A 125,954-nucleotide genomic window follows, 5' to 3' on the forward strand; every position below is an offset into this window, starting at 1 on the left:
TACGGAGAAAAAAGTTTTGGTGGGTGTTTTTGAAAATTAGTTATTGAAAAGTAAAATTTTTTATTAATAAACATACGAAATTTTTTTATGAAAATTAGCTATACCTACTTTTTTTAAGTATAAACATTGAAATAAAGAAAAAATATCAATACTAAATCTAATTTTGGCGAAGTTTTTTTTTTACATTTAACAATATTAATTCATTTAATCTTTCGTCACCAGTTTTGTTACGTAAATGCGTAGGTACCCACGTCATTACACAATAGGTATAATTTTATTTTATTTATAAATCTTGTTTAAGTATTTTTATTTTTATTTTTATTCAAATTATATTATTTTAATTTGTTAGTATTAAATTTTTATTTTTCTTTAAACGGTTCATCACGAACACAATGTAATATCATACCTGTCTATCAAACCATAATATGACAACTAACATTAAAATAGATTAAGTAAATAACCATACAAAAACCAAACATTTCGGGGGGGTGTTTGAATACCCAAAACACCTACGCGGACCGTCAGTTGCTGCCCATCCCTGGTCGATAATATTATGGTTTGAAACAATTACATTTTGGCGGGCGTTCACGAGACTGCAGTGTGACAAAACACACATGCGCAGAACGAAGTTGATATTAGATATCGGCAAGTCCTCGTGTTTCGTAGTTTCGTGTTCATTCTCGTTATTCTCGACTTGTGGCGAATTCTATTGTGCAGCAGGCTGTACCACGACTGGCAACAATTGAATAATTAATATATCTAATAACAATATTTGAAAAATTGTATTATTATAATATTAGAGTATTGTGTGTACTTTTCTCTTTTCTTTTCTCGTAAGTAATAACATGCCAACATGGTGTAGTGGTCATCCCGATTGTAATTAATAATTATTATTGATCATAAATTATTGACACCGTATGATATCGGCCGACTAATGATAGTGATAATTATTGATAACGTTATTACTTATTTTAGAAAAGAACATTTTTTAATCTCTACTATGTCTTCAGTTTAATAGTTTCCAATTTATTTTATTATACTTAAATTTAATATGCAGTGAATACACACAGTATATTATACAAATACAGTTTTTTTTTTTTAACATTTTTGGTGCCTGGTAGTACGTTGTTAACTATTCTTAGATGTTAAAATGAATTTTAATTATTAACTGTTTTTACCAAAAAATGTGATAATATTATTAAAATTTCTTATATAATAATAATAATAATAATACAATTGACTGTTAAACTACTTCATCATCATGCCGCCAATGAAACCTTTTAGAGTTAATAAGCAAACCGGACCTAAAGGTAATATGGGATAGTTTGTTTTACGTATTTATGTTAATCTTAGTAATGATTACTGTACAATTTTAATTATTATCATAAAAATTTTCATTACATGCATATTATTCAATATAATATACTTGGGAAATTATGTATAGTTTTTCTTGATTCTTCTTTTTTAATCTTTTCATAATTTAACATTAGCTAAACCTATATTAGTTAACATTGTTTTATACAAAGTATTACTCTGGTTGATAACAGTCTAATAATACTGAAATAATGATTCATTATTTTTAAAATATTAATAATCTATACAAATTATTTTTAGTTGAAATTATGTTCAGCAATATAACTATGAAAAGTAATATAATAAAGATGGCATAAGATATACAACTATACTTAAATATATATAACATGTATTATTTATTTTTATAAGTATTATTATTGATATTTCAGACAAAAATAAAGGTCCTAGACAGCAATCAAAATCATCTTCATCTAAAAATAATCGCGATGATGATGACTTCTTTTTGGACAATGGGGGTCCATCAAATATAAATGATAAACAAAAATCAAGATTATCTCATCCTCCACATTTAAAAGGAAGAGAAATCGGTATTATATAATTTTAATTGACTATCTGTATTAAATTTTTATATTGTATGAATTTGATATTATATTGTTTAATTATTATAGGCTTATGGCATGCTCGTAGACAAGCAAGTTTGAAGGAGGATGAAGAAATGCTTGATATGGCAAGACCTAAAGTCAAGCCACCTTCTCATTTAAGAGGCCGTGAATTAGATATGTGGCATAAAGAACAAAATCGATTATGGCAGAAATCCAAAAAGAAAGAGCAACAAAAAGAACTAGGAAAATGTGTAAGTTCTTATTTAAAATCATAAAATTTTTGTAACTTAAGTTTTGATATATTTTCTTATTCCTTTAAACTTTCATTAAATGATTCCTCTCTTTGCACATTCCACAGTGTCTTTATTGTTTGTGATATTGCCTACCTAATCTTCATTTGCCCTAATCCAGCAGTTCCCAATCCGTAGGCTGCGGGCAGCATAGAACTAGGTTGTGGACCATATAATTTTAAAACTAGTATATTACTAATGTATGTATTTAAAATAATATTATTATATACCTAATAATATTATATATATATTATATACATACGTATATATGTGTGCTTTTAGTCATTGGTAGGCCTCCATATACCATATAGGCTTTTAATTTAGTTTTATATTCTGCTCTTTATTTTTATAAATAACTTCTATATAATATTGTTTCTTTATGTTTCTCTTAATATTTAAAGATTGTTAATAATTGTAATACAAAACTTAAATAAAATTTGGTGTAAGAAATTATTTTTTTGCAGTTCATTAAGTTAAGAATTGATGGAATTGCTCGTATGGAAATGGACTTACTAAAACTTGAAGAAGAATTGCCAATTCCTGATGAAAACATTAAACCAATCCCGTGTATTATATCAGGTTCCAAATTGAATACAAAAGATTATAGCAATCATAAGTAAGCTTGCTTGGTGCTTTATTTATTTTTTATTAAATAATTGTATTGTTGTTACTTATGAATTAATTAAGTTATAGGGCTTTAAATCTTTTGACATTAAAAGATGAAGATGTAGATGAAAATGCTGAGTACATAATAGATAGATATAAAAAACTGGAAGATTCAAATTTTAAAAGAAAATTTTTAGATAACATTACTGGATCCATGGAAGAAAATCTTGTTGCTTCTATTCAAAGTAATATGGTATGTCGTATGTTTCAAAGTTTTAACACGTTGACTGCTATGTGGTTGCTAGAGTCCATTTGATTGCAGTTAGTAATGGAATATCTCTGACTTCTGATTGCTAAAATTGTTTACATAACATGTTTAACAGTCATAGGCTTCACATATGTACAATTTTTATGTTTTCCATAACAACAATTTAACTTATTTTAATATAATAATAATTTTGGACTAAGTTTCCTACATGACTTCCTTTTTAATATCAATGGCCAAAAACATTTACAAATTTTATCAGAGGCCACTAAAATTGTTTTGATTTAATTATTTATAAGTATTTTAATTTTGTAAGAAAAACATTTTTTCAAAAAACTTCAATTTACAGTTAAATTATACCAAACGCTAGAATATTGTATATAAAGAAAAAATTGATTTTATATCAACCAAGATATCAAGCACAATAGTTTTCTTTATAAATTACATATTCTCTCTATCTTACAAAATGCATATAATAGCAAATTGCACTTTCTAAATAGTCCATTTCATTAGCTTATTTTTTATACTAGAATTAATCATATAAAATTGTATAATGAAAAAATTGTTATGTTATGTGTTTGAAAAACAATGTAAACAGGTGTAGTCCTCTTAGTACTTTATAGTTTCACTGTGACACAATTAGTTATTAGAAATTGTTTAATTATAAAAAAACATATTCAATTTAGATAGGTACTTAAATAATGATTATATACTTTTAATCAATGCTTTACATTTGAATATGTATTATGTATATATGCTATGCTTATTGTTATTTAAAAAAATATATATTAATCTAATTTTTAATTTTTAGAAACTTCAAAATGATGAATCAAAAAATGCATTTTTGAGAAATGAACTTGAAAATAAACGTAAAAGTGCCAAGTATAGATCTATGTGTGAAATCAGAAAAAAATTGCCTTCTTATAGCAAAAAAGATGAAATTTTAGAATTGGTCCATAGGAATCAAGTTATACTGATAAGTGGTGAAACAGGTAATTATTATAATAACTATTAATTTTTTATATAAATTTACAACATTCGGCTTTTGTACAGTATATATATATAATATAACAGATTTATACCATAAACACTTTTATTAAATTAAATATAATTTTTTTTTTTTTTAAATAAATTCTACATAGGTTGTGGTAAAACTACCCAAATGGCTCAATTCATTTTGGATGATGCTATTATGTCAGGTCGTGGTTCAACATGTAGAATTGTTTGTACTCAACCAAGAAGAATCAGTGCTATTTCAGTGGCTGAACGTGTTGCTGATGAAAGAGCTGAGCGTATAGGAGAAGCAAGTGTTGGTTATCAAATTAGATTGGAAAGGTATAGTATATTTAATTATGTATATTGTTATTTTTTTATTTAAGCTGGGAAATACTAATTAATACTAAGGTATTAACTATAAATATTTTATTTTTTTTTATAGTACAGGGTTATAATATTAAATAAATAGATACATTTATTATATTTTAGAAAACTTGGTCGTGAATATGGATCTATACTGTTTTGTACCACTGGTATTTTACTTCAACATATCCAAAGAGATTCAGCTTTAAATTATTATTCACATATTATTATTGATGAAATACATGAACGTGACACCATTAGTGATTTTACTTTAACTATTCTCAAGAGCATCATACCTGTTGTAATTAAATACATCTGTTTATTGTATTATTATATGCATAGTATTTGTTTAAATTGTATTAATTATTTTTTTATATATATTATTTATTCAGAGACCTGATATTAAAGTTATATTAATGAGTGCAACATTAAATGCAGCAGCATTTTCTAAGTATTACAATGATTGTCCGTCTTTGAATATACCTGGATTCACATATCCAGTTGAAGAACTATACCTAGAAGATATTTATACATTAAATAGGTTTGTTCATATTTTGTATTGTTGCTAATATATTGTAATTTTATTGATTTGTAAATTAATTGTTGGCGTTTATAGGTTTAGATATTTTCCTAAGAAACCAACACAAAGATCTCGCAAAATAAAACCTGGTGATCCATTTAGTGAATTTGTAATTCCTTATGTAAAGTAAGTATTTTTGTAGAATATATGTATTTGTGTGTTTATTGTTAGCAGGTAACCAATGTTAATATTTAAATAATAAATGTTTTGTAGTGAGATGAGGCGATTCAAAAAATTTCCCTCAGCAGTATTAAATTGGTTGGAAAATCCAATCTCCGAAGATACAGATTATGAATTAATTTTAGAACTTATTTATTACATTTGTAATAATAAAGATGATGGTGCAATACTTGTGTTTCTTTCTGGATGGGATCAAATATCAAAAATGACTAAAATTTTAAAAGATAAAGGCTTTGGAAATACATGTAAAGTATATTGTATAAATTTAGAATATCATAGTTTGTTTTTATACAATTGTGTGCACTATTTTTTTTTCAGCTCGGTATATACTAATTCCTTTACATTCCATGTTACCTACTGTATCTCAAAAATCTGTCTTTGAATCACCACCTCGAGGTAAATTTTAATTATTTAAATTAATTAATTATATTTTTGTATAATTTTATAATTATAATAGGTGTTCGTAAGATAATACTATCTACAAACATAGCAGAAACCTCAGTTACTATAGATGACGTAGTTTATGTAATTGATAATGGTCGGATGAAGTTGAAAGGATTTGATGCAGAAAATAATATTGGAACTCTCAATGAAGAATGGGTGAGTTTAGCTAATTCTAGACAACGTCGGGGTAGAGCAGGTCGTGTGAGACCTGGTATTTGCTATCATTTATATTCAAAAGGGCGCGAAAGATCATTTAATGATTATGTGCTACCTGAGATGATGCGGACAAGCTTAGAAGAAGTAATACTTCAAGCTAAAATATTACAAGTTGGTATGGTAACACCTTTCTTGGAGAAAGTAATGAATCCACCAGAAACCAAAACTCTTGAAGTAGCTTTAAAAGTATGTTATGGCTTATTTTACATTATTAAATGTACTATAATAAATATTTGTTTTATAGCTATTGATAGACTTGAATGCTTTGGATGAAAAAGAAAATCTTACTCCATTAGGTTTTCATTTAGCAAAGTTACCAATCGGGCCATTGGAAGGTAAAATGATTATCCTAGGTGCAATGTTTAGTTGCCTTAGTCCAATAATGACAATTGCTGCTAGTTTAAATTTTAAAGATCCTTTTGTCATGCCAGTAAGTAATTTGTCTATTACATTATTTGGTACTACTTATACTTGTATATTAAAAATATTTTTTATTTTATAGGCAAACAAAGAATATCAATGTCGCGAAATAAAAAAAGAAATGGACGAAGGACACCAAAGTGATCATCTTATGGTCACAAGAGCAATGAGTAAATTTTTATTAGCAAAACAAGAGAATAGAGCATGGGAGTTTTGTAGAGAAAATTTTCTTATGTTCAATACAATGAATATGTTGCATGAACTAAAATCTCAATACGCTAAATATTTATGTGATCTGGGATTTATTAAAACACCCAGTTACACAGATTCTGAATACAATAAGAATTCAAATAATGTTAAGCTTTTGAAGTGTGTTCTAGCTGCTGGTCTGTGTCCCAATATTGCTGTTTCTAAGTAAGTAAAATAAATAAATTTAAAATGTTTTTACAACAGTATAATATATGACTTATAAAATAATAATTATTACTTTAAAGCCCCAAGATTAAAACAAATGGCCGTAAATTTTCAAAATTTATTACTGCTGAAGATGGAAAAGTTGAAATTCATCCAAAGTCTGTGAATTCAATTGATAGTTACTATGAAAGTCCTTTATTATTATACCACACAAAACTAAAGACCACTTCAATATTTTTGCACGATACCACAATGATTTATCCATTTCCTGTGGTGCTGTTTGCAAAAAGTCTTAAAATAACTGGTGAAAAAACTGACCATGTTACTTTTAGTCTTAACCCTCAAATAAATTTCACTTGTTGTAGTAGAACAGCAGTTTTTATAAAGGTGAATATACAATTTTTAATTATTAATAATATTGTAAATTTGATATTATACTACATTAATTTGTTTATTATTATTAGGTATTGATTAAAATTATTACATATTATTGATTACTTGATTGTATTAGGTTTATTACATTAATGATTTAAACAATATTTTTTATTCAAATACATTCATATTTAATACAATTATTCATTATAATTATTAACTACTACTTATCTTTACTTTATTTTTATTTTTTAGCAAGTAAGAAAAAGATTGAAGTGGTTGATTGACCATTTGATGTCGCATCCTGAAGAAATAAGTTTTAATTCAAATTCGGGAAGTGGAAAAGCGCTCAGGTAAATATTAAAACATTTAATAAATTATGTACCTATACTTACCTATACTACTGCTTTTTGAACATTGAGTTAATGAAACTGATATAAAAAAAAATTACCATATTTTTATTTTGCATTTTTTTTAAATATTTTTCATTACTTCATTTATATAATAAATCCATGGTTAAAAAATAATTAAAATTTAAAATTAGCTTACAATAACTTTTGGATTTAATAATCAATTTAACTATGCTTTACAAATAAATTATTTGTTTTATCAATTAATAAATATATTATTTTTAATATACATTTAAATGAATAATTTTAAAATTGTTTAAATTGTTTATAATGAAACCACTAATCATTTTAAATTATTTTTCAGACTTGTTGTTGATCTCGTATCCGCAGAAGAACATCCTGGTACATTAGAATTTCCTTTTATGTTTTAATTTTAATTTATCAACATTTTAATTTATTGATATTGTGAAATTTATAAAAAGTAACTTCTAATATATTATGATATTATTTTGGTTAATATATTGTATGTTTTTTAATTAATTACTTATTAAAGGACTTAGTGCCAATGTAAATATTATCCATAAACAATTTATTAAAACAATGATTCTGTCTTGTAGAATTAATTGCTTTTTTAATGGTGTTAAATATTTTGTATTTCTATATATAGATTATACTGTTTTGTCTATAGTAATTAAAATACAAATGGTAAAAACAATTTAAGTTGACATCTCAAATCTCAATCTGAGAATCTGAAATGCTCCTCTTGTGCCATACATACTGGATTTCACGATGTTCAATTTATGGCTGTATGGCCTAAGAAACAACTTGTTGGTCTGGTATTAGTAATTTATTCATATTAATAATCATCATCATTACAATTAAACCAACATAAAAGATACCAATAGATATGTTTATAATTGAATATTGTTGATATTACTTTCATAGTATAACTAATTAAAATATATCAGCAAAGCCCTTTGTGATTATAATTAACAATTTTACACAATACATTTAAATTATTATAATTAAATATAAGTGATTGGATAATTAGTATGTTGTTTTAAAATCTTTGAAGTTTAAATATTATTGTTCAAATATATAATAAATACTTTTTTCATATTTTTATTTAAACCTTTAAATATAATTTTTTTTTTAGTTCAAGCCAAGCCTTATATCTTAAACTTATTACACTAGTATTTTATATGTTTATTGCAAATGCATTATTAATTAATTAAATTAAAAAGTAATCATGCATTTTTCTTTGCAAACTAAATATTTTATATAAATAATATCCAGAAAATATATGCATTTACAATATAGTATTATATATTATTAAAGGATCATCCAACTCAAAAAATCAATAATTGTTTTATTACTATAATAAATAGAATAGAGTCTAAGATAATGATACAACTAAAATTTGTTCGCTAGTGACTAGTTACGGTGATTTTTGATATTGTACATGACATCACAGATTTGATAACCCGCAGTGGAGGCCATACACAATACACTGCAATATTTATCCATTTTTGGTTTAACTTAAAATAACTGTCAATGAACTTATTTTTTTTCGAAGGAATTAATTAAACGAATTTAAGAGTAAGTACCTCATAATCTTTCCATTACTAAAACTAAAGGTATCACATTTTAGTTTAATCTTTTAGAAAAAAATAATACTTAAATAAATTACCTATATTACAAATTTACCATACATTTAAAAAAATAGGTTAGCAAACGGATTGTCATTTGTCATAAACGAATTTTAGTGGTATCATTTTTTTCGTCATAGTATGTAGATATTATAATTTAAGCTAAACAAAATTTAATGAGTTGAATAAACCTTTATAGTGTAGATATTCGGTATAATTATAGTACCAGTAAAATAATTACTACCTATAGTATTATAGTAAATTATATTTACTATATTTTATATTACAATAAAGTTTGACCTTATAAATATATTATTATAATGTTATATTGCCATACAATATCTTATATCTTATATCTTATAATATGTAAATATAATTATTCACACCAGCTGCGAAAATTGAACGATAAGTATGCAGTGTTCTAAATTTGTATAGTTTATTGCAGCCCCCCTCCCCTCGAAATACCAAGAAAATTTAAAAATTATTTTAATTTTTAATGGTCTATGAAAATCTTAAATTGTATTTTACAAAAATTGATGAGCCCCTCCGAAAAAATTTCTGGCTACGCCACTGATTGATTGTACCTATATACTGTGCCCGGCGAGAGAACGTGCCGATTCTGTGCAACTCCCCCGCGTCAATCTGTTATAGAAACCGGTTCCCCTGTGACAGGGTTTCGCGTGGGGATGCGCTGAAAAAGAGAAAACCTAATTTTGATAAGCTCACGACGCATTCTCTCGTTGGACAGAATGTTCAGAATATTGGTAGGTATTTTATTTTGCTATCAATTTATGATATCGTTAATCGTATAAATAAAGTTGTAAATGTATAATGTATTCATTTTCAAATAAGGTTTATATGCTAAAGTCGTCTTCGAATATATTACATATTATAGCTAGGTATTTGAATAATAAATTGAATACATGATTGCATTTAAACACTCGGAACACTGACATTGGTATGTACCTAACTGAAATATATCGCAACTACTTTCTATATATTTTGATATTTGACATGATATTCATTATAAATTTATGTAATTATACATGTATATAATTTATTATATTATTAAAATAAAACAGTGATAATTGGTTTTTTGTACGATTCGTCATTTTGATGGTAAATTAATAATAAGTCGGTAACTTGGGTAGTGATCAAAATTGCGTATCAACTGTCCAAAAAGAGAAAGGTCTATTTTGGTCCAAAAATTTAACCCCAAAGTGCCAATAATACAAAGATTTGTAAATTTTTTCAACGTCTGTATCGCTAAATTAAACAACCTCTTAATAGATGATATAAATAGTAATAGAGGTAAGTAGAAACGTAGCTTTGTTATTTATCTTATTAATTAATGGTTTTATATTTGAATTTTCCTACTTGCAACTGTACGGTATGGATTAAGCCATATATGTATAATTTATTAATTCGTTATTATTTATTACGTACTAATAAGGTATAGTACTTAAACTGTTTTTCCACATAATATATGTTTTGTATGAATTCACGTAGATATTTACGATATTTAAATTTTATAAATGGCAAAGTGTATACGGACTATTGTTGACGGTTCACAGTTGTGATAATGTGATTTATATTTTATAATCATATTTTAATCAAAAACTACTCTGCCGATTTTGACGAGAATTTCAGAGTTTTTAGAGAATAAAGACAATAGGAAGGGTTAGAGAGTAGGTACTTTGAACCAATTGAACCCCGTGCAATAAGTGGTGCTGAAATTTTTATTTTATATTTCCGTTGATTATTTTCATACGATGTAAATATATAATTATATTAATTAATAAACTAAAAATTACTAAACTACTATCATTTTGGGAGGATTTAGGGTTTGTAGGCCTCTAGGTTCATCCCGTGCAGGTGTGTGTGAAAATAATAGGTACGAATGCGTGTATAATTATTATTAAATAATATTATTAGAATGAGTTAATCTATTTTTTTAAGGTCTTTCGAAGGTGGCTTGTGCGCGAGTCCTGCTCTGTTACCATTACAAATTATCATATTAATAAACTTTGCACCGTATCCACTGCTTTGTGCCTTGTACTAGTTGTAAGCAATGAATGCATTTACATCTACATTAATAGTACAGTGTTTCCCAACCTTTTTATAACGGCGACCCACAAGTTTACTGTTTATTGGGTACGCGACACGATCATGACGTGATGATCTCAACAATCATTAGCATATTTACCGATCAAACAATAAATTTTCCATAAACGTAATAAAATGATACAAAAGTTACTAAAAATATATTGATATTCATTGTGAAATCTATGTCCTACACATAGAGTAATTATTACTTTTATTTACATTTTAAATGTTGACCTATTGTAGTTGTACCTACTATCGAACTATCGACTAGACTTAGTATGTGTACAAATTTTCATAATATACATGCCCACATATTTTTGTGAATATTATATACCACCACGGCGGTTTATAAAAAACAGACTGGTGCCATTGTTGACGTATGGGAAATAAAGCCCGTGTATAAAAACCAAACGATTTGCCTACACACCAAACGGAATTACCAAAAACACTTGGCTGGCGATGCCGGGTTATTCAACTAATAAGTAAAGCTGTAATAAAATTATCCACTTACGTAGGTATATATTTACATATTGAATATGTTTATAGTACCGTTGCCCGTTATGTGAAAAATATTTAAGTCAATTATTGTATACCTATTATAGGTAGTAGATGGTAGAGATATAAAATAATATACAGAGTTGGTAATTAAGTGTATATTAATAATAAGTATAAAACAAATGCACACAATAAAATATATACATGCTAACATATGAAATATAATAACAATATGATTATGTACAAAAAATAAAAAAAATTTTAGTATAACAGTTGGATATTATACAAATAAGTAATACATATCATAAAAGTATTGTGAAGGTGTCGTGATTATTTTTGCGTAAAGTATAAGTGTGTTATTTTTTTTATTTTATTTTTTTTTATTTCGCTTGATGCTATAACAGTCCGATTTTCACATTAATTACCCAAATGCTTGTGTGTTTAAAACGGAAAAAAAATGTTTAATATTTGGTTATCCAACAACGTCGTCGCAGTTAACAGAACACATTGTATAATATTATTATAATATCATGTGAATACGATTGTATAATATACGTATATTCAATAACGTGTTGTGCGTGTGTTATAATGTTATACATCCATATACGTATCACGGAATCCGTCAAAGTGAAAAAAATCCAGTTGCATAATAATTTTACGAAAATTTAGAATTCTGAATAGGTAGATACGCTGAGAGCGAGAGAAAGTGAAAACATCTTGACGGTCACGCACTCACGCGAACATATTCACACACGTGATAATATTGAAGTTATGATACTATGACAATACGTCTTTTTTGTAATAATGGAATGATCATTACCCGGACAAAATAAACAATAACGATTATGTAGGCACGTTAGTGTATCATATATTTATGTATCATGTGTGTATATTGTGTATGTACATAGACAACGACGTATCTTGTAGGGACGGGGCCGTAAGGATGAGATGTACAACGACTTTAAAAATTCGTTTTTTTTTTTTTTTTTAAATGTGACGGAAATGGCAAGTGCGTTTTTTCGTGCAAAACATATGACTTATGAGGGTGCGGTGGTGGACTAATGATAATATTAATGATAAATCGTATTTTATGTTTAACGTAAATGGTGTTTTATGTATTCAATTTTGGTCGTTTTTGTTAACAACAATAATAGGTCGTTAAATATATATTACCTATTATTGAAACTGACGTTTCTCGTATTCTAAGATTTTTTTTCTTATGGCAACACTAAATTTAATAATATATATATATATATATATATAAATATATACGCGTTATCGTCGTCCTACGTTCGGATATAATTAATATAATAATAATAAAAATATAATGTACAACTGCGCAGTGTGCCAGTGTGTCGGCGTGCATAACCTATAGATATATACTCTTATTTTATTTGATATTGCTTGTTTAACTAATATAACCTAATCGTTTCCATTTTTCGACCATATAGTAGCTATGTATACAATAGACGACTTAGGTATCACATCAAAGTGTCGTGTCTTGGTCTTGATTCGGTGGCAGTTTATCTTTCCATCAGTACAGTGATCCTGGACCGCTGGGCGCGCCGTATCCTGTGGATGGTGATGGGGAGCCGTACGTGTCCGATGGGATCGATGGAGACGGACTCGCAGGAGCTCCGTACTCGGACGCCACCGAGTTGGGGTAGCCTTCTTGTTTCTGAAAGAGTAAAAGAAAATTGAAACATCGTCATCACCGAGTTTTTAAAACAATTATTTTAATAATATTTATCAAAATTAATTACACGGTACTGTTGGTTTGGTTGAACTTGTATTTGTTTTAATTTTTTATACTTGTACCATTGATGGTAGTTATTTAATATTAATCATAATATTAATAATATTATAAACTATCGAGAAGTGAGAGCACGAAATTCCCGTTCTACGTCAATACGGAGGGGGCGGGTCGTATTTATAATTTTTTCACCTATACGATTTCTTACATATTTTTTCGATTTGTAATAATTTAATAATTTTATGACAACAGATATTAAGTAATTGATAATGTTGTTAACCACTATACTAAATAACTATCAAAAATATGTAACCCTCACATTTCTGGTCGAGCGATATATACTGTATAGTATATTTATATATGCTGTTGGTAAATAGAAATCTTAATTTAATTTTAAATAATTTTTTTAAGGCAGCCCTTTCCAGATCATTGTTTTGTGTGTGTGTGTGTCGTTGTTGTAATATTAACGACGACAATCGATAATCACCTGGGTCTTGTATCTGATGAAGTACACTTCCGGTTTAGACGGCTGTGTGGGCGCGGGCGTCGGGATGTGGATCTCGGGCGCTTCGTCCGGTTTCTTCACCAGCACGTAGATGAGCGTTTTCTGCTCGGCTGGCGGCGCGATCGCCGGTATATCCGGAACGGTGGGCGGCGGCGGCGTGGGCGCCTTGATGAACACGATCTTGTAGTGTTTCTGCGGTGGTGGCGGCGGTTGCACAGGCTTCTTCGGAGCGTAGTACGTGGGCTCTGGGGGTGGAACGTGCACGTACACGTGCTTGTGTATGACGGGCGCCTGTTGCGGTGGCCCGTATTGCGGTGGCGGGCCGCCACTCGGGTACGGTCCGCTGCTACTGCCACCACTGATCGGAGCCGCGTAGCTGTCCAGCGTGAGCCCGGGGAATCCGCCACCGCCTCCGCCGAAACCGGTGAGCGGCGCTTCGGGTCGGCCCAGGCCTCGGCCAACTGCTAGCAACACCTGCGGAAAACACACGAAGAAAATCTTAACCGTTCTAGTTCGCTATATAGGTAGGTACGTCGGGTAAACGACGATGAGTATAGTAATTAAATTTGGTTTTTGTGGGATTTATAAATTTTATTTTGGCGCGTCTCGATCGGAGAAGTCGCTTACTCGTACCGTACACTCCTCGGGCTAAACGTTATTTCAATCGAATCATTATTATAATTGAGTCAGTGTTTTTGTTTCTGCTCATTTTAAGAAGGTTTTTTTTTTTTTGTTGCTAGAACTAAAAAAAACCTGTTAATTTTTAAACTTCTTTTATTCTGATATTAAGTGTACACTGTTAATACTTAATACAATATCATAATGTTCAATAAATTAATGTCCAATAAATGTATTTAACTGTCATTAAACGAATTCAAACATACCTACATCCATATGTACATATAACTGTATATATAGTGTACTATTTAAAATCCAATTTATTGGATTTAATTGATAAACTATTTGACTTAGCTTTAACTTTTTAAATATTTAATATACCTAATACAATTAGACATTTACACACATGGAATGAAGAGAGTAGTCATTTTAAAAATTCTGAGAGGGCAGGTATCACGGTGAGTGTCTCTTCTAACATGACATTACAATCCATGTCTATGTCCATTATCGTTGCATTTGAAAACGATTTTTAGATTACTCACATTAATTTATTGAACAATGTTGCAAGGCGATTAGTATAATTCTATAGTAATATTGTACCATATGCTGTTAGTAATACAGGCACGAACGCAGGGGGGGGGTTTAGGTGTCTTATACCCCCTCCGAAATATCAGTAACAGGAAATAGATTACCTGGCCTACAAATTAATAGTATGATAGTTATGTACATTTATTCAACCCCTCCCCCCACGAAAATTTTTCCCTGCGTTCGCGCCTGTAGTAATAACTTTCAAATAACTGTTTAGAAAATAAAAAAAAGTTACCTCTTCAAAATACCATTAAGACTCGAATATTTATTTATATAGGCTATAGCGAAGGTCTTATATGAAACTTTTTGAAAGATAAAAAAAAATTAATAGAAACCACCTTTTCAAGACTGTAAAGATCGTTTTATATTATATATTTAACGCTTGACTCTTCGCGTTTAAGCTAACGGCTGTAGTCGATTGACTATGCAAATGAAATATTTCCATCGATCAAAAATAAATTATGTATTAACGGTTTTTATTCACGATGGTCGTATACTCGCGTGTATACTCGCATTATACTATACGTATTACACGTAAGCGGTTTTCGTCGACCGGAAAATGGAAACAATTATTGTATCGCTATTATTACATAATCATATTCACATTATTAATACGACGTGTTTCGATCCGTTCGGCCGGTGTACAATATACTGCGTGGAGAACATAATTTTATTTTTATATAATAATATTCTCAAAACGAATCGAAAGTGCTCGACGAAAACATGATAATACAATAAATTATGTATTATGTGATCGTGCTTTACGCGTACAAATCATTTGCCGGCAGCCAATATCACGAAGAAGCAGTCGGTCTGTGTTTAATAATATAATAAAACATGATAATATATTGTTATTGCGTTCGAAATTCGGGCCCGAAAATGCGTTTAAGACGGCACACACAAAGGTCGGAAATACGACGAATAAAACATGTCGACCGATTTCCGACGAAACGCGTTTGAGTTCTTTTACGCTATCCTTCCGGGAGCAATACGATTTATTATATGCGATTTTATACGAACGACTACTCATACGTCGGACAACACACTGCGCGATCCGCAACGAATGATAAATTCGATGTCCACCGCGTATAATATAATAATATTATAACAATAAAATGACCATTTGTACAATTGTAACTCCGGATATTATGTCTCGGTGATATTATGTCCTCGCGTGTATCGATCAACGACGATTGCGATTGTAAAATTGTTGTTATTATATCCTTTTACGAACGCGGTGGCCGAACGAAAACACTATCTGCAGAATCCGCCCCTGGGGTCGCTGGATTAACGTTTGAAACCACACGTTTCCGCTAATGTTTGGTCGGCATATAACTTGGCGTACATTAGATCGGGGCCTATTTTTTCAGATCACACATATTTTGGTACGGCACGCTTTGCTCTTTTTACTCAACTAGAAAAATATCGTAATCGTGTAAATTTTTTAGTCTTTATGTATAGTACGTAGTCTTGTTTAAATTTATGAAAAAAGTCTAATTATCATTTACAATTACATGTTACACATAATATTTAATTTTAAATTAGGCGCAACCAGGTGACGTCTTACGGACAGCTGTTTAAAGGGGCACTTCGACAACTGTTTTAAAAATAAAACGAAAAAGACAAATCCAAGAATTAACGATTATACAAATGTGAGTGTTTTATATATATATATGTATATAATATGTACACGTATATTATTACGATGTTATGCCATTTATTATATTTACCGTAAATTAACGCGATAAATATATTTCGAGAGTACCGTTGGTATATTTTTAAGACCTTTGTCATTACTAGCAGATTTTTATCACTGAACTCAAGTCCACACAAATTTAAAACGATTTTTGTGTTTCCTAATATACATAAGTATACCCAATACTGTACGTGATTCATATTATCTACACGGTACACATATTATACTTTGATTATTTTTTCAATTATTTTGATACCGTCTACTATAGCCAACGTTTAACTTTACACTTTTTTTACATCAGCCACAGACTAGTCTACACTCAAATTTTGTTTGAAAATAGAGTCAACCCATTAGTCCATTGGGCGCCCTTTTAGACCTTGTGCCCTGGGACAGCTGTCCCGGTTTGTCCCGCGTGTAGATCTGCCACTGATTATATTTGTGTTGGTGAAATACTTATCAGTTATCACAATGTACATACGTGGCATATGGTTAAGTCCGGTAAGACTTTATTTTATGCGCGTGTGTGTATAGTTTGTAAGGTTGTTATATGACAGTTGGTAATCGGTTTAAATATACGACAAAATTGTGAAAACTATTGATTTGATATCATCCCTCTCACACTTCTTTGATTCCTTTCCAATTTGTCTCCGTAACTCCATTACCCGTGCCATATTCAAATCCGTGACGTGATTGCTTTATTATTTACTAGCAGAGTTCGTTAATATTGCATTTCGTTTCTTTTTAACTACTGAGCGGAACGCGGTACATATAATACAACATGGTATTATACGTATACCTATAGTATATATTTATACAGATATACGATATTGAACTCCGTTGTAGTATATAGTCGCTTATATATTTTGTTTTCTCATCTCGGCTTATCGGGAAAAAACCGTCAAAAGAAAAGAGTACCGAACTAACCGAATGGAGTCATTAGAATTATTTATATTATTATAAATAATATACGTAAACTCTCTTCTCGTTTCGTCGGTCACTCTACCACCGTTCCCATCTGAAAATTAGGTCCATAGCTATACAGTTTTGCGTTAGCGCTATGAAAGTGATCTTCATTACTAAATATATAGCATGTATAATATATTATTATGTATAGACAGCAAGTTAATAGTTTTTCCACGTTAGCAATATAACATATATCTATGTGAGATATCCCCCGGAAAGTCGCGATGGACCATCATCTACCTATATAATATTATATACATCGATAAGGCACCGAGACGACGGTTACGTCGAATTTATCGCACAGATATTGTGCTGCTGCTGTTATATACACAATAAATAATAATGTATTCCGATGTACCGTCCGACGTTTCGTAAGGTACTATAACGAATATTATATAAAATATACATTACTGCGAGTTGTAATAAATATTCTCAAAGAAAAATGTACAAAACAATATAGAAAACGATCGAATCATACAGCACGTGACGTCTACGACAAGAGCGTTATCGCGATCTTCTGCGCAACTGCAATCGTACAGATATTTTTGACTGGACCATATTATTATTATGATTGTTTATTGTAATATTATATGTTATGACAAACAGAACTACGCGTGTCATTATCAAAAGTCAGAATTTACAAACACTTTAAAATTGTATAAAACAACTTGTTGGTCGCCCACTGCAGAGAATATAAAATTAATAATATCTTGAACGAAAATCGCACTTAATTATTTAGACTTCTCACCTACCACAATAATTTCTATATAGCTGATGAAACTCGAGATGAACCGTGAAGGTGTTATCTCTCTTTAAATATCTAATATGCTAAACTAAATGTACAGCAAAGGTATCGATATTTCCGACGTTTTTTACTCTATGATCCCCTTTTAGCATATTGTTTTAATTTTACTACCTATATTAAAACATATTTTGTGATACAAGCCCGTAATTGTGTGACATTTAAAATTATGCCAGCTACTTTTATTTTATCTTAAATTTTTTCATTAAGTTACATCTCATGCCCATCCTTGAAAATTTGGAACGCCTTCTAGGCGTTAAATTTCAACAATGTTTACCTTATCAGTAAACATCAGCCATATACTTAAGAGATTTTTTTTTTTTGGTTATTTTAATTGTATATTATACATTTGCATACTTTTAACATTTTTAATGCAACAACTTCCGAGCCCTAACAATAATAACGGAATGTAGGAAACACGCGAAATAACGTGACAATCTGTACACGTCATATTGCAATTACCAATGTAATAGTAATATATTGATTTAGTAAATCGGTTACCTATATAATAACACATCCATCATAAATACTTGATAAATTTAATGGAATTCTTCAAATATTTTATCTATTGCTTTTTCTGAGGATGGTATTGCCTATTCGTTATATGATTTCAGATATACGAACTTATAAGATATACCCATACAGATATCATTATTCATCATTACCTACCTATCATTCAACAACAAAAGCGACGACGTGATTGCATTTCAATCACGTGATCTTTTCGTCAAGATTGAAACAATATATGTATATAAATATGCACACTGAAATATCGTTTATATATTCATGTATAATAAGGTGACATTTATTTGTGTCGACAGTTTATGATGATGCGAATGAAACGAAACATCTGGGAGCGGTCGTCGAAGACGTTTCGCGCGTTATCAGCAAAATATATATTAATCGTTTTCATCGCACGGCACACAACGTATTTCAACTGCAAGCTGCAGCTCCAGAGTTATTTCATAATATCATCGTAACGCGTATTGGACTAGCCTTTTGAATGAATAAAAATAATAGTACACGTCCATAGATGCGTATCGATTCTCGACGTTTGCGTTGGTTTCAATCCGAGATATTGCATGTATATATATATATATATATAGTGCGATGTGCCCAAGCCGAAGCCGACAGATCGTCCGTGAACTTAATACGTATAATATGTTAGTGGAAAATATGATAGTAGTAGGTACAACAACAATACGTAGTCTCAAACCATCAATATACATCATATATTATTATGTACATCACTTATCAATGAAAAATGTTTTCAACTCGGGCCTTCGGTTTTACCGAGTATATTTGTTTTTAAAGAATTGTGTTTTGGTTTTTCAAGAGTAGCTTTGTTGGAAGAAAATCGATATAATTTGATAGCTGACGTCGGATCGATCCTTTATCCGCCCGCTATCGGTCTGCAGTCGCAAATAGAATGTTATACGTTATTATAGTATTATCATTATTACTTATCGTTATACTTGCATTCCGACGAATAGAAATGGATTTCATTACTATTATAATAATTATTATTGTCCTACATCGGTATTGCTATTGTGCTATTCGACCGCAATAATCAGCGTAACCAGGATCGATTACATTATCGCGGTTGATAGTCATAATGTTATAGGTACAGTCGGATCGTCATTATAGCACCGGTGCAGCTTGTTTGGTTATTAGATAACCATTGCAGACGCGCTATCCGAAGTAGAAAAAGAATGACGGCATAACATAACTATCGATCGTTACACTGCAGCGCGAGGGAATCTAGTACAATATAGGATAGCCGACGGCGCCGAATTACGTTCATATATGTAATTTCGTGGGGGCGTCTGCAGACGTCATCGGACCCCAGCAATTTAGGACGTTTTTCTCCCCGATTTCCCGCTCCTCATTCCCCAGGACCCATGACTTTTCCCGTCCGTATCATCGTATTAAGCAGTTCGAATAAACCGCAGACAATCCTTGTTCGCGCAGCATCCGGTGTATTTACAAAAGGGGCGAAACGCACGCATTTGGGCGCCAGGGTCAGTCGCCCAGTCACCCGTATTATTCGAAGAAATAATAAAGAAAACGGACATAATCGGATTTTTATTACGAAAACCCTTGACGCTATAGCAATATGAGGTGATATCGTTTAAAGGGAAGAACAAATAATGTTAAATATTTTGTTTTGACGTGAAAGTGATGTATTTTGGGGCGATAAACCCAGTCGCCCGACACCCCCCCCCTAATTCGCAACCATGCCTAAAACAGACGTTACGATTTGTACGCATTTCCGGGAAGTTTATGATGGAAGAAGTGAGAAACTAGAGAATTACGATTAAATTATCAAACAAATAACATACAGCAATTTTGGAATTCCGCGCGCTTATGACGACGAAGTTTCCATACGATATGGCCGCGGGATTAACATATGGAGATCAAACAAAGATAATATTATAATATTATTAGCTTAGTACATTCACAGGTCACACTCTGCTAGGAATAGTTGTTGTCGTATTATTACAGGTAACAATAAACTGCGAAACTTCGGTATTTCTCCGAATATAAATTTACAAAATGAACAAATTATTAAAGGTGTATTTTTGGCTTACTATTTCTCAGACCCAAGAAAGTTGAAAATGCATTTGTGTTTGATCTCACGTCTTACGATGCTCTAAATAATCTCGAAATTCTAACTTATTTAACGGATAACTATGTTATGAACTATGCCGTATTTTCATCTTGTGCATATGAGTAGAATCTTTCAGTTATATAATTCGTTATACTATAACAGTTGTGAAATGTTTTACTCTAAATACTGTTCAATATTGTTAGTGAGTTATCCTAATGTACTTAAATTTATTAAGACTATTAAACGTTTGTAATGTGATATTTGTATTTAAACGAGAAATACAAGAACAATATAAAAGGTGATATAGAAAAAATTAATTATTCATAAGTGAAAAATTAAATGCATATGAAATTGGACACGTGTCTTGATTTGAATTTATAGATCAGTTCAATGATGGGCGAAATTATTCTAATTTCTGATCTGATCAAAATATTATTTGTCATGCATTTTTAATTATCATAGTAATTTGTATTTTTTTTTTGATTTAAAAAAACGTAGGGAATTAATGTTTGGGTGTATATTATACTAATTACGTGTTTTTAATTGACATTTATTGGCGTATTGAATTGCATTAGATCGCAGTTTCACCAAAAATTAAAAAAAAAATTGTTATGGAAATTATTAATGATTTCTCCTGTTTTATTAGTTAATGTCTAAACACACCTGTAACACGATACATATTTTTTTAAAACTTAGGTATACTTGTAAGTTAAAAAAATGTAACAACAAACAATATTTGATTAATTTTCTTATTTTTTCAATAAGTGTTAATTTTTATTTTTCGATTTAACCAATATAGACTACTAGTAAAAGTATAACGGTCGTTATAGTCGTTATTTTGTTAAAATTAATTTAAATGTATGTTTTTCAACGTGAATCGTTTGAATGTGTCCCCTGGGCGTATTATAAATCTGTGAGTTTAAATTTATAAAAAGATTCAATTAAACGCGGATCGATGTTTCATGATACCATCGATCATAAATACCTAAATAATTTTATTTGATGAGTTTTCGGGATTTTTGTTATATTCTATAACGACTGTTCGAATATATTAATAGTGTTATGCGATTATTTTTCTTATCTGCATATTTCTATAGGTAGTATAGGTTGTCTACTGAACAAACTACTTAATGCATAATAGTCACGAGAATATTTATTTCATACTCATAGTATTATTATAATACGTTATTACTCGAGATTTTGAAGATCTGGGAGGGGGGGGAGGATCTCAAAAACATCAGTTATAAAAAATGTAGTATTATCGTAATTTTTTTTCTTTTAATGTTGATCATTACGCGTCGTTGAAATTTCGAGCAATATTTAGGTAGGTGGTACGTCTATTGGGTTTTAAATGCACGCACACGTACCGACATAACGTATTTAGCATAATGCGAGTACCCAACTATACATGTGAGCAGGATATAATAGTATGTATTTTGGAAAGTATATATTATTTAATTAGCTTATTATGTGTGGCTCCGCTGGAATTTACAATGCTACTAATACTTGTACATTTGAATTTGTATGCAATGTGTTTGTGCAACTGTACGCATAATAGACGCGCGTATATAATGTATTATATTATATCATTAGACGTGTATATACAGCTAGTGAGGCTCTACATCCGTTTTCGGAACTTTCGGTTTTTCGCCGTAGAGTATGCCGTCGACACAGAGAACCATTATATATTAATAATATACATTGGGGTAATGCATATCGTTTCCCGATATCGGAAATCACAAAAAAATACCCGATATGTAAACGGAAATCGGATCGATTACGTAAAAAAAAAATAAGAATAAACAGAAAAAAAAACCTCAAACTGTGAGATAAAAATTGCGGCCCATTAAACGTGTTTTTGTTTTCCATTTTCCACAGTATACACACCACGGTGTGCACCTGTAGTAGTAGTATTAGTATCAGTGGTAGTATAAAGAAGGTAGTCGATTGTACGCGAGAATAACCGTTCCGTGACCAATCCATTGGTTTCGTGATCAGTGATCACAAACAATCCGGGTTTTCTGGCGTGTGTAATTGACCCGCCACTTTGGTCTGCACACAAATTAGGAGATAGGAGAATGGACACACGGCGGCGGCGGTGGGGGTGGTAAAAAAAAAATCCAAAAATCAATAATACACGATCTACGGTGACGTAGGATACCTGGCGCGACGAACTCTCTGTGTACACACACACACACACACACACACACACACATAAATATCCCGATTTACTTCACCTGTTCGTGTGCACCATTAGTCTTCTGCACCGAGTACACCGTACAACCCAATATTAGCTTAATCGTTTCGCGTCCGTTACACAACAAATAATATCGTTGTAATAATATTATTTGCGATCGATGGATAAACAATGTTTGTCGTCCGAGGCTACGGGAGTTTCACACCGGTTTAATAATATTGCCATTACTTATAAACACATATTGTTATTGAGTATTCGATATCGAGACGAATATCAGGTTCGCACAAGTATAGGCACAGCATAGCTGTTGAGCGTGCGGTGATGTATACACTTTCGTCTCGAAACGCAATAGATTTGTGTGCTTTTTCGACAGTTTTTTTATAATCTCAAATGGATAGCTATATGTACCTGGTTTAGTTTTAATTTCAAAAATGATCTTCAAATAAATCTCTCGAGAACTAATATGATAACATAATATAATATTATTACTGTCGCGTCGTCCGGTCTTCGAGTAAAAATTTTCGACGACTTCGAATATAATACTGACAATACTGTGTACTTTCATTATAATTATCACACAACTGTATAACACGTATACTACAGGAGTTTATAAGCGCTTTCGGTTGTCACGTGTCGTCCGCTTGCTTATAGCACCTGTTGTAGCCACATCGCATAATAACATCGATAATTTCGCTCTGACGGCCTATTTATTTCTCGGCTCGACCGTAACGAATATTGTCTACAGATACAATTATAATAGAGACCATTGAATCAAACGTTTTCGTCATTGCACCTATACGGCAGAATAATTGATACATTATATTATTCATAGACGTTGCGTGTAAAATATCATGGGCATAATACACGGACTGCGAACAATAATAATAATTATTATATTATCGTCCGAAAGTAACAAAACGTTTGTTCGCGGCATTAATTTTTTTTTTATACGTCAACACCGACGAGACGTTTTCGATTTACAGTGGTTATTACTGATTAATCGTATTATTATTCATACAAACGGTCGACAACTATAAATATTATATCGAACGTTCGTATTCAGACGAAAGATTTGCCTTTCTAAATAATAGCTGAATAACGACGCGTGAACGAAAGAAAGATTAGAATGGACATTGGACCTTTGAATGTTTTTTAATGCGTAGTGCGAACCGGTAAGTTGCCGCAGTCTGAGATCGATGCTGTACTAAACAAATCACGAGTGGAGAACTTAAGGTAAGCATAAATAGTAAATACGTTATATTAAATTCTGCGGACAAAAACACTGGTAGGTACGCGCACTTGAAAGTCTTGCCTTGTAAATTATAAAACGTGCGTTTTATTTGCAAATATAAAATGTTCTTTTCTATAATCTTTAGTGGCCCTCATCGTAGAGAATTTAATTGGCCTTTTAAAAGAAATGTTTCCTCGTCATTATAATCTAATTTAAAACCTTTCAAAAGTCTGTTGAACGAAAACACATTCAGACCGACTCCTTAATACCACTACTACGTATAGTTCGAACAGTTTTCACTGGTAATGTCATTTTTGCGGGGCGGCTGGTAAACATCAGAGCCATCGCTTGCTTAGTCTATGCCAAATGTTGCGTTTCAGCCGTTTTTGTTTTCATTTGGAAATTCGGAGCATTTATTGTTCGACGTCATGTAAGTACCTTAATGGTCGTGGTGCAGTAAACTAACTTTGCTACAAATAACAAATATGCACGAACACAGTAAACAAAAATTGTTGATTCGAACACTTTTCATTATACACATTGGTATATTTATTATTTTCAGCTATTGAAAACAAAAAATGATGATAAATTTTGACTTTTCAATTTTCCTTATAAAAACAAGGCTCTATTGACGAAATATAGTTGTTTATCGATTATCTTTCACTTGAGCATTCAGACGACGTTGCATTAATATTTGCGAATCATCGGCATACACAAATATAGCCACATAAATATTTATGTTGAAATATTTCAAAACATTATAGGTATAGGCATAATTTGCGTCAGACGGTGATTATTACCGAACAGTGCTGTGTTGAGTTTTTTTTTTTTTATGTATATCTCGACGTTTCGGCTGCAATAAGCACATTGTAAATAATGATTCGTTTCATCATTTTTGATTTTAAGTAAATGCTCAACTGAAACGAAGACGTTTTTATTTAACCACAGTTGTTACAAAAAACATATTACATCGAATTATTATAATTTTTATTTTTAAAAAAATTATATTAGGTATACATAATTTGCAGAGGTAAATTGTATTTTTAAATGCTACATAATATTATATTTAAAAATATTGATTTTTTTATTACATTATAAAACTTTGAACTTTTCTAGTATACTCATGCGTTTCGTGATTTAATAATTATTGTAGATGGCTGTAAATAACGTCATATTAAAAATAAATTTGAATAATTTGTCAAATTACATAGATTATTAAATTATTACATATTTTGTTTTTTCAGGCCGTCAGAGTTGTATTTTATTTGATTGTTACAGAATGCATTGCATAATTTAAATTGATAATTTTTCGTTTAGTTTTATGAAGCCAGAGGGGGCACGGCGTACCGTATAGGCAAATCTGGTACTCTGATGATTTTTTTCTACCATTTTTATTATAATTTTTATTTCATTGTTAAATATACATTTGCAGCAACAACGGTTATTTGAGATCATGCACAGAAATGGGCTTAAAATAAAAATATTTGTGAGATAATATTGTATTATTTCTTCGTATAAATTGTCATTTTGATACATTTTTTTGTAGTTTAATTGTAGTAGAGTTTCATCATAATGTTGTCTGCTGTAATTCTGATGGTTATTAAAATATTCAATACAAGTTTCCATCGATTCATTCAACTGGTTTTGATGAGTGTATTGTATATATTATTATGTAATTTCAAAGAAAGATTAATACAAAATAAAATTGTATATAACATAATACCAATAATTAAAGCCACATCTGTTTTTTTTTAAAATGTATGAGTTACGTGAGAAATGTAATATAATAATGCAAGTTTTACAGCGATATTTTTTTTATTTTATCGTTGGTTGAGAGTCTTGTAAAATATACAAAAACAACTAAGTTGCGTGTGTCACAAAATCAATATATCATATTATTATGTAATTCAAATATGTCATTTCTCAATAATTTTTTATAATATTTTCAATTTGACAGTTTCAAGTTTCGAGTTTTCTATAAAAACAGATTACTGTTTAGTTTTTACGATATATTGTACAAATGGATTTTAATGTAAAGAAACATACATGGGACATTTAAATGTTGAAAATTAAATTTAAAGTTTTATATTTCTTGGATACCACATAAACTTTTTTTAGAGGTATAAGTTTTATAAAAACTATAGACTCTTATTTTTACAAGAGGATCTTACCTATTTATATTAGAAAGTCGAATCGGTATTTATATAATTTTTTTTTATTATTATTATTGAATTAAATAAATATTGAATATACACTTAAGGTGAATAAATAATAATTTATTTAGCTCATCAGTACTTCAGTACTTTTGGTTTTTTAATGTACTTTGTATCATTTTTATTTTGGAAAAATCATTTTATTAAATATGAAAATTATATCCGTCTCCTAACCATTGCATGGTAATAAAATTATTGTACTTTCAAAATCTGTTTTAAGCTTTAAACATAAAAATTGATTTAAAATGTTTTGATATGCTAAGTACTATAAACTCTACGCATATATAACGTAATTTGGTATTATTTTAAATATTCAACTATTCATTAGTATACTTTGAGACAATTTATTCGACATTTTTTTATTCGTTTGATTTTTTAATAATTTTAAATTCAAGTTATCATAATTATATTTATTTAACCGTTAATGCGCCATTACTTCTTACATAACAATTTTAATTCGAGAAATATATACTTGAAAATGTACTTCATAAACTAATTGTATTTATACAATTATATAATTAATGGTGACGATCGAATAAAATTGTTTAAATATTAAATTGAAATCATCCAATTAAAAAGTTAAAGAACTGTTTTCTTAAAATTTATAGAGTTGAAAAATTAATTGATGTTTAAATAATGATAATAATATAATAATTTTACTGTAAGTTATTGATGTACCTAGGCTTTAACTAAAAACGTGGTTAATGGAGTAATTTGATTAAAAACAATAATATTATAATATTTCTAGTACATTACGTAGAATGTGCGTTTTAAATAGCTTACAGATATGTCAACTGACCCTGACACTGCCGCCATATCCATTTGATGAAAAAAAGTTAAATAAATGTTCAGACAATAACGTATATACAGAAAATAAAATAAACGTTATTCAATATACTGAAACCGGAGCTAGAATCCCGATAAAAGTGACCATTATTCGAACAGGCTCTTCTGAATTAATATACATCGTAATGATAATTATTACTGTTGTGTTGTATTTCACGAAAATGTCTGAATGTAAGCAATAAACCTAATAATGACTGCACACACATTATAAACGCCGACCGTTACCGGATAACGCGTGTTCCGATTTGGGCGCATCGTTTTTACTGTTTAAATAATAGTTTTCCGTACACAAGCGTAATTTAATACTCTCGTCTTGCAGTTTTGCGTATATTTTTATGCTATTCCTTTTTAATATTATTTGAGGCTTTCGGAAAGTTGAAAGTCTAAAGTGCTCGTTAACGACAGAGCAAATAACATATGGACGATCTGCAACACGTCACGGGGTGAATGGAAATCTGATATAGTTTGAACAAATTATGGTGTCGCACGACTTTTACGATATCATTTGGAGCGACAAACTACGAACCAACACTCTGCCGCGCGCGTTTGTAACCGATACCCAACTGCAAACTACGCTGTAATCGTTAGGACGAGATAATAACATTATAATATAATTTCGCGAGAAATTAAATTTCGAAATAATAACAGTCATAATATTTTTTTTATGTGAAAAATAAAGAGAGAGAGAAGGTAAATATTCACTTTAACATTTTAAGTGTATATAGGGTTACCACGGATTTTGTCGTAATTTTTCTTTTTACTAACCATTACTGCGGAGCACCACGTAGCCATCTTGCGAATCCTTCGACTGATGTTATCTGTGCGTACACTTCGCGTCTAAACAAGTTTTTACAAAAAAAAAAAAAAAATAATAATAATAATATTAATATAAAAATGAATAGTATTTCGGGTTGAGCTTTTTTACAGCGACAACTTTTCGAAACGATTTATCGAACGACTGGTATTAATTATAAAAGTTACGATTCGCGTTTTTATTCAAAAAAAATATGTAACACGACACATCGCTCGGTAAGCGATTGAATATCACTTGGTCCACGATCCGCTTTCACAGCACTTTTTATATAATTGCTCCTTCCATTATTTCCACCACCCCGCGTTTTCTCGTACCAACAGTGGTGGTTACTTTTTTTCGCCGACGATTATGACCTGAAAAGATGAACCTGGCCGATACGCGCCGTCTATATAGTTGTTTTTTTTTATATTGTTTTCTTCACTGCAATACACATGCATACGTTATAATATGATTATGTATACGGTTACGGTCGTCTGAACCACTCCTCACCCGTGTATTTAGGTGCCAAAACGATATAACGGGCAAACGGTCAATTTTCACTCTCGTTTTCATCCTGTTGCCAATTATTTACTCATAATCGTTTTCGATTTAACATAAAGCCTCCATTTCCAATCACGGAACTGTCTATTTATTATTAAACTGCAGTTGTGAATTCGCGAGTGCATCATCATATTATTATACATATACCACACACACGCACACACGAGAAAACTGCAAAATACTAGAGTGTTGACAGTTTGCTATTTGCATTCAATTATGTATAGGTACCGTGAATCAGTTATAGTTGTGTGCAACTATTGTACCGTTTAATTAAATTTTTTAAATTATATGATATACTTTAAAATATATCATATTGATATATATATATATATATATTATCATATGATAATAAGACTAAATTATCTTATAAAACAGTTAAATGTAAACATTTTTAATACTTAATTATTATTAATTCAAATCATATTATATTATGTCAAAGTTGTTAATGAATATCATATTTTTACATTTTTCGATAATTTTGTAATCAACTAATTTAATGGTTAATAATTATTTTTTATAGTCGTTTTATTTGCATATAAAATAATAGAATGTAATTATTTTTATTTAATAATTTTATTTAGTATATTACCAATGGATAATAACCTACATGCTATCTAATAATTATCAATTGTCATAAAAATAATTGTGATTATTTTAGTTAATAACTAATTATTACTGATGATTTTAAAATGTATATAAAAAAAAAAAAAGGAAAAATTATTAAACTGATATTGAATACTTAATATTATAAAATGTAACTTATTTATACAAATATTTTGAATAATTTATATCACGTTTATTTTTACTTGGTTGATATTGATGTTCCATAGTTGAGATATACAATACGCGCACGCATATTATTGCATATATTATTTAAAAAATAATTTCGAAACATTATATTTGATTTATTAAAAATATAATAACTTATTCTGAGTTGAATTGACAATAATAACTAAGATATTATGATTAGAAGTAAAACAATTTTTTTTCAACGTTCTTTACAAAAACTCTTGTATTTTATTAGAAAATAATAAATAAATATATGCTTAGGAATATAATGTATTAGTGATGGAAAATAAGTAAATATAAATATTATAATTTATATGATATACATTATAATCCAATGTCATAGATGAATAGTAACATTCTTTCATTTTTTTTATGTATCTAAACTAACATTTTTGGAAAGGAAAACAAGCGTAATTATTTAATATATATTATATTGATCAAACAAATTTTTTATTTTTAAAATGCAACAAGAACATATTTGTATAATTTAATAATTAAAGTGGCCTATATACAATCAGCCAGACTGTAACGAATTTTTAGAGGTTTTTCATGCACGATAACTATTGTTCATAAAAATTGGCTTATTATGCGTTTCTATTGTGTGTTCCAGAGGCATTTCAATCTGGCGCCTATTTAAGCTGGAGATTGCGTTTACTATATAGTATAATTATATATAAAAAAACATCATAATTGTAAATCAGTCTGATTTGCTCAAATAACAATATATTTAGCCTAATTTGAACTTGAAAACGTTTAGTTGAAAAATAGTTTGATAAATATAAATGTATATAATTTTTTTAAATAATTATTGTATCAGAATAAATAAGATAATTTACATAAAATAGTAAAATTAATGATCAAATCACTTTAATTTTGGCGTACATGAATATTATATTAAACGCCTATGTTGACGTTGTTGGATTTAAGATACGGTATTTCGTTTATAGTGTTTGCAGGTGTTCCAATTTTGGTGACAGGCGTTTCGACGATTTTGGTGGTCGGTGTTTTAGTTTCAGTGACTGCGGGAATTTCAATGTTTTTAGTTTCAGTTTCAGCTCGTTCAGATACCGGTTTAACCGAAGAGATTTCTGATGCTGGAATCGGTACTTTCTGATTGTTTTTTTTGGACTCGTTGTGGTGACCTACGTGCCTGCGTTCTTTCAGTGTGTATTTAGAACTGTCTCCTTCCGATTGATCGTAATTGATATTGGTGTTCAAATCTTCACCGATCGGAATATCTCCGCGCAACGGGTATTTGGTGCCTTCGACATTAGAGTTAACTGTTGCTGGTTCTAAGAGCGGTTCCCAATTGTATGTTGCCTGTGTTTGATCTACTTGACCAACTGGTAGTATCGAGGGTAGTATACTGTCGTCGGCGGCAGAATACACAATGATCGGTTGCATAGTTGACGTAGAGTATGCACCATCGGAGTTAGGGAATACAATCTCTGGCCGTGATTCCGGGTTGACCGCCTGAGAGATATAATAAGAAGGTATAGGATTTTGATAAATGGGTTTCGAATTGTCATACGTATAGCGAATCCACTGTTGTTCGTCTTGATTGGGTTTGATCTGACTCACCGGCTGGGTTGCATCGATTTTGATGTAGTTAATCACTTTGGTCAATCCGTTGTTAATTTTTTGGTTCTGGTGTTCGGGCACGTTATAAGGTAAGTTATCGAGGGTGAATTGATTTGCGTTAAACGTGTTGGCGAATATTGGGCTCGGTGCGTAATAAGGATTTTGATGAAAACAAATTTGATGGGACATAGGTGGTGGACAGTTATTAAGCCATAGTGGATAACGCGAGTCCGAGTTGTAGATTTGTTGTGGTTGCAAAGGTACTTGATACTGAGCGGGAATAGTAATGATTGGTTCTTGAGATTCGATTCCACCATTTACTTGTACGTCGGGCGTATAACTATCAGGTTTCATAGTACTAGTGTATTGCACTTGAGTGATGGGTTGTGCGGAAGTGCTTGGTTGCGCAGTTGTGGTATATTGATGTGTAGTGGAAACGGGTTGTACAGTGGTGATGTATTGCACAGTAGTGACGGGTGTTTTAGTATTGATAGGTTCCAATGTGGTAATTGATTTTGCGCTAGTAATTTCTTCATTAGGCTTGTTTTCTTCGACCGATTCTACAATTGGTATGACTGGACGATTCTTAAATTTTAACTTCGATTTGATAATGTTGATTTTATTAATAATTTTATCTTTGATTGAATTTTTACCAACAGTTACATCAATTTCTGGTAATCTTTCACTTGTATTCTCGCCGAGTAACCATTGTGTGTTTATATCTTTTTCATACACATTTTCTATTTCAGGATTTTGTCCAAGATTTTCTTTGGGAATTACTTCAAGATTTACTTCATCATTTTCATCACAGTTTACTTCGGGATTTATTTCTGTATTTATAACAATTTCTTCATCGTGGTTTACATTTAGAGTTGGTTCAACGTTTCCAACCTCTATTAAAATAGGTTTTTCGTTTACTAAAAACACTTGGCGATTCCATTCTATAACCGCATCATTAAGAGCTCCTTCTTCAACAGATTCACATTTATACGCGGGTACTTCTTCTTCCAAAATCGGCTCTTCAGTAGTTGGATGAAAATGATTTGATATTAAGGACTTTAAAAATGTTAATGGTTTTATGCTTGGCGCACCCTGTGTTTCATACAAAACGAACGTCAGAAGTATTAATAATCGCATTGAGTTCATCCTGAAAAATAAAATATTAATTTTAAACTTCGATAAAATAAATATAAAAAAAATATTACAGTTTTAAATGGTTATATTATAATTTATAATAGATAATAGTCTAATGATAAAAATAAATTAAGTTTTTATATAAGATATTTTTTTTTGTATATCAAAAACTAAAGCGATTTACTTAAGATATAATTTTTATAATTTTTTGAACTTTTTAAATTAACACTTGAAATTTCTATAGTGTTATTTTTTTCATAAATATTAATAAAAGATTTGCTTAGTAAAAAAGCTTTAAACGAAAATTAAAAAATTAATTTGTTGTTAAAAAATTTTATATTTTAAATTTTAATTCCTTAAGCTTAAAAATATAATACAATTAAATATTAAAATTAAACACATATTAAAAATAAGTATTTAATGACAATTTCAAATCCACACTAAACATTTTTTGATTTATAGCAATTACATAAACCAATTTTGTTTCAATTCTAGGCTCTTTAAAAATTCTGGTTTTTTTACGATTTTTTGTTAGTTTTTTTTTATTATGCATTTTATAATTTTATTGTTATTGTAATCGACCAAATATCCAGACACATTTTTCAGAAAAGGTATTGCATTTTAAAATTGGCCTATTATTTCTGGTTGTAAAATTGGGCACAAAAAAATATCACCGACAACCGTTCAGATAGGGAAAATAAATTTAAAAGAAACAGGTAAGTGGTTCTATTTTTACAACGGGGGCGAGTTTCTTTTTAAAATGAATTTTACCAACTTTGTTTCTAAATGACTTAATTGTACACCTTTATTATGTAATAGCTATTAATTTTAATTTAACGGAAACCCTTTTAATTAAAAGTGTCAGTAATAAATAATAATTAAACTTATAAAATAATTATTGTTGTAAAATTAACTATTAATTGGACGTTTATCACATACATAACATAATATTTAAACGCTAATTAAACAATAATAAATCAAAATATTGTTTTTTAGAAATAATATTACAAAATATTTTATATTCTTAATCAATTGAGAGATACAAGTATACTTATAGTACTCATTATACTTGAGTTTTGTTTTTTTAGTTTAAACATTTAGATGTATTATCACGTTTTTTTGGAAAGAAGAGCTCCAAAAATATTAACGTATTTTTTGCATTTTTCAACATTATCTACAAACATTAGAAAATCCATGAAAAAAGTAAGTATCTTTTCATTATTTTTTGGGTAAACTGATTAATATTAAGATAAAGTTGTTCATATGATTTAATTTTTAGTTTATTTTCATCCATCATTAACACAATCATTTAAAATCCATAGACTTTAAACTATCTAGTCTATTATTTATAGCGTTATAGGTTAAGTTATTTATTACTACTTCATATTTATGTTAAAATTAGAGGAATTCGCGTTAATAAAATAATATATAATAATATATTTCATTTTCATATTTTATATTATTGTACATAGATAATTATTATTAACTATTTGTATTTTAGCGTATTTAATTTAACAATAATATACGCACATCACATTCAATAATAATATAAACATTTTATAATTGTATTTATAAGTCAATAAATTACAACAATTTTTTTTAATATATTTCGAAGGAACATAAAATTGTAGTTTTAGTTATAAAAATAAAAGGGCGATTTAAACGGAAAGATGGATTTAACCATTTATTATCCTACTAGTTTATTATTTAAAAAAAAATCTTGAAATTTTATATTTCATCATTTTTATAGTCGTTACATGTTCCAAAAAAATTACTGAAAAATAAATAAATAATTTGAACTGTAAGTTTAAACTATTTTAATAATGATATTTTATTCTATACTTAATATGTAATCTTGAATTTATAGTCTTAATTACTCGAATTTAACACTTTTAATTAAACTTTCTATAAAATTTAATAAAAAGTTTTATTTCTTTGGGTTAAGTTGAATATGTTTTTAATTTAAAATATTTATTTTTATTTTCATGACTTATAATTTATTAAGACATCGTATATAAACAGTAAATACAATAATAAACAGTGATCCAGAATTAATTTATTTTCAAATGCAATGATTTTATTATTAATTTTATTTTATAATAATACATGTTAATAATGTATTCAGTATTGCATTGCTGTTTTTGGTTTTTTTTTCAATATGTGAATATTAACATTTTAAAACACTGACGGCTAATAGATATTATTTTCGTATATTTCAAATAATATTCAACGTACTTAAACTTTATTGATTGTGTATTTGAAACTAGATATATTATACCATTATGTTTATGTATAACAATAATAAATATAATTTATTAACTTTTATAACTTCAAACTTTATCCAAATATTTTTTTTTAAATAATATACGTTCACAGTTCCTCATAAACTAGATACATAGGTACATTTAATTCAATAATTAAAATATTTTATTTGCCATTGAAACGTATATTACTGTTAATAGACTATACTTTAATTATTTTCAAAATGTATTAAAATGTTTTAATTATATATGTATATATATATATTGCAACTGTAAAATATTTATTACGTATATACCTAAATTATATTTTAAATTTATTTCAAATTCAAGATATTTAAATTTAAAAATACTTTATTTCAAAAATGATTATTACGAATTGAAATTCAAATACATATTATAATATTATATAATTAATCGTTAAAATATATAAATACAATAATATTTTTAATATCTTTATGAACAATAACAATAAATATAAGCAATATAAATAACTATATTTGTAAATATTATATTTATTCTATCTATTTGAATTTATTGGTCCAAAAATAGTTGAACTTTATATTATTAATTTTAAGAAGAGCTATGTAGCATTCAAAAATATATGTTTTTAGCTTGTTTTTTGTTGAACTCTACGGTAAAGAACATAAAATGTAATTATATATTTTTTTTTTCTTTAATAACTCATAAACTTCTAAAAAGTTTGTTATATTTTATACCTTTGATACATTAACATACTTCAATATGTATGATAATTTAAAATAGAATTAAATAATAATTATATAACAAATGTTTTTTAGAATTTATTGTATTCTTACATTGTTTTAATTTCCATTCCTATTTGTTTTAAAATTATATTTTTTTTTTTTTTTTTTTTTTTTTTTTTTTTTTTAATCAGAGGACAAAAATAATAATAGAAAAAAATACATATATTATTTAGTTGCTTTATATATCTTATTAAATTATTTTCTTTATTGACTCATACCACAGATTATATTTAAGTTATTTATTTGAAAACGTCTTGAAAATACCGATCGATTTAGTATTAAATATTTATGTATACTATACATTTTACTTAAATTGTGTATGTAATTTATTAGATTGAGGAAAAATTTTAAACCTGAAATGCTCATGACTAAAAATGTCAATAAAAACTGAATAAATGTTAGTCGCTAATAATATTTTAAACGATAAAATTTATGACATTTGAATAAAAGCTTAATCAAATAAATGTACGTGTCGATCGATATTACATACTATAGTACTATAATAAATATTAATAACTGTGAATTTACGACACCTACTGAAATAAAACAATAATTTACTTACTTGAAGAATAAAATCAATATGTCTGGACAAGTGGTATTCCAATGCGTTGAGTTCTGGAACTGTTCGAATTTTACACTGCTATTGAGATATTAATTCGCCATCGGTTATATTTATACATTTATATATGTCTTAATAGCATACAGACAATTAAATTCACATTTAATTTGTTCGGACGATACGTTAGTGGTGAATCGACATTCCTGAGCCGAATCGCACGAATTTCTATGTATGATTGGCAACCGTCGTTCCACAGGTAGCCAGGTAGGTACCCATATTATGGTATGTAGGTATGTAGTTAGTAGGTACCCACTAAGTATATTATATTATACAATAATGTGAAATTAATTAAATAGAATACAAATAAATAGTCCGGATACTGATTTACAACTCAAACTGCGTTTTTTTTTTATTTGTCCAAAATAACTAGAAGAGGTATTTATGTATATTTTGAAATTATATGTATTATCATCATTGAAATATAATATATAAGTTTAAATTATATTCCAGTTTGATTTGTATAATTTCATATCAATATGATATACAAGGTTGAAGCTTAGTTTTTACGAGTCCTTATGTTTGATGTTAACCTTATAGGAAACTATATATTTTTATGATTGAAAAAATCTAATAATTTCGTGAGGGTTTAGATACATTTTAAAATTACGATTTGTATTCACGTAATTATAGATTTTTGTATTTAGTTAAATAAAAAAATTTAACTTTATAACTTATTGACGATAATAATGTTACTCAGCTAATACCGTTAAAACGCCTATAAATATGAAATTATATTAATTGATTTACAATATGAAATTTTTTTATTATATACGTTTATGACGTTAATACATGAAATCATTCTTTGAATTTTAAATTATTAAAATCAATTACATAATTCTTGGTATTTTTTTATCAATAAAATAAATTTCTAGTACAACATGTAAATATACGTACACTAATAGTGATAAAATATAAATTAATAATTAATATTATAACAATTATTGTTGTAGGTAAGTTAAATAAATAATAAGTTTCCTCTTTTTTTGCACATGTTAATGTTTTTTTTTTTTTTTAATTACTAATAGAGTTGTTTTTTTATGCACGCCAAAAATAACTATCATCACTGAAAACTCGGATAGTTTTCGCTTGGACAGCCATGACCCGGATTTTTCTTCATCACATTTTTAGGTGTTTTCATCAAACAATTAAATTGGCTCTCGACATGTCGTTGTGAAATGTCACACATGTTGCTCAATTGCGCTATTTGTACTTAAATTCCTTCATGTAAATATTATTCGATTATACTTATACAACGTCATTTCAAAATTAAGCAATAACATAATTAATATATTTAAGTGCTTTAAAAATATTTAAAATTGCTAATTTACATGTTATTACAATATTATTTTAGCTACAATAATTTCTGAAATTACTTTGGCATTAGTGTAATAGCGTATTTTGAAATATAATGTTGTTACGAGTACATACCTACCTCCTAAATTAACACAATCTTTCGTATATTAATATATTTTTCATTATTTTATAATATATCATCTGAAATATTATATTTATAGTATAGAAAAATGATAAATATTAATTAATATCACTAAATAATAAGTTATTTTGACAATGTATGGAAATTTAATGTTTAAAACTGAATTAAATATTTGTAATACTTTATCATAGCCACACATTATTACGTATATATTATACAATACATAATATTCATATATTTCTAACAAACATTGAAATTTCTAAAAATCGTGTCTTCAATTTAAACCGAACATAGTCACGTAGACCCTAAAGTATTAAATTAATTTAAATTAGCTTATAACGTAAAAAGTTGAATAATATTTCAAATAATCGTAATTTTGATAATAATTACTAGATTTCATGTATTATATTTTCTAACAAAATCTAAAATTTGTATTCAATTCAATTGTTACTTTATATTTTGTTTTAACTAATATTATGATTTTCAACCGTCTGTTCGTTTATGTTGTCGAACATATAATAATAATGTATACGCCCAATATCTAATATAAAATACAGAGTTGAACTTCGATCATCCGAATTAATTGTGATCCGAACTAGATTCGGGAACTGGGGACTTTTAAAAAATTGTTTATGGAATATTATATATAATATATCTGTATTATATTATATCATATTTATTATTACATATTACATTATTATGAATAAAAAATTATCATAGAGTACATATTATATTTATGATTTTATTTTTTATTTTGAAATTATATGTATTATAATGACGTATGCAATATGCTATAATAATAAATTGTGACAAAAATTATAAAATCGGTTTAACGAACAGTACCTACATTTTTATAATAGAACATTGGGAAACATCAATTTACGTGTATTGACGTTTGAATAATAGAGGGTACGTATTACGGAGATTTGGAATGATTGGATAATCGAGGCTTTTACTATAATAATAAAATAATTTTGTTGAATACCTTAACATTGAATAATAACAATACAAAAAAAAAAATTATTTTTCACAATGATTTCAAGCTCTCAAGCGTAGCTCAACTTACCCAATAAAATATGTTAACATTTAGTTACTACATTCTAATGAAAATCGAACTCTTGATTTATTTTATTTTATTAAGAGAAACAAATACGGTGGTATACAGTATTGGGATTTTGAAATAAATTAAGCATAATGTGTTTTAGTGTTTAACTGTTTTTTCATCATTAAAAAACATAATGATACACTATGTAAAATGCATAATATACATATTATACATATTTTTTATATAAAATATACATTGTATGTAGTATATAGTTTATAATAACTATTTAAAAAAAAAAATTGTTTTGCAAAATTTTCTAGAAGTTAACTTTTATTTTTACATTTTGCTAGTTTGATTATATTTAAGTACTTTTTTATAACACTTTGTTTTAAGTAGATTAATTAGTGTTTATGAAACCAGAGACGCATCGGTGTGGGCTACAGTAAAATAAATTTAAAATAATGGCAATAATGTTATTATTATAATGTATAAGTAATTATGACCACGTAAAAGCATCGGATGTCGAGAATACCGACACTGTGGTCTATTTCACTATATATAATATTATTACGACTTATGGCTTATTCCACTAAGTCTTTTCTTATTAGTTCCCTGCTATGGCACGAATACTCACGTCACTTCAAGATATCCGTCACGGCATAATCCCTGGAATTTGTATCGGTTCAATTCGTCCATTGCCTAATGCTCATACATTCAAGACGTGTAATATGATTTTTGATTATACGTCAGCTCTATACAATGAAATCCAAATTAAACGGGTGCTAAGCTCGTGCACAGCTACACTTTGTACATAGGTACGTATTACATTCTTCACATTATTTTCAATCGAAGTTTTTAATCAGCCTCCCGTTTGCGTCCCTAATGATCGTCACTATGCAACCACTGTGCCTAGACATATAGGGCTTATAGCCTTATAGATCCTCTTTATTTAATTACGTATTGTACTTATTTCAAAATATTAACAATGAATTATTTAGGTTTACAGCAACCTAGAGATGTTAATGAACTCTGAAATACGGATTTTTTTAGCTATAAGTATTTAAATTTATGATTAAATGGTGAATCCTAAACCGTAAGGAGAAAAATAATGAAATATATTTTATATATTATATACTTGCACAATGTAATTTAATTAAAAATATTTTAAATGTATGTTATATGTAATGTGTTGTGAATAGCTTTTATTTAGAAATCCTGAAAAGCAGAGCAGTAATGGTTTTTTATACTTATATATTATTGAGCGTTTATCATACTATTTTGTGACATAGTATAGTGTCGTTGCATTGGAAATAGTAACATTATAAATGCCATATACACAAAAGCATATAGACATCTAGGATTTATTAAAACGAATCAAGAAGGATTCGATAATGTGCATGGCCAAAAAACTTTGTACCAAGCATTTACTGCATACGAATATATAAAAATTATGATAAGTGAGATACGAATTGCATCCTGGTTTTTCTGTACTTACGACTATATTAGTTGCATCTCCCCGATTATCTGATATCAGAATATAAATTCGATATATATATATGATTATCTATATCATAATCGATATGAATATTATGTTTATTATCTATCGAATAATACTTTGAAACTTATGAAATAAATGTATATACGGTGGTTAACACGTGTTTCAATTGTGTGTCGTTAACTTACTATCGTACGCCGTTCTGCTTTCAAAAATTATTTTTAAAAAAAATGATACACAGTGTTGGACGGTGTTGCAAAAAACACGTAAGTCATACATTTAATAATTAAAAAATAAAAATGAAATATTAATGTGCTAGTGTGCATAACCATGTGAGTGATTCTGTTGAAATATTAAATAGACAAAAATTAAGCAATAATTTAAAATACAAGGCAATAGACGATCTCTATGATAAGCCATAAAAACTAATTCATAGAGAATTATAAAATTATGTATCATCATGAACATCGGACGCAATTAGCGTAGTTGTTAAATATTATCGGTACGAAATTCGTATAAAAAAGGGATTTTGGGACGCAATTTGTTTGCTGCGGATTAATTAGATTTGATCTCAAATCCAGGTTAGTTGTTTGGAACCTTAAACAAATTGATCTAACATGATAAAATTGGAAAAGAGCAAAAACGTTTCCTTGTTTCCTTTTTATGATAGCTCATATAATTAATTTGTTTATTAAAAACAACAAAAACCTTCGTTCTATGCAAAATAACATGTAAAGATTAAATGATTTTTATTTTTTTATAGACAACAAGTCAAAATTAAACCTTGCACCTTAAACTTACAATATTGCAGTCGGTAATTTATTTGTGATGTATTATTATATTTATTTTATATTATGTATATATTTCAGCTTCATATTGTACTATAAGTATTGTACTTATAGGTACTTTTACCTACTGTAGTCGTAAATTATTTAATAAATAAATAATGTATTATTATAGTTTTGGTAAATTTTAAATTGAAAGATTTTCATTTATTTTCAAATTCTATTGAATATTGATAAATTCTTCATTATTTAAAAGTGACTCTAAAATAAAGGTCATACATGGGTTATTAACTTAAAAAAAATATCTGTTTTTACTCTATAAAAACATTTGTAGACGCTGATCGATAACTAATTGTATGTTATATTATAATAATATTAAAATTTAAACATGTTCGACTTTTAGAATATGTTGAAGTCGTATACATTTACAATGCTTGATCTGGATAATTTTAAGTTTTTATAATTATTATTTAATTAAGTATACATAATATTATAACTATTGCTATACATACAATTTCCCTCAGACATAAATCTTATTTAAATATAATTATTGTTGACTGTTTCGGAAGTATATAATATAGTGTAATAATCCAAATGTGAATCATAATCCTATTGTTTATAACTGTTATTATATTATTCTTGTGAAAGTCAGACTACATAGATAAAATTGTGACTGCCATTCTATAGAACGGATACTAAAATCATATTTTTTTAACATTTTTATCTATTTATTTCTCGCTTTCTATTAATTTTATTCAGTGAAATTTATGGGGAAATACCTTATTGGAAAACCACTTATGGAAGTAGATTATAAAATTCCTCAAAACTTTACACTAATATTTCATATACACATAATATAAAGCTTTTAAAATGTACTACGTATTAGATAGTACTCGGACTTTTTGTCGTATTAATTTTCAAAAATTATTTATTTATGTTGTTGTGTCCCTAAAAACATATTAACACTACTGTGATATTTTTCATTTCTCGTTGACTCTTAATAAATTATGAAACTTCATTATTTTAGCGGACGTTTATTTATTTTCCATTAACATGAGGAACAATTCAAATTTCAAACATAAGATAAATTATTCAAACTTTTATAGTTTTAGTTAACACACTTTGAAGAGGAAAATAGATTGTTTACGCAGTTATACCTACAGACTACATTTTATTTTATGACGAAAAATATTATAGGTAAGTATAATAATATTTATTTGGTTTGAAAAAAGCGATAAAATAACTTAAATGGAAAAAAACAAACGGACTTAAGACAGTTAGTATATGTATAATGTATATATGTATATTTTTTAATTTAAAAATTAGTTTCGTATCTTTAAGACCTAGGCCTCTGATGGTGTGGCATTGTCGGGTTGAATAGTTCCATTATTGACTTCTCAGGTATGTTGTACTCTCTAGGTCTTAGTCTGCTAAAATCACCGTCTAGGTCCACGTATGGTCTTTCCATATCCAAGTTGGGCTGCGCGCCTGAATTCAATAACTGGAAAAATATATATAATTTTTGTTTTATTAATAGTATCTAATAAATTGAGTATATCAGCATTTTTATATGATCACGTACACGGGTATAACATGTATTATAAAATGTATTAACTTAAAAATGATCTATTTAATAAATTCGTATATAAACATTAAAGACGATATAGTTTTTGATTCGTTCATAGAAATATATATATTTCTGAATACATGTTCTTTGAATACGTACTAAATACGTTATATGAAATAATGTTGACATACTTATTTTAATATTATTACATTTTAGAAAAAGAACTACTTATTTTAATTCAATGACATGAAAATTGAATAGATGTGCCTTTATTTTTACTATATTTTAACCGTTTACTCTTTTATATATAAATATATACGCGTTTACCCATGATTATTGTCAATTTACTTAATAGTTTTCTTAATGTACATTTCTTTTATCAAATGTTTAATAAATATTTATTTTATTTAACCTTAAATGTTTAAGAAACTGTGGTTTTTATAAACAAAGTAAAATAAATAATTTACGTTTCAAAGACCAGAAGTCTTGTATCATAACTTTATTGATTTTAAATGTCATAACTGAGTAAAAAGGTTTTATACACCGATGTTTTCTATTTTTCTCGTTGAATGAAAAATAATACACTTATCGTAATAACGATAAGTATAAGTAGGTATATGTAAATTTCGATGTTACGATTTCTCTTTATAAACAGATACTTAAATATTCTAGCGTTAGTATTCGGATCGAATCCATATTGAGATCTGGACATAAAATGTAATAAGGTTAACTATTTGTGGATGATACGATTTTTTACGCACTACTTCCTACATCATAACGACAACGGATAAGCCACTTTATTTTGCATTGTCTACCGTGGCAGTGCACACAACGTACGTCATTTACGTAACTATAAGCGCGTTTGTCACACCCGGAACACAAAAAAATAATACATCACAGTTCACAAATTTATAATTCGAATGATTGAAATTTCTTAGATGATACAATTTTTCGCTGTTATGATAAATTTGATTTAAAAATGCCAACACATTATTTAACGTTAAAGACAAGTGTATCAATTTATTGTTACTGAAACAAGATTACCTTTATTTGGAAAAAAAATGAGTAGTACGAAGTATTTGATTTTTAAAAAAGTATATTTTAACTGTATGTAAAATTACATACATACATGCATATATATATATCGGTAATAACTAATAATCATAAAACCTAAAAGTAAATACATAGATTTATTGGTAAAATTTAATTTGAATAGTTTTTAATATTCATGAAAAGTTTTAAATTATTGGTAAAGTGATTTATTTGAATTGCCATATTACCAATTAGTCATGATTTATTATTACAAATTGTATTAATTTTGAATTAAATGTTATTTTAATTATTGTTGGATTGTAACCTAGTTGGTAACGAGAATACATAAATATAATAAATAATAACATATTTTAAAATTTTTTTTTCATTTATAACTGTTATCTGTTTGTGGTTATATATATTTTTAATTCTGGGGAACCGAAAGAGCTATTATTAGTAGAATAACTTATGACGGTTTTCTATCTGGAAAACATTTTTGGGGCATGAAAAGTGTCTAAATAGTTTCGTGTTTAACGTGTATTGGTTATACGTTTGGTAATTATATTATTTTGTTATACTTAACAGCTTTCTAAACATTAATCTGTTCTTTAGTACTCTTAAATTAGTATATCAAATGATATAATATTATTATTATACAGAAAATAGGTTGAGCTAAAGAAATAAAGAAAATAATCAAACGGAATTTACAATTTCAGAAATAAAAATCCTAATATTCTGTAATGTGTAGGTAATTACTATAAATACTTTATCATATAATTCATTCTTATCAGTTATCGGAGATGAATATTTAGTAACTTATGGGCTGTTTCTCGCGATTTAATTGAAATTTAAAATAATACTTATATTGCAATTGTTACAAAAATATAAACTATAAACAGGTACACCATAAAAACAATAGTGAATAGACCACAAAGTGTCAGACGCCACTCAGACACTACGTCTGACCAAACAGTCTACATCCCCGTGTCACCGTCAACCGTATACATTTGTACGATTGTATCGCTTCGGATAATTATTGTACATTTCATTTCGAAAACATTCAGGTGGAAATATATCTGTGCTTAGAATGTGCTTACTATTTAATGTGGACCGTTAAATTCCGAAAAGGAAAATCCAGAAAAAAAATGTAAAACAATGGTTTAGTTTTTACCGTTTTTTAGTAGTATAAATAAAATAAATAAAAATGATATTGAAAAAATACTATATAATTATAAAAGTTACAAGCATATTATTAAATACCATAAAGCTTTGAGACAGATATTAACCTCATAACTGTTAAAAATAGAATACGCAACATTTTATTTAAAATATGAATACCAACTTGAAGTTATAATATATTTTCGTTTGCTTTGGATACGAAGCACAAGTCCAATTATTTTCACGGGTGTAACCGCCACCCCACCACCCCAATAGTAATTTAAAAAACAATACTCGCAACAATGGGAAGCTATTTTTCATCTATTTTATTATTCCTGATTCGAGCACTTAAGTTAATTAAGTTATGAAATATTTTACTGGTATACTATATATATTATGTCTGCACACAGGGTATATTTTAAGTATTTGTGACTCACTGGTTTCGCTGTATTTTATGTTTTTCGGCTAATTTTAATTTCGAGAACAACTGATTAAAAAGAAAAAGCTATTATAATACAGTAAAATATGCTGTATATAATGGATTTAACGAAGAATAATTTTAATATGATAGCAATATCATTAGGCAATAGCCAATAGGTAGTATGATATAGTTGTGTTTACTGGTCTGTATTTAATTCGCGTCTAGTTATTGTTCAGTTTCAGATATTTTGTTCGGTGTTATTTTAGTTTTTAAACACGAATCGCTCGTAATATTATTGCAGTGGAAATTTCTGCGAAAAAAGAGGAGCAACAAAAATACACCCATTTAATAATATATTTATTATTTGCATTTCATTAGGTTTGAATGGAAAATAGGTGTACCGAGAGATCGTCGGACGGACAAACGCGAATCGCAAAAACACGGCCGTAGGACGACAGGTAGGTACATAGCGGTGTTTTAATTAGAAAACGTTCGTCCGTCGTGTGTTCCATTGCATCGTGTCATTTTCGCGCGTCGCGCCGTCCGGGGCAGTAAAACGCACACACTGCCATCATAGTGCCGGTGTACGTACGCCTACGCGCGCTCGCATACGCGGCGGCCGTTAAACGTTAAACGAGCAAATAAATCGCACACCAATGAAATCGCGATTAAGCGTTTGCATCGTACAAAATATTATTATGTACATCCATAATGCGCCGACACAACGCGATGTTATAACAAACAACAGAGTGTAAAATGTGAACGAAAAAGAGAAAACTCGCGTGGATTATATTACGTAAGATGTGCAGTGCCGGCGCGAGAACCGTTCGGCTGTTATCCCGACGGAAAATCTGGGCGCCCCGGTGAGCCGTATCGTCGTCCGCTGTACTGAAACCGTATACGTACGGCGACGACGATGTTAATATATATATATATATATATATATATATTGAATTTGTCGATACGACCCGGCGGTACGTACCGGCACAGCACTATTAATTACGCAGTTTCCGGCCGGCGTACTTACGCGATCGCGTTGTTTTCCAACCGATTTCGACGCACGTCCGCGTTTTCGACAGAGGACGTCCGCGGCGGCGCATCATTTGTTTTCTGCAGTCTCCGAGACCCACGTCAAACAGAGGTAGGCATGCGACGTATTGAATTTAAATTCAGAAGGACCAATCCCGTTTTGTTTAGCTCTAATTGACGACGGCGTTTGTAATCACGGGTCTCGCACACTGGTTAGTGGTTACCACTTTAATCAATACTTAAAATTTACTTTTTATGGTTTCGCATGTTTGTACCTAATCCGTTTATGTCGTATACTTGTTTATTTAATTCCGTTTTTAATTTGATTTCAGCTTATTACATTCTCCGAATGTTTATGTAAACTAGCCGAAATTATTTTGTCATGTTATGCAATAATAATAATAACAATGATAAAAATAATAATAATATTAGAGTGAATTGAGTATTGACTTTTTTTCAAACATCAAGTAAAGACCATCGTTTGTGTTTGCGCTTTGGCTTTTCACGATACTTCCATTTGTATGTAAATTATGAATAACCACGTACAAACGTAAAATATCGCAGAAAAATTGAAATATTGCAAAAAACATCGACATACCCATTACCCGTATGGACGCAGATACTTTTTCTTACTTTTTAGTTTTATATAATAAGTCAATTCAATAGTATCTTAAAGCTAATTATAAAAAAATTGTTATACAAAACTCTAGTGTTCTATGTTGTACGTTTGTAACACCGGAACAGCACACACGCGTGGTGTGTGGCGTTCTCGAGAATCGTATACGTATTGTGCAACACACAACGATAATACGACTGCTATAATGTACGGTAGTTATTTTCTTCTGGTAGGTAAAGCGTTACTCACGAGTAATAAGTTTAATATTATAAATGAATAATACAGTGATCGTCATCGCATCGCCATGGTTTGACTCTCGTTAGTTCAGCCACCTGCGGATCCGCGCGGCGTGCGAACGGCCACCGTTTACAGACAAGAGAAAAACACAATTTATATAAATATAAAAAAAAAAAAAAGGAAATAATTGCCAAAACAACTTCCGAAGAAACGTATCCACCTGGATATACCTCTACACTTTATCGTCGCACGGTAATATTGTAATAATAATAATAATAATACGTACCTATTATGTCGTTATTATAGCACTGCCTATAACAATATACGCGTACGATATCTCGAAATTCATCAGTCACCGTCGACGGTTACATAACACATAACAACATTAAATCGTTACATATATGTAATAATGATAATAATATTATTATGTAGCGTCGCCAGGTCTTATTGTTATACAGTACATATTATATAGAAATAAACCTACATATTATGCGAGAACGCACGCGAGTGTGTAGGACCTACGTCGTCGTTGTGTTATATTTTATAACTATTATTATTATTATTATTATTATTATTATTATTACTATTATCATAACTATTATCCAACGTACGGTAAGTGTGCCTACACGTGAGTTATTATGCGAGTAATTCACACTCTTGTACACACGCACGCATTTGTCGGTTTCACGTAATACTGCTCGCCGAATTTCATCGAGTAACAATATAATATATTATATATTATATATATAACTACGAGGCTATATACATAGGTGTATTATGTGTGTATCATAATATTTTAGTTTGTATGCTTTTTTTTTTTTTAATTTGTTGTTTTTTTTTTTTTTTTTTTGTTTACAAGTCGTCGTCGACGACCGATAAATGTGTTGGCGTGTTCGGAGACCTGAGGATATTCGGACCGGTGACTCCTACACAATTACGCGTAATATACGTAATACAATACATAAGATATAATTCAATGATTCTAACCGAATAGATAGAATAATCTGGAAGAAAGACAAAAAACGGAAGAGTGATAGGTTGTTTTTTAACTACCTGCACTGGAAAAGTCAGTGCTATGATCGCGGGTCCAGAAAAAACGTGGTTTTCATTAATAATATTTGATGAGTCACGTGTGGGGTTTGAGAAATGTCAATAATGCACCTGCATGTCTCGTACAACGCAATGGACATCATTTTTTACGACCGATTATTGGACTGTGTAATCATTACGCAATGCCGTCCTCAGAGATTCTATACCGCGTTCACGTGCGCTTAATAAATCGGAGCCAAAAGTAATTTAAACAACTGCAGACGTACAAATGTATAACCATTAATAATTTATTATTGTTTCGGTGTTTTAGTTTAGGTTGCGAAAATATTTGTAATACATTACATTATATACGTATATCAACGGTATTATCCACACAATAAATTGTAAAGCATAATCAGTTAAAAATATATACAAATATAAAGAAGAAGCATAATGAGTGATTTGGCGACTACTGCGATGGGATATCACGACGACATTAATTGTGGGCATTCAACAAAAGATGGGTTCTCGATAATTGTATACCTAGGTAATATACATCTGTACATTATGATCAGGGCTAGGATTTATATGCAACAGCATGTTTTTTTTGCAGCTTCTGATTATTGATTTTGTCAGTGACGTCCACAAAATCATCTTAAGATGAGATGAATTGTGGTGTTTTTATTTTGCATGCTTTTTAATTTTGGATAAAATGCATATTATTGCGTGTATTGAATAAAATGAATATTATTGAATATTTCAATTATAAGAACACAAAAAATGCATGTTTTATAGTATATTTAGTGATTAATATTTCTTATTTAATTATAGCCTTGCGCCGATTAAAGTATAAAACTTTGTTTTTTTGTCAAACATAAATTTTATTTTTATAAATACAATTTTATGGTACAATAGGTATGCGATAAAATCTTCAGTCAATATAAATCAATAATACGATCCAATCGCCGATCATTTATAATCGAAAATTTGAAAAAGTATGTGGTCGTAGTATGTAATACGTATTTTCACTGTTGAATGTAAATTATAAATTTTGTTTTTAAATTATTTTATTTTATTTCTCCATTATACTATATTAAGACAAACAGCCAATCACTGATGTATTTCAATAAATAAATAGGTTTTTTTCTAATTATATTTTTGTTTTTATCTTATAAAAATTTAAATGCATATTTTTGCATATTTTGGTAAATAAAATGCATATTTTACAATTTTTTATTGCATACAAATCCTAGCCCTGATTATAATATACATTTTAAATTGACTTGTCGAGATTTACTCTCAACGAAATGTAATAAGTCCAAATAATAATAATAATATATTAGATAATTTATTTTATAGTAATAAGATAACAAAAATATACAATTTAATTTTACGTATATCGATGTTTTATTTTATTTTCATAAGAAAAAGGTTTTGTTAATAAATACATTTTATTGAACTAATTAAAGCTCTTTAAACTTATTATATGATAAAATATGAAAATAATTAAGTATTACGATCCAATATTCTTGTTTTAGAGTATAGATGGAATTGAAAAAGAAAAAAATTACATCAAATAACATACACGAGACACTGCCACAAAAGTATAACATCATAGTTACATGTAACAAAAAAAAAGTAACAACTCCATGCAAATATTATTGTATCATTCGTATCTGAATTTCTTATACGTTTCTGTAGGTAATGCCTTTACGTCTTATAGTGAATAAGCTATATTATATTATAATTGGATTGTTTTTCGTTTCTATAGAATATACTTAAATTGCAAAATATTGCAGTGATCGACGCATTGTTGAATGTAAACTTTTAATGACGTGAATATTTAAGGTGTTATGCGATTAGTATTTTGTTTTCGACTTTTATAATATTATGAATAAAAATTATAGCTGTAGGCACAGAACGTTTTAAAAGCAACCTACGTAAAAACATTGGTAAAATGTTTAAAATTGTATTCCGATGTTCTATTGAATTGCGAGGAATTCATTCGATTCAGTTTTAGAGTTATAAAAACTGAAAAAAAAATATCTAAATACTCGTAAACTGGAATTGTGTTTTTATTATTGTGTTATGAGTGGATAGAATTTTATTATTTCAATGTTGAATTAAACTCAATTTCCTATAAACATTATTAACCTATAGTTGCTTTGTGTTCGCATTAAGGCCAAGCCAAGTATAATTAGTGTTTAAATTAATGTATGGATGAAATACTTTAGTTTTATTTGTTGATTTTTCTAAAAGGTTTCTATGTATAGTTGTAGGATATATCGTTAAGCGTCATCAGCGATGTTTAAGACCAGAATTTTTGAAATTCGGTGGTATCTATGTAAAAACGCTGCCGCCGACAAAATAAACACATTATTACCCTACAGCTACTAATTATGTGGGTTCACTCAGACGTACTTATCAAACACACATTAAATAGGTAGAAGCGTCGATTATAGTTTAATATATTGAAACGATTTGGTATGGTTGAATACATTTTTTGTTTGGCCAATCGAGGCGCTTATAGGATCGCGAAACTAAACCGAGATCATCAGTTTAGTTATGAATGACGTCGGTTTTTAACCGTATAAATATTGTTATGTACGTCATAATGATACAACATGCAATTTATTATAGAGAAACAATATAGATTGTGAGCAGGTATAACATTATACTCCGAAAACCAATATAATTAATCATTTATAAATTGTATTTATATTTTAAACACTTATAAATAATAAATTATGACGTGTTGGTGATATTTAGAATAGAACATTTTACACCATCGTAAACACACATACGTCTAACAACGTAGGTACCTACAATAATGCAGGTTTAATTAGATGCTTCTTTTCCTTTTTGAATATAATATAACATAGTAGTTCTTATAATATTTTTTAACTCGACATTTCTATGCGATCAATATTGTCTGTATGGTGAAAATATACGAGTACACACGTTAGTGAAAATAAAAATATTTAGTTTATGTTTATTATATCTGCCTCCTACCTACCAATAATAATCATAAAAAAATTATATATTCTATTTATATTTTATAATCGTGATTTACACGTTATTTTGTATAAAACTAACGAATAACTTAAATTAAAAATACAACAATAATTCTACGGTTTTTAGTTGATTTGATTTTCACGGTAATTTTTAAACCTAAATTCAAGAAACACCTAATGATTCTTCGTTTTCTTATGTCGTGTAAAAATTTGTTACTCAGCTGTTTGGTCTGTAAAATTGCGATACAACAATAAACTTGAAAGATTATCAACGTACACTTTTATAACCGTACATAGCATATGGCACATTATGCAATTACACGTTATGCAAAATACAATCGCAATTATTTTTTAAATATTAAAATTGTTTGTGCATTGAATTGTTTTATTCGCCGGACAATTGATAAAAACCTATTGACTTATAGTTCCACTTTTAATTTCGCCGTAATATGATGTGCATGTAAATATTATACATAATGTATTGTATATACAGGTAATAATAGCGTAAAACCGATGCATATTTAATTGTTACTATAATATTCAAATGCTTACATTTCTATGGACCCGTTCACAAAGAAAAATGTTTCCCCACCCGGGGAACACCGTTTATATAGTGAAACATATTGTAAACAAACACGTCGTTATTGTATATGTATATAATATTATATTATATTAACAACGTCCGTCCTAAATATTATTTTCATGTCGATTTTTCGACGTGTATATTTTCTTCTCCTACACTATATATTATAGCGTCATGTGTCCTGCAGTGTATTTGAGACAATACCCTGTCAAACATAACATGTTTCACATCCATTTTTCCTTTCACTGAGATCTTCAAAAACCATGTGTGTCCCATTGTTCAATACACACACACACGCGCGCTAGATGGAAAGGAAATTGCATGATGTTACATGGATTTTCTTCTATTCAACGTGGTTTTATTTGCTTTACCCTTACGTATACGATATACATGTATACAGAGGCGTGTGTGTGTATATATTTATAATATCGTATTGCAAGTCAAAAAAAGAAAAAAATATATCACTTGTATACTATTTTTTTTTTTTTTTTTTACGTAAGCCGATAATGCCATTAACCGAGTTCTCCGGAAATGTCAATCTATTAGCAAATGATTTGGCAATCGCTATACAAGCAGTACCTTTATGTGTATACACCTAAGTCACGCGTAATCTTGTAACACCGCGAAGATTCCGAGCAATAACAACAATAATAGTAATAATAATTTCATTCGCACATTTATAAACGCGTTAAATTCCATCGCATTTATTTTATTATTGCTTAAAATACATCGAAAACAAACTAACTTTTACCATTTATGAAATTCTAAGCAGGTAGTTAAATAGTTTCTCAACAAAATAAGATTATTAAACTTGTATTATTCATATATTAGAATGTAATTATCGTTTTATACGTCTTGTCTGGTGCCACATTTCTATTGTAAATATTTAGCACTTCGAAAATCATTTGTTTTGTATTTATAAGTCATTTTATTCCCACATTTTAAAGTATATAGTTTGTGCATTAATTCTAAATGTCTTTCTTTTGATTTATTTTTAAGTTTAATTTTGAGAGCTGAGTCTTTATATTGCCTATAGAAGCAACAACATATTTGTATGGATAAAATTATTCTAAATGTCTATGTAAGTACTTTTTTATGAAAATTATGCTTACATTCATATAGTAACATTCATTTTAAAAATGAAATATATTGTATAGATTCTTATTTTAAATTAAAGCTATAAAATATAAATGTTTTTTAAATTATTCTTAATGACAACATGGTGAAAAATATTTCTAAGAGAAGAACAATCATGGCCTTGTGTATGGAAAAAAGATTTATGAGTTCATTTCCTCTTTCCTAATTGTTTTCAACTTTAGACATGTTTAACATTTAACTGTCGGTAACACAAACAGAACTGTATGATTGTTTAAAAATTGAAATACTACTGAATAAATTTAAAGATTTTTTGTAGTTTCTCAAGTTTTATTTAATTGTTGTAAACTTTTAGAAGTCAGGTTTAAAAATGTTTAATGTTAAATATACAAAAAAATATCATAAATAAATAGATAAAGCTAAAAAATCGTCTCGAAATCATGATTTAAATTTAAAATACACATAATAAAAATTATGATTTAAAAGTCTTTTATGGTCTGTTTAAAGTTAAAAATCTATCACATTATATTAATATAAAATTTAGTAAATCCAAAACGAATATACTGAAATGCTTAAGTTCCCATTAAATCAAATGAAGTGTTAACATTTTAATAAAAATATTAAAATAGTATTCTTAGTTTTAATTATTTTTGTATTATGTTATATTTGTAAGAATATATTTACTAAATATTTTTTTATAATTAAAGAAATAATTTTTGAAGTCAGATTTTTGAATTCAGCACTTTGTACCTTTATACATGTGTCCTTATTACATGATTTCATAAATTCTTTTATTGTGTTTAAAAAATGGATCAACAGAATTATTTTCGACTTTAAATGTAATATTATTTTTACTTTCTCTTTTACACAATAATTTATAACATTTAACATATATTTGAATACATTTAAAAACTTAATTACTAGGGAAATTATGTCACTGACATTATTTGTGTTAAACATGTAGTATTGTTGTAATCTAAAACTATATTATATTTAATAACAATGATTAACGAATAATGATTTTAAAATATTTTTAAAACTTGAAAAAGTTTGATTTTATATGAATTTATTTAATTAAAATATTTATGAACATTTTTAAAAATAGTTTATAATACGTATATCAATGGTTATATTATTTGTTTTTTAAATTTAGACACTAAGAAAAGTATATTGGTAAAATAAGTTGTAAAAATTGTTTTTTTATTTCTGTGATAATATTTTATATTTTGTAATCTCTATTGAATTATATTCTTATATTGGTACTTTTATGAAGTAATTTTTGTAATTTCAAAAACGATTTTACAGTACGTTGAGAAAATTTTCGTCTACTAATGGTGGAAAACATTGAAGTTATCTCAGCAAATTTTGTTTTAACAAAGTTCCACTCGGATTAATTTTTCATATGAATTGACTTGTTATTGCTTTCCAATTATATAATAATTAATAAATAATAAAACAATATATTGATATTCTGTGGTGAGACAACCGTAAAAAGGCAAGTGTTCAACACCCGGTGTCTATACCCTGCATGTTTCTTTATTTTTGCAGTCATTAATTATTTTTATACTCATCAATCATTATTTATTTATTCATTTTAATTTTATAAAAACACTTTAGATACATTTAATAAAAAAAATAGATAGAAACTTATAATTATCTGGAAATGATGATCTTTACCTACAAATATAATTTCCTCCAGTACAAAAATAAAATATTTCCATCTTCTAAATACTATATGTATGGTTATGGTATGACTTGTCATTTTATAGATGTTCTTGTTATAATCAAAAAAAAAAAAAAAAAAAATCAGACAATACACAAAATAATAGTTTTGCGTGTAAAACGAAACGTGGTTTATTGTTTACGATCGGTTTCAGTGGTATATTTTATAATTGCAAATTATTGTTATCACGATGACAACTGTATTTTCTATTGGTATTTAACTTAACTAGACCTATCTCAGTTTTGATATCGATTTCTATGTATTTATAATATATATATATATCATTGTTTCAGGTGAAATGTGCATGTGAAAATGCAAATAATGACATGTGAATTAGAATAGCAGGAGCTGATTTAAATATGATTTTCAATATACTCATGTTATTGGTATGGCATACTGAGTTTTATTTCATACTTAATACTTAAGTTATTCACATTTTTTTTTTTTTTGCGAATTGTATGAAATATAGTTAATACTGGTAATAACTATAACTAATAACAATATATATCATACTCGAACGCATGTATTATAATTATATTTTTTAAACTATCTAACAGTTCTAACACTATATAGTTTATGACGAGCATTAGATACTTCGAATGTGTATATACGAATAATACAGACATATTTCATGTTTTTTATATTATATTATATATATAAAAAAAAAAATTAAAAAATGTATTTAATATTTTTTTATGTGTAATAATCCAAATCTCGGAACGTATTTAGGTTCACTCCTGAAATTAATTTATTCCAAAGTATACAATATTAATATTATTTGCCATTTGAAAGAACGTTGTGCGTGTAGATTTTCGAGTGATATATGTATTTTAATTTGCTGGCGTCGTTAAGTCAATGAACATAATAATCAAAAGTGATTAAAACGGCGTTGTTAGGAAGACTGAATGAATTTTATAAGAGAAATTTTATTGTGTAAAATTGGTAGTGATACCGTATCAATAAAGCGAAAATGACAGGTGAGGAAACTTGTATTACACATGCTAGCTAGTTTTATATAATTATAATATTATAGTGCGTATTGAATGTTGTAGGACGTAGGTGCTTTCTGTATATTATCATGTTTATATTCAATCATTTCAATCATTAAATGTGAATTGTGAACTCGTATGTGATTTATTGTTACTCGATTATATCACAATAATAGTAATATATATTATTTTTATATTATACTCACAAGGTGTCTAGGTATCAATAGAATGTCCTATGTAAGTGAAAACTCTGTGGCAAAAATAATGTCTGTTGCGTTATCGAAAACGCAGTGTTTTGACAAAAAAATGTTCTAGTAATTTATCGAATTTCAAAAAAATTTGCTTGTTTCCACGCGTAAGTTGATTAGTCTGTTTACCATAATATACACGACGCGACGTACGGTATAACATTTTTCGACGGACGTTGGGAAAATGCGCATAAAATAAAAAATATGTAAATCGACATAACAACTTATTATCCTAAGTACAATAATAATTATTAATCGAATAAAATGCGACTATTTTTGGATATTTAAATGTTGAAATTCAACGAAAAACTTTCGTTGTGCAATTTGTGTGGTTTCCGGCCATTTCTGAAACTTGAAAAATGAAGTTTGACACTGTCGTGACGGCATTTAAAATTCACAGCCTAATAGCTGCGTAGTTGTAACGGGGAAAAAATAAAATCGTTGGCCGGAGATTTTGTTTTTTCATAACGTATTGACGTGCTACAGTGGATGTATCCTACTGAAGGTAGGCAATGTGTATTATTATTTGACTGCAGTGTAAGATTGTTTTTACTGGTGATTTTGACTGATGTCGTTCATGCGTGCGCTTCGAGAGCTTTACAGATGCTTTTTCGTAAATAATAAATGAATAAACGAAACGACACTGTAGGACGTAAATCCCTAAAACGACGGCTTTTTAATTGTGGTAAAATCCGTCGAATCCCTCAGGCGCTGGACACACAATATTGCGGTCGTCACTTAACCGCGTGGTGGTCGGCTGTGCTTGTAGTACGACCAGAAAGCGGAAATTATTTGCTTTCCGAGAGACAACCAGCAATAAGTCATAATACTGTGGTATTATGACTTATTGCTGGTTGTGATATGTATATAATATAGAGGAACGAAAACCGGCTGTGAATTGTAAACGTTTATTTATTATACGCGTTGAGAGTTTATTCGTTACGGGTCGACCGAGCACAGCTTGACGTATAAGTAAAGAAACCACTTCGATGGAATATAGCTCTTATTTTTTACCCCGCTAACAAATAAAACCGGCTGGTGTTCTATCTAAAAGGCTTGCTATTATTGTCGTTCATACTCAAAAGTAATATTATTCACATAATCATATGTAATATATCATAACGTTCAGTGGCATATTTATGATTTTTTTGGAATGCGCAAGGTTTTAGCAAGTACCGATGTAACAATGAAAATCGGTATGATAATATAATAAAAAAAATAACTTATTTTTTATTTATCTGGGAAAATAAACCGTTGTTTACTTCTCTTGTCTCACGTTTAAGAATAATATAAAATAATTTAAAATTTTTAATAACTTTAACATTTCTCCTAAAGTAAGAAACAAGTGCTTCGAGTCTACGACAGTTTGTTTTTTTTTTCACGAAATCTGGTGTATAATAATTAAAAATGTGATTTCAGTGTAACACGACCGGTTTCTTATTAAATAATAATTATTATTAATTTGAATTTAATATAATAATAATTATAACGGTGAACTCTTGCATAACATATTATTTTAACAAGTAATAACATTCAGGGTATTATATTATGTGTTATTACGTAAACGCGTGTAAAGACCGTTAATGTTTAAAATAATTTTAATGTTAATGATTTGCTCGCTCGTCTTGTTACATTTACGATGCATATCTATATTTTATCGTTTTTCGCATTCAGATTTGTCCAGTGCATCGCTGTGGGTTTGTCGAGAGAAACGAATAATCGAAATCTTTCGACGAGCGTCGTGTATATGATGATAGAATTATCATTAATATAATTAGTTATTACGTATTCAGTAGCAGGAAGTCGCACAACGTAAAAAGTCAAATACCTAATATTATTTTTTTAATGCCGGTTTGCGCTCATGTCGAGTTTACATAACTCTAGAAACCAGAACATATCAAATTCGAATACATACATAAATATACATAAATATTATGTACATACGTGTCGTATAACATACTGTTATGGTCAAACAGTGGGCTTGTTGCATATTCAATGTTTTATTATTATTCACTCGGCGAAAAATGGACTTTAACCGTAAAGTGAAAAATTAGAAATAATGTTATACAGTAGTACAGTAGGAATTCGTAATAATGCTGCACGCATTAGGTTACCATTCGAGTTTCACTGGAAAAATATTCGTTTAAATTTCTGTCCACCTTAAAAACTGCCTAATCACCTTATGGGTGATTTTAATTGTACACTATTATAATATGGCGTGGACCCAATAACTGTTACAATATTTACAAAGAAGTAGGTAGGTACCTATTACACGGATGAACATATTTTTAACTGTATTAGTTTGCACATTTTTATATGAAACATAATATAGTTACATTAGTTAAGTCAAATTATGTATAGTTATCGCACCTTTATTATAATCCATTTACCTTATCATTCTTGACTCTACTCATTTTAATATTTTATACATATTTAATATTTATTCATTAATCGTTATTACATATTATGAAATGTGTAAATGTAATAATAGTAATAATAAAAAAAAATACATAACAACAAATTTTCGTATACCTACACTGTATTTGTTTTTAGTTTTAAGTACACCGGATGTAGTTATTAATAATAATATGTTAATTTGTAATAAGAATTATTATAACTGAAATTGTTCTTGGTTATTTTAATTCAGTTAGAGATTAATTGTTAATTATTTATACGTTATTTTAATACGCTTACAGGTATTTAATACGTATAGAATTGGAGTGTACATCGTAAAAATATAGTTTAGAAATGTTATTTTAATGACTGAAAAAATATAAAAGAGCGAAATAAAGAAACAAAAAATCATATGATATACAAAAATGTTGATCTATCATGTAGGTAGAATACAATAAAAAAAATAAGCCAATTGTTTATTAAATTAATTTTGGACGTCAGCGTACGTCATTTCGCGGATTTAAATACACGTTTATGAAGATAAATATTATTGTTTAATGTAGTATACAATACCTAATGTATTTCTCGTTATTTAGGAAATTAATTAAAATACTATTTTAGACTTTATAGTTATCGTTTACGTACCGATATCATTGTATATATGCGCGTATACAGGTATACTAATAAATAACGAAGAAAATCAATTCACATAATATAATAATGATAAATCATAAATGCATATTTTTTGTTCGGAAATGTTGAGTGTCATTGGCCTGGACAAATCATAAAACGGACATGTAAATTACGCTCGCTTTCCGTACACTTTCCTTGACATTGTTTGCGTATACGTGTCACGTTCACGATACATTATGCATTTAGTTATAAAGGAGTATGTTATTTATCTGTAATGCAGTAATAAGTTACACCCAATAGTAAGTTGATTAAGCATGAAAACAAATGAAAATGCATCTAATCGCGTGTGGATATTGTATGAAGTCACATTTTCTCAACGGTAAACTAGAGAAAGTATTTCAAAAAATTGTTCATCATTTTAAATTCTTTTAAAAACAGTTAAAGTCTTGGGATTACTTTAACACTTCCTATAATAGTAATTACTTTTCAATGTTCACCTGCGCAATACGTGTACAAAAGTTATAAATATCCCTTACCCCTTATAATAGATCAGTATTATTTGTTTCGAGTTTTAATAAAAAACATTATCAGCATATAAAACTAAAACAATATTATACTTAAGGCATAAATGTTATTAATACAAATTTTAAATTGTATGCTTTTTAGTTTTCAATTCGTTTATGATCGAAATTTTGTAACTTCGCCTGGAAGTCAGATTAGTGTAAAATGGAGATCATTTACGAAATCATATACACGCCGGTATTGACTTGGCAAATAAAGAGTATATTAATATGGGAAACTTAAAGTGGTAGCTACATAACGGTATATGTTTAATTTCAACGAATATGATGTACACTTATCCGTGTTGAGATCGTACGTATATTATAGTAGTCGAACATCAGACAATGACGATTTCGATGGATTTTTTTGAAATGCGTCGTTTGTATTGTCATCAAAGTTGAAATTGTATAAGATTATGTAGATTAATCGCATGGGAGGTTGGATGGTAGACGATTATTCTTCGGCATTATCGTTTGTCTGACGAAGGGAATTGAAACATTGCGATATCGGTATACGTTTATTTTTCTACGGAACCGATGTGCTTTTTTGAATTAAATTAAAATTTTTACTATCATAACGCAATAAAAGAATACTATTAAATGGCATTGTACAAGCCAAAGTCGTTTACGTATCCGAGTTGTGCTTGCTTGCTATAATACGTAATTCACCCCTTATAGCGGCTAAACAATATGGCATATTACCGCGATGTAGTCGTAACTCGCAAGTCGTACCAATTGATACTTCTGCGAAGCGTAGATTGACCTAACTTGATGGGATACGATCCCAGAGAATCCGACCTCAATCAACTTATGGGGTGACCAGCGGTGGTCAGATAAATTAGACTAGTACGGCTTTGACCGATGCTCGACTCGGTCCGTTCGTTGTTGGTGATTCCAACTGCTTGGTGTCTAATTTAATAAAATTAAACATATCAACGCATGAGTTTACCAACTTGATTAACTTTTTTACATACTTTACTTATAAAAAAAATGTATGCACGTTGAACCGATTCATAATTTTCATTGATGCAAATATACTCATACAATATAACTGTGCCATGTGAGTACAATTGCGATAATAATATTATAATAAGTAGGTAGATATACCAAAGTTTAATATAATATTCTCAATAAAGAAATGAAACAATATCAGTTTTTAATAAAATATAAATGGTGGTTTGCTTGTGATTTATACAATATTTGGATATTTCATCAGATGTTATACCTAATTAATAAAATCATGTTAAATCAACGATAAAAAAATTGCACAAAAACACTGAATATGATATATTCAGTTTGGGATTAATATTATCCATTATTGGTAAATATGAATTCCTCAAATAATGATTTTTATTAATTATTAGTATAAACGTAATTTGCCAATGTTCAGAATAATATGGAGTGTTGTTTGTTAAAGCTGGTCTACCTATCAGTATGAAAAAACACAATATGACGTGTTGTTTAAAAGTTCAACACTTGAATACATTAACTGTGTTTTAACACACATTTTGATTAGGTATTATATTATAATACAATAATATCAACAATACATAATACTATCATAGAATAATATCAATCGATTGATTTATTTCAATAATATACAATAATTTATTTTAAAATGTTATAAGTAGTAACTAAAACAAAGTAATACTAATGTCTAACTGTGAGAAATAATTTATATTAATATTTTAATGATAATATAATGACATATATTTCTTTTTAGGAATCGAAACTATAAAAGCATCCTTTGTGTATTTGATTACAATAACTTCTGAAAAGTTATAGGGTCTGTGTATAATTGTAAGTATTTCTGTAATTGAAAATACACTATTCCATATACTATCCGCGCACAAGGTTTTCATAATTTTGCATAACAAAGATCTAAGAATAGATATTATTTAACATAACACTTAAAAAAAATAATTTAGTGTTATATTGTGTACAAACCCATTTTATTCATGGAATCTGTAGTAGATAAAAATAACTAAGCGTTGAAAGTTGATACAATACGAATGAGCTATAATAAATGGTACACATTATTTTATATGATTTGTAAATTGATAACGTCATTGAAAAATTTAATATAATGTCTTCATTTTTTTCATTTTTTTAACAGTTTAAATTAAGAAAAAGTTGTTTGAGAAGCTTTTATATTATCATCATAAGTGAATGTTTAAAGTTCAACTGTTTTTCTTCATAAGAAATAAAAAAAAAACAAAGTTTATTTTTAAATACTTTTAAGTGGTAGTTTTTTTTACTCATAAAATTGTTGAAAAATAGATGAACTTAGTTTCTTAATTAGTTAAAAAAAAAAATGATTTAATAATAAATTATTTCTTAGATATGAATTAAATTTTAAGTGATATATTCGTATCTATATAATCTATATCTTTATAAATGATTATTAGTAATTAAAATTGTTTATAAAAATTAATTACGCGGTGTTTGATATTGATAATAATTAATTTTGCATTTATTTAAGTAATATTAAAAGACAATTTTATTTCTGGTTAAATAGTTTTTGTACAATATACTGTGTAAACTTAATACTAAATAGTAATGCATAAACGCTTTATTTAAATATATATAATTATTTTAAATCGTGGTTATAGAACAATATTATATTATTAATACAACAATAAAATTAATTACTATAGAAAGTAAGATTTAAATAATATATAAACACAGATATTGGATTATTATTAAATATGTGAAATTGAATAAAAATGTTTGTTTTAGAAACCGAAGATCATTGATTTGTTTTTATTGAGACCTGTTGGGCTCATTGCCTGATAGGAATACTAATGAGTGATAATTCAGTCAAAACTGTTTTCTTTAATTTAAAATGAAAAATTTTCACATATCTGAACCTTGGTCACGAACGCAAAACGTCGATTTAGATTTGTAAAGCGTTTTGGTGAAAGTAAAAACGTGCTACACATATATAGTATATCAGATGGTCGTTTTATAAAGTGTAAATATGCCAAAAGCAAACACTACTGAAATAAATTTGCATCGCCATACATTATTGGACACCAAGTACATTTGAATTATATCGTTCTTAGTTTCCTTAAGAAATTTTCAAGACGCATTCAATAGTTTTTTTTTTATACATATAACTGAAAAAAATTATAAAATTACAATTTTAAGTAAGTATATCTATTTAAACTTAAATTAGGCAATAATCATAGTTGTGTAGAATAATAATTATTTGAAATAGGTTTTATTATTTTGTAGTTAATATTGTAATCATATGCAACGCGATTTATGTAGATGACGATAAAATGCAATAATATTGTACTCGTATTTAAATTGTTCTGTTTATAGTATACTTAAAATTTGAGTGGTAAAATCAATAAAAATTAAAAACCTACATATTTTAAATCTCAATAAATAAAAAGTAACGCTACTTACGCGGGGAAATGAAAAATAGACCTAGAAGCAAAAAAAGCAACACGCCCATCCGCGCATCACTCGTGTTCCGATAATATCTGAAAACGATGTTAAATAATTGATTAAAATAAAATATTATCACACCTGGCAAGCATTGTGAAACCTACAATTTACCCAACTCCGTGAGATGAAGCAAAATATATCACTTTGGTCACATTCGGCGGACATGTCGAGAAAAATTGAGATAGTGATAAACAGACTTCGCATTGTCCATTCTCAAACATCCCACAGCTTTCTAATGAACAAAGAAGACCCGCCTAGCTGTCCTTTATGCGGAGTACAACTAAGTATCAACATATACTAACGGAATGCCTTGCGTACGAAGAATTCAGAGAAAAAGCCAATCATTCAGAGCATATCTCTACATCCCTAAGCAATTCCCAAGACGAAACACATTCAATAGTCGATTTCTTCAAAATTAATAAATAAGTAAATAAATAAAAAATACTGTATCATAAGCCCCAACGACCTTTGCTGCCGAGGGTTACTTATAATAATAAATAATAATAATAGTGTTGGTATTAAAATCATATTTAACATCGCATAAATCGCATAGATGTATGTGTATAATCATAGAGAAATCAATGTATATATGTTATATATTTGTATATAAGTTAGGTCATAACCAGTGCGGAAGTATACATAGCTTTGTAATGCTTAATATCGCATTAGTGGTATTGAAATGAAAAACTATATTGTATAGAATTGTGTTCATTTAAAAAAGTAGGTATATAGTGTGTTACGACGTTACACGAGTAGTTGATAGAGATTTTTTAATTTCCACGTGAATATAATAATGTTTAGAAGTTTCGATTAGCTAACGATTGAATTGAATTCCACGTTTAGACTATCGGGAAATCTCAATTCACTTTAAAATAGTGGTGGATGAGAATACACCCGTTTAAGACCTATTTAATCGGCCGTCAACGACAATATTGCGCTTATACATAATTAACAACTACGGTGTATCACATATAGGTATTTATATCATTGATTATACTTACCTGGTGTATGTACCTGTAACCAATAATATTAATACAATATTCGTACATTTCGTTCGAGACTTCGAGTACCTACCACAATATACAGCGTTGTACCGAACAAAACGATTACCCGCCAGCGAGTTTCATGAACGTTGTTGATCGATAAAATAAATAATGATGTATTATGTTACAATTTAATTCATACAATATACACTGCGATAGTATAGAGACTGCAACAATGCCACGTTATATTACAACAGTGCGTTATAATACGCAGCATATTAATACATAACATTATAATACGTTACATGGACGAAAATCAAAATAGTACGTATTCTCCGTTAGCGCTAACGTGCGCCACACAGAATATAATGGTAAAATGTCGCACCCGCTGCACTCATTTACAACATAATAATTATATGTGTCGTTGTCATAATAGTCGTCGAAATGTCGACACAGATAAGTCCGTTGATTGAGTACGCCCATGGTATTGGCCCGTCGAACTATTTTATACCTGTCCAATAAAACAGGCAAATAGTGTGGGCTGAAATATACCTCTCTATACCTGATTGTCTGGGTTGTAATGGGTAGGTACAGTGTCGATATGACGTATGGACTCGGTGCAATATTTCGATTACATTTTTTTGATTTAGGATTTTATTCTTGCCTCGTTCACGCTCAAATTACGCCGCTACGACGACAACTATATTTATCTACTCAGAGATTCACCAAGCGCGCTCACTCCTAATCAATTAATTATACGTAATTTATTCAAATCGTGACTTTTTCATTTTTTTATTATACTATAGTAGTTACAGACTGCGTTTCCTATTACTCAGATTTGTTAAGTCATTTAAACATTGACGATAAAAACTTTTTTTTTCTTTTCAAACGAGAATCACCTTTTTTATTACGCGCATTATTACATTTAAAAAAAATACAATAAAATAAAGTCGTTTTTAATTGAAAAAATATGGTATCGTTACAGGAAGCAGACGCTCCTTAAATAGCTTTAAAGTTTTTAAAAATATATTCTGATAGAATGTTCAAAAATTCCAAAAGTCAAAATTTGAATAAACGTATTATTATGGCAAAAAATGTGGTAAGCACACATTTTTTAATTTAAATATTAGTTGAATCATAATTTTGCAATATTATGTTTAGAACATCAAACTATAAAATATTTTGAATATTTTACTTTTAATGGCTTCAACATAATAACCATCCTAACAAGTATCCAATTATAATATACGAATCCGTAATAAACTATATAATATATTAATATTATATAATCATATACAAATATTTTTATATAAAATTTATTTTTTCTAGATCTATTCGATACAACTCGCATCTTAAGGAAAATGGTACTGTCACATATTTTAACTTAGTTATTAGTCATACTCAAATTAAAAATAAATAAAGAAATAATCAATACTTCAAATCAGACTCAAATAATTTACTATAACGTTACTATTACTAATTAAGTAAATATTTATTTATTTTTAGAGTAATATCAATGGACATTTTCTCCCAAATGCCCATGTCATTTTTTTCCTCTTATCAAATTTACTTATTGTATTATTTAATATATATTTAAATAAAATCTATTTCAATTGTATATATATATATATATATATCTACAAAAAAAATTGCACATTTTATATTATCCGTGTTTTACTAATTTTGCCAAAATATTATAACTAGTTATGGTCTTACTAATGGTAGGTACAGATGTTATAATTACACGCCTGGTAATATTTCTCAACGTTTAAGTCGCTTCGTTATTATTTTAATAAGTTAATTGGTCTGAGATATATTTTTGTATTGTCATAGGTGTAGATATCTGAGTATGGTATATATTATGTGTTTTATTTTAAAATTAGAAAATGCCATTGCTAAAATATGAACATTTTTTTAAAAAAAAAACTAATCATATATAATAAAATATTCAGTGATTCACCAAGCACGATCATTATTATTTTCTTTAATAATAAAATTATAATTTTAAACATTATCAAGAAAGTATTAGGGACAGTATTTTTAAATACTTTGATTTTTTTTATCTTAGACTTCTTTTTTTTTCAAACAATAATCAAACTTTTGGGGCGTGAGCACATTTATGAAATCATCCAGTTTACTTTATAACGAGTTACTCTGTATAGAAATGCTTAGTTTTATTCAATATAGTAATTAATAAATTGTAATTTAATTTTATCACCAAGTAGGTGTAAAACGGTACTTATTGTACGTATTCATGTAATTGTATACAATTTATAATCAACATAATGCTGTCCCACACATTTATTGTAAATTATAATTATAATATTTTTACCCTGTAATTTTAACGATACTCGACAACTATAATTATAATAGTCTTGCTGGAGCGTTATAATAGTTTTCTCTTATTTCGTCTATATAATTATAGTTTAAATAATACACTTAAATATTTAAGTCTGAACGTGTTAATTATATTGAAAGGATTTCAACTATTGTTTTTAAGTATGGAATTTTTTTTCTTACTCTACTTAACAACTCATGAAAAGTAGTACAATTGTTACGTAATTTTCATAAGTACTTAATTTATACATGTATTTTTGTACCAGTCATCTTATCCTTTATCATCTTTACACATTAACGTAACTAATAATTTCATCTTATTAATTTCGTGTAGCAAGAATTTATTTTATTTTTTCGTTTTGTAATGATATTAGTTCAAATGATGAAATAATAATATTTACGGCAAGGATAATTACAATTTTTTAACGAATATATGTATTTAATATTTATATTATACTTTGTCATTACTCATTAATAATTTAATTCATACTTTATTACAGAATCAATTTAAAAAACAAAGAATAATCATATTACTTAATATTATATTGGTGTTAGATAATATTATTATAAATTATAATATACCTACTAACTTGTTAATTTATTAATAAATTATTGTAGTTGTTAACCTAACATTGTATTAATTGGTATTAATACCTAAGCCTATACTATAATGATATCTAATAATGTACTGCCTATCGAAAAGTATAATATAAATGTGAATTTTCTACTATGTTTCAAGGTTCCAACTGAGTTTAAGAATACATATTTTAATTTAAATATTATAATATTATGACTGGATTTATTATTCTATTTATTAATTATTTAAACAAAATAAAAGTGATTACCTAAAAGTATATATATTATGTATAATAGTTAAACATATTAAAGACATTTTTTTATTTAACATATATTCACGCGTAATATTCTTACGATATGATATATAATTTGATTTTTTAAGTGAATGTATATTTTTGCTAAATTTAAAGTTTTGAATATTTTCTTTTAAACTCAAGCTATTATTAATGAATACTACTTTATGTAATATAATTAAAAACAATAATGCATACTTTAATGTTCTGAATATATCTAAATTAAAACCGGAAAATAAATGTGGGAAATAAAGATTTACGCAAAAAGTTTGTAGACTGTTGCGTGCGTCTAAGTTGATGTACGGAAGAAAGTGAAAATGTCGGATTACATTGTTCATAAAATAATTTTGTAATGATTTAAACGATTAGACTCATGTGAATTTATGTTTCAGGAAAGTGGTTCATTTTTTTTTTTAGTATACGGAAAGTGGCTTTATTTTATAGCTGTCGGTGTGTTTTAATTTGAAAGCAAACGGTTTTATACTCTTAAGGTACTCTTTTATTATAATTTCTTTTGAATACAAAATTATCTTTCTAATTATTTGTAAAATATATCAGTTGTGAATATCAGATAAAAATAATTTACGACTAAATCGTGAATTTGGAACTTTCGAATGTATCTACGTAGGTAAACATGTTCTTTATTCACATACGACTCATTCTTTCAATATTTAAGTATCAAAATAATAAAGTTTAAATAAAAAAATAAATACTTTACTCTTATCTAATATTCAAGTTTGTTTATAATTACAATGCCTTACAGTAATTATGGTACACAAAATGTCAACCAGCTAAACATAATACTTTATTACAAACAACTATTTTAAGATTTTAGATTTATATTATTTTTTTGTCTAATGATAAGCATTATATATTTTTTTAAGTATTCAATATTTAAATTCTTAATTTATAATTGATCGTAAAATTTTAAATTTGTTTTATTATTTTAATCATGAAACATTTAGTATTTACCTAATATACAAACGTGTAGAAAAAATGTATTTCAATTACATATTTCTGTTAAGAATGCTATTCAGAGTATTATATGCTACTTAACTTAAGTAATCCATTGAATCAAACGAGAAATTATTTAAAGTTAATAATCAAATCATAATACTAATATTTATTTTAATTTTTAATTTTTTAATATTCATTTAAATTTAAAATACTTTTATAACACAGTATCGAATTCACAAATATATGTAATAATATTTTAAATTAAGCTATTATAAAATTCATTAATAATATTTTCTATGTTTTATCTACTTCATAATAAATAGCCACGTAGGGAATTCATGACTATGATCCGTGACCCTAAGAGCAATATACCAAATAATTTCAATTTGAATCCTGTATCGTTAAGTGAATTTAAGAGCTTATAACTATTTTTATAGTAAATAATTGATAGCACTGCTTGTAAAAACCGAACAAATTCTTTGAATATTAATAACAAAATATACAATACAATGGTAGATTTTTCATTTTTATTCCCTTACAACAATTTACTTTATTGGCTTAGAGTTTTTAAACGTTTTTCTTATAATAGATAAACTATTTATGTATATAATATAATGGTATTGTTGCGTACCGTGACTTCAGTGCAGTAATAAAAGTTCAAACTAAATACGTATAAGTTGGGAATAACCATAAATTAGTGTAAGTCTAGATATCTTCAATATACTATTCCGCATGAAACTATAAAAGTGACTTAGAATACATCAATCTATTATACAATAACGATATATTCTATTAATCCACTATTATTTTAGGATTGATTTTTCAAGGTCTTAAGGACGAATTTGGCATTCTCAATACATATTATTACATGTAATAAAACGAGATCGCATCACGTTATCGGTATTTAACTATCGTACTGTGTATTCCGTTCCGAAATCAACCGACAAAATAAGCATACTAATTATAAAAAAGTATTGTATTTCTAGACATACCTACTTTGTTTCACATCCTAATATTATGTCATATCAGCTATATTATACGGTACATACAATATACAAATATACGAACATATTAGATTCGACTAATTCGGAAATCGTTCATGGACTCTATGAAAATGCCGGTTTCAGTGTGATAGAATTGAATTGTATATTTAATTTTTTTTTTTTTAATAACATTTAGTAAAAAGTTATTTCTGTTTATTCGTTAATATTTTTCAAGAACATAACGTATTTGCATATTAAATAATACGGATTAAATGTTCTTTATAGGTACTATATAAATTATAATATTATCTTGTTAGCTTTTTGAATTTAAAAAAGTATCTTATAGAAATGTACAGCCATAAGAAATAACTTAATGGATCGATGATGCATTTTTTTTATTTCTAATCCATAATCTATTATATTCACATTGTGTTATAACAAAATAAAATATTTATCTATAAAAAAAAAATAGTTACTATATAGGTACTTTTTTAAATGTTATTATGTATTACATTTTAAAAATTTTAATATTTTATAATTTTGGTTTACACTTTTTAATAATTTTTTCTGGTACCAAAAAATAAGTAATTCCATAATTAATTTACTTCAATATTAATAACGTGAAAGTTGTATTAAATTTATTTTTAACCGACTAATTAGATAAATTAAATAACTACTATGTGCAAAAACCCATATAATTGGACAAACACAAACGATATCCGGGTACAAATTGTATTGTAAAGTTACACGTGGGAAAACTGTTCATAATGAGTTAACAAAAATTACACAATTAAAAAATATATTTAATTTTTTTTATTAGCAGAAATGTAAAACAAACGTTCTTTGGCGAGAACAGCCGGTTTTCATATAACTTCTAGATAACAATACTAAATTAATAAAATCCCATACTTTTATAAACTTTAATATTAAAACAATTCGTGATTTTACGCATTTTACGTAGTCAGATTATTTGAACTCAGTTATCAAGTAAAATTAACATATTGTAATATGTATAATGTATATTGTGTAATATAGGGAATATAAACTACTATATATTCGGTTAGCAAATAATATTGCCTAAATGCCCAAAATGCAGTCCAAATTCCATTCAATATTGGTTCTCGATAACTGACAACTGATTACAACAAATTAAATACCTATGTCGTACTTGGACATATTTAAATTTGAATAACATATTATTATAATCACTAATATTACTGAATATTATTTACATCCAAAGTATAAAAATAAATTGCATAATTATATGCATAGTAAAAAATGAATTTGAATAAGTATTCATATTATTGAATTATTTAAAATTTGGTTTAAAAGTTAAAACGAAAATTGAGTTTAAATGTATGTAAATTATTAAACGACACTTTTAACTTCAGAATAACTTTTAAAAACAATTTTAAAAAAACATCATGTCTAGAGTCTACGGTGATTGTTTTTATTCTGTTACTGAATCAGTTGTTAACATTTTCGTCACCTGACTTAAAACGATGTAAAATAATGAAAAAAACTGTCTTACGAAAATACGAAATTATGCAGGTCATCCCTTGGGATACAGTCATACTCTACACGAACTCAATTGTTTTTACTGGTGAAAAGTACATTTATATATGTCGTTGCATTTTATACCTACTTGCAAGATAACACAATTTGAATTATTCCAATTTGAAAAATAAAATAAATACGACTTCTTATATTATTTACTAATATTATTATTGAGCTCAATAAAGTGCCGTATATTTTCTTTTTGTTTTTAACAATTTACATTCCACTTATATTACAAACTGTGATCATATAAATATTAAATAATATCATAAACCTATAAACGATTATAATATAATATAATATAAATCAAATATAGGACATATCTCATCGCATACGTCTAACTTGAAATTTTCCAGTCTAAACGAGTACCAATCATTTTTTTCTAACACATAATAATTAATAATCATTGAAAAGATAATTTATAATAAATTTTAAATTTAAACTATACAAGTTTTTCTTCTTTTGTAGCGTACATAATAAGTAGATAATTCAAAAATGTCAAATCAATGATTTTGTCCCTCGAATACTCGAATAACTATTTTACATACATTCATATTGTTTATTTCGTTTATAAAATACCCACGTAAAAATATATCTCATTCGGTCATATTGACGAAGTAAAAAAAAACCTGTGATTTACAGAGATTCTGTTACGTTCATTTTGATGCACAGAAAATAATTGCATTCAGGAAACGAGTCAAAGTTGAGCTCGATTATATTATATTATATTATAGTGCATAAATGTTTTTTTTTTTTTTTAAATATTTTAAATTCAATATTCTAAAAAAAAACCAAGGTTTTTTTTAAATTTATTGAATATTATATTTTAGTGCATTTGAATTTTCAATTTGCATAACTACATATTGTTAATTACTATCCATCAAGCATCAAATAAAATGGATAAAATATATGAATACTCCTTAAAAATTAAAGAATGCAGCACAACTAGCATAATATCTAATTTATTATCAAAATATATGATTATTTATAACGATTAAATGATTATTAATACTTTTAAATAAGTATTAAAAACGAATATGCCCGTGGTTTGCTAAGTATTGTCTATGAGTAAAGATCGTATTAAAAATAATAATATTGTTGCATGAAAATCATAATTTATCGACCATATTATTATATTTTAGGTAGCTGTGTTTTTGCTACGTAGGAAACGTGACTCGTAATTATTCACTTAAACGATGTTTAAAGGAAACTTATTATACACGTACATGTGTAATTTCGATTACAAAATGGTTACAATTTTTAAGTCATACGATTCTATGGTATATCGATTTGGCCATTAGTTTTTGTCTTTTGTTCTAAGACCATAATTTTTGACCATCCGAAATTCACCCCGTACTATTTTAATAAAGGATTAACACAATTTATATAAATATATTCTATATTTGTGTATGTGCATCGACCTTTTCGTAAACAAATACAATTAGTATTTTACCTACCTGCTGCACTAATTCACATGATAACCAATTAGTAAAGTAAAAAATACAAATTCAAAAAGATTCTAAAACAAAAAAAAAAACAAAAAAAAAGAAAAGAAATTTACCCGACAGTAATTAATTCATTTTTTTAAACATTTTTATTCAGCTATTGTTTAAAAAAACACAATACATGTCCACACTGCATATGTGTATACATTAAATATTACCGTTTTTCATGATTGTAAAACGCTGATAAATCAACAGTTCATCAGTTCATCACGTCTCAGGGTTGTGTGATGTATACATACTATCCTTAGCTATACATTAAATACGTTTTAATAACATTTGCAGATTTGAAAAAGTTGAAAATATTGTGATGGCAACAATCAATCATATATATTTTTTTTAAGTGTGTTGGTATTATACACAACAAAAAAATAAAACTAAATAATGTGATCATATCGATGAAAATTCACTAACCGTTTTTTTTTTTAAATAGCATTTAATTATTTAAACATTTTTAATATTAAATAAGCTCCAAGTTTACATACATTTGATAGTTAAAAATTGAACAAAGTATAACATTAAACTACTTTTAGTTATTATAATAATATAAAAAGGAATGATGAACAAATAATTAATGTAGTGTAAATGATTTAAACCAATATTACTATACGAATTGCTTAGTTGTGAATATAATACGTATAAAACAAAATATGTCAAATTCGTTGTTTGAGTTACATATTTTTTTTTATATAATATATCGAAATATGCGATAAATATAATAAATTATCATAAAATGCCTTGATTTGATGGTTTATACGAAATGATTAAAAGATTGAATTGAATTTCAAAAATTGTTTACTTTTTTAATGAAATAATTATTTGCTGTTTTCTACTAATTTTGTATTTTATAAAAAAATAATTTTAAATACACATAAAATATTAGACTTTATTTTTTACTACATAAACGTTGTTATATGTATTATTTTATTATATTACATCATTTTTATATGGAATATAAAATAAATATTTTACAAATATCACTTATATAGTTTAAAATTAAAATTAATACATTGTTTTTTATATAAAATTATACTTATGAATTGAATTTTTTTTTAAACAAGCCATTTATATCAAAACTAATTACACGTGAGCACTGTTATTAACAACTTTTAAAATCACTTAACATTTTTTTGGTTATTTTATTTTATGCAGAATAAAGCATATCATATAAAATTCCTTTCAAATATATCGTAAAATTATTGTAGCAGATACAATGTCAGAAAAAAATAAGTCATAATATAATAATATGTACATTCTACCTATATGTATCTATTTTAAAGAAAGTTTTGGTAAATACGAAAAAATGTTTATAGATATATATAAAAGAGTACACAGCTAAAATACGTTGTATAACGTTACTATTTTTGTTATTATTTGATGATTATTTCACTGTAAATAATGTTGATATTTATAAAACCTGAATTTTTATACTGTTATGTACATCAATATACACTTTACGAACATCAGTTACAAAGAGCCATTACACATTTTGCTTATCGTTCAGCATATATTTTTTACTCCAAAAGGTAAAACATAATAATAACTTACGTCCGTCAGCAGTTCTTTCAATCTGGTCAACCGGTCTTCGTTTCCCCGGGTGGGTAGGTATCTCGCCTCTGCCACCATGCACGGGGCGACGACCACAGCGGCCACGAATCCGACGAGAAATAACACGGAAAATTTACTTGCCATCGTCTAGAAGAAGAAAAAAAAAATAACAATATTTAATAATTATTTTTTATTTTTATTTTTTTTTTTTTGTTGTTTATTAACAAGTGCACAGGATTGGAAAGAATTATAGGTCGTAAACGCAAGAGAGTTATGCGGCTCGAGGATACGATGGACTAGCTGTGATGGTTTGCGCGGTCATCATAATATTAAACAATAATCACACCACTGCAAAGTATTATTAAATCATTACACGATTTCCGATAGCCTACCTTTATATAGCAACGAGAGAAAACCAAATCGTAAATATATGTATATATATATATATATTTGTCGTCGGCTATATTAATATTATTGTCTTCTATAGGTACAACCACGAGCGCCGACTGACCGTGCGATCGGAAGAGTTCGAGTCGCGAGCTTCGGGTGCAGATTTTTATAGTGACGGCCGCCGTGTGCTCCACGGGGTTGCGAGTGGGTGTACGATGAGGTCTGCGATGAATGAACGGTGCTCCGATGTCACGTGCTTTAACGGCCAATGCGGGCCGTGAGTCATACCCCGTAAGCGCCACACCCCCACGACGGGTCGTATGCGACCAGCGCCGGCCAAACCGTATCGCCACCGCCGTTATGTATGTATGTATGTATATTAAATTTATATATAAATATATATATGTGTGTGTGTGTGTGTGTGTGTATAATATGGCGTGTGTATTGTACAGTCGACTTATTATGTTATATATATGTATTATAATGTATATATATATTGTATAAGTCGTGCAAACGCTCCCAATTTGCCCACTGATACTGTTTTCTCGTTTTTATCGCGTCTCGTAAGTCGATAAAATATGTGGCGGCGTTGTTATTCTGGTGTGCCCTACAACCCCTACCCACGACTCCACACACACGTATTTTGATTGTCTCCGCCTCGAAAAGACGTTCATTCATGGTCCGAAACGAGTCCGCCACACGCGAAATAATACTCTGTCGTACGATATTGATATTATTATTATTATTATTATTACTACTACTACTATTATTATTATTATTATTATATGTGTTGTAGATCTGCTGCGCTTTGTCGTCCTCGTCGTTTCCGTTAAACATCGACAGATCGTTTCTATAACATGTGATATAATGGAAACCAACCCCACTGACATATTAAACAACATCGCAGTTGAGAAATATTGAGTAGGCATTATATTCCGTATGGGCTGTATACAAACATTAATAATATTTCACGCGACAAAAATACAAAATATTTGTATTTATTTATTTTTTTGATAATATTATATCACACGAAGTTCATCATAAATCACTTTCAAAACAATGTCTTGAATTATGTGCTTAGGTATTTGTAGTTTTGTTTCTACATTACGTATAGTATTATACTTACTGGTATTTTTTTTTTTTTATCTTTGTGTGAATATAAATACGCACAGCGTAAATGTAAAAAAAAAATATCATGTGAATTATGCATACAAAACATGCTATACTTATACAATCTAAGCATTTAAAATTCTAAACATAATATTATGTGTGTCACGATAATTCAGAATAGTCGTATTTTAAATAAATCTAAGAAATTATGTCAGATATAAAAAATGCAGAACATTATAAGATAAACATTTATTTTTAAAGAACTATAATATGTATTGAGCTTCCTCGTAAGTCGCAGTTTCAAAACATAGAACGACTTAGCTGTGATCAGTATTTAAAAAGTAAGCTGTATTGAATACATATGCTTCTTTATAAATTTAATTATTTAAGTTTTGAAAAATATCATTGTTGTGGTACAAAATTACTGTATACATTTTTTTATTATTGATACGATAGTCAATAAGTAATCATGTTAAGATTTAATTTGCTTAGGACTGCATTGATTAAAAACAAATTCAGACCACGATGATCATTGTAAGTAATTTAATATATATTTCAAGTCTTTGAAGTATCAAATAGCTAATGGATTTTTGTACTCGAATTGTTTGCAAATAATGATATTATAAAGTCGTTTGCTCATTATTTTGATACATACAGTTTATTTTAATACGATAATATATTTTATGAATTGTATTTTATAATATAATATAGTAAATGCGCTAATGATTGTTCATGCGGTATCAGTCGATTGTACAATATTGAGCAATGAGCAGTACATCGTGACTACGAGAATTGTAAGTTCAAACGAAAAGTTTTAATTTACAATTAGATACTTATTTCTAAATATTTTAATTTAAAAAATAATCTTTATATTCAATGATAAAATTATTTATAGTAAAAATAATTATTAATATTTTATCAATTTTTTTTTTTTTTTTAGGGGTGGTCGCGTACCCAATAAACAGTGAATTTGTGCGTTGATTTTACAAAAAGGTTTATAAACGCTGGATTATATTATGAATTATATTTTTGCGCTGCAATTTTAAGTAAATTTGGATTTTAATATTTAATATCTCAATATAATATGTTGAATAAAAACAGTATCCATTTGGTAAAAGCGGTCAAAATAACGTAATAAATAGTTGATACTTCAAAAATCGTAAAACTGCATCCAATCAAACAACAAACCAATAACAAGACAACAAGAAATTTGTTCGTATGTAAATATCAGATATATTGAGGGTTATATATTTTTTGTATTATAGCCTATAATATTGCCATTAAATTTACAGATATCAAACTTTCGCGTCAACATTATGAATTTGAGAAAAATAACTTTCATTACAAAAATCTAAAAATGCATTTAATAATTTGATCAAATTCTAATTTTGTAACACAAGTACAAAAAAATACATATATGTACATCTATGTAAATAGTTATGAATATGTGTGTTGAGCGTATTTGTAGTCATATAAGTGATATGAGTCATAGAAATGTGTATTGTGTGTCACAATATCGATTTTGGATCCTTTGAAATCGAAAAAAAATGCTATTGCCGGTTAGTGCTTTTAAAAATATTAAACTATATGTAATCAATGATTATTATTTTAATTTACACGGTTAGAAAAGTAATAATGTCGTTAACAGTAAATACAATAAAAATACAATAATAAATTAATAAGTAGGTATCCATTGTGGGAATATAGTCTTATCACATTCATCTAGTCCCACAACAGCGAATATTTTGGTTTTTATTTTGTCAACTTTTTATATAATTTGATTATACTCAAACATAAGTACAATTTTATTTTAAATAAATAATAAATACGAGTATATGATGTAATATGAAATATCAATAATTTACTATTTAATAATAACAAAAAAAAAAAAAAAAAAAAAAAAATAGTGAAAATAGTGAAAATCTTAAATAAGAATCTAGTGTCGACTACTGAGAATTAAGAAAAATTATATTTAATAACATGTAGTAGGTAAATGGAAATTAAGGGGCACTTTGATGTTAGAAGAAGGAAAGCATGAATAATAATAATATTGCAATTCTATACTTATTACTTAATACATTAAAGAAATTATGCAACTTTTTACTCAGAATAATAATAAACTAATCAATAAAGGTTTTTTTTTATTTTAAAGCTATAAAATTAAGAAATCTTTATACTTAATTAAACATTTTGGAATTTTAATAAAATCATACTTCAAGAATGTGATTAATTTATTTAATTATAATAACAAAAACAAAAGTTACAGTTTTAATTTTATTATATTAATTACTAAAAAATAAAAATTGAAAAAACAGAAAAGTTTTTATTTATTTTAAACAAAGTCATTCGTATAAAATATATATCGTACTAGTATTAATATTTAAACGGTGTTCACCAAACATAAGTACCTACATTAAATCATTAACACAAGTACACTATATACCATACGTTTTTTTAGAAGTAGAATATAATATTCTGCAGAACTCAGGCGATATTAGAAATATAAATTATTCAACATATAGAAGTATTATAATAAGTATTCTTATAAATTTCAAGTGTATGCAATAATTTTTTTTTTAGATAGCGGCTCTTCAAGCATGAATATCTCTCTTTTTACTTTTACTCTATAATAATGCATTTATACAAATTATAATTTAAAGTTATAGTCTTTATTTTTAAATACTAATTGGGTTGTACATATAAATATATAATTATACTAAAATGAGTATTAAAATTCTTTCTACTATTTGTTAAATAAATCGTTTGTCCTTATACTAATAGTATGTATATGTGTATTTCATGTTTTATAAATGAATTAACTATAAGATACTTATTGTCTAAGTTTAAAGTTGCCAATGTTTTTTTAAATACATTTTGTTCAGTATTATATGAATTTTTATATTTTAAAAACCCTTAACAGTACATACAATATTTAATTTTATATGATACGTATTGAATCGTGAATAGTATTTAATAATTATATTTTAAATTTAGTATTTTATTAATACGAGTATACTCGTATTATTGTTATAATGACGTGGTGATAATATATTTATAACATACAGCCTACAAAATGAAATATTTGTAATCAAATTATAAGTGTATAAGTTAGTTACAAAATCATTCAACCGTTTTTCAGAAAAAAATATTTTATAATTGTTATATTTTTAAATGCGGTTACGTGAATAAACTTAATACTGATTGTAATGCTTATTTAATATCGGAGAGGAGAATTGAACGTGACATTTTTTTCCTTTGACATTGTTGCCACAATAACAAGATTTTTTTTATTCGCGATTTGTGCAATATGTATAATGGGCCTTACGATCTGGATCAAAAATTTAAAAACCAACAGTGTATAAACATAACAATATTTAACAAACACCATAATATTACATCGCATAAATAAAAGAACATAAAACATAGTAACGTTAATAAAAGCATAAAATTAATTGTAGAAGTCGATCTGCTATTTAGTAGGTTTTAAGTTTTTAAAATTGAGTAGGTCACTGTAATGGGTATGTTAAATTCAAATGTATTCACTGCACATTCATTGCGTGTATTACGTTAATAATTTTTATAATATTATATTATGTATGATTATTTATTGTTATTAACTTATAAGTAAATACTGCGTTTGGTATGACTAGATATTTTATTCGTTAAATAATCAATATAAAAATTAAAATTAGTCTTAATAATATTTTGAAAATTTAATTGTTAACATTAAATTATGATTAATATAGTACTATAATATGGTCTTTTGATTAAATCGTGTAATTTAAACATTTATTGAAAAAGTTGTGGATATAAATTTGCAATATTTATTAAACTCATAAGGAATCTTGTGTTACCTTTTTTTAAAAAAATTTTCTATTTCTTAATTATTTTTAAAACTTCTGGAAATTATCAAAAGTTTCAACTAGATCCAATTTAGTATCACAAAAATTTCCCTAAAATGATAGAGAAAAAAAATTAAAGAAAGCAGAGGAAGTCGGTATACTTCATCGCTGTAAGGGTTCTGTTAAATTTTAATTCAATGATAAATTATTCCATCCGAAATAAGATTTTGAGCTGATAAACGGTCTGTAAATCAATATTTCTAAGAATATTATATTATAATATATTTGTATCGCACATATTAATTTATTTTTATATTATTAATAATATTATGGTAGGTTGGTAGGTCAAACTAATTTTTACCAAAAACATCGAATGACGAATATAACAATATTTCATTTAATATAATTAGTGAAATTATGCGCAGTGTATAATATAATATATTATATTATTTTCTAATGTACCTAAATGATAGTAATAAAATATGTAAATTATCTCACAGCTTCTCAAATAATCAGATAATATGATAAACGCTTATTAAAGTTAGGGATTCATTCAGAAAATTATAAATCTGAATAAGGTGATGAAAAATATGCAAACGTAATAAACTATTCATAGAAATATATATTATTAAAGTTGAACAATTATATGATTGGTGGCAATATAAACTGTGAGTGACATACAATTTTGTTAAGTTACTTTATCATAATATTCAAGCAGTACCATAAATATAATATACAATCATTATACAAGGTGTATAAAATATTGTGTTATAACAGTGCAATTTTCAAATTAATAAATTACCGTTTATTTGGATCGTAATAATTATTAAAGGTGATAAATTATAATGATTACATGAATGTGTTTGTGTTTGATAAATAATTTATTACTATAAACAATTGGCGAGTATTATGTAGGCAAAATATATGTAGTCGTGTTATTGTTGAAAAGTAATTGTATGTTTTAAGGAATATCTTTATGATTTATGTTAATATTTATTTTATTATTTACTCGACGATATTTTAATATCATTGAAACACAATAAAAACATTATCTAATTGTATGAAATATGAAAAAAAAATATGATATATTACATGTATCTAAATTAATAACATATTAAAAACAAAGTTATACGATTCTACGAATTTTTCACCTACTCGTATTCTATGTTTAAATATTATTAGTTTTCATTTTATTTTTAGTACGATTAATTATCTTGTTAACAAGTTACAATATAATAATTCAATAAAGACAATCTTATATTACTTAATTAACGATGCTGTATTATGAGAAAAAAAATTAATTTATATTTATTTTTGAAAAAAGAATAGTCACTCTGACATAGCATAATACTAAAATATAACAATATACAGCGTGCACTGGGCCTATAGATTACACCTTAGTTTATTCAGTGGGATTCAATGGCGCCTTAAAACACTATCACACTAATAATATACTTTTTTCCGCGCACACGGCTGTCATATTAGTTGTCAGACTAGATTGCCGTTATTCGGTGTTTGAAATGAAAATATTAATTTATTTTACTCTTTGGTTTGGTTCCGCGTGTGGCGAAAGTATAGCCAAAATGTTATTTTGTATCCGTCACAGATTCAATGCTTTCGTTTATCCATCCCAACAACAACAACAATAATAATATTTTAACAGGAAACGTTTTATTTTCTTAACACATACGTTGTGAAATGTACGAAAATTTAAGCAAAACAACACATTGAGGCAAATGTTGATTTTTCACGTATGTCTCTCGGAAAAGTTCAAAAACGGAAATGGTCGCTTTGTGTACGGTACACATACAAAACAATTTCAAGTGGTGCGCCGAGTTGGTTGCCACTGGTGTGAATTATGCCGGAGTTGAGTATAACTAGTTTTTATGCATGACAATAAAATCAACGATTCACCTTTGGTCCATTTGTATAGTTAGTTTAATGTAAAGTATGTACAAACCCATTAAAACTCTTGTTTGTTTATTTTTCTTGAGATAATTTTGTATGTTATGCAACTTGTTTTGTGAGATTGCGACCTAACATTTCTAAACCTTAAAGTACATAAAAATGTACGGGTTACAGTATAAAATGCAATCGCAAGGGATAAAGCAGGTCATATACACGAAGAGTAGGCCAATGTTTCACGAAGTACCTTGTCCGTGTAATATTTTAGACGTCGATTCGTTAAATTTATATTCAAAAGAGACGTATAATTTCTGAAAATAACTAATAATATTTTCGGTTTTTATAATTTTAAAAGTGATTCATTACATAATAAACTAGGCGATTTTTGCATTGAATTGTTACTTACTTGGTTTGAGTTTTATAATTTTATACATTTAAAATGCTATGTAGTTTATTTTATCGATATAGCCATGTCAAGTATATAGACATCATTTGTAGTTATTGTATTTTATTTACATTTTTCAAATTTAATGGGTCGATATATTTTGTTTTAGTTATAAATTATATATATATACACAATTATATAAATATTTATGAGATTTTTTTTTTTAATTTGTATTCATTGGTAATTTATAGTATTTTACTTAACACATTGTTATGAAATAAAATAAGCATTGAATAATTTGAGCATTTTCATCGAAGAATGGAATTATTGTATTAGCTTATAGAACAGATACAAATGTAATATAATATTGAACTTCACATAATTCTAAAATTACAATCTCTTATCATGGCATGCTATTTTTCTTAAACTTTTTTCTTATACTCGTTTATACTTTTAATCTCGATTGGTTTCCAGGATTTTGGCCGTAGCCATATTATATAAATCATCAGAAAACCTTCGATTCCATTAACTAGCTTTAACTGTATTTAGATGGATGTTATCGTTCTTAATTCGAATTGGAGTACATTTGTAGAAGTTATGGAGGTTGGTCATAACGGATATTGAAATCATGAATAATGTGTGATAAATCCCGAACTTATTTAAAATTTTCACTTTTTTATCAATATATTTTTATATTATTAAAAATTTATCTCTCTTGACGAAGTATCTCCACTGGAAGATCTCGTCAATCCGTTATTTCTGTCTATATATTAATGTATCGATTGTTACTTAAGGTGTTATTGTTTGTTGTTTTTTGTTGTATATTTTATTGTTAATATTGTAACAGATTACTTTAATTAAGAGTTATGACGTTAAAAAAAATTAAAATATTAAAAAAAATAAATATTACAATTTATAATACTATTTCAACTATAATAGTTAAATAACATAATTAAAAATATTAAATCATTTATTTTAGTATATTGTTATTTAAACACGTCAACGTTAACTATAAATTATTATCATTAACTATAGATAGTACTTACCTATTTTATTATAAATACTTAATGATATTTCTATGTATTATTTTGTTTATGAAAATGTATACATAGTTTTTTTTAAAATTTAAAAATCAATATTTTAATAAATGTAATAATTGATTCATTTCACATATTAGCATGTAGGTATACACAACAATAAACACAAATATATATTACGCATGGAAAACATTATATAATGCTAAATAAATAAATAATTAATTTCAGTAACAAAAGTATTTTTATTTTATAGTGACTACATTTTTTACATAAATATGAATTTAACTTTTTAGAAAACATTGTATTTTAATAGTACAGTTAAACACTACCTACGATAATTAATAAGTTATTCCGAAATTACTATATTATAATTATTTGATAGTACATAGTACATTATTGTACTTTTGTTTGGTACATTTTACCTTTTGCAATTCAAACACTGAGGCAATCTAACAAATTCCGAGTAGGTTTTAGCGTTATTTTCATTAAACTTAAGTTTATATATATATAAATGTTTTAATGGGTAATTTGTTTAGTTAGAACCAGAATGTTTCATGTAGGTACCTACTATAATTTATAAAAGCGAATAATTTAAGTCTGGATACTGTTTGAAAACACGTAGCTTGATGTAATACAAATTTTCATACAAACTATTACATTAAAGATAAATAAAAAAAAAAAATCAAGAAAGGCGTTCTGCTGTATTCTTGAATTTGAATGTACCTTATCATCGAGTGGATCGCTATAACGGACGTATTAAATTGTAATTCAATGATAAATCATTAGATACGAAAAACGGTTGTGAACGGACACGGTCGGTCATCCTATATTTTTAAGAATATTTTATCATATAATTATATTGATATAAGCAATTTATTTTTTTATTAATTATAATATAGTAGGTCAAACTAATTTCTGTCAAAAATAAATTGCATACATCATAAATTATAGTATAATATTACTTGCTGTTTTTAACTTATAGTTAATATTGGCGAATCGTAAAATTGTGTGAATAGGTTCGTGGTTAAATAGTTTAAAATTAATATAAATTATTTATACAGTTATTTTACACACGCATACACATTCATTTTCGGCTTGTGTGCCTTGATGTTATGAATTATTAACAATAATTAAAAACCTATATTATATTTCTTGATTATTTTCATAATTATTTTAAATAGTGAGTACAATTCGTTCAAAATCAAATGATTAGTTTGCCTGAACATAAACATGTTTCTTAGTAATTGTACGTTATTAAATTTAATTCCAAAATCGATATTCTGTATGCATATACTGATAATAAGATTATGATTTTAGTAGGTAGTAGGCAGTAAAGTTGTAATTTGTAAACATAGTTAATAAAAATAAAAGTATCATTTAATAGAGTGAAATTTAAGCTAAAAAGGAAGCAAAACAAATATAGCGATATTACAGACGTATATAAATGTTGTGCTACGAAACTATTATTCGTGACTCCATGTATATAATCAGAGAAAAGCGAGTGGTTTTAGTAGATAGGTACATTCAAATAAAATATGGTTGAGTGATGGCGTGTTTAAATCTTTGCTCCTCCAACAAAAATAGTTCAATTCACCACTGATCAAAATATTATTATACGTAATATTTTTATTTTATCAAGAAACGTAACAGGAATTATAATATTATTATAAATATTGTAGCTATAAATTATTTGTATTTAAAACCGTGAAGTCGTTTAGAAAATTAACTTATTAATTAGTTTAGTAAAAAGTTTTAAATAATTAACTTTTTAACTTAACATAAACATAATTAACTAGTTAATGCAACCGATAGTGTCAAATATTAGTCTTGAAATATATATAATTATTAAAACATATTTTCATACCACACATTTTGAATGATTTGTGTGTATGATCTATATATTCATACAAAACTAAAAGAGTATTAAAGAAAATAATACATACTTGTACGGATTATTGGGCTGTGATATAACATTAATTACAAGCTATTTATAGTAGTTTTCAGTGGAGGATTAGCACTATGATATAAATTTTAAAATTGGAAAATAACAGTAAAAATCAATAGAAGATTACTTAAAGGTTAAAAAAAATTTTTGATTAATCTACTGTACTAAAGTCAAATACTATTTTAGGACGCTTTTAATTGGGATATTACGTAGTAATGTTTGACACGAATTCTAAAAGATTATCGTAGGTATTTTTTTTTACAATTTTATCAAACAATTGAAAAAAAATAATGATGATTCATTTTTAGAATGAGGTTTTTTATTTGAAAAGAAGTTAAATTAATTGGTACCTGTAATACGACGGTACGTAATAATAATTATTATAATTAAAAAAAACTAAGCTATATAAGTATAAAAAACGTATTTATATACTCATTAATTCTTAACTATTAATTTAAAACATATAAATTAATTGGTTGACGAAATTGCATTGAATGAGTAATTAAAATTGATCTAACAGTTAATCCGAATATCTTATCTGTAATACTTCAATTACTGAAATTACATTATATGATGTATATGCATACATTTACATATATGTTACCATAAAAGCATGCGTTTATTGGACATACGGCGAAACCCTTTACATTTTATTAAACATAATCGTAGTTTTTATAATAAATTATGATTGTGGACATCGAAAAATGAATTAATCAAAAGTGTATTTTATAATAATATGTAAATCTATATTTTTAAATGTACGACGTTCATAAGATGTGCTGTTTCCATTGATTGATAATTATTAGTGATTAATATTACAATTACTATAAAAGTAAAATTAAACAATGTAACTATTAATTACAACTTAAAATTAATTTTCATAAACGTTCTTGATAAAATATAGTGCTATCAGAGTGCACGTTTTCGGTTTTTCGTTAAATTCTATTGATGTTTCTATAATGAATTTTATATCAAGTTAAATAAAAAAAAAAAAAGAAAATACATATTTATGCTACATTGTTACATATTATATTATACAGTTCACACTTACGATATTCTAATATTATAAAAATAAAAAAATAAATCTAGCATATTTTCAAATTGCATTATTTGTGAATTGCTGTTTACATAACAATATGTTGATATAAATGAATATGCAAACAAATGTTCAAGATATTATTACATTTTAAATATAGAATTATAAGTAGAACAGTTGTTTACAAAACATTCACTGCAATTAGAAAATTATAGTAGTATTGAATTAAGTACTGAAAATTGACGTGGTGTACACAAAACTGAAGGTGATACTCATTGCTTAAACTTATTGAACGGTCCAAAGTTCAAAGGAAATATTTTCTGATAGCAAACGGTTATAAATAAAGCGCAGTGTTTACAAAGTGTGGGAGAAGTTAGCTTCGAGACAATTAACTGTTCAAATGGAATAAGTTAGTGCTTAATATTACATTTGTTCTTATTATAATGTTATCATTTATCACACCACTATTTTGTTGAAACATCAATGATACAAAATGCTTACTTACTAAATCTTATTATTATTTATTGTACATCTCATAGTTATAATTAGTTTCCAGACAGATGAAGTTATATATTTAAAACTTTTAAATTGTAATCAAATTGTATTAAATTCATTACTTTTCAGGGTTATGTTTTAAAATGAACATATAATTCAGATAATTCCGAGTTTTTAACTTATTTTATAGTAACACTTTTGAGGTGTGATTTTAATTAACTGTTATCGTGCCAATTATAATGAAAAAAATTAATCGATACAAATTACGATCAAAATATTTATATATTTGAACATTTGGAAATCGTGTTTTACGAACAGATGAGCTGTACGCCATACATAATATTATCATGACCAATTCTCAAAAATTCCTCTTTGCGTGAGCTATTTGACGATACATGCGCGTGGTAAACATATTTTATAATCGAATGCAAGACATTTAATAATAATAATTAATGTAAATACTGTTCGTGTGTAGGTGTTATTGAATACTTATACATTTTAGTCATAGCTCACTAGTTATTATTTATGAAGGAGCCCACATTGTAAAGACTAACATCAATGAATGGGTCGCTGCTGTGATTTGATTTCTCGTTAATTGATCAAAACGAATTGTACGTTATGTAAGAAAAAAATATCAAACATTTGGAAAGGAAAATTGGTTACGGAATAGGTTTTTTGGATGTATTATATATGTTTTGTCCCTGGGCAATGGTCGTAAACGCCCCCGACTCGGTTTGGTAACTCATGTTGATTATAAAATTAGTCAGCTGTGCGGTTCGTGTATGATGTAATATCAAAAAAAAAAAAATAATAATAATAATAATAAAGATGATCAGACGATTCACGAATTAGAATAACCTCTCGCGCTATTTGACCATATTGTGTAACTTTCAATTATCGTGAAAATGAAGTTTTTATTTTTATGGCCAGTTTGTTATGTATTTTGATATCGTGCAGGTAATATAACTGAAAATATATATATATACATAATTAGTTGAAAAACTAATAGGCATTTATTTAAAAATATATATAATTACCTTAGGTATTTAAACTATTCAATATATAATATCCAGCATTGCATGTTAACCAAAGATTCCGGGTTTTTACCGATTATATATTTTTTTAATACAAATTTCAAATATATTTATGAAATAGGACTATAGAACTCTCGACGTACTAATACAGTTTAAAATAATATGTGTTAAGCTCATATACTAGTTTAATTTTCATGCGCGACTTTTTCATGTAGTTTGAACAATCTTTCCAACTATAAAATAATATATTGACATGATGTAAGTAATAAATAATAATATATTTTAAACTGAATGTCTCGGTTTCTCAATACTTGACATATTATATCCCCAAGCCTTTTCACTGTTATTTTGAAACTTTGATTTGTTCTTATTTTATCTTACTAGTAACTATATATTAATGAAAACCGTACATTTACATGATAATAATATATTACCTACTAAAGGTTTTTATACGCTTTTATATCTATTCATTATTTTCATACCTTATTATATAATTATTATAAAACATAATTAAAAACTATTGTTTTTCTGTGTATAATTCAATTAAATTAAAATAATGTCTATGGCATACACGTTTCTTTATTAAAATAAAGTCAGTCTAATTATATGAAAAAAATAATAATTGTTTTAATTATTACCTACATGGATTAAATGATTATTAAATATTAAATTAAATTGTATCATGTAAAATTGAAGTAAATTATGTCTAAAACTATCGAAAGTGTATCTTAATACATCTGAAATAAATAAAACATATCAAGGATTTCCATGTTTGAATCACTTTAAACAACACATCCATCGATATTTTGAAGTTTTAAATTTTAACAAAAGTGTGTACGTAAGATAAACAAACTTCTTTTTTGTATATATAAATTATAAATATAATTGAAATACTGAATAGGTAATACGGTGTATAGGCATATAACATATGGTACTGAAGATCTGAAGTTATTCAAAAAATTACTAGTTTACGGACTTATCACTAACTTTTTATAACCAAATGGAAATCTTTATTCTTTATTCCACATTTATTTCAATATAATAAAATTATTGGGTTTAATGTGAATTTTAAAATTCAATATTTAAACGTTGTAAGCACATCACTTCATGTTTGTATAAGTTATATTGTTACGAGTATTTATACAAATTTGTTTATTTAAATTTCTTATAGTTTGAAATATTTTTATTTCTGACAATCTAACTCATGAAAAATTATGTATTATCAATTTATAATTAAAATCTTAAAAATTGTATTTCTAATTTACAAGGTGATTTACCAAAAATACATAAAGTATAGTTAAATTTTTATAAAATGTAAAGAAGGATATACAACATTTCCTGTGGAAATACAATCATAATTTTTGAAATAAAAAATTATTTTGTATACTGTAAATGTACTGAATTGTTAAGCAGATAATTTTTTTTAGTGTCATTGCATATAAATTGAAATTTGGATATGCAATTTCTTAATTATTAAACTTTGTGAATTAAAGATACAGTTCTTTAAAATTATTTCCAATAGAATAAATATGGACGCAATATATTTTACAGACTAGTATTTATAACGCTCTGATAATTTTAGAAGCTGTAAAATTGAAATATATTATTATTGACTATTGACTACAATATTTTCAAGTCATTGTCTAAAATAAAAATCTAATTATAATTATCATTAAATATTATTCTAAGAATATGAAGATTAATAACTCAGAAGCTATTGTTTTTAAATTATATTTATATACACGAGATCTAAAAAAAAAAAATACCTGTTAAATAATTTAACTACAAACTAACAGCTTAACAACTTAACTTACAACAGTGTCAACGGTAGTTTTATTTATTTGTCACATATAAAACTCTACGTAGTGCTTTGAAGTTTTAGAACATGATTTAAAGATGGTGTAACTCAGTGTAATACTACAATAAAAATAAAACATATTTTACTGACACAAATCTGAGCCACTGAATTTAATCAAGATAACGTTTGTGGAGGTTTACCATTTTGTGAGGTAATATGTGCTTCTGGTAGTGTACTGCACATTATATAACACACAAGTGTCACATTTTGAGTTATGGTGGTGCTTTTTAAGAGCACGATATATTGATTCCAAGATACTAAACACGTAATCACTTTAATAAGTGCTTTATCTATTATATATAGTATATTCCATTTTGTTTGTAACGATATTATTTGGAAATCGTCAGTCAACGTTATGTTATATACATTTATATTATAGGGATATCGAAACCACAATAACTATACTATTTCTGAATTTGAATACATTATTTAAACGTATTTAACACGAGTTTGCAAAAACATGTATGTTAATTATTAATTTGTTCAAAGCAAAACAAACTTAACACAACAAACATTGCATTGATTTGGTACATATTTCACTATAGTAGTATACGCAATTTTTCTAAACTAAGAACTATATTATTATTAAATATTTAAAAGTAACATTGTATAATATATGTTGTTCTAAATTATAATAATAATATGTTGAAAATGAAAAATTTCATTTTCAATAGAGGTTACATAAGAAAAATGAATGGTCTTCATAAGATAAATTGTATATTCACTGTGGATAGAAAATCACAAATAATTTTTTTATTAATCAGCTAATGACTTTAGTATAGACGGTTATTAATGTAAAATTAAACAAATAAGTTAGATACTCATCATAACACACTATTTAATAATATGTCGATTTTTTATTTTGTTTAAAACTGTCTCGATCAATCACCGCTGAGTTTTCAGTACAATCGTTCAAATAAAAAACAATTTAGATACTATCTTAAATGTTTTGATCTTCAAAGATGGTTAATGTTTTGAAATAAATGTATAGTTCGATGTAATTGAAAGCCAAAGAACTTTAGTTTATCTTTTTAGTGTGGGTATTATTTTGGTTAATACTTGACAAATCTCTCTTGTTTATCGATACTGATATATAAACCTCTGCAGTTATATACGTCATACATCCTTTAAAAACAGGTCGTTACGAGGCAAAATTATGTTTCCAATCAATTTCCTAATTTAGATATTATACCTAAGATTTGCTTTTTGTAAAGATTTATTTTATCTATTTTTTACTTTACTTTTTACTAGTAAGCTTAACACAGACAAGTAAAGAAAAATAATGTTTTATATTGTGTAACATTTAAAACTTTCCAATTAAATTCGTTTTATTTGTTAAAGATAATTACTTATTGATAACACACAAACATTTATATATTTTTTTGTTATAAGCAATAATATAACTTGTTATTTTGTAAGGAAATTTTAAAATTAAAATAAACAACAAGACATGTTATAAAACTACCAATGTTTCTAATTCAGTTAATTTAAATTTTGGTGGTAAAATAAAAATCCGGCATTTATAGAAACTTGAAATTCTATGCGAGGTGAAAAGAAATGTATTACATTTATTAATATAAATAGATGAATGACATTTTTTTTGTTTTCGTATTCAAATACGACCAATATTTTGAATAGAAGCTAGTAGGAAAATTATATTTTGTGGAAGAAATTTTTTAAGCTCAAGAATCTACCATGAATTTCAAGATAAATAATATTTCAGTACACACTGATCGCTGATTCTGAAAATTTCACTAAATAAAATGAATGAACAAAAAACAGAGCTTCCTCATTTTGAAATAATTAACTAACTATAGATGTGAAATAATTTATAAGTTATAAATATAAATTTAAAATATTTATTTATAATGTTTTTTTAAGTCACTAATTTAAAAAAAATCAAAACATTTTTCGGCTCCAATGATTTATTATTTAAATATGCCAAACCTAGTAAAATGTCAGACTGCATTATCAACATAAACTATTAATTTTAAACTTATAGTTTGATACGGCGTACCGTGTAGGCAAGACAGATGCGCACGTCGCCATGCAGACAATACGCAGTTCACTTGCCCTGCGGGAATAAATTCATGATAACATTACTAGGTTGTTAGCTAAATGAATTTGTGTATTGTGGAGGGAACACTCTTTTGTAATGTTATTATCTTGGAATATATATATATATATATACATACCTATATTTTTACTTTTCTATATAACTGTATGACAATAAAGTTATACACGCGGTGTTTCACTTTATTGATATGTAGGTAGCATACATTGATGACAGTATGACACTATAAATGGTTGAAATTGTGATGTGCATACATCTAATTTATGAATATTAATACTCATAATATATTAGTACGACCAATAATAGTGACTATTATTAATGTTTAGTTGACGATATATGCCCAAATTAATGAATTACTAAAATAGTACTATAGTATATCAATCATCATTGTATGTGAAATGTATTATAATAATATTTGAATGATTCAACAGTCCAAGATCTAATTAATTTGTTATTAAATAAACAATATACTAAGGATAATAATTGATAAACCTGTGGTCTGTAAATTATAATATTATATAAAATCCACCATTTGTGTAAAATCATGATGATATCATCATTAATTCAGGTTTAAATACTACATTAATTAGTATATTAATACACGTGTGACTCAAAAAAATAGATATTATTGATGAGATTTTGAATATAAATAAGGTAAGATTACACGTACTGAACTTTAAATTTCTCGAATTATTCGTATTTTGAACTACCGAACATCTTCTAGTTTTTTTTTCATTTTAATCAATATTGAATCGTTTAAAAAATCTACACAACTTTAGACTCGCGTATGATATTGTTTTGGTTCACGAAAATAGAATATATCTTTACTCATATTTATAGGATTGCTATAATGGTAACAAATAAAAAAAAACTATCGTGATTGAACATAATTATTCTGTATTATATTATACTTTGTTCAGACTAACAGATACTCTGTATGAATATTAAATTGAGTAAGAGCTTTCATCTATAAAATTAAAATGTAAGTGAAATTAATGGTATACTGATTCTAAATTACAATAATCAAATACATATTTTGTTTTGGTTATCACTGACCCATGCCCAGTTGAAAGCGTACTTTATCAATTTAGATTTGTTTACAAAACCATTAATCCTGTGAAACGTTTTTGTGTAATTATAACCTCAAAAAATAAATTTAAACGTTGTTGATGCATGTTTTACAAAATGCGAAATATCTGAACAAATGAAAGAAAAAAAATCAAAAATTGGATCCATAATAATATAATATTTTATGATAAATATAAATACAATAAAATACATCATTTATAAATTAGATACGTAATACCACCATTATTTGCATAATCTACAAAGACTATAATATGAAATATATTTTCTAGAATAATATACATTTGAATAATTGCTTTAGTGTATTTTATTTTTATTACCTTCTTTACTTTGAAATCGTTTTTTTATACAATTTTGATATTACGTATATGTATCAGGATATTGTATGACATAAAAAATGTAATACAATGTCATTTTTTTGTCTTTTAACTATTCACTACATTTAAATTTAATGTTTGACTATCAATTTAGTTGTTATACTAGATAAAGAAAAAGATTTTATTTCATAAATAAAATTTCCCTAAAAGAAAATAAGAAAAAGAAAATTACCAGCATAAATACCTAATTTATTATAATTGCTGACAATGGAATTATTAAGATATATAAAGAAATAAAATTTATATTACTATGAAATAATGTAAAAGCTTTATAAATTATTAGTTTATAAAAATAAAAAATATTCACCAATCTGACTAATTATTGTTACATTATTAAAGAAAGAAAAAAGGTATTTTAAAGTTAATAATAAGTACAATTTATAAAGATTAAATGCGAATATTATTTGTGCGATTAAATAATGTATACTTATATTATATGTTAATGATAATTTAATTTACTTAATAGACTAAGATAATGTCTATTGAAATATTAATGTATAAATTATTTAAAAAAAATGAAATATCTATTAATTATTCTTAAATAAACGAATATATTTTGGTAAATAAAATAAATGACGATAATATAATATATTTATATATATATATATATATATTTGTGGTTTTTTTATTATGGATAAAAGTTAAAGAATTTGATAATTTAAACTTTCATAATAACTGAATCTTATTATATAGACTATGATTGTATCACAATTTAAACTAAAAAATATGTATGATTATTATTTACTTAATTAAGCAAATTAACATTAATTAATTAGGTATTTAGTTTTCTATATTATATTTTTATAAAGTGTAGAATATATCTGTTTAAATTGATTTCCTAAATTCTACAAAAAATCATCTTTTTGACGTTTTATATTATATTATTATTTATTACATTTGCTTTATTTTAGACTTCAAGTTTTAAACAAAGTGTTTGGTATCTAAAATGATTTGAAAACACAATCAAAAAATTAATTATATTTTTTCACTGTAAATGAAAATTTATTTTTAGTCTTCTATATTGTTTCATTGGTAGTATTACATATAATTAAAGTAAAAAAATATAAAAACAACGCGAGTGACGCAAGTAGTGAGCAAAATGTATAAGTTTTATTAATTACAATTAGACAAAGAACATTTTTATCGTTTATAAAAATTATACAATTTTATAGAAAACGTATAATATCATAAAACTGTTAAGAAAATAATTGGCTTCAATATAGTTATTTTTAAGTTTTTAGTTATATATTTGAAATAAAAATATAATATAAATTATATTTAAACTAATGAATGTAAAATAATATAAAATGTTTAAAAACACTTACCTACTTTGTTTACGTACTTACTTAAAATTAAGTTTTAGTTAAAAATATTTATATACTTAACGCTTATAATAAAATAGTACGATATGTGAACATTTCAGCCAAGTGGTTTTAATTTTTCAATACGCTCAATAAAAATACCACGAGCACCATAAAATTACTTCACTAATAAATCTAAAATAACTTAAATATATAGATGTGCGTTGTGCACGAAACTTTTGTAATCTTGTAGAATATATTTAAATATAAGTATATACAGCAGAACTTACAAGTTAACATTTTAACGAGATTTATTTTATTTTAGAAGATATAAAAGATGTAATAAGCGATAAGTGAATATTGATTTATATAAATAAATATGCAAAAGCAACATAATAAATAATGTGATTGATCCAAACGAATAAATCTGATTTACTCAAATAAGAACAGAATACCTGTCTATAGTATAATTGCTTCTTGCGTCGACACGTTGAACTCTTATTCGTAAAAAATAATAAGAGTATGCGCACGTATATAAATATTATGTACGATAAACAATAGGTATTTAACTACCTCCTGTCGCGTAATACAACACGTCAGCGTAAAAAATAAAAACAATAGTGTCATTATATTAACAAATCATCGACAGTACGAGTACAGTGATACGATGTTATTCTTTATAATGAATAATAATAATTCGACGATTACACAGCCTACGGGTGTGTACAGTGTATTATTATGTTATTACGGTCAAATCTTGCACATTGCACGAGATGAAATATTATAATATCATCGTTTCGGGACGGGACCCAGAGCGGGATCACGTAATAAGATATTATTAAAACAAACGTGGCCGAAAATCTACGACGCGATTACGTTTATTGTCGTCGTAATAAATTGACCGTGAGTTGTACTCGCATATATGTATATATATATATATATATATATATCGTACGCGTGCAGTAGATGATAATCAGAACAATATTGTTACGATCAAACGCACTAACAGAAATATTAATGTTTCGAGTAGGCCACTCGTACTTATACTCCATGGACGGTAAGCACAACTAGGCGAGTCGTAATTCATAACCACAATAAGTAATTATTATACATATATATAATATACTTGTACACGAATCTTTGGTGCATTATTTTTTATCAAAACGCATAATGTTTATCTACCCACATGCACGTGCAAACGGCGTATATTATGATGTGAATGTGATTTTGATGTTACGAGTGTGTCCGCGGGCAATTATTATTTTGACGTTATTATATAACATAATATAATAATACAGATTTAAATACGTTTTCGGTGAATAATCGTCCGCGGATTCGTCGACTCATCGGTTCACATCGCGAGCCGCAGGTAAATGGCTATATTGTTGTTTTTCGTCATATCTCGCATGCCGAGTCGGAACCTGCAAGAAGAAACCACCAAGACGTTTTCGATCATTAGAATTGTCGACCAGCCTCGCCGAACAGAAACGTTTCGAGCGTCCCGCTTTATATATCTGATGATTCACTTTTTGTCGGGAAAATAAATCCTTTGGCGCGAGCGTACGAAAATAAAACTATTATTTTCCCTTCTTCTTTTCTTTTTCTGCGGCAACAATATAATAATTTTCACAGACAACATGCGAACGTCGTCGTCGTCGTACCCCCACGTTCTAGGCGAAAATGTGCGGAGAAAACAGTGCCCCGGGCACCGCCGCTACATTATACTGTTCTGGCGACGATGAGAGAGGGAATCGGACGGGGGATGAGAAAGCGCAGTGGGCAGGGTCCGAGTAGACAATCCGGCGGCGCCGCAAACTACCGACACGACCCCCTCGCGCTCGGGCACTATAGTGTTTCACCATCCAAGTGACATCCAAAAGGTCGAGGAAATAATATATATATATATATATAACCTCTCACGCTCATACGGTTTGTTTGCTCGCTGTGACTTGACTTTAAGATAATACGGTCCACTAATGTGGTGTTGTACTGGCTAAATTATATTGTCCACGTTATTATAACGAGGGAAAACAAATTTAATTAGCGTTTCAAATCAAGAAAGAGAAAAAAACAAATAGAAGAAAATATATCCCAACTTGTTAGGATTGATGAACAAACGGGGTAAATATACAATTGTTCTTATTTTTTATCCACAACATCATCATTTATTTTTTGTCCTTGTATACTGCAATATTATTATGAATTATTATTGTGATGTACAGAATTTTTTATTTTTCGAATATTATGATATATTATAAGTATGATAAGCGCTTTAGTCAAATCTTTTTATCAAAAATTATATTATTATTTTCAAGAAATAGTCATCGCATGTATGAAATGTATCCCGAAATCCTTTTTTAGTTTTTTCTTGTGATTTTTTTTATACATTTTCTTGAACGCGTATTTTTCCTTGTATATGTATTCTTGAACTATTAGAATACGCCATAGTTTAATACAACGATATTTAAATACTTTTAATGATTCTTAATATTTTTTAATTGTTAACAATTTTTAATCGATTAATTATGAATGTAATAGGTTTAGGTATAACAGCTGATACTAAGTATCATTACATTTAAAAGTAATTATAAACCATTCCGGTTAGTTAAAAAAAATTTCAAAATTTGAAAGTTACTTATTTTATATAAATATAATGGTGGAGCAGTATATATCAGATTTTAGACGATTTAGACAGGCATATATTATAAAATCAGTAGTTACTTCGAGCCAATTAAAAATATAAAATATTACTGTAAATTATATAAATTTAATAATCATATTATACTATATGAATAATAAGCGTTAATTATATAAAAAATTAAAAATTAAAATTTTAGGTATTCATTGAAAAAAAATGCATAATTCAATTCAGTTCTATCATTATCTATTATTTAATATAATTATAACATAGTAATAGAAAGTCCAAAAATTCTAGTTTCATACTTCACTAACAAGTTTATGAATTCCAATTAAATAAGGAATTTATATATAACTAAGATTTTATCATATAATTTGCAATTTAATATTAAATTATTATATTATTATAAACATTTAATAAGTTTAATACATAGATATTATGTTATATAAAGCATAAAGTTCAAGAACAATTTCATTCAATGTACCTAAAATATACATTATGACCATATTTATCTACTTAACAGCATTTCCACGTAAGATTGCAAGCGCATAGTTTCTCTGTATTAGCAGTGCTCACTATGTTACTTTTTGTCATTAGTGTTCATCTTTATTTTCATTATCACTGGACATTTTTTTATAATAGTAAGTATTCACAATACTCAAGCCTACTTTAAATATTTAGAAACATTACAAATTTTTAATCCGCCTCCCTCTTGATTAAGTTTCAGATACATTACGGCCAGCTACTATTCTCAGAAAATTGAGCGATCAAATAATAATACACTTATTGTGAAATTTGTCGTAATTTTTACAGTGGCTTTAAAAAAAAAATGTCTACGGAACCATAATCACTTTACCGTGTTGAACATATTATGTGTTTTTATTTTCCCTAACGGATGTACATCTAAACCGACATGCTAATGAAATTATTACTTCTAAACCGTAATGCACTGAATAATGTGTCCAATCTGCCACAAGTGGATTGTCTATTTTGGTAGGATTTGTTTACTTATCTAGGTACACAGTGGATTGCCCGTGAATTGTCTAATTGAGTAACTAATTGATACCTAAAAACTCAAACCGAAATATACAAAATATCGTATTATGTATTTACTATTTTTTTCATTTATTTCCCGTAGAAGTCGCGTAATACAGCTAACATTATGTATGATTTCCATTCAATATATTTGCTTATTATTATCCGTTTCTGTTAACAATTCGTATAATCTGATAATACTCGGCAACCGCCGGGGGCCCTTGGACATTTTTGTATATAGCTAAACGGGGGAAAATATTAAATTTACTCACGATTCTAGAATCGAGTCAGATTGAATAAATTTGTAAACATTGAACATTGTATTCATAAATATGTCGTCTATCGATCAAGAACATCTTGAACCAATAATGTCATTATTTGCAGAAGAATATTAATCAAATTTATTCAAAAAGATGAAATAATTTATGAAATATCATCTCTAGTCGAGAATTGAAGAGATAATTATTTAAAAAAATATTATTATAAATTATAATATATATTATATTAAAAAGTATTATTTTGATTTCAGTTTATTTAATCATAGAAAAATTTTAATTTCATATTCATTGTGCATGGAAAATACAATTACCTAAATGTCTCATTTTTATAAAAATTATAAATTTAAAAAACTTTATTTTTTATTTTTCTAAAAGGGCGCACTTAAAGTGACTGTGCCGGGGGCCTAATCATTAGCAAGACCGACACTGTTCGTGATATATGCTTTGAATTGTACCAAACTATCATACGCACTATAAAAAAATAATTCAACAATTATACAGGAGCCTGTAGGTATACTTTTTACTATTCACTATTCATGTATGATAATTAACTTTTAAACTGAGTCAATCGACTTTCTTTCATGTAATACACATTTTGTCATTCTACAACGAATCATTACATTATGAATTAAATTTCCAAATATATTAAAAATAATACAGTTATGATGTACGTTATTTAAACATAGTATTACAATTAATTTTTCTTAGTTATTGTGCAAGTGACTCGCAATTATGAAGCGTGAGTTCTAAAGAATAAGTGTTTTCTTAAAAATACATATTTTATATTTTATATAAACTCTTCATTGTGCATTCATATTATAATATTATTATTGTTTAAGTTTTAAATTCCTAATATATTTTGAATTATGTACTTGAAAACTTCATTTATTATAAGACAATATGTTTTATAGTCCAAAATAGTAATTTTATTTTTATACCTAAAACTTAAAAATACATATAAAAACGTGATATTAAGTATTAACATCTCTCATATATTAAAACTAAATACGTTAATATATTAGCAAGTTAATAACAACTAATTAAATAATCAATGTAATCTTTTAAGTTATTTTACCATCATGTCGTAACAAATTCTACATAAAAATAATAATATTGTTCATGAATATTATAATATTATGAAGTTATACATACTCGTATTATGAAAGATAAAGATAAAATATTTCATGCAGCCAAAATTTATATTATTGCTTTATCAATAGTAACAAATTTGCATACTAGCTAACGGTTTTTTTTTCATAATTTATAATATTTTTTAAACATAGTATTATTTTGTATAGTATAATATTTGTCAACATATTTTGAAAATGTATACAAAATAAAAATAAATAATTTATATAGCATAAATGTCCGTGTTTGCAATCTAGAAAATATCGAAAAATAAAAAATGATATTACTATACTATAATAAATTAGTATGTCAATTCCAAAGATATCGAAGGTAAATTATATATGTATTTCTACAATGTTTTGTGTTTGACATTAGGAAAGCGAATAGTTGCAATTTGAGAATGATTAATGATGAAGAGATTTTAGGTAAAATACAATTTAAAAATTATTGAATCGTTTAAAACTCAGTCGCCGCCTACATTCATGTCGATAAAATATGTACGAGTAGAAAATAAAGTCACCATGCAGTATCCCCTATTTTATTTTTTCTCATAAAATAATTATTTATGTAGATGTTATCCTGGTAATACGTTCGGTAAAGAACAGCGATGTTTACGATATTTGTTTATATTTGTTGTACACTCATGAGTCGTGACTCGTGCGATATATAACAAAACAAACATTTATGATTTGGACCATAACCATAATATAAAAAAACCCTGTTAAAATAAATCGTAGTAAAATATGCTGTATATTCGAAACGATAGTGTTATATTACTCATTTTCTAATTTAAGTGGAGATGCAAGAATATATATAGGTATAGAAATTCTACATATTCCATTCATTCCTCATCACGATTTTTTTCATTTGCTAATGAATTTATTCAGATTCTGATTCTTGGAAATATATATTGTACACTAAAAGAACATATTCTGAAATTTTTGAAATTTTTGTTATACACATAAGAAGTCCAGTGGTAATAAAAACTTTTATTTTTCAAATAAAAACTCCCTTTTTTTTGTAAATTAAGTAATCAATGGCTAATGCATATATTTTTTAAATAAATAAATTTTTTCATAATTTAAAATTAAAATGAGCAGTTTTTCAGTCAATGAAATATCCATACATAATATAATAGATCTTATAAATAGTTTTACAGAACTATACGATGCAGATACCTAATAATGTAATATTGACTCTAGTATATATTATCCTTTGATCGTTTTTTAAATTGTTCAAATACTAATAGATTAAAATGAATTATTAAAAATTTCAAATCACTTGGGTCGAAGAAATTAAATTACATTTATACAAACCTATAAATATTAATTAACCTTACCTAACCTAACCGTTAAAGTGTTAAAGGAAACACAAGAACTTAAATGTCTACAACGTATTAGCAAAAAAACGTTTAATAAGGACTTACTGTACATAGTAATTCACCAAATAATATGCTCATTCTCGTTTTTTCTTCGATCATGATTTAATCCAATCTAACCTGTTGGCTATTATCTAAAACAATATATATTCAAATACTTAATTAGGACTGTATGTGATGAATGATGATATAAACTTCTTCTATTCAATGAGAATCATTTTTTGTTTTGCTATTGGTATTGTTACATAAATAATATTTTGTCGGTAAATCTTGATGTACCTAAGTATTTTATAATTTGAAATTCAAACGAGTATTTTCGAGATATTAAAATGTTTAATAACGATATAATATTATGCTGTATGTTATAAAAGGTTTAAAAGTTATGAAGAGTATAGAGATTTGATAATTTATTATAATAATTATTATGCCTAATAGTTACATATTGTCTAATATATTTATATAAAAATTAACGTTTAACAATTTTTAAAAATATTATGAGTACCTATAAGAAGTTGATAACAAAATATGTATACAAATAATAATATTTCTTAGAATTATATTTTTTAGAACAATAGTATTTCATTTACGATGGCGAGTAGTTACTGTTATAGACGTATATTTAAACCTTGTAAATCTGTATTAACTAAAAGAAAATACTTTATATCATTAAGTTTATCACTTCATTTATCTATTACATTTGACGTCACATCAAGTATCGATTCAGAGAGGACAAAATAACAAGCCAAACTTAACGAACCAGGAAATGAATTGTAACCGGGATGTAGACGGACAATACGCAGTGGACCTACGTTTTTCGGGATTTCCTAGTACTAATCCAATTTGCACGTCTAAAAATTAAATAGGTAGGTATATATAAATAATTAGTAATTGATTAACTACCTACTTGTTCAAATTTCAAAATTCAGTCTATATATATCTATCTAAATTCTTAGAAAAATAGTCTGCTACAGAATATAGAATTAAAGATTTAGATATATAGTATCATTGAAAAAGGTAAATAACTTTTAAAAAAAAATATGTTATTTCATGTCAACGTCAAATAATATAAAAAAAGTTTCAAAAACATTAATACTTTTCGATAAATTAGATGTTTGAATAATACAATATACCTATATTTTTGTATTATCGTATTGCACATAATAAGGCAATCGGTTGACGATTAGAGTAGAAACAGGGCCGGCCCAATGCAGCAGCAGTTTAGGTAGCCCCCTAGAGCGGCTCTAGTTTAATGGCGGAATGAGCCAAATTGATTTAATTATTATTTTATCTAGAATTAAATAGCCTAGTTATTAAAACCCAATAATACCCCGTTGTAAATATTACGGTTTATTGTAAATAATAAGAGTTTTGTACCAAACGTAGCTGTAGCACTCCGAATTATTCTAACGATGCCTGTATCGGTTGCATCAGGTGAAAGAAGTTTTTCAAATTAAAAATAATTCACAACTATTTGAGGTATTCTAGCTACAATCTCTATTGAAATATAAGCGATAAAAACTTTGAATTCAAAAATGTATTTACTGATTTTGCACAAGAAAAGGTTCAAAAAATTAATTTAATTTAATGTATTTTTAATTTTGAAGTTAAAAAATGTTTTTCAATGTATAAATAAATACTTATTATTGTTAATGTATGATAACGATAATGAATGTATGACGTCGGTTAAAAATATGACTTGTACTATTTTCAGAACATTTATTTTAATTTCATAATTTTTATATTTTATAAAAAAAAAACTGAGGTCGGTCAAAACATTTTTTTTTTTTTTTTACATAAAAACAAGGGTTGATCCTTAAAAAAAATGAATGTCCATATTTTATATAATCCCCTCCTCTCTAAAATATCAACTTTTGAATAGGGCAGCGTATATTAGAATTGCCCGCGGTGGTGAAAAAAACCTAAGGCCGGCGTAGTACGTAGATTGCACGCGTTTATATCGATGACATTGATTTATTATATTATAAATGGACGTTTACTATCACAGCGCCATTACTATAGCTGCTATTACTACTACTACTACTACTACTACTACTACTACTACTTATTACTACTACTACTACTACTACTTATTACTACTACTACCACTACTACTACTACTACTATAGTAGCAGGTACTACTAAAAGCTGCAACAACAATCTACGACTGATATAATAACTATTCTCTTCACTCATGTACACTCCCGCTGAGTTTTCACACCACGTGCTCTGCTGTGTGTTCGAGTATTAGATATATTATATTTTCATCTTCTCCCTGTAGACCGCGTGCGATACACACGTCTTCGTCAAGTGCGCGGTACGCTTGACCCCACTCGCGGCTATAACAACATCATCTACACGTACACGCGCACAGATTAAATGGCCCTTGTTGTGCGGAGCGGACTGTCAAAAGTCGGCGGAGTAATGGTTGAAAACGATGGTTCGTGATAAATCTATAAATACGCGCAGGTAACTACGCAACAGAACGGTAGCCGGTGGCCGAGACGAGAGGGACTGGCCGTACCTATAAACCGGGCGATTCATCATTGGAAACGTTTATGAAACTTTTTAGCGAGTTCGTGATGTCGGACAGTTGACTGCTGGGACCAGCGGGGGAATGCCCAGAATTATTATCGTTATGAAATACGTTTTGACGAGTCTCGGACTTTGTGCGTGTGTGAGATAGCGTTTTGTTTGCGCGCGTGTGAGAGTCTCGAGCTACCTATTATGAATTTTATACATACGAGACTGTATAAGTACTAATAAGTCTTTATTTTTATCAGTTTTTTTTTTTTTTTAATTCCACCACTTTTACCGGGTAATTTACATAAGTTAATTTCTATTTACCACTTAGGGATGAAGAAACCGCGGAGACTGAGAACCGACGAGTTACCGTGGTCACACATACAATGCTAATATACTATATTGGCCAACGTACTACGTTTAAACGTGTAACTGCAGCTATGCTATACTCCTCGGATCGTCATTACGTTACCTACGTTTTCCGTATGCCCTGAACCCGGTTAAGCGTGTTCAGATATTTGACAGTATTACACGATATAATATGTACCTATATACATATATTGTATTACTTAAAAAAATTGTTTTCGACAATGCGCGAAAAGTCTCCGCACTTAAATATCATATTCAAAGTTAACGTAGGTATTCTTCTGATGTCATGTGGCAAATTAAGCAGCAGATGGAAATGCGTGCAGTATGAAAGTTATTTTCCTTTAAAGTTTTACTCGTTAACTGTTGTTTTCTATCTAATGCATTTTCTCATCAACATACAACTGTTTTTTAGCCGTTTCTCGATTAACGATAAACCGTTTTCTGGAAATAAATTTATGGCACTTAGGCAATAATTATGGTGTAATTTAGAGAATTTTAAATGTTTGGCACGTACAGTAATTATTATTTACCAATTAGACTTCATACGAATTTTTTTTAACAATATATATTGAGCTAATTTGGTAGAACCTATAAAGTTATAACATTTAAAAAAATATTATTAATAATCATCAAACATTTAAAGTACAATAATAATATAATTTACAAGAATAAGACGCAAATTATATCTAATAAATAAATAAAACCAATTAAAAAAAGTATGAATAATAAATAAAAAGGTTATGTCCAATAAATCCTACTTATATAACTTTATATAAGCACTAAATCGATGACGAATTTATTTCTTTTTTTATCAGATTATGAAATTTGATGAGAAAATTATAAGTTATATTTTTTTGCGGTTTATGTTTCTACGTATAAAATTAAGCAATTGCATACGTTAAAGTTTTGTAACATTTACAAATATTCACAAATCACAATGAAGTAACTCACAATACGGTAAGCTGAGTAAACCAGTAGCTATATACCTAATTGATTGACACCAATGAATACTGCAGCTTAATAGTATGATCATGATGATTGTGAAAATCTTATAACGACCTTTTAGCAGGTTATATGCTAATTTACAAAGCACGCTGACAGTAAAGTTGTGATCATGATTTCATTTCAACATTTGAATGTGAAAATATTCAACGGGTTTATAATTTGTTGCATACTTATGGGTTATTATATTTATAGTAATAATTGTTATTTAATGTTCTGAATTAGAATATTTTTTGGAGTATTTTTATACATAAAAAATCGAAATTTAGACGAATAGTTGTATGTTATAAGTAGAGGTTTCATTTTTTTTCAAGTGTACCTATGTACTATTAAATGGAAGTAAAATATATTTACGATTCGTGAAAAACAGAATTCATAGAAAAAATTGCATTTTACGTAAAAAAGCATATTTAGGGGTTAGAGAATATTTGAAAATAAAAAAAAATAATTTTATTTTTTAAAAATTTTTTCGATGAAAATAATTAATAACGGTATTACATAATATTATTTTTAAATACCATTCATAAACCAATTGATTTTTATTGTACACAAAAAAATAAAAATGAAAGGAGTAGTAAACCAATATTAAGCGGGTATCCCAATACTACCCACTCTGTTCACCTGAACTTTAAAGTTTAAATTCTTATTACTCATAAACTACTCATTCGAATATCAAAGGTATGTATCAAAATACTCAATAATATTTTATTTCAGAATATAAAATTAATAATGTATGTTGTCATTCGCACAAAATAAGCAACTAAAAAATATATAACGATAAAAAATACCAAACATTTCGTTTTATTTAGACTAGAAATCATGTCAGAAAAATATTTTTAAAATAGTTAATAGATTTTTAAATATATAATGAATGTTGTATGATAAAATAATCACGCAGTATAAAAATATTAAAAATGTGTTCAAATTATACGGATTTTAGATAAATTCACCTAAACGGACTGCACCCGTAAAATTCGCTCAATAAGGTCACGGTATAAAAACCAATACATAGTTATATAACTATCACATTTAGGTAAATATAATTTATAATTTATAATCTATATAAAGCGTATTGCACACTCGAATTGATTCGTTGTCCGTTAAATTACATTTGGCGCCCTCGTCGAAACATTCGAGATTAGTTTTTCTTTTTGAATTGCCGTAATTATAGTGTAATGATTTTCTCGTACACGCGTAATCGCTAACCATTTTTCATTTTACAAATTTATTGGACGTTTGATTACCATAATCTTCATCAAGTGAGCTGCAGGTGCTTTATGTACGCTGATGTGTACTGAAACATATATCGATGTGAAAAAATAATTATAACCATGGCGTTTATTTAAAAAAATAAAATTTATCGAAGTACGAAACAAACAAAATTCCGTTCAGAGACAGCGTGTAGGTTTGCTCTATATTTGTATTGTATTAGTACTAGGTACTATGTAAATATATCGAATATTATATTGCATTTTTTAAAACGAACTCTGATCATGACAGTAATTCAATATTATACTATTCCATCATCACTATTTCAGATATCAAACACTATGTCCCTGCAGTGCTTACTGTGCCTAGAATGCACTCCGTTATAGAGTTTACCTATTACTTACTAAAAATAATTATATTTTTTATTGGATATTCAAATGTACACTATATCATAATAGATATTGTTTAAAATATCTACATTTTTTACTGTCACAAATTTATCATAAGTATTTAATTATTTAAGTAGTTTAGATAGATATCTAAATGTTTTTTTCAAATACACTTTTTTTTTATACGATAATATATTTATTTTTAAATTAATAACAATTTATTTTTCGTTATTCGAAACGAATCATGCAATATGTTACAGATACCGAGTACACTTTTCTCACTTAATTTTTCGTGGTTCAGGATAGTATGGTGGATTTTTTTTTTTAAATTTATCTATAACTTGAAATCGATAATAGATAATTGTATTCATCACTGATTCTGAGCGTAACTGGATCGAGTCTGTATGGTACTGGAATGATCACTTATAGATTGAGTTATTATAAATTGTGCAATGGACCAATAAGTAATAACTTAAGTGTGATTACAAAATCAATTCAGAACCGTAAAGAAGAAATGTACACACAAACAAATTATACTGTTTAGTACTTTGGTGTATTATGGCATATACTAAAATATAAGATAGGTTTATTAATATGTATATACTTTTATAAGAAATTTTTTTTTTTTTTTTTAATACCATATATATTCCATCGAATACGGTCTTGTAATAATATTTATTGCACAACAATTTATTGCTAAGCGCAACTCAATAAAAAAGTATTAAGTTCAAACCATTTTGTAAGTAATATACTAATATAATATATGAAAACATTATTTAAGATTTAATACGGAGAATCGAAATATTTTAAATAACAGCTGGTCATTAAGACACTTATTACAAGCATCCAATAAGTTTGTAAACTCTTAATTACCGTATATTATATATTTTAATACCTACATGGACCATTAGCAGATAAAACCGCTGTATATTTATAATACAAAATATTTAATAACCTTATTAATTATATCAGATTATTGTTCATCGGGCCTAATTAGTCTAATGACCGTTTCCAAATGTATTAAACACCTTGTATTTTATCACATATGGTTTTTTAACTTCGATATTAATAACACCTTAGAAAAGGCATTATAATATTTGTTACATAAATTGTATTTATAAAAATATAAGTATAAGAGCACTCTTGTTGTTATTATTATTATTACTCATATCGCATCGATCATCCCTGTGTAAGAATTATAGTATTGTGAATTTAAATGATACCAATTCATTTAAAAACAATTCTAAAAAGTGCTCGTTTTTACAATGCTCACAGACATTTTTCCAGATTTTTAGACTCAAGTTAAAGACTATTGTTAAAATCTTAAAATGAATACCAAGTATTTTTAGATTAATCGTTTGATTTATAATCGTGCTTTTTAAGAACTGCGTTTAAACAAAAGTGTTAGTCTAACAAAATATGAAACTATTAACACCATTTTAAATCATTAGGTATTCGCTTCGCTAAGAATCTAAAATGATATATAACAAACATTAAAGAGAATGTTTGCAATAAAACTTCTAAGTCATTGTGAAAGGTATCGTTTTAAAAATATCAATAAGTGATGGCTATTATTAAGATGGACATAGGAAAAAATAGATTAAGGTTATTATTTCCTATGGGTAATTTTTAGTGTTCAATTACGTATGAAAATCATTTAAGTTTTTAGGAGTAAGCAAGTAATTTGTCTTGCGATAAGTAATGTATTTTTATTTTAGAAAATACTGTTTTCTTAAAATGTAGTACTTTAAAACTTTCATGACGTGGTATATACAATAGTTGCCTGCAAATTATACTTCAATTTCATAAAGTAGTACATTTTTTATTACTTTGCAAGAAAGTTTCAAACAACTGCAAAATTTGTTTTATTTCCATCATTTATAAATGTGTGGTTGGTAATCATCACCATTACATTTATTATACCAACATTTTTATAAAAAAAAAAATTCAAAGTTATCTATAATATTAGAGCATAATATATACTATTTTAAAATTACACCAATTTTATTTTATTTTTGAAATTACTTTTGCAATAAAATTAATAACAAGGTAATACGTTTTTCACTTCAATAAAATATATATTTATAGCAATCCGGTAAAGTAATTTATTTATTTAGATATTCTTCTTATTTTTAAACATTATAACAGTTTAATGCATACATGGTACACGGAGTGAGATCAATACATAATATTCTATTTATTTAGGTTGTATTTTATTGTAAATAAATATATTTGTTCCATTAATTATGTTTATTGTGTGAACTATACCTAACATATAATATGATAGGTGAAATAATCTTGCCCTAGGTGAACAAAAAAATAATCTAAAATCATATAATACATAATATAGGTATAAGTGTATAGTGTAGAAACGATATTATTGCGATCTTTAACACAGTACTATCTTTTAAAGAGAGAACATTGACTTATTAAAAGTGGATATCTCAAGTATAAATATATAGAAATAATACTAATAATAAACAAATATTGCACAACTTTCATTATTGCGTATAAATAAATAATCGACTAGTAGGATTAGTTACGGATATGGGTAACGGGTATTAAAAACAATCGTGTCCACTGTTCATGTCACTATATTACATCGGTGGCGATGTCATTGGCCTTTTGCGGGTCAATTTTATATACACAAAGCCAAATAGGTAATACACTAATATATAGTCTATTCGTAATGTATATTACTGTATATTTCTCGGGGTTAAACGATTCGTATCTACTTAACCTGCTGCTGTTATATAAGATTTACAGTTGTTGTAGTGAAAATAATAATAATAGTATGTATGCGTATTTTGTGTTTAATCGCAGCAATAGAAAACGCCTGTTTAGTTCATAATATAATATAATTTATCATATACGCACGCACTAACATTATATAGAGTGTATCTTTGTCCATACATGCCCACCTACTTAGGACAATATATTACGTTTGAGCCCCATGTACCCATTTACACACAAATTGGTCCGAAAAATAACCTATAATTAACACATACAAAAAAAAAATGTTTAATTTTAACTTTTTTCTTCCCATTTTACAGGATTATTAGGACAGTCAGTTCATATTATGTCAAATAACTATTATAATAGTTAGAGTATTTGAGTGCTGAAAAATTATTGAATACAATGTATATAATAATAACTATTTAAAACCATACTTACCATATTTTTTGCAAAATGTATTATTTATCTTGTTCTTTATATTATTATTTTTTGTTAAATATCGCTACCAAGTACCGATTTTATATATGTTATTGATTTTACCATTTGTATGAAAATATTTATCTAATCATACGTTGTAATTATTTCAGTAATAAATTACGTATAAGTACAAGATATCAATAAGAAAATCCAATATCAACTAGCTGTTTTATCGAACTTAATTAGGTATTTATAGAAGTATTTCTGGACGGAATTCATCCAAAAATATAATAAATATATATCATTGCTAAATACATCTGAGGTGGCACTACTATTATTATTATTATTAATTAAAGATTAACAGAAATTTAAAAAAATTAATTCTATAGATACAAAAAAAAGTAGATAATATTATATATTATATTTATTATAAAACCATATAAGTATGATACAAGGGTTGGTTACCTATATTTTATAACTAAACTTAAGGTAGAAGGTCGAGTGGTCACCTACTAAATGAATGTCTCTAACTCCATAATAGTTATCCGTACAATAACAATATTCTATACTTGAAACTTACGAGTATTACAACCTACAGCTTATTACTGCAGAGTAATTTTTTTAGTTGTTTAATATTTATATTTTTTTATTATCGTATTTAATAAATTCATTATAATAAAAAATATGGGTACTTACCAAATACAACACATACTTTAAGTTAAAACAATATTGATAAAATAATTAGTATTAAGTACTACAAATTAAAATAGGCACTCCAAATACTGTTTTATAAAATAACTTTGCTAATATTTAACTCAGAATAATAATACGTTCACAAATTCGTGACAATGAAATTGTGTAAATATTGATCACTTTTCTGTACTTTATTCGAGCCGACACAATCCGTCGTTCGTTTTTTGGTCAAAAATGAATAGTGTTGTCATTCTAGATCGTATAACATCGCATAATATTTAAATACGAGTGTAATAATATTGTGTAAACAGCAGAATACTGTATTACGTTGGTTAATCATTATAACCTATACGTACATCGAATCATATGCGTATACTAATCCGGAAATCACTTAATAGTCGCGCACACATTATATTGCACTCAAATCTGTGTCAATTCCAATAACGTTTGAATGTGTATACGCTATACTACGCGTATGATGTTATAATAATAAAATATTTAATACAACGCCGTAGGTGATAGACATATAATACTATTACATATGATGATTATAGATAATTTACTAACTAAAAAATATATGTTATACAATCATACTTAACTACAATGTTATTATTGTGCATAGCAGATTGTCTTCCGTTTAAACGTAATTTGTATAAACGTGTCAAGCGAGCGTTTTGTTAGCTACTCAGATATTATATTATAAATTCAAAATATTAGAACCACTGCTTACGCAATATTCTGTATTCACATATCATACACACACACACACACATACACAGATGCTAATATACGAGTATTATGGATTTGAACGAATAACGTGAATACGTGACTACGTAAGGCAATCTCACCCCGCTGTTATGCATTTATTCAAATTCTGATTTTAAGAATCGATGCGGTATTTGATTTTTTATGACACTTAAGGACTATCCTGTGGCGATATAAATTGTTTTTTCCAATTAAAATATACCTTTTTACTCAGAAACTTAAAGTTTCTGGTTTGTTTATATTTTAGACAATGTTGTATTCAAAATGAAGTTCGGCGAATATAATAATTTCGGAGATATTTTAATTTATGTAGACTAGTCAATTAGATAGTCTATCGAATATTAACCTGTACTATGGTTATACAATTTAAGAACAAAAAAAAATGAATTCGATTAAACTCGGTTTTGAAGTTTATAATATTAATATCATCCACATCCATTTAAAATAAACGTTATTAAATTAGGGTTGGACACTTTCAGAAAAAAACAAATCGAGTTTCTCGAAACAGACTTCTTCGAGACTTTCCTTAAATTCTATAAAATCTCTTAGCAATTATTATTTTAAATATGAGATCGTTTAAATTACGTATTTTGTTTTTTTAAACCTCCTTAAAGAGCTCAAATAATAATTGAAGTACGGGATAATATAATATCGTTAGCATCAAAGACGGGCGTCGTGGACGTGCGATGAAAAATCACCAGTAAATCAGTGTACACTGCAGCTGCAGTAATGGGTGTAATATACTGTGTGATTTCATTTTCATATGCCTACAATCGCAGGTCACAGCTCTCGCTCGACCGCCAGACGGTCCGTGAAGATGCCGCGCGAAGGTCGTCACCGGAAAACACTAGTAATAATAATAATAATGATAATAATAATAATAATATATATCATAGTGTTACAGCAACTGCCGTCACTGTGACGTACAGGTATGCGCTTATCCCGAACGCGTATATGGCAATATGGACGGGTAATAATATTATGATATATTATATGTTTATCTCGTATTTTCACTCCGTTTCGCCCACATCGCACGCGGGTCACCGGTCGGGGTCGCCGCCGCCACTGTTATGTATTACGTATTATTATACATATCTGGAGAGGTATATTTTATACGCGTATGGGTACGCGTTGTTTTTTATTCCGTTGCGCGGCGCGGAGAAAGGTGTGCGCGGCGGTCGTGATGGGCGAAAGTGCTGGTCGGATGAAATTTCGTGTTGTTTCGTATTTAATTTGATTTCTGTTATTTTGTTGTTTTATCATTATCAGACGCCCGAGCGCGTGATTATAATAATATGCGGCGGGTCACCGCGCGCGCGATCGCCATATCGTTACGGGGCGAACGCTGCGACTATATATTATACAGTATAAATTATTATTATTATTATTTCGCGTTTCCCATTGCTCGAATCGCCGCCACGGTCCGGCCACCACTCGCTGCGGCCGTATTAATTATTTAAAAAAAAATACATAATTCGCGTGGTAGGCGAAAGTCTCCGGGTTAAATCGGTGGGCTGGAATTCGAAGGATTCGTCTTCCGGCCGATCTAATCGGCAGAGCTATTACAAGCTACAATAGTACCTATATATATATATGCGTAAACGGCGATGCCGCTGTGCATATCTATATACTTTATATGACTGTGACAAGGTTGAAGGTAGCAAAAGAAAATATGCAAATTATGATACCGACGGCTGCTGCTATTGCGGTACGTTCTAAGAACAATGTGCATCGGCGTTTCTCATAGTACCTACTGTTGATCACAGGCACTTAATTATGTCGGTTTTTATGTTATCAAGATTTTTCGCGCTGGAAACCCTCAACAATACCGATAAAAGCGTAGGTAACGGAAATAGAAACGAATAAAAGATAAGTATGAAAATTATAAAAAAATTGAATTGTATATTTCGTATTAATATAAATCATGACAACAATATTATTATAATTATTATGTGTTCTAATATAAGTCAGCTATTAAAATTACGATAGCGTATTATATTGCATGTACGCGTTTAGAAATTGAGCTTGAGTCTAATAAAAAAAATAATAAAAATATAATATAAAATCGCGATTTTCGTTAAAAAAAAAATAAAAAATATAAAACACAAATAAAATAGTTTACATGGATATTATATAATATGTTACAATCGCATTTTTTGGGAGGGAGGAGCACCGGAATTGAGGATAGGGATGTAGTATTAAGGAGATATGGGGAGGGGATGTTTGGGGGAGCATTGTGAGTGGAGGGTGGCCACGCTTCTTGAAATATTCATCGACCGTGGAAAAGTAACAATCAACGGTTTCCCGCGGTCGTCGGCGCGAAGCGTGTACGCAAGGATGACAATATATTATAAAATCACGTTCGTCTGGAGCACCCTAGTAAGATCCGCCGGAACTTGGGGCACCGTAACTGGCCGATGGGCTGGCGCTCGGGGATCCGTAACTCGCCGATGGGCTAGAGTAGCTGGAGCCTGGGCCGCTGGAGGACAGGGATGAGATGCCGGAATGGCCGACTGAGTCACCGCTGTAGCCACCAGCCGATGTGGGTCCGCTGAAGCTGGACGAGCCGGAGCTGCCAGCGTAACCGCCGGCTTCCTTTTGGGTCTTGTATTTGATGAAGTATACTTCCGGTTTGGATGGCGTGGTTGGTGCCGGTGTCGGGATGGAGATTTGTGGTTGGTCTTCGGGTTTCTTGACCAAAACGTAGATCAAGGTCTTCTCGGAGTCTTGTTGTACTTGTGGTATGATCGGGGCGGTTGGGGTTGGTGGGGTTGGGGCCTTGATGAAGATGATCTTGTAGTGTTTCTGGGGTGGGGCGACCTGTTGGATTTGTTGGGGTGCGACGTATTCTTGTTCTGGGGGTGGAACGTGCACGTAGATGTGTTTCTGGACGACTGGGGCGGCCGGGGCGTAGTTGAAGCCAGATGAGAATCCGGAACCACCGCTAGAGAATCCAGAACCACCGCTGGAGAATCCAGAACCACCGCTGGAGTATCCGGAACCACCGCTGGAGAATCCAGAACCACCGCTAGAGTATCCGGAACCACCGCCTGAGTGTCCACCGCCAGAATATCCACCAGAGCTGATTGGGCCGCTGGAATAACCAGAGCTGACCGGGCCACTGGAGTAACCAGTGCTGATTGGGCCGCTGGAGTAACCGGAGCTACCGCTGGCGTAGCCGGAGCTTCCGCTAGCGTAACCGCTGGAGCCACCGCCTGAGTAACCACCGCCGCCACCGCCGCCCAAGAAGCTCAGGCCGGTGCTTCCAGAGTAGCCACCTGACGAGGATGGTGAGCTGTAAGAGTATCCAGCTTCGGGTCTGGCCAGTGCCAATGTCGCGAGCGACGCCAACACCTGTAATAACACGTAATAATCGTCAGTTAGATACTTATGCCAATCAATAATAAATCTTCAAACATCAAATTTGCCTGGTACTTGAAAAAGTCAGATTCGATATTTTACATTTTAAAGATACGATCGAACTCATGCCGATAAACCCATTATTAAAGTTGAAGTGAAGTTTGGTTTATGAAAAATGTTAATGCTTTTTTTTTCATTATTATTAATATTACTTGATAGAATAAAAAATAAGTGTAAAAATCGTAATTTTTTTATGTTTTAAACGAAGTGTCTAATAATGTTTGTAACGATGAAAAAAAATCTAAGTTTTTTTAATTTTAAAATTAACTCTTAAAGAATTTAACGTTTGTAAATCTATAAAGTGTTGTACTCACTACAAAGTGTGTTTTCATCATGCTGGATATTTTGAACACAAGCTAAACACAAATGCACCACTAGAATAAACTGATAGTTGTTCACTCACGGTAGAACGGCTAACTGATGATGAGCTAAAGTTAACGACGCTTCTTATACACCTGGGAAACGGACAACTTGGATGCGGGCAAAACATTCACTTTTTGTAATTCGTTTAGTAACATCAACTATCACTCTCCTTCTCAATTTTTCTTTCTTTCGTTCACCTTGTGATAGTGCGCTTCTTTGACCCTGTCGGCCGACCACCGTTCTACAATAATAGATAGGTAACTACATTTAATAAAATACCGCAAAAAAAAAAAAATATCTAAAAATGTTAATAATATTAGTCAATTTCTACGTTTTTAATATATTTCCTACACTATATATTTATATATGTGTATAAATATATATTATATAAAAACCTATAGTAAAATACTTTGAGCATTTGATGTTTGGTTATATCTTTATATAAATAAAAAAAAAATTCCGACCAATTTAATATTGTTATGATTATAAATATTACGTTTTAATATTTATAATCATAACATTTTATAAACGCTGCATAAGTTTCTATGCATAATTTTTATTATTAAGTATTGTTATTTTTCAGGTGCAAAGAATTGTTTTGATTAATAATAACCAATTGCTTTCAATTCACTGCAGATAAAATGGGGGATGACTGTATCAAAAAATGCTTTAAATATCAAAAGTAACAATAATAAAAAAGCATTGTATCAATTTACCTTATAAATAACAAAATTAGAATAACCTAAAATATATTTTATTATTTATAGTTTATATAAAAATAAAATAATTTCTTTATTATTTAAAACAATTTTTTTTTTTTAAGACTTTACAAGCTGTGTAATACAAAGGCACCAAAAATATATCATCTAAATAGATTAGATAGTTGTAGTATGCATAATACATATTTATGAAACTCTGACATTCAATAAGCATTTATAATTTAGTTTAAATCACTTTTATGAAAAAATAAAAATAATAGGTACATTTTGACGAAAATAATTAAAAAATTTAAAGGTTAAGTAGGTAGGATTTGGAAATAATTGATCATTTTGCTGATATTATTTTAGCCTCTCAGCTGTATTATATACTAAAAAACTACTGTAGATGAATATTTAAATATATGTCAAATTAATAAAGTTTTAATATTATAACATAAGCAATTAATAAGATATAATTTCATGCTAAATTTTAACTCTTGAGTAATAGACAAAGTTTTGAAAAAAATATAATTAATATACAAATAAACATAAAACATTTGAATGCTTATTAATGTATTATGATTCATGAATAATCAGATATGTTATTATGCATTACCTATTGAATTAATCAGTATGAAGATATTAAACTTTATGTAATACAATATAATATTATTATGCAGATAGATATGATACCATATGATATAATTAAAAAATTACAATAACATTTCATTTATCATTTAAAATATTTAAATGATTATATATTTTCATATTACAATTGTAAAATGGGTTTAAATTGCGAAAAATATTATTATTTATAATGATAAATCATTAAAGATTAGATATAACGTATAAAACGTATTTACAATTCAAAATAAGACAGACTGTAGGTAAAGGTAAATATTATATTGTATAAGTGTATTAAATATCAATAGGTAGATATACCGTACGTAGATATATTGTAGGATAAAAACATTAGTGCTGAATTATTTATTATATCATTTGCCTAAGTAAATTTATTCTCATGAAGTTATCCTAAAGTTTTGAACAATATTTTAACATTTTAACATTTCATAAAATACTCATCACTAACTGAAAAGATTAGTGTTTGCTATAGTACTTTTGTTAAAAGTTTTAAAATCTTGGTAAAATAAAACACTTTTTATTACCTAATTATAATTACAGATTTAACAGTTTGAAGTATAATAATTAAATAATTCAATGTGTAATAAAAACTGATAATAATTAAGTTTCCATTTAATGTGTGCAGTCATCTAGCGTCCTGAGCATTTAATTAGGAACATTATTTGTTAAATCTTCAAAATAGTTTCTCTTCAGTTCATTCGTCTAGTCTATCGCTATATTTATTATATTATTATAATGGTTCTCTTTACATTTCATTGGAATTGGTTTCAAATGTAATAACTATTTACGTGCCACTGAATTTTAGAAAACGACAACGATTGAAAAATGTTTACTTAAAACAGAAATCTAATACTTGCAAATATATATTTTATAAATAGATTATTTTCCTTAGTAAAACAAACCATTTGAAAATAATATTTTACAAAAAAGTTTTTGAAACGTTAATACAAATTTCATGAATAAAGTATCCTTTTACGGGAGTATTTATGTTCAATTACTTACATACTTAAATGATTCCCCTGTTATACTATACTTTATTTTAATCTAACACGATTCATTTAATTCTCCCCAATGCAACTTTTGAATATAACATAATTATTAAACAAAATACATTTGTTTATTCTTCGTAAGTGTGCACTATAATAATATAGAAAATAGAGATAAATGTGAAACGTAGTAGAATATCATATTATATACTTACTATTACAGTGTAGTTATCGATACAATTAAAACATTTGTATTTTGAACTAACCAATTCATATAGGTTTATTACATAGTTGTCGTACATATGTTATAATGGGATCTAAAATAAAGTCCCACCCAAATGATGTATACAAATAAACGGTAATTGGTATAATAAACTAATACATTTTACAAATTCTATAAAATTATTCACGGTGGACGCTAGTCATGGCAGTCATCGCTTTAATGTTGGATCTCATGAGTTATCGTTATGCCATTTATAGTAAAAGTAGTAATATTTTTATATTTTTTAAATGTGTATGGGAAACAAATTTAATTTTCCAAATTGTATTATGTTCCGTTTGATCTAATAGTGAATTCCGCATAAACGAACCAACACTTTCAACTTTGACGTTATTAAAATCGTCGAGATTAACGAGTATATTTTGTTCATAAAACACAAAAGTAATGATGCGTTGATCTTTTTATATATACATATTGTGGTTTCAAATGTTCGTTGAATAATTATTTTATTTCAGGAATTATGCTATTGTGACACCGATATCGTAAATAGGCTGTAAATAACTATAAATAATAATTATTGTTTACGACATAGAAGTATACGTTTTATATTAATTGTAATATAAAATTAATTTCGCTGCATAGAAAAATCGTGTAGGGTACATACCCACATGGTTATCTTTAAAGAATCAAAGAAACTTAGTCATTATTACAATTTAAAAAATAACTTTTAGTTACTTATACATATAATAGTTTTATAGTTGTATAATATTATAACTTATATATTTCTTCTTAAATAATTATTTGAAAAAATGGCATATATTTTATAATTTTATATAATTAAAATATGAAATAATAAAATAATAAGTGTGGAGTGGAACATGGATTGGCTGGATCACTGACTTAACCTAATATTGTAAGGGTGCAACACGAGTACACGGATAATAGTAAATTGCGCCCATAGTATATCAGTGACCTTAAATTCATTGATATTTTTAAAAGTTATTTGCAGTGCACCACAACACAACATGGATGTACGCATTGGATTTAGTCAGTAAGACATTTAATTGAAATGAATAACACCTATAGACCCTAATATTATTGAAGTGTTTGAGTTTCGTATATCCTCGAGACTCATAAGACTTCAACATATCTTACGTGTCTCTCTTTAAAAATCTAACAAAATATTAAGATCTATTGTAACCCAAATTTCAAATTATATTATAATTAATTACCAAACATATCAACATAAATAGTTGTCTTCTATCTTAAATTAAATTAATTTAAAAGTAAAATTCAACTAAAAATATCATTATATTTACACATTATCATTAGTCTAACCTACACAGCTATATCTATTAAAATATTTGTTTTTGTTAGTTTACGATTATTAAATATTTTTTTTTTTTTATATTTTATTTCTTATTGTTTATTTATACCAAATGTTTAATTTCCAACTTACAATTATTATTATACGTGTTATATTTCATTATTTTAACAAAAGTAGTGTTTACTTATCGAAGTATACACATATCATAAAATATACTTAGTAATATAGGCTGGGAATGTCTACGATCAGAATTGTTTTTCATTAAATTCAAATTTGATGCCTATTTAATTACTATGACTTACTCCTCAATAACGAGGTATACTTGACACCTATTGTACAGCAGTTACCTACTTCTCCCCTTTTTCTGATTACATATAAATAATTCAATAAATATCTCATGAAGTCATGACATATTGTGCCTACTTATTTATTATTTATGAATGTATACGAATCTTAATTTATAAGATTTTAAATGTACACTATTACATTATTTATATATAAAATTAATGAAATAATTTTTTATCTTTTTACATAGGTACAATTTTTTTTGTGAGAAGTCGTTTTGTATTTGTAATAGGTAAAAAAAAGTAACCCCTATAATTATTGATGTGCGATCGGTTTAGGTAACGATTTATGTATATAAAAATTAATTAAAAATATGCTAGGTGTAGTTAATCGTAGAATCAATAGGTTATGCGTACATATCATTTAATACAACTTGGTGACAAATGTAATTTTATTTTTTTTCATATTCAGAATGTGAAGCTGAGTAAAGATTGGTAAAATCCACGATTGATGACGTTTCCACTAAACTTTGGGTGCTCACATTTATTTTAAAACTGTTGACGCTAGTAACTAGTTGTCCGTAGTTTTTTACAGAGTACGTAACTTTTGAGTGCTGAACAATTACAAGAAATATTTCCTCTTAAAATTAAATGCCATTCATACCAAGTGATTTATTAGCTTAAAAAGAGCTTGATGAAAAATTTTTAACGTGCTTACTATTCGTAAAAGTATCGACCGAAAAAAAGGTGGTACATCAATAATAATGAGAAAAAGCACAACCGTTTTTAAAACCATAACAATTTTCGTTCCATTGATAAACGAATACCGTTGAGTAATCTCAATAATTTATATTTTATACCTATTATGGTGTTATATTTTCAATTTTAATTGCGGACCCATAAAAATCATACACACATTATCCATATTAACGATAGGTTCTTTAATAATATAACGATACAATTAGAAATAATAAATTAAAATACACATTATTTGTGCCGTCTCATTTTAATACAAATGTTCCTACCTACGCTATATCGTGTTTCCTTTCACGTTTTAAATTGTTTAAAAAAAAACGTTCTAACAAAATATTATGTGTTGGCACTCTAAATGTTTCTGCTATTGTATATGGGAGGACAAAAATGCAAGTTTCGACTGGATCTTTACGTGCACATATAACCAGCTTGCATCGTTACGAAATGATGTTAATGATCTCGTTTGTAAGAAATCATACGAATCACAACGAGACCTGTTTCTCGGAAACGCAGGATTTTTATGACCACCGCGGGTCGTTTAATAAATTAGTATTCACTTTTTATAATATAATTTATTAATTTCGTCGAAGAAGGTAGCGTATTTCGAGTCCATCCCGATCGTTATCTGTTCGAAATGTAATTTCACACACATAATATACAATTATAAATTATATCATTTCGTAGGCCTATGCGTATTATAAGTATAGTTATAAAACGAACGAAAATCTCTTAATGCGTTCGTGTCGGGTGTACAAAAGAAGCGGTTCTCTCTCTCTCTCTGATGTGCATGTGTGTGTGTTTTTATTACAGTAATCACACCGCTGTAAATACAATAAAATATATATCGTAGTATATATTATATTTCAATGTTATTAATGTTATTAGTAGTATAATGTATGGACCCGATAAACACGGCGAATCGTAATAAGCGAGGTGCCTCGTACATATTAATCTTGAGAAGTGTGATTTTTTGAAAACATTTTTTTCACTCGATCTACATTCAGAAATTGCAATTTCGAAAAACGTACAAAGGCGAACGAAATACTCAGACAGATAATCTGTTTCGAAATAAAAAATCTGTAATGCATGTTGCCGTTTAAGAAACTAAAAAAATCACGGCGATGCGGAAAAGATAAAATGTTAATAACAATAATAATATTATGCTGTACCACGTTTATCGGTGCAATAGCTGTTCAGTGTTTAGCGACAATACGATGTTAACGTCTGTGACTTACTGTAGTGCGTTATCTACCGCGTACGAGTTGTCGCTGTAGCGTTGGCGCTCCGTGGGCAACGATGACCCCGGCGCCAACCGCCGCCGCGGCAGTGTTAAATCGTTACGGTACTGTATTTTATGTTATACATATTATTATTGTTATTGCCGTTGAACGTCGTCGCGGGGCAGACGGCGGCGGCGGTCGAGCTGCAAAGCGCCGCGCCGACGGGCCAAGAGAAAACAATATAACCGGCCGACGACGGCTCGCGCGAAAACAAAAGCGACCGTTCTTCTACACAACATACGTTTTATATATATATATATATATGGACGGTTGTGCGCGTATACGGTAACAATATTCGCCATTGTAGTGCAGTTATGCACGTGCGTTTTTTACGAATCATTGTTATTTCGGACGTAATACGCCGTCATAAATCAGAGCCGCGCGCACCCGAGGGTGAAAGCCACTCGCGCGACGTACGCACACGCGCACGCGGTATTTACGCGCATACGTATAATTTTCAGATTACAAGACGATCACGTGATTGCGCGCATCGGCGATGCAACCGCGAAATATTTCAATATTTTATTACGGCGTCCGGGACGATCCGCCGCGAACTTATAACGGTTCCGTCGTTTTTTTTTTTTTTTTTTTATTCCTTTTTGCATTTGTTCGAATCACGAGATTTTCGAATAATCGCATTGAAATGATTATTCGCGAATAATTTTCTGCGACGAACGTATAGACCCCCCAACACGACTTGCAACATTATAACACCTATTTTAGATAAAATAAAATAAAAATCAAGAGTTTAATAGCAACGATACAATAGTTTTTGGCGGAGAAAAGTCCGTATTTTCTAGTACTACTAAGAATTCTTCATACGGCCATTAAAGAGTGTCCCGCTGTGGCGAAAAAAAACTTCTTTTTTTAGTATATAATTTTGATTCGCACACGTGCAGTCGTCATTTCCCGAGAGCGCTGTGTCGCCGTGAACGATCCCGCGCGTGATACAATTTATAATAAATCATATTACTTTCATTGTAGCGGAAAATTTGGAAAGAAAATAAACTGGAAGACAAGTCGTGTATGTAATAATTCAAAACTGAGTATATAACTGTGTGACAATAAATTCAACCATTTCGGTTTAGACAACCATCTTAATTTATCGACATTTTACGTCCTGACATCCAACCCAATTATCAACACACCCAAAACAGACGGAGTGTATACATCACACAACGTGACGCCACGTATGTACTAGGTACGTGCTTTAACCTGCCATCTTGTTATTACATATTATATTCAATTTAGCGGGGCTGGTAGACGGCTTGATCGGGCGTTTGACAGTCATCTTGGAGTCAGAAAATTCAATGATCACTTCATTTTGTGCTCTATTGCAACTCGGACGCGAAATCCACCGGATCGGGAATACTAATACACACGATAATAACATAACAAATTTGTATTTTGTGATCACTATGACTTTACAAAAGTTTGACATTTGAAATCTGCTATTATAGACTCATGAGTGTGTGTGTGTGTGTGTGTGTGTGTGTGTGTGTGAACAGAATTGCGCATCTTCGGACGTATTATAATATTATATTTATATATTACTCGAGTTTACTCGTTACGCACGGTCGCAGAACGATCGAATCTCAGGCCATATGTCATGGTAAGGTTAAATTTATACGGTTTAGTAAAATAGCATTATATCATATTTCTTAAATAATTAAAAACATATAATAAGGTATCGATCAATAAAATTGAATGTATACAAGGTCATGAAGATAATATAAACATTATAAACTCATTATTTTAAAAACATTGACTGAAAAATATTGTTTTGTACATAATTTAATGCCATTGAAAAAAAAATATTTTTAAGAAAAAATTATATATTATTTTGTAATTATTTTCGTCATCTTATCTTCAAATTTTTACTTTCACAACATGCATTTTTAATTTAATATTCTTAAGCTGAATATTTTTCGAAGTGTTTTGATATATAAAATCAAATTTTGAACAATTTTAACAATTTAATTAGTTATAAGTGTTTCAAGTTTAGATGAGCGACGAGTTGTGGTAGTTATAGATGGGTCTCCACAAAATTTCGATTCTTAACTCCTTTAATTGAAACTTTAAATAATTAAAGTACTTAATTACTCGTTCGGAAAATATGTGTTCTATACTAATATTGAGTAATATATTGTACTGAAGTAATCTGAAAAATATTCTGATTTGGAATAACAAATTTAAAATAAATGTTTCCACTCAAAAGGTAAAAAATTAAAAAAAATTATAATGATAAGCATTTTAAATATTCATTTTCAATTATATCATATTACATACAAGTATATTTTTTCAAAAACTTAAAAACTTTTTGAAATAGTAATTTAAACAGTTAAATAAGTTTTTCAATATTTTCAATTACAGTTCGTTAAAGTTTATTTTCATTTTAAAATATTATTTAAAAAAATAATTATTATTCAATGTAACTTTATTACAACAAACACGGAAATAGAACTTATAATATATAATTTTTCATTATTTTTTAACTTTAACACATTACATACAAGCTTGGAGTCGCAATCGAACATTAAAATTTTTTTTTGATAATAATATATTTATTGTGTGTATATTTTAATTTCTCATATTATATATTTTTGGATTTGTAGATTAACAAAGAATGTATTTGTTTCACAAGATGCAAAGTCATAAGTGAGAAATACTCAATAATTTTCTTAATAATTAGAAAAAACTAAAATACTTATTTATTTAATTTTCTTTTTTTTTGAGATTCTGAAAAGAATAAAATATTTATAATTGCCTACATATTTACATCCCTTAACAACTCAAAAAAAATTAATTGTTCGGATATATCTATGGAAGGGCATTTTAGAATCCTCTTTAAATAATATAACATTCAATGTTCAACCTGTTAAATTAATATTTTAATAAAATGGCAACAATGAAGATAACTTGAAAATTTGAAGCTTTGTGTTGTAATATTAATGAAAACAAAAAAAAAACATTTAGCGTATAATGTTAGAGTTATATTTTATGAAATTATTCGGTGCAAAGTTTGTAGACTGTCTTGTCTTGGATATCTATGTTAAAATTAACTATTTCTGTTATAATATGTTAATTTGAATTAATAAAAGAAAAAAATATTATTAATTTCTAGCAGTCATGAAATAATTTTCAAAATAATTTTTTTGGTTTTTTAAGCTATTTATAAACTTTTGAATTTTTTTTTTGTATTAGTCACATTTTTTAATTTTTTATCTTAGTTTGAATTTACTTAAATTTCAGTATAATATTCCTCATAAGTTGTTTTTTTGGCAGTCATAAGGTATCGAAAATATATACATATAGATAATTACAAATTACAATACATCGTATTATTGATCTTTTATAAATGTCTCAAAAATAGAAAAAAATGTATATTATATAAACATTATAAGCTACAAATGACTTAACATAACCGTTGTATAATAATAACGTAAATATGTTTAAAAATCTTAAATCACCAGTGACTGAGACCTGAAAGTTGAAGACGGTATTTAAACAATGAAAGAATTACTACTGCTATAAATAATTGTCTTCGTAAAGCTGTAATTGGCCAAATGTGTACGTTTAATAGAAATCCCACTAGATATGATCTTTTTTTCTTTATATTTATGTATATATCACTTTTAATAATCCCTTTAAAAAATAAATAAATAAATAACTCAAAATCTTGTAAAGAAACAACAATATAAAGCTCAATCGTATATATATTTACTGTTAAAATATCTAAAAATTAAAAAATATAATTGATATATATTATCAAATAAACCTTTTTTTTTTATAAACTAAGATTACGATTTTATTCCCATAATATTGTACTCTCGTTTTCGTTGATGTTTTATAGAATTTAAAATGCGAAAAGCTTGTAGATGATAACATATTCAACATAAAAGACGTTATAAAAAATACTAAAACATAAAAACTAGTTTCCATTTCGCAAATGCGTGGAATGCTCGTGTAGAAAAAACGACGTTTCATGTGCATACATTAATAATGTTATTATGTAATTCTAGGAAATAGTAAAATACGCGAGTACCTATACTTTTACCCAACAGAAACTAATATATTATTGACCTTTCGATATCGAAATTGTTAGGTATTTTTTAAATGCCTCGGCAGACACATAATTATTATCACACACTTAAAAACGGCTATAACTGAATCTTAAAATGTGGTGTATAGTTAATTGCATGCAGATTCAAACGATTATATTCGACATAACGTATAATATTGTAACGATACGTATTAAAAAATAAATCTACAGATCTTTATTCGCATACGCTGCCAACAGCGGTTTATAGCCACTACTATAATATTATTATTGTGCCGCAAACTCGACGTTCGATTCCCTCGTACTCCCTGCTAGAAGAATCGCACTCATCGTAACGTTTAAGTTATAAACTACATTATATTGACTGGTATTGCACTGTAATGAGATACCACCGTGAGAAATCGTCATTATTAGCTCAGATGAGTATTACAATGACCGAGACTAATGCCGACCACACCGTACGCCTATATCATAATATATACGTTGTAAATTACAGACGTGCAGGTGAATCCAATTTTATTGTTTTAAGACTCGTTTTATGTAAATGATTTTCGCATATTGTCCATCGGACAACGGGCTTCGGGCTTTCTACGCAATGGCGCGTGCGCATCTTATGTGCCGCGCGAAGTCAAAGTATACGATATTATGCCTAACATCGTTGACGTTACGGTGTGCTGATGACATAATAATTATATCGGCGTAAAAACGGATACGGGGGATTGGACTACATTGTTCGGAGCGTTATGTCTGGAGATCTTATCGATACCGCCGCAACGTAATTATAATAAAATATTGTATTATATATTATATAATATCATTATATGTATATAGTAGTGTTTGTTTCACGGTTTGGTTTGCGGGTGTAGGGTACGGGCCGCGGGCACGCAACATTATCTGCGATATTACGATTAAAATAATTGATATACATAATTAAACGTATAAAATGATGCTACGCGTATAACGACTCGCCGTCAAGTGAAAATATCGAAAAATCATTGACCGAACGCACAAGTGTAATATACTAATACGGCACCGTGCACAATCCCGGAATAAAGGGGCGCGAGAAGTCCCGTATGTATTCTGCAGTGGTCAACACGAGTACCCAGTTCACACTCCTTTCGGTGTACAAGAACCATCGGCATTCACGATTCATCACTACTTTGAATACTTCCCCTACAATATATTTCATATTTCTACGATGCTGGGGTGTTAGGTATCTATATACGATATCATTATATGACTAAACAATTTGCAATCGATTCGCAGTTAATTATATACTAATAAATGTTCTAGTCACGCATCTGTAGATTACCTAGGCCCGACTTAATATAATTCTATGCCTCTGGATCTTAAAAGAACTATTATTACATGTGAAAAAATTAACATTACAATATTAGATGAATACTATATAAATATATATTTTATTATTTAAATAATAATGCGTCTTGATATTATATGTTTATTGTACATTATTGAACTGCTATTTACATATTTATAACAGTGTACTTGATTGCTTAAACGTTGTATCATATTAGTCTATTATTAATTAATTTATGTTAAAACTTTGTTTCATTTTTTCGTTCTTTGATTTTTTTCTCTTATTATTATTGTATTTTTTTTAAATAAATAATTTATGTACCTAATATAATAAGAAATCACCGAATTGTATTATTTTATCTATTAATTTTATAACTCCTTACCTCCAACCCAAGCTTTTAGCATACAAGAGGTAGGTAATCAAAACCGTGTTTGTTTAACTTGCTAATTTGTAACCATTTCTTTTGATTTCTAAATAAATATATATATGAGCGCTTGTATTTTTGTACTTTACTTTAAATTCAACGGCACGTGGAGGTCAGCTTAATAATCGTCTGCAGACATTACATATGTGATAATACACGTTTGTATACAAGCCAATAAGCCAATGTCACAATAATGTTCAAACCATTGATAAATACTGGATGATTTTTTTGTTTTTTTGTTTTAACAGTGGGTGCCCCGAACCAAGTAAATCGTCGTCCC

At 27.7% G+C, this 125,954-nt stretch overlaps 5 protein-coding genes across 5 annotated transcripts; 1 reads left to right on the forward strand and 4 right to left on the reverse strand.

Annotated features, from left to right (window-relative positions):
• The first annotated feature begins 1,261 nt into the window (after positions 1-1,261).
• Positions 1,262-7,929, forward strand: LOC113555083 (ATP-dependent DNA/RNA helicase DHX36-like). The gene is made up of 18 exons (XM_026959410.1): positions 1,262-1,310; positions 1,743-1,901; positions 1,983-2,167; positions 2,671-2,822; positions 2,894-3,065; positions 3,889-4,069; positions 4,220-4,412; positions 4,563-4,737; positions 4,829-4,977; positions 5,053-5,142; positions 5,230-5,441; positions 5,515-5,592; positions 5,654-6,042; positions 6,101-6,286; positions 6,359-6,690; positions 6,771-7,077; positions 7,318-7,415; positions 7,777-7,929. The coding sequence occupies exons 1-18, from the start codon at positions 1,262-1,264 to the stop codon at positions 7,841-7,843; spliced, it is 3,174 nt and encodes a 1,057-aa protein (XP_026815211.1). The 3' UTR covers positions 7,844-7,929.
• A 4,116-nt stretch (positions 7,930-12,045) lies between these two features.
• Positions 12,046-28,723, reverse strand: LOC113549253 (leucine-rich repeat extensin-like protein 3). The gene is made up of 3 exons (XM_026950462.1): positions 28,451-28,723; positions 13,903-14,394; positions 12,046-13,340 (listed from the first exon to the last, which is right to left on the reverse strand). The coding sequence occupies exons 1-3, from the start codon at positions 28,475-28,477 to the stop codon at positions 13,197-13,199; spliced, it is 663 nt and encodes a 220-aa protein (XP_026806263.1). The 5' UTR covers positions 28,478-28,723; the 3' UTR covers positions 12,046-13,196.
• Positions 28,724-30,231: 1,508 nt separating this feature from the next.
• On the reverse strand, positions 30,232-36,253 carry LOC113547930. Its single transcript, XM_026948521.1, has 2 exons — positions 36,131-36,253; positions 30,232-32,556 (listed from the first exon to the last, which is right to left on the reverse strand). The coding sequence occupies exon 2, from the start codon at positions 32,553-32,555 to the stop codon at positions 30,723-30,725; it is 1,833 nt and encodes a 610-aa protein (XP_026804322.1). The 5' UTR covers position 32,556; positions 36,131-36,253; the 3' UTR covers positions 30,232-30,722.
• A 5,714-nt stretch (positions 36,254-41,967) lies between these two features.
• LOC113549263 lies at positions 41,968-74,072 on the reverse strand. Its single transcript, XM_026950474.1, has 3 exons — positions 73,860-74,072; positions 73,468-73,614; positions 41,968-42,448 (listed from the first exon to the last, which is right to left on the reverse strand). Exons 2-3 carry the CDS (start codon positions 73,609-73,611, stop codon positions 42,284-42,286), a joined length of 309 nt encoding a protein of 102 aa, XP_026806275.1. The 5' UTR covers positions 73,612-73,614; positions 73,860-74,072; the 3' UTR covers positions 41,968-42,283.
• Positions 74,073-111,775: 37,703 nt separating this feature from the next.
• On the reverse strand, positions 111,776-113,788 carry LOC113554025 (serine, glycine and glutamine-rich protein). The gene is made up of 2 exons (XM_026957676.1): positions 113,634-113,788; positions 111,776-113,253 (listed from the first exon to the last, which is right to left on the reverse strand). Exons 1-2 carry the CDS (start codon positions 113,652-113,654, stop codon positions 112,276-112,278), a joined length of 999 nt encoding a protein of 332 aa, XP_026813477.1. The 5' UTR covers positions 113,655-113,788; the 3' UTR covers positions 111,776-112,275.
• Positions 113,789-125,954: the final 12,166 nt, after the last annotated feature.

Source organism: Rhopalosiphum maidis, chromosome 4, assembly GCF_003676215.2.
Source record: "Rhopalosiphum maidis isolate BTI-1 chromosome 4, ASM367621v3, whole genome shotgun sequence".
Lineage (NCBI taxonomy): Eukaryota > Metazoa > Arthropoda > Insecta > Hemiptera > Aphididae > Rhopalosiphum > Rhopalosiphum maidis.

Excerpts from the sequence above, each read along its gene's own strand:
- LOC113555083 (XM_026959410.1), top strand. The coding sequence starts at position 1,262 with ATGCCGCCAATGAAACCTTTTAGAGTTAATAAGCAAACCGGACCTAAA. Across the intron at positions 3,066-3,888 it reads CTTCTATTCAAAGTAATATG|AAACTTCAAAATGATGAATC; the intron begins GTATGTCGTATG and ends TTTAATTTTTAG. Across the intron at positions 7,416-7,776 it reads GGAAGTGGAAAAGCGCTCAG|ACTTGTTGTTGATCTCGTAT; the intron begins GTAAATATTAAA and ends ATTATTTTTCAG.
- LOC113549253 (XM_026950462.1), bottom strand. The coding sequence starts at position 28,477 with ATGGCTACGTGGTGCTCCGCAGTAATG. Across the intron at positions 14,395-28,450 it reads CGTGGTGCTCCGCAGTAATG|GTGTTGCTAGCAGTTGGCCG; the intron begins GTTAGTAAAAAG and ends TGTTTTCCGCAG. Across the intron at positions 13,341-13,902 it reads TCATCAGATACAAGACCCAG|AAACAAGAAGGCTACCCCAA; the intron begins GTGATTATCGAT and ends TTACTCTTTCAG.
- LOC113547930 (XM_026948521.1), bottom strand. The coding sequence starts at position 32,555 with ATGAACTCAATGCGATTATTAATACTTCTGACGTTCGTTTTGTATGAA.
- LOC113549263 (XM_026950474.1), bottom strand. The coding sequence starts at position 73,611 with ATGGCAAGTAAATTTTCCGTGTTATTTCTCGTCGGATTCGTGGCCGCT. Across the intron at positions 42,449-73,467 it reads TGAAAGAACTGCTGACGGAC|TTATTGAATTCAGGCGCGCA; the intron begins GTAAGTTATTAT and ends ATATTTTTCCAG.
- LOC113554025 (XM_026957676.1), bottom strand. The coding sequence starts at position 113,654 with ATGATGAAAACACACTTTGTA. Across the intron at positions 113,254-113,633 it reads TGATGAAAACACACTTTGTA|GTGTTGGCGTCGCTCGCGAC; the intron begins GTGAGTACAACA and ends GTGTTATTACAG.